The sequence below is a fragment of the Paramormyrops kingsleyae genome, chromosome 23, assembly GCF_048594095.1.
Source record: "Paramormyrops kingsleyae isolate MSU_618 chromosome 23, PKINGS_0.4, whole genome shotgun sequence".
Taxonomy (NCBI): domain Eukaryota; kingdom Metazoa; phylum Chordata; class Actinopteri; order Osteoglossiformes; family Mormyridae; genus Paramormyrops; species Paramormyrops kingsleyae.
The window spans coordinates 15974678-16118856 of record NC_132819.1 but is presented as its reverse complement, the minus strand read 5'-3'; the positions used below and the strand labels follow the sequence as shown (position 1 = coordinate 16118856).

Here is a 144179-nt window from a genome sequence, read left to right as displayed (position 1 = left end):
CCAGTCATCTTGCACTTGGGTTCCCTGCCCAGAACCCCAGAAATGTGGTAAATGCTGGATAAATGCTGGATAATTAGACACATCATGGAAACTGCCAAATATCTCCAACATCAGTGTTTCCCAATCCACTCCTCGGGGCAGACAGTCCTCATTTTTGCTCTCTCCCAGCTCCCTACGTGGACTGTCTTTGAGTCCCTGAGGTCCCTGTCCAAGATATTTAGATAGATGTGGAATGAACACATCATCTTTAATGGAAGATGTGTTTGCATTATCTTCTATTCTTGTGTTTTTTATAGACTTTATTTCCAAACACATTTTGCTACCGTCATGATGTAATCCACTCATCTGTTTGATGTCCACTAAACATCACTTATGTTCCTTATGAGAAGGAGGGTTAGGGCTTGGATATATAAAAGGTACTCAGAGGCAGGACTGTCTGCTTTGGCAGCCTTGAGTTGTGTTTTTTTAGCTCACGTGTGGTGGTCAGTGTTACAGTCAGAAGCAGTGATCGTCAACCTGTCCATATGCGGACAAACAAGTCCATGACAAGACTCATTTATGTCCGTGCCAAAAAATTGCATTTTTTAACAAAATGTCCAGCAGAATTTGCCATGGTGTTGACCATAAAAATGGTGCATGTCAAGCTCTGGGATATATTAGACGGTAAGCCAACATTTGGTACTCATTTGACATGTTTTAATGTAGAAGAAATGGGAAATGGGCAGGGATAAAGATTTGAGTGACTTTCATCAGGGCTAAATCATTATGGCAAGGCGACTGGGTCAGAGCGTCTCTGAAACGGTAAGGCTTGTGTGGTGCTCATGGTCAGCCGTGGTGAGAACCTCCTGAGAGGGGTCTGATGATGGAAAACCATGAGCTGCCAAAAGGGAGCAAAGACTCATCTATGTGAGATATGAATCCCATGTGGTACAAACCAACGGAAGGGCTACAGTGGCACAAATGACAGATAATTTTGATGACGATCACAGGAGTAATGAGTCAGGTGCACAGAGTCCTGCTGTGTATGGGGCTATGGAACCTCGGAGCAGTCTTGTTGGCCCAGTGCATCCCATAGATATCCAATGCATACCTGCCCATCCACATAATGCAACTGAATACAGGATTCATCAAACCAGGCAACCTTCCATTACTTCAAGGTCCAGGTCCAACAATTGTTTGCCCATTGTAGGCACCTTCAATGGTGGGGAATGGTCTATGGCAGGGGTTTCCAACTCCGGTCCTGGAAAGCTACTATCCAGTAGATTTTCTGTCCCACTTGGCTTCTGATGAGCCACACCTGTTCCTGGTATTTACCTGAGAACAGGTGTGGCTCATCAGAAGCCGGGTATGATAGAAAACCTACTGGACGGTAGCTCTCCAGGACCGGAGTTGGAGACCCCTGGTCTATGGAATATGTAGCCGCATCTCCTTCATTACTAAACCATTTACTGCTTTTTGAAAATCTGCCCATGTTGTCTGAAGGGTTGACATTATCATGCTTGTTGAATTGAAATATGCTATAATTCCTATAGCAGATAATGAACTGTACATTTGCTTGAGAGAGAAAGATATTAAAGTAACACAAAAGTACCAGGAGTGGGGTTTGAACCCACGCAGACAAACGTCCATTGGATCTTAAGTCCAACGCCTTAACCACTCGGCCATCCTGGTGACACAGCATAGAGGTGTTACAAAAATATTGTTCATCGTTGAATTCCTTGTGCAGAAACCCTAAATATTTAGGGTCCGTTACTGAATATTTTGGAGGGGATAAAGCTGATTATTATTTGTAGTTACTATAACCTTTAGAGTCAACAGTGGTTTTAGGATTCCCAGAGACTTTCCTCATATCCTTGTCAGATTGGTTACTCAGGTAGGTTCTGCACCTAATGTTTTCCTACACCTGTGACCATTTTCTTTAGCCAATCATGGGACAGCTGAGGTTCAGAACAAGTCAATCTGCTAAAATAAAACACTGTATTCCTTCCACATTCTTGACCTTTGAAACAGTCAATATTTCTTCAATGCCCTGACCTTCAAGTTAAATATGACAGTTGGAATCGGTACGAAATCCATGTTGGACAGTTATAGCAACATGCAAAGGTCTAGCAAGTTTGAAATGGCTGCGGTACTTTTGGAAAGCACTGGAGAACAGCGGCCCAAGGAAGTTATTGCAGCAGAAACCAGTCTGGTCAAGATATCTGTCAGCCACCTTTCATAGATTGCACATACACTACCAGTCAAAAGTTTCTGCACACCACAGAACTTTACCATTTATTTCATAAACTGCAGTATTTTTATTCTTGTTAAGCACTGGAAAGTTGAGTGAACAACTATAAATGAATATGTACGACAAATAAAAAAGTTTCCTTTATAATGTGGAAAGAGTATGTAAGAGTGCATGTCTGACTTCCTGTGTAGAGATGACATAGTCAAATTCTAGGCTGTCCTTTAACTTTAAATGCATTAGTTAACTGTTTCATCCCATGAAACAGAGCAGTATTTAATCACTTGTACAAAGAATGCCTTGAATTTTCTCTGCCATTATAACTGTAGAGGAGGTTACTTTGATGAACCAAAGATATAATTTTTAGTAAATGTTAAGCTAATAACATGCAAATATCGAAAATGTCAGTGTGTGCAAAAAAACTATGACTGGTACACTACATTGATATTTGGGCTGAGAATTTCCATAATAATGGCTGACCACAGAATCACCAACTGGGATAACGGCACTATAACATTTCATAATGGAAGAAACAGAATTTCAACAAAAGTTTCAGCTGTAATATTTTCTCCATTTTATGGATGTCACCACCCAAGGACCATAAACACCTTTTTCTAGATGCTCTAGACCCTTAAACCCAACAGCTCAAGATGTTCTTGATGGCCCTGCTCACGGATCCTTCACTCGCATGTTGCGTTGGAGAAAAGCATCTAATAGATAAATGCAGAAGCAGGGGCTGCCTATTTGGTTCCCTGGTCACTGAGGCACATTCCTACTGAAGCTTTAAATGCTGTTTTATGGGCCTGCATTTACTGCCTTATTTAAGTCCAGATTCCTGTGAAGTGGCTAGGCTTAGGGTTAATGGGATCGTTTATTGATGCCGGAAAAAGCTTGCCAGTTATAAAGTAGGATTCCTCATCACAACACAGGAACCATTTTTTGAAAAGCTGGTAAAATATTTATTTGGAGTGCTTTCCATGTTAAACAGGGGTCCTTTAACTTGAGTAATGTCTTCTCCAGGTCCCTGTTTCTTCACATTTATGTTTGTTTTGCCCGCTTTGACGCCACAGTAAATCCAAAGTTGCAAAAATAAGTGCGGAAGGCTAAAACTAGAGCTCACAAACACTACAGACGTAAACATGCTGACACCCACATACGGCGCACAGACATGAATGTTCTTCCATTCACACACAACTGATAGCCCCTCTCATACAGCACAGACACAAGTATATACGCACCTGCACACAGATACCATACATCCCACACCCATAACTCTAACATTCCTCATCAAACCCTTTACTCTTAATCCATCCACCTTCCAGTCTCTTATCCAGCTTCCGTTTTCCATTCAAAATCAAAACTATCAGCATGATCTTTCAAGGTCAAGCATAATGGAATGTGGAAACGACAAGGAAACAGAGAGAAACATCTGGAGATGTTGTTTCAGTGACTGATGACTTTATGAATACAAACAAGCATTGAGCAGAAAGACAGACATAAAATTGAAAATTAAATTTAAATTCATCTTGATGATTTTGACTCTTATTTTCTCGTAACTGAGAATGTTTATAATGGGAAAAAACATGCAATTGTTATTACAGGTGATGTGTAAAACACTCAGCTAAGTTTCATAAAACGTCAGCCTACTCGTGTCCACAGGTCTTCCTGTCTTGATCTGAATTGTCACTTCTATGGTGGTGAATGGCAAGTTTGAGAGAAAACACTCCTCTCTTTCAAATGTACACTAAACTGTGTATTTGTGTGTGTGCAGGTTTCAGACATATATCAGCCTCATCATTTTGAAATATCCTCTGTGATTCCTGTTTTTCCGTAGTATTTCTGTCTACCATTACATTATGGCTGTCTCATAAAGCAGTTTAACGGCCAAAATAAACATCGAAGATTGAATCCGTGGTCCAGAGGGACAATTCAAAGCAGCCATTTCCTCTAGGAGCAGAGACTCGCACTGTTAAACTTAACTGTGAACTTACACAGAGCTCCCAATCATGAAAGTAGCATTGCAATTAACACATTTTATTATTGTTCGGATCTGAGGAGTACAAAAAAATAACTAGCACAAAGCACAAAATTAAACCTCTTAAAAGGAATTACTTTATTTTTCTGCAAAAGGAAAGATCTGTCAGCTGGAGAGATTAGCAATGTGAGAAAATTTCTGGCACAGAGACGGCCATTAAATTGCTGTTATTTGATCTCGACTGAATGGGAGGCTGAGGAAAAAAGACAGGAAAACAGCGTCTGGGGGCGAACGGCAAACATCCCGGCGTGGGCAGGTAGGGGCTGGCCCAGCAGGGGCACAGCAAGGTGAACCGTCACTTAAAAGTCCAAAAAAGGACAACAACTGAGATTTATTTCACTAAGCGTTTTATACTAGTGAAAGAAAGGATTATTCTCCTTCATCACAAGACCCTGCTGGATCAGGGACGTGTCAACATAACACGTAAGGTAGATTTTTAGCGAATAAATAACGATGTCTGAAGTCGTGTGAGTTCGGACGGGAACAGTCATGATCTACAGCCTGAAAGACGGGGCCCGGCTTTGGATCTCCACCACCATGACAGCACCACGGACTCCGGCAGACTGATCGCCGCTGGCCGTGACGCGAGAGCCACCACTGAGCTACAGTCAAACACATTCTGCTACCAGCCCATGTTAACATGGCATCCAGGGCACAGAGTGCGTTCCTCATGCCTTTCAAAAGAACACGTCTTAAGAGAGCACTTCACATACAGCCTCAGATGGCATATTGGGCAACGCCCTCTTCTTTCACAGATCTGAAAGGAACCTCTCTGCCATCCATCCCCCTGCTGTTTACTCACGTTTTTTTTCTCACCCCTGCATATAACACCACATCACAAGGCCGCCGCTTCCTTGGCTTACAGATCAGATAGGATCCTTCATCTCCCCGGAGACTTGAACACAAACTCTGTGTGGCTCGTTGGTCTAGGGGTATGATTCTCGCTTCGGGTGCGAGAGGTCCCGGGTTCAAATCCCGGACGAGCCCTAGTATTTACACAGCTTACAATAAAGTATGTCTTCTGTTCTAACCAGCAAAGGCTACAAGTCATGTCTGGTGGTGTCTTCTGCAAACGCTCCAGTAAAATATCCTTCCATGCGTACCAGAGGTGTCAAACTCCAGTCAGAGCCCTGCCCAGTTTTTGGTTTGCCCTCAGTTTAACACACCTGATTCAACTCCTTGTGCTAATTACCACACAGCTGGATCATTTCTGGTAGAATAGGAAAGAACTAAGCTACACAAGGCTCCGCCCCCCCAGAGCTGGAGTTTGACACCCCTGATGTATACAATAGAGGGTCATGCAAACAGAATAGGGCAGAACATTCTGGACACTCAATGGTGTATTCCAGACAGCAGTCCACCTCACAGAATATTATTGGACTGCAAGTACTATAGAACCAGAGTACCTGTACCTGGAAAAAAACCCGAACATGTGTGGAGGATATACAAACTCCACAGAAAGTATTTCAACCACCAGCGCTGGAGGCGTGAATCACCAGTGCAAACCACCTTCAGTCCAATAATTAAAGGTTTATGGCCTGTTAATGGCTATGGTTGAACAGTATTAATTTGGCTTTTTATCTCATTAAAAACCTACGATGGAAAAAGTGCCCTGGTATTTGTGGTTTGTGTGCATCATACACTATTATATAAACCAGATGTTCAAGACTGGTTGTATTCAAATGAAGATTGTATATGGGAATATGGGAATTATGCAATTAAGGACACTAAACATAAGTGTTTTTTTAAGCTGAATTGAATTTAGTTTTTCTGTCCATTTGCATTCCAGCGATCAAACAGCTGGTATTTGTTTCCCAGTGATTTACAGTTTTAGCAGGCTTTTCGTCTACAACCACCTGCCGCCAACTGTAAGGTCAATGACTCTCACTAGTGGCAAGCAGCAGCTTACAGACAGCTGACAAGTCCTGGATGCAGCCTGTGGCACTCAGCCCACATACCCTGGCTGATTAGACCCTCCCTCCTTCAGTGCAAAGTGAGTCACCAGGGGGCTCCTGTTTACAACCAGAGGACAATTTGGATCAGAAACATGATCTCTGACCTGTAGAGCAAAAACAAGTCCTTGAAGCGAGTTTTAAAAAAAGAGAAAAACAGATGTTGAAACATTATGGAATCAGCTCATCCATCTCCACGTAATGCAATATATTATAAGTGCATCGTGTAAAATCAGAACATCGCACCACGCTGTTAATGAGCGGCATAATTTATTGCTTAAAAAGCATGGCTTAGTCTGCAGAGCTAAGAATTCACAATCTAATTATAGAAAACATTCATTATTCATTTTCTTGTTACTTAGTTGAGTAGTGAGGAGACTTTTGTATTTGTGTATGGCAGGACACCACAGGATTGTTTATGCACCTCTAGGGGATAATCCTGTTTATCTATGGTGAAATTGCTTGCATATCTGCTTTGTAATCTTGCCTAAGTAAAGTCTTGTACAGTAATTTCTAAATCTAAGGGCAGTTGCGTAAATTATGTTCCCCGAACAGTATGTAAATGGGGATGAGGTCTGGTAGGGTTTCTCAGGCAGGCCTCTGTTCCGCGCTGGCAGTCCCACTGTGGCCGTTTATTCTAACCCGCTATCATTTTCCCATTCTTGCCTCTATTTTAGACATTCCTCCTCCTCATGCTTCCACTAATGTTTGTATATGTGTTTGGCTTGTCAGACAACCAAACCTTCTCTGCTTTACAAATATAACCCTTCAACATCTGCAGGAAATCGCTCTTTTTTTGGGTAGTTCCGTCTTTTTTTGGTCGTTGGATACACTTCACACATAAAGCAACTCCTCGTAACTATTACAGCTTCTGCTGGATTGCATGAAGTATTCAGACTAATTAATGTTAAATTAAGTTAAATCAATGCATTGGACAGATAATTTAATCTGGTTACATGCACCTCAGGGCAGCCGTAGATTAAGCGAATGTCGGCTTTAGAAAACTGGAAGGAAGCTCCTTTTGAGAAATATACGTCACCAATCATGAAAGTAATGCATCCATCTTGCTACGTCCCAACTGCTTATCCTAGACAGGGGACCTGGAGTTTATCCCAGGAACTATAGGGCACAAGGCTGGAGTGCATTCTGGGTGGGACACAAAAATGGGTAATTTCAATATGCCAATAAGGATACTGATATATACTGGGCCTGCAGGAGAATATCCACTCACACATGAGACGCACAGAGACTGTGTAACACAGGCTTCCACAGAAAAGCATTTTCTATTCACGTCCCATGGCAACCAACGTCGCGGCATGTTCATAAATAAGTCAAGCTAACGTTTGTTTTCGCTGAAGCGCAGCGCTTGATTACTCTAGATTAAGGCGGAATGGGCGTGCTGTCATTCTGAATTAGCGATGCAGCGTGTTTGTAACAGTGAACATCACCACGATCGAGGCTGACGGATCGGACAAGCCTTGCACTGCCACAGCTGGCTGGAGAAACAGCTGCACCGCCTCGCTTGAAAAACGAGCCGGGGCATCAAAAAAGAAAACAGTCTTTAAGGGAAGCTGCATTGGATGTGATTGGAACTGTGTGAGCCACTAGTATGCACACAGTACACAGTGTTACGGCAAGCTTGGACTGACAAAGTTTTTTTTAGTTATTTGGTAGTGGGTACACTGTGGCCTCATGCTTCCTTGGCTAGGCGTTCAAATCTTAGCTGTGCAGAGTTTACGTTTGATCTTATCCTGAATGCAGTCACATATACATATGCTGAAGGCAGAAAAATGACTGACATCGAATGTTACATGCTCATCTTAAACAACAAATAATGAGAAATTGACTGTATCTGGTGCATCGTTGTCTCCAGTACATTAGAAATACTAAATCGCAAACACCCACTCTGCTTGCTCGCTTCCACAGATGACTCACAAACTCATTCTGTGATGGGTCTGTTCTCCTAACCATAATGGGACCTAAACAGGATGACGAAGGCAGTCACCCATCACAGCTGGTGCGTAGGGTCTTGTTTACAAATAACAAACAAACACAGCTCACCTGTGACCCCCACCCTCCCCCCAGGAATCCAACCTTACCCAGAAGCCCTCACTCCTAAGCACTGAGGACTCAGAGTCACGTTTTCGGCTGGGAGTTATATTAACTGGGGAGTGACACTTGTCTCCCTGTGCGTCACACAGCACGTTAATATTATCAAGTTAATGCCTGACAGGGATGAGATATTCACAGGTGCCACGGCAGAGGTATAAGACTCTAGACTCAAGAGTTCTTTATCGTCAACATGTCATTGTACAAGTTCACAGTGCTTTAAAATACTATTTCCCTTGGGCCCCTCTATGGTTCTAGATATAAACACAAATACAAAAAACGCAAATACAGAAGCGGTTTCTGCTATCCGACTATTTGATCTGTATCACAGACACGAGCCTCTAAGTGGACTAGTTAGCTGAGGCTAATTGCTCATAGGTTAAAATGGAGATTCATTCTAAAGACAGAAACTTAGTTGTTACCTGCTGCCTATAAAATTCTTAGTGTCCTTAATAGTTCACAATTGATGTAAACACATTAGCATGTGTATGAAATCCAAAACACCAGAATTAAATTTTTTACTGCTGGGACAGGATTTGCCTCATTTGACGGAGATGTGAAATATCTTCGAAAGTAACTCGTTAAAAACCTCAGCAGGCCACCCGTGGGGTTTGGAATTTAACAGGCAATCTGCAGTGTCACTTGTACCTGGAAAAATTTGACGTTTTACACGACACATCAATATCTACCAGTTTGCACTTCATGGGAAAAGAGTGCATCGCCAGCGACGAGCCAACTTGGAAGGGAACGGTAACATTAAAAAATTCACTCAGAGATAAGAAAGAATACCTCACATACCAGCCTATTCATGCATGAAATGGCGTTTTGTTCCTTCAGTGATTTGAAGACAAATTCCATATATGGCCAATGAAAACACCGGCGGTAATCACAGGAAAGGGGTCATTTGCAGCAATCATCCCTTAAAGGGATGGATAGGAAGCAAGGTCTCACAGCGCTCTCTGCCCTAAACTGTGGCCATATTAATGAAATGCTAATCGTTTTAATGGGCAGCTAGAAAGCTCCTCTATCCCTTATCATTCCGCCCAGACGAATGCACAGAAGACGACAAGACTCAGAGTCGCAGGAAGAAATTGCAGCTAAGGGAAACGGAACAAACTAAAATCCATTTGGGGGAAGGATAGCACATAATGTGCTCCCCCCCCCCCCTTCCCCAAACAGGAAAAGGCTTTTGGTGTTCTTTGTGGAAGGGCTTTATTTTCAGTAAACGGCCGAGGCTTTCAGCATCTGCCCGTGCACAGCTCTGGGGTCATTCGGGAAAACCGGCTGAAAGGGAGAGACCGAATAACAAGCCTTAAATTTGTGCCGGGGGTATTGTACTAACTGAGCCGGTCGGGGCTCTTAGTATCGCCTTAGCAAATGAAGCCGCTGGACCTTCAAAATTCACAGGGATTGTTTCTGGTGTTTCTCTTCGGGTTTCCGGGCCAGAGCCGTGCATCTGCCAGACACACTTATTACAGTTTCTTTGTTTCAGTCAAACGTCCCAGGTGGGTTTCACATGAGGAGACGTTAAGCATGCTGGATCCAAAGATGTGTCTGAAGATACGACCTGATTCACAGATGTTAGCCCAATAAACTATAAGAACTCAGTTCCTTTATTTCCAGCTGAATGTGCTGGCAAATATGTATAAATGTAAATATGTAAATATGTTGATGTGAAAATGAGGCTAAAATTGGAAGCCTGCCACCGAGAGCAGGATCTCTGAAGCTGGACTTGCAGTCCTATCTAGCGTGTCAGGACATCTGCTTCATCTCGGGGATGCCAGAAGATGTCAGGACGTTTCTCAGTGTAGATGTTGCGTTCCAGGTGACCCGCTTCCTACGCTCCTTGACCCGCCACTCTCCTGGCATGTCTCCCTGGCAACTGATAAATGAGGAGACCGGGTTCAACTGGTGGGGGGGGGGCTAAACAGATATCAGATGTGAGATGTGAGACCCGGTTTAGCACTCCATGGGTTCGCCCACTGATTGCAAGGCTCAGTATGATTTTCATTGCCACTGGCAGAAGAGCGATCTTCCCCACGAACCTAGAGACCCCAACTTTGGCGTCATGGGATGCCAGAGTGAAGCTTCAAATGAGGTAGCTTGATGCTTCTCTGGAAGCTTTTGGGGGGCTGCCAAAAAATATATATGATGTGTGTTTGTGTTGGTGAACATTTGTGATGATTAAAAATGATGAAATAAGAATGCCAGTTATATCTTCTGTTCTTATACAAGTTGGCTGTGTGTGTGCTTTTTTCACGCTTTTCACCTTTAAAAAAAAGCCCTTTGAACTGGACAAAATCTGTCGCGAGCTGCTGCTGTTATAAGCAAGAGCTAAAAACACTCCGTGGCTCAGGAAAGTGTGAAGAATCCCAGTGTCTGAACAGGGAGTCTGCTTTTCATTTGTGCTCAGACTTCAAGACGAGCGCCATCTTTCCGCTCGGCTGGTTTCTTGTTAGCTGCATGGTATTTAGGAACTTGCTGTGTAAATGAGACGAGAAGAGGGAAACAATCACAGAATAGTCCAGCTTTCAGATGATTTTCAGATGAAGTGACATGGAGGAACCTGGCAAGGGGACAAGCAGCATATCAGTCACGCTATCTGACCTGCGAACAAACCATCGCATGGTCCAGATGCCAGCCAGGTTACACCTACAGAGTTAAAGAGGGCTAGTTTGCTATGACTGGGTCTTGCTGTTAGCCAATCAGGACTTCAATAAATAAATTAAAGATGTCATCAAGGCATGTGCTGCCTGGGATAGGTTCCAGGCCCCCTTACAACCTTGACCAGGATAAATGTTTAGAAGATGGATGGATGGATGGATGGAATAAATAGAGAAAATCACGCAGGAAAGTAATCTGCACTGGATTAAACAACATCTGTCCGAAGGACCATGGAAGAAATGTATCGTACCATGAACTGGATTTAAAAAGCTTCATGGGAAATCAGAAATGACAGGAACATTTAAATGTCTTCTGCACTTTTAATAAAAGCTGGAAAAACTGCAGCTTGCTCTAACTTATGAATCTTTGGCAAAATTATTAGACATCCAGTTGTAAGTCACCCAACTGGTGACTGCTGTCAAGTCAATGTTGAATTAGGGCCCTGTATCAGTTTGGTAAAGTCCTTAAAGTTTCAGCCTAGACAGCATTAAAGATTGAGGAGCAGAATATTTATGTCTATTGGAAGTAGGAAGTAGATGTATACTGTGCAACTAGCATTATTGCTGATTAATGATTGATTGTGGGCATCAGCAAAGCTGAAAATGATGAAAAACACAGTTTCGAGAAACAGAATGTGGATAATTGCATTTAAACTAAGTAAGTGCATTTATAAACTCAGACACCGAGTTAAATCAGGGCTGTCAAAACACCACAATCTGGGAACTTGCTGCTTATGTCACATCAAGCTCAAATAAAAAAGCACACTGTGTCCCTTTTCACTGACCTTTTGTTCAACCAAACTCCTATGAATGTTTTAAAAAAAGATGTTGCATCATCAATGTCGCATTCCCTCTGTGCCCTAACTATTTTCTCTTTAGAACAGCAGAGAAAAGTACCTCACTGGGCAGATATTCTCAGAAACCTACAAGTTGCACAAATCCAGTGAGCGAGACAGAGAGTAGGAGAGTTAGCCTCTACAAACTGAATCAAACACAACCTTCAACCATCATCTCCCGGAAATTTCGTAATACATTTCTCCAACAATGTTGTTTGTAACTGACAGCCACAGTGTTTGGTACATGTTGAATTTACCTTGACTGACTGATAGGCCAATGTCCCAGATATAGACTGAATGTCCTATTCATCCATATGCTGATAATGGCCGACTGGAAACTATCCATCAATACCTTTCTTTAGCAGACTCTATGGTAATTCTAATTGACTGCCGACCGACCTGGGATGTTTTGTCTCCTCTGCACCACCCACCCCTCCAAAAACAATCTGTAAAGGTGACTTTTGCCACTACAGTAAACCATCTGAACATCCCTCAGGGGTCACGCCATCACTCACTGCATGAAACCTTGCTGCCTGACAGCAGGATCCAGGCATGCTGGGAATACGAGAAGATTCAGGGACAGTTAGCAACTTCACCTCTCTTGCCCTTACGGGAAAAAAAAAAAAAACAGCTCAGTTATCTATAAGCGAAGTTACGTGAAAGTATGTGAAAAAGTTACAGACGGTTAATATTTGATTCCAGCGTGGACAGGAAACCTGACCTATCATGGAGCAACGTGGAAAGGGGTGGATTTCGCAAGCGAATGGCAGCATGTCGCTGACTGTGATGAGACAGGGCATGTGACAGGACGGAGGGATGAAACAATTATCACGCGCAATTCTAAACTCTACAAATCAGTAGCTATTGATTTTGGCAGTTTTCTGTGATTATGTTCATGGATGGTATCTATAGGAATTTACCAAGAATGGCAGTGTCATTTCTTGGTATTTATGGAAAGATATGGACAAGGGGCCATCCATTTCTCTTTGCCTTTATGAAAGCATTCCGGAAAAGATGGCTGAAATTAATTCAAAGGGAACTAGGAAAGTGTTGAAATAGATTATTGAAGTGCTGGGCAGAACGAGGTATCGCGGCAACGGCGAAAAAAGACGAGGAGAGGCGGATTGACACGATGATGCTGTTTATAACACGTCCTTAAAAGGACTACACAAATATCAACAATAACAGAGAGACTATGAAGCAGCACATATATATTTGAGTTGTGCAGATATTCTTTAAAATCCCTAGATAGTGTTTTTTTGGCTTCACCTTCACACTATGAATGTGAGTCGTCTGTGTAGGTGTTTTAAGTGCATGCTGTCACTATGTTCATATGTTTATTTCCAAAATGAAAGGCAGAGATTAGATGTTACGAGTCAGAGGCAGTTTTAGCCCTTAGAAAGCACACGCCTCTTTAAAAATCACCTTGAACGGGCCTTTCTGCTGTTCCACTTCAGCAGCACAATGGCCTTTGATGTGTAATCTTCGCCAGCCTTGCTAATGTAAACCCGGGATCACATATATATCCCCCATTGCCCCCAAGATGGATGGTCAAGTGCCTCTCAAAGTTTCCATGATTCCGTAAAGTTGATAAAGGGCTCCATATCTGAGGGGCTACAGTCTGTGCTACATGGATGGTATAAAATTGTCCTTTTGAGCTGCACATTTCCTGTGACTGCATGTGTCGGCTGATTACTGGCTGACGAGCTCTGCTTTAGCCCCAAAGGCAGCGATGTCATTATTCCGCTTGCACAAGGCTCTGCCGAAATTCTCTACCTATCACCCGACACCATGAAAGTCTCGTCAGTGCTGATTGGCCTTTGCCAGGGTGAGGTGAGATGGGACCGTCACGACTTTGAGCGAAGAAGCTCTCAGTTCATCATCCTGACCTCAATTGGAGCTCAGTGTGCTGAGAAATGACTCAATAGGTAAGGAGTTACTGGAAAATGGTTTTTGGCGGGGAATACATGCGAGTTGCTGAGAAACCCACACTGACACATGCACACAAAACAACAGGCTCCCCTTTGGGAATTATTGTTTGGCAAGGTGTTCTCGAGAATTCAGCCTTCAAAGAAGCTTTTTAAATATGGCTTCCATCCATCTGTTTCAGACACATACAGTGATGGGACTCAGCATGTGGCTGAGCACTCACCCTGGGAAATACCAATCTGAGCATGCTCAGCTCCGGCGTGCTGACGCACGTGTTACATCAAGTGCAACACGAACACATCCCCTGTCCTTGTTCAGCACCTCACGGTGACACTCCCCCCCTACCCACCTGCCCACTCCCAGGGCGTCCCCATGGCAAACAGAAGAGGCTATGCATCAGCTGGAGATCCGTTCCTGATGCAGCAACCCCTCCCTCCACATGGATGCCCTACGGTGGGTGATTATTGTGTAGGTGTCAGAATGTGGGGGCCGGCCGCCCAGTGGGGGCCACATGTCCCCTGAGGGAAGTCACCTGCAGAGGTGACAAAGGTGCCTCTAGCAGATAAGGATGAGTTACTCAGCGTATGGTGAGCACCAAGGTTACAGGAGCACAGGAGCAGCGGGGCATGAGGAGAGGGAACCTGCACAGCGAGGAGGTTAAAGGAGCCCCTGAGCACAGGAGCAGCAAGATGTGAGGAGGTGGAGCCTGCACAGGGAGGAGGTTAAATTAGCCCCCGAGCACAGGAGCAGCAGGATGTGAGGAGCGGGAACCTGCACAGCGAGGAGGTTAAAGGAGCCCCTGAGCACAGGAGCAGCAGGATGTGAGGAGCAGGAACCGGCGCAGCGAGGAGGTTAAAGGACCCCTGAGCACAGGAGCAGCAGGATGTGAGGAGGGGGAACCTGCACACTGCAGAGAGGAGGTTAAAGGAGCCCCTTGAGCAAAGGAGCAGCAGGATGTGAGGAGGGGGAACCGGCGCAGCGAGGAGGTTAAAGGAGCCCCTGAGCACAGGAGCAGCAGGATGTGAGTAGAGGGAACCGGCGCAGAGAGGAGGTTAAAGGACCCCTGAGCACAGGAGCAGCAGGATGTGAGGAGGGGGAACCTGCACACTGCAGAGAGGAGGTTAAAGGAGCCCCCAAGCACAGGAGCAGCAGGATGTGAGGAGGGGGAACCTGCACACTGCAGAGAGGAGGTTAAAGGAGCCCCCAAGCACAGGAGCAGCAGGATGTGAGGAGGGGGAACCTGCACACTGCAGAGAGGAGGTTAAAGGAGCCCCTTGAGCAAAGGAGCAGCAGGATGTGAGGAGAGGGAACCTGCACAGCGAGGAGGTTAAATTAGCCCCCGAGCACAGGAGCAGCAGGATGTGAGGAGCGGGAACCTGCACACTGCAGAGAGGAGGTTAAAGGAGCCCCTTGAGCAAAGGAGCAGCAGGGCATGAGGAGGGGGAACCGGCGCAGCGAGGAGGTGCAGATAGTAAAGAAAGCATCATGTGGAAATACCTAACAACAGATTTCTACATCTGACTGGCTGGGATTCCAATTATTCTCATTGCTAAGTTTGGAATGCCTTATGTTTTTAATATGTGGAAACTGTTGTTATTGAAACAGGAGGAGTATCAATGGCAGACAGAGTTCTTCCAATACATTTTTTAGGTATTTATGTAATTAGATGTAATTAAATACAATTTCATCCATCCACCCATCCTTCATCCATCACCACTGTAGCTCTTTCAGATCCAGCCTAATCAGCCCCTACATCTAACTGGTGAATTCTCTCCTGCCCCTTCACCACCTTGGCTACTGTGTGGTGAGCGTACTGGTGCAGAACGGCTGTCGTCATCATCCAGGTGGGGATGCACAGTGGTGGTGGCTGAAGTGGCTCCCCATTGGTTCTGTAAAACTAAATAGAAATATAACATTCATTCATTCATTAATTCACCTCTGATCCAGCGCAGGGTCATAGTGAGTCCTGAAGGGACCACCCTGGGAGGCATGACAATCCGTCATGGGGTCTAACATTTCAATTTAAATCAAATTTTAAAGCAAGGGGTTGAGATTGTTTGGTTAATAATATTCCTGTTAACAGCTTAAAACATAAGTCACCGCCGTTCCTGTTACATTTTCTGACACTGAGGGTATCATCATCACACAGTTCCTGCCAGATTGATACATGAAGTGCGCTTGGATAATTATTTCATCTCGTTATTTCATCTCCTCCCAGCAACTTCACACCATTTCGCAATCCAGTAACGAGCCCCACAAGATTTATGAAGGTGTCTGAGATGTTGATATCAGTCCATCTGCCTGAACCGGTCCTGTTTGAGTGCAGCAGAGAGGTGTTTGTGAATGAGATCAGCAGAGACAGGTAAAACGGAAACTCACCTCGCTTTGGTGACTGGGACTTATCCTCATCTAAATGTTACTTATGGGGGGACAGTGTGTGGCTGAGTGGGTCAGACCCCCCGTCCCTGTGATGGGAAGGTCGCCGACTCGAATCCTAAATGACCCTTAAAGGGGAGTTGTGTGTGACTCAGTGGGTTAGACCCTGTGTGTCTGTGATCAGAAGGTTGTCAGTTCAAATCCCATACCTGGCAGAGTAGTCATGTCCTCTGACCCTAACCCTTTATCCCCCTCCCCAAAAAAAAATACCCCTGTGCCACAAATACATACATATACACACACATATTTTATATATGTTTGTGTGTGTGTCTTTAAAAAAGAGAGCGAATTGGAACATGAAAAAACATGCTTATTCTTATACAAATAAAGCTTCATTTTATTATGAAACACCTGCAAAAGTAAATAAGTGCAAATAAGCACATGAGATGTGTGCAGTGTTGTGGGTTAGGTACCCGTGCCCATATGCAGAAGGTCAGGGGTTTAAATCCACGAGATCATACTGTTGTACCTGTGAGCTGGCCTTTCTCATGCCAGGTGCCCCAGGGCTACTGCGTGCTGGTTGGTCCCGGTCTCAGCTCTCCTTGCTTTATACAAAAGAGTCTGCTGAATTATTAAACGCAAATTGTTTTTTAAACAGTGTAAAGGACGCATTTGTGTAGGAATCTGAAAATAAGCACGTAGGCCTATGTCATTTGAGCTTTTGGCTGAAACTCCGGATTTTCTATAGCAAGCTCCACAGGAAGCCAGACAAACCGCCATGCGCACAGCCCTTCTGGGAAGAATGTGCTCCTGTTGGTAGCAATTAGTCCGTCTGAAGGTCAGGAGGGTGCAGGCGGGAGCCGCACACGAGGAGGAGGAGTGACGAAGGAGCCAGCCTCCCAGACTGAGCTTAGCCATTGTTTTCACTGGTCTAGTAATTTCTTTGTTTTGTCTGTCCCCTTGAGAAGGGGACACTGCGAAAACAGCACTGCGTGGGGTTTCAGATAATTACAGTGCGTGTTATAATGGCGGAGACCACTTTCACTCGTCACACGTCATTGTTCCGTGGCAGGCGTTGGTGCTCAGATGCGATTCGGAGGGGGGCAGAAACTCCTGACTCACTGACTCATGACCCGGTCAGGGTCAACCCAGGGCAGACAGGCCTTGGGCCAGGAGGGGGGCAGCAGCCAGCGGTTAGCACTGCCCCCGATGATATGTGACCCCGGCCATCTGATTGCACTGTACCCCCTCCCCCAAACACGCAGGCACACCACTAGCAATCTGAGGCAGTTTGCACAGTCACACTGAAGTGATTCGGTTAAGCTATCAGCCAGAATGATGCATGGAAAACAATCTGACATGTAGAGGGTTTAAAAATGAAATATGGGTGAGAGGGTTGGTATTGTTCACATCAGACCTAAATCTGAGCTAAAAAAAAAACCCCCAACACTACAACGCCCCTTAGAAAGGTTTCTTCATTAAATCATTGCACAAACCAGTGTACTGTGATGACTAATTACAGTCCAACTAACTGCAACAGCACGCAAGTCAAAAAGGCCTCAAAAGATGCAAAATTCAAACGGATGATACCAACGGACCATAGATTAACTGTATATCAAAAGGGAAAAGCTCAGGTCTGATCTGGATCCAAGCATGTTATCTCCCACGGCATTGGTGCATACCTGGACCAGCAGACAACAAGGTTTCCCACTATCACTTAATCAGGTCGCTTTCAGCGGCGAGATGTGCAGAGCCAGCCAGGCGTGCCGCACTCGCGTGCCACACTCTCGTGACACCCACCGCGTGCAAGGCCTCGCTCGGCAGATTGTGTGAAAGGAAAAGCACAAGTTTTGGGCTTTGCGGCACCGGAGCGGATACAGGAGTTAGGAGGCAGTTTGAAGGCTGGTGGTCCGGATGGGACCAGGGCCTGGTTTGTATACAAGTAAGTAAGTGAGTTAGTATGTAAGTAAGTAAGTTATTAAGTAAGTATCTATCTATCTGTAAATAAGTGAGTATGCAAGTAAGTTAAGTAAATATCAATCTGTAAGTGAGCAAGTATGTAAATAAGTGATCTGTAAGTGAGTATGTAAGTTTTTAAGTATCTATCTGTAAGTTAAGTATCTATCTATATATCTATCTTAAAAGATGTAAGTAATAATAACAAAGCATATTAAAACTTCCAGTTTCTAATATATTGCTCACATATGGCACACTTACCAAGACATAATAACACATACTAATAATGCATAATAAGTGGTAAGGCTGTGATGTGCCATTTGCATTTCAAGTCCTGAACAGTTTAGAGATGACAGGGATCTGCACATTCTGAGGCTGGGAGACACCATTTTCCAAAGCACTGATTATTCCCCTCGCTCTCAGTCGTATTCCTATTTCACAGTTTCATCGCAACCTCATTTATGAGGCAGAAGAAGAAAATGGGCTTACAGATGTGAGTAGCTTGGACGGGGCAAATAGAGAGGGATTTAGCATGCTGAGGAGATGGAGCCAGAGTGCCTCTCTGGCCTAGATACCTGCAAGAAGCATTCAGAGTCTCTCCAGGGAGCCGATTCCACACTGTTCACCTAGCATCTAAAATTCAGAGCCCTGCTTTGCATAGGGCAGCTTTCCATGCATGGAACAGGTCGCCTGTCGAAAGCTCAGGTATATAACGGTCATAGAATTGAGATGCTGAACCGCGTTAGCTGTCAGAAAGAAATCGACAAATGTTGCTCAGCTTCACACCGACGAGACCGGATTTCCTCCGACCGCTGCATTAACAGGTTTCAGCCATTAGCTCTCTGCTAATTTCCCTGTGAATGACCAGCTGGAGAATTTGCTTCCTTCCTGTTGGTGAATCACATATAACATGGTTTTACTGGCTTTTCTCTGTCCCCCTGTTTCCAGCAAGCATGTGTCAATAACTCCGTTAGTCAAAGACAACAGGAAACCACAAGATTCTTAGTCCTGCATGAGCCGCAGGACAAAACACTCCATGTATTTAAATATTAGGTTCAAAACTGTGGCATATATTCTAAAACCAACAGTACTATAGTAAGTATTACACTGTAAAACACATTTTAAAGCCTGTTCCATGTCCTCCTCCACTCTAAGACAACCTCCAGTTCTGGAGAAAGCAAAATGTTTCTCTACATGTGTCATTGCAAAGACAGTAAATATGTAAACACAGAGACACACAAAAACAAGTGGTTTTGCACTATTTCTGAAAGGATCTGGTGAAGACGGTGAGTGGGGCCCATGTGATATGGGGAGAAGGAATAGGAATCTTATTCCAGATTAACAGAAACAGTGAGCTGAATGAAAACAAAGAAAAGCTATTTTGGTGTGAATCTGACCAAAACAGGTAACGTGGGCGTTGGCCAGCTGTCCCGTATAAGGACTGGGACAGGTGTCCATGTTTGAGCAGGATTAAGTGATGAGGGAAAACAACAACTGCTATGTAACATACGCGCAAGTAAAGTACAAGGAAGAGGTGAGATAAATTTGTAGAATCCACCTGGTCACCGGATCTTCCGCCGCCCCAGAAATAGGCCCAACCCCTCACCACAGACAGCATTCAAAATGGTGAGTCTCACACACGACTATACTCACAAATTCATTTCATTATCATTACAGTGTTGCGCACAGAGTCTCTCGGCCAATAGGGTTCTTTTGTCAAGTCACATGACAGCTGGACTGAGCGGCCCCGCTGTGCTCAGTCTCCATGCCAAACCCAAAGGCTGAGTTCCTCTGGAAACGTCCCGTCTGTGCCATGAACACTCCAGGCAGCAGCCGGCTGACCTGGCAAACAGATCATCGCCTCGGTCGTGCGACTCCTCACGAAGTCTCCACAGGCTCCCGGAAAATGGTGCAGGGCAAAGTCGACGAAAGTGTGCTCTGAGTGAATGAGAATGCTAAAAGAAATCTAGACCAAAGGCTGGGAGGCATTTGATCTACAGGAGGCATCTTGACATCTGGAGGAGTGACTGGGTCAGAGGCGCCTATACTGCCGTGCATTTGGTTCTGGTAATATATTCCATTTTATATAACCCAAAAATTCACTCTTGCATCTTCTAACAACACAACCAGCACAGGGTTGGGGGGGAGGGGTGGGTGGTGGGCAGCATCGAGCACAGGGCAGGGGTACACCCTGTTTGGGGGTGGTGTGTGCCTCAGCAGGTTAGTATGCTTTGTCTGTGACCGGTAGGTTGCTGGATCACATCTCAAGGTCAGCAGAATGATGTCACTGCTTGGCCCCTGATCAAGGCCCTGAAGCCCCGGTTGCCCCGGGGACTGTCTGACCCCTCTTTCTCCAAAAAATAAATAAATAAATAAATAAATAGAAGCCACCTCAGATAAAAGCGTCTTTTAAATAAATAAATGTAATGTCATGTCATGTCAGTCCATCGCAGGACACATAGACACACTCACAAACTACAAGTGATTTAGAGGTGACGGTTCGACTAACTGCCTGTGTTTGGACTGCAGGGGGAAACCCGCATGACAGGGATTGAGCATGTTAACCCTATACTTACAACGGGGGGGGGGGGTCACAACCATAAGCCTGAAGATGCTTGGGAACCATGTTACCCACTTATATAACCCAGAATCTAATCAGATCTATTCCATTACACCAATCCAATAGATTCCCCGATCAGCGTGATAAAATGCACTTCTGACCAAAATGATGAACCCCTATTTTAGCCCCTCCTTGGATGTGAGTAAAAAGACAGAGTGTTTGAAGCAGATCTGTGCGAGTGGTGAGGTTCAGAAACCCAATGCGGCTAAATTCCACCCCCCCCCCCCCCTCCCCCCAGGGTGCTTATACAACCTCCCGGCATGGTTAACATTCAGATTACGGACGCAGTCGGGTGTCGCAACAAAAACTTTTATCCCAAGACAAAGTGGGTTATCTTCCCTGTGAAAGTGACGAGCGTGTAGCCCGATCGCGGCCCAACGCACGTCCCCTTTAAAGTGGAATGCTTTTCATTTTCCGCTGACAGATTCACAATCGAGCTTCCCCATGAAACACAAGCCGGGTCCAGCTCTGATTCTTTTCTGTTTTTTAATGTTTTTTCCCCCTCCTTTTCTTACAGGACATGATCAAAGGTTTTTGCAGGGAAATTTCCTTCGGCTGCTCGGCGTTCGGTGGTCTCCTGTCGACGCCCTCGCAGTCTGGGGCACGCGTGCTTGTCTGCCTGGCTCCGTACACAGGATAGCCTAGTAACAGGGGCACCCAGGGAAGGGGAGAGGAGGGGATGGAGCCCCCCCCCACACACACACACCCTCACGGCGACTATCCATCACACCTTTGTGTTCCCAGGCGTGCATGTTGCTCCTAGCCTCACCACCGTCACGCTCTCTGCTAATCTAAAGAGAAATGTGATATGACAGAGGGGTTTGTCTTTTCAACCACAGGGCCTGTGACCGTGCTCAGTCCCACCTGTTTAATATCCCAAGGTGCCTGATAAAGCACAGAACAGCATTCCGCCCCCCTCCCCCCCGCCCCACCACATCTGTACTGTAAACGTCTCCCCAGAGAAAGGGACCAGGATTCGGGTTCTGGACACACAATCAGACAGACACCCACCCCATAGATAAAGCCCCATGTAAGTCTCTGAATGCTACGTTTCCGCGGAAGTTAAGAGCACGGTCTGACAGGGGTTGTACATGAAGCATGTCATGAGTATTGTGTCAGCTGTCACAGACAGCGGTCACCATGCGGTCGTGAAGGACGCAATTCCAGTCGTAGATCAGTGCGTAAATCAGTGTGTATCTTTTATGGTGCCCATCATTCTTACGCAGTGTGCCCAGAATAACTGCACATTATACAAAAGCTCTGAGAAGCTTCTCTGCGTATTCACCCCCCCCCCCCCTCCACCCCCAAACTGCACACAGATAAAAATGTTTATGGTCGTTCTGACCATTGATAGAATGGGCACAGTGGTTGGTGACCACAAGCTGAGTCCAAATGTACAGCAAACCTGGAGACGTGGAAGTACATTGTAGCTTAATCCCCTCCCCCCCAAACAGGAGTTTATCAACAATCAGTCACCATTCAACATTCTGCTGGATTATCAATATTTCGGAGAACCTGCATCAGCCCCCACCTTTCTTCATAGTTCCATTTAAAGGGTTTAGCAGAGCACAAGTTCTGTTGAAGCTCCCAGATATCATTTCTGTTCTTTGTCAGCTTCCATGCCAACAAGTTCATCATCCTAAACCTGGCCCACAATCCTGAGCCCTGCTGAACGCCGGTGACACCTCCTCGATCACCTGATTGGACACCGCCGGTCCAGCCCCATGCTTGTACACAGAAGGTCAAGAGTCTGCTGGGTCATATGGGGAAGACTGAAGCTCAGCAGTCACGCATGTGTACAGTAACGGGACCATACAGGAAATTTAAGGGACGATTCTGAGGGATGACAGGAACAAAACACAAGAGCGCAAAAACAGATTTCAGACAATGTCTATGGAAAGTCCTTGCTATAATTCCTGTTTCATTTTAGCAATGAAGACATTGAGTCAGTAAAGGAGAACATTGCATGATACAGTCTGTTCTCTGCCCTGGGTCTGTCCCCTGCAATCATATGCATGAAATGAAAAGGTAGATAGCCTTTCCTTTAGCATGTAATGCTTTGTCTTGGCTGTTTGCCTGGGCCTAGGGGGCCTGTGGTGCACTGGTGCCGAAATTAACTTCCAAAGATAAAACCAGACCGAAAGAAAGCGAGAGAGGGAGAGTAAGAGAGAGAGAGAGGGGGAGGTAGGAGCATTCAGCCAATCAGGGTATTGGGAGGGGGCTACAGTCAGTTCTTGGTTAAGTAGAAAGGGACAAGAGCTGGAAAGGCATGTGAAAACATGGGGAATAACACCCCTCCCAAGGAAACAGTACAGTCTGCGAGACTATCTGTCCAGCTGGCGTGGACTCTGTGACCACAGGGTTGTACCGTGAGTATCTGTCCCACTGTCCAGCTGGCGTGGACTCTGTGACCACAGGGTTGTACCGTGAGTATCTGTCCCACTGTCCAGCTGGCGCGGACTCTGTGACCACAGGGCTGTACCGTGAGTATCTGTCCCACTGTCCAGCTGGCGCGGACTCTGTGACCACAGGCCTGTACCGTGAGTATCTGTCCCACTGTCCAGCTGGCGTGGACTCTGTGACCACAGGCCTGTACCGTGAGTATCTGTCCCACTGTCCAGCTGGCGTGGACTCTGTGACCACAGGCCTGTACCGTGAGTATCTGTCCCACTGTCCAGCTGGCGTGGACTCTGTGACCACAGGGCTGTACCGTGAGTATCTGTCCCACTGTCCAGCTGGCGTGGACTCTGTGACCACAGGGCTGTACCGTGAGTATCTGTCCCACTGTCCAGCTGGCGTGGACTCTGTGACCACAGGGCTGTACCGTGAGTATCTGTCCCACTGTCCAGCTGGCGTGGACTCTGTGACCACAGGGCTGTACCGTGAGTATCTGTCCCACTGTCCAGCTGGCGTGGACTCTGTGACCACAGGGCTGTACCGTGAGTATCTGTCCCACTGTCCAGCTGGCGTGGACTCTGTGACCACAGGCCTGTACCGTGAGTATCTGTCCCACTGTCCAGCTGGCGTGGACTCTGTGACCACAGGCCTGTACCGTGAGTATCTGTCCCACTGTCCAACTGGCGTGGACTCTGTGACCACAGGCCTGTACCGTGAGTATCTGTCCCACTGTCCAACTGGCGTGGACTCTGTGACCACAGGCCTGTACCGTGAGTATCTGTCCCACTGTCCAGCTGGCGTGGACTCTGTGACCACAGGGCTGTACCGTGAGTATCTGTCCCACTGTCCAACTGGCGTGAACTCTGTGACCACAGGCCTGTACCGTGAGTATCTGTCCCACTGTCCAACTGGCGTGAACTCTGTGACCACAGGCCTGTACCGTGAGTATCTGTCCCACTGTCCAGCTGGCGTGAACTCTGTGACCACAGGCCTGTACCGTGAGTATCTGTCCCACTGTCCAACTGATGCTGACTTTACTTAGTGCTTTCTCCTCCATCTTGAAGACATTAATATCGTCAGGCAATGGCACTCAGATTTTGAATTCCCATATGACTGTTTTGATGATTATTTCACAGTGTTCTGGTAAAGAAAGTGACACTTTTACCCGTTGCCAACCCGTTGTTCAACTGACGCCTAGTGGGAATTTCTCTGCAGCTACTTAAGCGTTTATCTACGCCGGGCCACTCTGTGGACAGAAAAGCTGAAAGCCTCTTTAATCATTAAATGCCCCCTTTCGTGATGAAAACATCCTCTCTCAGTCTTACATGGCATATTTTCATATCCCGTACAACCAGTTTTAGTATGTGCGGATGTGTGAGAGTTTATGAGGCTGGTGGCCATTTTCCTTCTCTCTATGCCACCTTGCCAGGATCAGTGGTGTTGAAGCACAGAGGAGTGAGGCAATCTGGTTGTCTCATCGTCTTAGCGGGACGGGGGGGGGGGTTGGTGATGCTCTGGACCAAGGGGCAGTGGCCTGCTCTCTAATGCAGTGTCAGCACAGGCTCACCCCCCCACTGGTGCTGCTCTCAGCCATGAGTAATCTCCCTCCCCCCCATAGGGCCACTCTCTCGCACACAGACAGGGCCGTGAGGGCTTGCCACATACAGCTAGACCTGCTACTACTTGGCAGTAAAAATACTCTCACAGATGAAGGAGTAAGAATACTATCACTACGTTTGACTTTGTTAGCACTTTTTATACAGAGACACTGAAATTGACAAAAAGCATGTTGTCATTGACCGCGTCGTGGTTGAAATTTACTAACACTGGGGCCAGTTCCGGACGCCCAGTTTGATTTACTGTTTTCTTCCACAGACTCTGTGACCATAGGCCTGTACTGTGAGCATCTGTCCCACTGTCCAACTGCCAGTCATTCTGTGACCACAGGCCTGTACTGTGAGCATCTGTCCCACTGTCCAACTGCCAGTCATTCTGTGACCACAGGCCTGTACTGTGAGCATCTTTCCCAATGTCCAACTGCCAGTCATTCTGTGACCACAGGCCTGTACTGTGAGCATCTGTCCCACTGTCCAACTGCCAGTCATTCTGTGACCACAGGCCTGTACTGTGAGCATCTTTCCCACTGTCCAACTGCCTGTCATTCTGTGACCACAGGCCTGTACTGTAAGCATCTTTCCCACTGTCCAACTGCCAATCATTCTGTGAGCACAGGCCTACACTGAGAGGAAGGACTGACATCCAGCTGGTTCCGTTCAGTGCAACTCAGGTTCGTACTTCAGTCTAATATTAAAGGTATCATGGTGTTGCTGTTTCCTGTATCATCTATCACATTTCCTACCGGTACGGGGGCACCCTTACAAATCTCCACACTCAAACCAGATGCTGATGGCTCAAAATTTCCTTCATCCGACTCAGCTGAATAGGCCAGGAATGGGCGTAGGAGAAATAAATCACTCCCCTTTTCCTGTTTCGCCTCTTTTCATATGTTGTTGATTTCTGTGGAGAGACATTGAAAAATGTGCGCTCCCTTCTATAACATACTGTGATAATGTGATGACTCTGCACTGAAAAAAAATACCCAGGTTATGGGAGAACTGAAAGACACTGTGCTGCAGTGAGCAGACAGAGAGTCCTGGGAGCAGACCCATTTCAGTTAAGGTCTAGTGATAACATGAAGCTCGGCACAGGAGAATTAAGAACAGCTCAGTACTTGGTCTTTTAACAAATCCTCTCTCTTTGTCGCAGTTCAAAGCACTCATACCTCTCTCATGACCTGTAAAATCAGAAGTGATGAGTTAGAAGGACATCATTCTCTCTCTTGCAGCAGGTCATTTTGGAGATGGATTTTTTTTGAACTTCTGATAGCAGCAGGCACAGAGGGGAAAGGATCCTTTATAAAGCCATTTTCATTAGATCTCTCATTCTGTTGAAATCGATGTGATCATGCCACTGTGCTTTGTCCTTCAATGTGCTTTTTGGTTGGTTTATATTGCCGACAAACAAGACATCTGCCCTCTGAACAAGAAACAGACAAGTGTGGCGAAGTTCATGACAGGGGGGCCGTGTTGAAGCATGGGTGTTTTTGAGGGAGAGGCTGATCCCTTGGAAGGAGGGAGGCCGACTGCTGGGCCGCTCAACGTGGTGCTCTTCACACGTCTCATGAGGCTGGGGAAACCAGCTCCTTCTCCTTGCGAAGCCTCTTGCGGATTTTCACTGGAGGCCTCTGGCCAACAGTTGTTTAATAATCTGCCAGTGGAGTCCTGCCAGCGACAGGGGAGCCAACATCCAACCCAGCAGTTAAATATCTGTTTCCAACACAGCTTCAGAAAGTGTGGAACTGACGCGAACCTCCAAGGAAGAGCCTTGTGCTCTGAAGTCAAACAAGCCTGGGGTGGAACATCAGGAACAGCCAAGGCCCTGGGTGGCCTGCACCTTATCCAGGGGACCTTCAAACACTTTGAAACCACAATAAGCGTTTTGCTTGCTGGCCCTTAGTCATCCATCTCCAGAGAACACAACTGCCCAACAGGGCTAATTAGAAGGCAACTTGTGATTCATGGCACATTCTTACCACATTACTGCCCTTTCACAGAATTTGGACACATACGCAATGTGTCAAAGATATGCAAACATGTGACCTTTGCGATCATCATGACAGTACCACGGTGTCCTACACCGGGAGAAGCTATAGACTCACCATCACGTGTGCTACGTGGTATGTACTGTATCATGGGACAGGACGCTTGGGCCACATCTATTGCATGTTTTATTGGTTTCTCAGAGCTGCTGCCTTGATGCTCGATGCCGTAAAAGTCTGAGGATGCTTTAAGCACGACGCCTTTGCCAGTTCTTCGATTCATTCACCCAAGTTGGAAACCGCCACCCCGCAAACAAAGCAATAAATTCAGACGTCTTCAAACCCCCCCCCCCCGCTCCTCATCAAAGTCCGCCATGAACACATTCCCCATTCCTCAAAGACAAAGCACAAGTCTATAAAACTGTTCATCTCTTCGTGTCTATGAAAAAGGTAGAGGAAATAAATATAAACCGAGTCCATGAAGACAGAGCAAGCAAGGGAGACAGACAGAGGCATAATCGTAAAGAGACAGAAGAGATGAGAATCGGAGTGACCTCCTGCAGGGGTGTTCGATATGGCAGATCTGGAACAGCGGAAAAGACATTTTAATATCCTCTGCAGTTATTGCAGTGTGGACGTGCCTTTGAAGGGCCAGGGAGGGAAGGAATGCCACCGCATGAAATGTTATCTCAAAATCCCAAACAGCAGTTGCTCCCCCCCCCCCCCCCCTAGGATTTCATGCTCATTTATCACCTGAGTCCGGAGTCAAGGAATGACTCAAAGTCTTAGCGCTTCCTATCTCTGTGGTTTAAATTCTCGGCGACTTGCTAAATCACTGCAGTGCCTGAAAGAAGCACCTAGAGGCGACCGTGAGAACAGGATACGCTCTCAGGCATGGGCACTTATAAATGGCAAATCCGTGCCCATGTGGCGCTGTACTGTAGGTAGGGGCCTGGCGCTAAATCTCTCGTGGACACTGGGCACGCGGCTCTCCATGTATCTCAATTGGGCTCAGGGGCCTGCGGGTCATCTGAAGAAGATGTGTTACCATTTGCCGAATCTCTCGCCTGTCCGGCGTGACCATTCATGCCTCGGCACCTGTGTCAGACCCTTCACATGGCTGCCAGCCTGTTTCCACAAACAGCCCTAATCAGTATTAACAGAGGCTTGTGGTGCCCAATAATATGCCAATCCTAAAGCCAAAGTACTGAGGCAGTCCCAAAGGAAAGGGAAATAGCTTTCAACTTCATCTCTGCTATTCCTCACACACAAAACACAAAGATGAACCTTTTTTTGTGAAAAATAATATTTCAAAATCTCACAGAAGGCTTGGTTCAATCAGAAAATGGATCTCTGCAGGAATTCTCTTTTTTTAATCTCTGCTCCGAGTATCTCAGAACATCTTCAAATGAGATTTCAGCTACACCTCCTGACCTCTCTTGACCCTCTATCTTTATCTAAAATCGCAGTTTTCACATACCGTAGCTAAATTAACAGCGTATAATGCAAACAAGACACTCTGCTGACTTAAAATGACATACCCAGTGTTTCTTCCATGAAATAAAAAAATGTTAAAAACATTCTTTGGGATTTATGACGTGACAGTGGAAAGTATGAAACATCACTGATGTTACACATGTGGGGAGAACTTTAGGGCTACGGTCTATACATCAAAGATAAGCATATAACCTGACCAATTTGCCAAGCTTCTTAAAAGCTTTCCTATATATTTAGCTGAGTATTTTACAGGTACTATCATTTAAACTCCATATGTAACTTGAACCAAGAACCATCAAGGTACAGCCCATTTCCTCAAGTGCCAGGCCACCTGTTCTAGCTAATTTACTTGCAGCAGACAGGGCTGCTGTCCTAGAGTTATAAGAACATATAAATAGCATGAAGACGACTCATTGTTTTACTTTTCAAGCATTTAGCGCTGCAGTAAATCTGTTTCAGTACTGCAGTTAAGGAAGGCTGGCTCTGTGTTAAGTGGTTGTCAGGTATCACAGGCTAAAACACAGGAAATTTCACTGAACGAACCACAAACCAAATCTATCCATTTTCTGTACATGCCTGTCCTATTCAGAGACACGGGGGTCCAGAGCCTATGGGCGACTTAGGATGGGCCACCAACCCATTGTAAGGCACAGTCAGGCACCATTCAGACTTATGGGCAACCTGGCAACTCGAATTCACCATAGCATGTTATTGGACAGCGGGGGGAAACCTCACCACAGCACAGGTAGAACATGCAAACTCCGCACACGGAACCATGGCAGAAACCTGAACCCCAGTCCCAGAGATGTGAGGCAACAGTGCTAACCACTCATAAGCCAAATTACAGGCCAAAATAATGGTCAAATCATGCACCAAATACCAGGCCAAAGCACAGGCCAAATAACACTTCAAATCAAGGCTAAATTGTGATTGAAATCACAGGCCAAATCACTGACTAATTCAAACACCTCAAATCACATAAATCACAATGACACAATAACAGACCTAACCCTCTGACTTTTCTGTAATGGGAGTCTAGTGTAATATTAGCAGAAGTCGGACTGTTTCCAAATGGGAAGTTAACAAAATCCTTGTTGGCAGTTGACAAACGGCCACGCCGAAGCCCAGTGAGGAAAAGCATGAGCGAGTAACGTGATCAGATCACATAACACTTTATCCCACTTACACGAGACCCTCTCACAGGCACATGTGAAATGCAGACATTTAAATGAAGTCCATACTGTCAGGAGAACACTGTGAGAATGTTCTGGATGGTTTCACACTCATGACTTTATCCATGACTGGATGTGTGAGGTCGGCCTCTCTCTATATCCTTCCAAAAAGACCCAGAAATGAATTTAAGTCACATAATCAGCTTTAAGATATATTACACTTTCCTGTTCAGGGCTCTTTCCAAGTCTCAGCTGTGAGGGGAGAATGTTACCCAAAGGTCCGCCTCAGGGGGTGGCTACCCACGGTGTGTGGCGAGCCCAAGAGTGTTCCCACGGGGCGTTTCAGCCGTTGGGCATCACGTGCCATCAGTATAGACGTGCATCAGAGCACCTGAATCCCTCAGGGCTGCATATATCTGAGTCTGATCGTAAATATTTCATGCGCACGCCCCCTGTCTGCAGCCTATCGGACGCTTAGTGTCAACTCAGAGGAATGGGGTGAGATTTCTCGCTCGCCATGCTGGGTTATCAGAATCAATTAGGCCCATGGGCTCCGCAGTCCAGCCACAAAGGGCTGTAAATATTCATGGGATCTCATCTCATCATAGAGCAGTAATGTGATAATGATACTTTTACAAAAAAAAAATCAGCCCAGCCACAAAGGAATCCGCATGGAAAAAAACAGCTTAAATATTCATGCAGTCCCTCATTTAAAGAAATGATGGGTGCGGATAAAAAAAAATTAAACATAAAAGTTAAATTTCCAGGTACAGCGTCCGGGCCTCAAGTGAGTTTCTGGTCAACAGATCCTTGTTTGCTCCTCGTTCCCATGACCACACCCCCCACAAGCCCCCCAAAGGCCGCAGTGCAGTCAAGCATTACATTGAGGATCCAGAGAACTGCAAACATTATGAGTGATGCAGTCATGGGGCTCTCTGCATACTGTATGTGTGAGAACATCTCCCTCAGCCGCTGTCTCTTCCACATGTTCCAGAGTAAGCGAAGCAACCACATCTTACTGATACAAAAAAAATCAAAACCTTTTAATCTTTTACAAATGATCTGTTTGCATTTGTTGCAAGTTTTCTGTGATTAATCACGATTAATCGCACCTAATAATACTTACAATCATAAATATTTACAGACTGAATACCTAAATTAATGTAGAATTAACACAGAACAAAGAGGAGTATATGGTCAGTCATTACTGTGATCTCCACCAGTCCAGAATGGGATATTCAGCCAAATATTCTGTTCCCGCTCTGTTTAATTACATTTCTGCATAATTTGTAGGCAATACAAACTGTTTACTTTCAAAATACACTTTTGATTGGCTTGAGCAGTATTAAGGTGGTTACTAGTTAAATGCTAGACTTCAATATGTCGCGGTATACCCAAATTTTTTTTGAAAATACCAAAATAGTATTCTTCAAAGTACTGCATTTTCCACCAGTACTATGACAAACATCAAATTTTTGCTTCATTACCATGTTATGGAGGAAAATATTTCCCCACAATGCTATGTTTTCTTTTCATTGATTTTGTCTCCTACGCTCAGCCAACTGGACCTTCGTTCCCCCACCAACCTTTAGGACTGACTGACAGGTGTGGAGCTGTAGTTTGCAGTCTGGAGAAGGAAGAGCAGGTGGAAGGAGAAGCAGTTCCTCTCCTAACACACTAACATTGAGGTTCTGGTAGTAGATCGCGTCCTGCTCCCTATAATAATAATGTAAACATCTGAAACATTTAAATAGCCGGTAAAAAAATCAATATTAAAAATCAAATATCAAAAATCAAGCATCAAAAGTCAATTCCCAAAAATGAACTACTCAGATCGAAAGAGATGATTGCACTGATCCTCACATCCCTAGCTGTGACTACCGAACTAAAGTGACTATTCTCATGCATGCTGGTGTTCAAAAGCAGAACGGGCTTAGTCCTTACTGGAGAGAATCATAAGATTTATTGAAGAACATACAGTAGCAATCTGCCCATCTGACTACTGAGACCCAGGCCTCAGCCATGTGATGTGAAATCGCAGGCTGAATATCTTACCAAATCTAGTTCCCTTCTAATTTGGTTCTGTCAAAATAAAAATGTTCAGTGTATGTGTTTGTAAGACTCTGTGATTGTTACATGGTGTAAAAGAGCATCTTCAGCTATTTTAATAAACAAACCTTTGCTGTGGACAGAATATATCATTTCCATTTTGTTACACTTAGTATTTATATTCTTATTGGGTTTCTATTACGACTCTAAAGATATGCATGTTCATCTTGTACTGTTTGGTCATATCATTTTCGGCTGCTAAATGCACAATGGAATGAATGAAAACATTTCGTGACAAGGGCGTAACTCAAGATGGAAAATATTATGTTCAACCTGGAAAATATGCTACTTGTGGCGGTGAGTTGTTTATGCTTAGTCCTGGTTAGAGTCACACATGTTGACAAAGAGAGCTACTAGAAAGACATCATCTGAGTGGGTCTACCACCAGAGCATGGCAGCAACTGCGTCTGCAAGATAGTCTCCCTGTGGCATGTAGAAGTGCTTATGCCAGGAAGTCCAGAGCAAGGCAACAAACAAACAAACATACAAACAAACAAACGATTGAACAAATGAATGAATAAAACTGTAGGGCCCTATTATTCAAATCACGGTCCTCAAGGTCCGAGCCCTGCTGGTTTTCCAGCCTTCCTTTGCCTGTGAGCCAGGTGTGAAGCCTCTGACCAATCAGAATCAGTAATTATTAAACTAACTACCTGGGAGAACTGAAAACAAGGCCTGGATTTGGAATCGAGGTCCAGATTTGAAGAACCCTGCTGTAAGGTGTTTATCACTAAAACTTAGGAATGGTCAATGCCTCTGATTTTCTTTTCAATGTGATACCGGGATGGGGGGGGTTCCAACTGTTTCTTCGATCTCCTTCTTTCCCCCTTATGGGTGGCCCTGCCTGGTAGTACAGTAGTTCATATCCTGCCCTCTATAGTAATATACACATTTCATTTACCAGTTTAAAAAAAAAAAGTTCCTTTACTGTTTTTCTCAGTCGCATTGATTTCTCAGATCAGAAATGAAATGACTCGTACCACTGCACCTCATCGAGTCACTTGTGCACATCATAAATGCAGAGTCTCATTCTTTTGGTCAAATTGTAAATGCTTTGGCACAGTCATGCGAATCATTATGTGCAATCAGCTGCTAATTCCTACATTTTCAATTGTTTATGACATGTCGGTTAGAATGTATTATACTGGTAATCTGTTGAATAGTTTTAGCCCATCAAAACATTTAGGCATTAGTTCATTGTATAAGTTAATACATGCAAAATGGTTGAACCAGTTCTCGTAATCTGTGAAGTATATTCTTTATACATCTCTGTTAAAGTTTTTTTTAATATATAAATATGTTCTAAACTGATGAAGTTCTCTCAGTTGAATCTTGACTTTCGCCAATAGAGGGGAATGTTAAAAGTTTTAGACCGACCAGTGATCAACCAGGTCTCTAAAATAGCTCAGAGGTGCATCTCATGAACCTTCAGTTGGCAGCATATACTGACAGAGCACAAGACAGTGTTACAATCTGGAAATGGAAGAACAACCAGGAACAGGGTCAAAAGCCAATAAGAAGCCAATAAGAAGAAGAGTAAGGCAGCGTGGTGGAAGGGGAGGGAGGCAAAACAGGGGAAGAGGTAGAGGAGGCCAAGAACAGAGGCACGTTCCTGATGAAATAAGAGGCACAATTGTGTCCTCAGTCATGGCCTTACAATGGCCAAGGCTGGTCGAAGGGTGCGGCCGAATTTTTGGAAAACAGCCGTGTCCTCAGTCATTCAAACGTTTCACAGAGACAACAGGTATGTAATCCAGCAATGTGCATTGCACTGGATATTTACAATATCTGCAAATCCCTACTGCAGATATGCAACCATACTTGGTACCAGAGAACACAGGATTTAGTTCATTGTGATTCTTATGGTGTCTTATTTTAGAATAATATTTATTTTACATATTTACATATTTTTTATTTTGTGCTAGTAGGTTTTGTTATTCAGACACATCAAAAGATACTTTGCCTTTTACTGGATTCTAGTTTTGTTCACAAGTTTAATAATGAACTGTTTCAAAACAAAAATTCTGTTTTCCCTGCTATACTGAAATCAGACCGAAATGTGAACAGAAATCTGAGGTATGTACCTAATGTACCTTGTAACGTCGTGTACCATCACACCTCTAGTTTCTATTTCTTTTACATCCATATCCAATATGAAATGAGGGTAAAGAAGAATCTGTGATTCCTGCTGAGAGCATGTGACTAACCTGTATGCATTATATACTGCGGATCCCATCAGGAATTCAGAGTGTCACTCAACATCTTGTAAACATGTTGACTTCAAGTCACACAATGAAGAATTTACCCCCAAAACAAAATTAGACAGGAGTAACACAGAGTTTGAGTTTAAGCCAGGTATCCGATTGCTTTCTGGAAGCAAATTATGACCAATGCACTGAAGCTATTACTGCACCCCATAACATCTTTTACTGTTTTTATTCAATGATTAACACTAAAGGTCAGACTACAGTTTAATGCCAATTTACCTCTTACTGATAAACATCAGAAAAACACATTTTTGGCATCAGAATTGCGATATTTCCCAGCAATGTTAAACAAAAAGTGGGCAAAGTCCCAAGTCACATTAGGTGAACCCACTGCCCCAACATGGTTAGCATTTTCCACTGTACTTCAGAGAAACATATGAACCCGCTTTCAGCTCCACGACATCTGGATCTCCTGGTATTCTGCAATAAGTTTAATTTAAGTACAAGGTCAGAATTGTAGCTTAATATTAATGAGCATATGTGGACTTGCTGGTGAGAGATTCTTGTGATTACCAGCCAAGCGGTGTTGCCAGGAGATGTCCAGATGTGCCCAGGAGCCCCAGAACATGCAGCAATGATACCAGAACCTTCAAACTGTTCAGCTTCACCATACTCTACATTAACTGTCCAGTCTCCATACTACACAATTGACATCGCATAATTCAGACTCCACCCCTACATAATGCATATTTCATACTACACAATGTACTAACCATTAAACTCTATCCCCCCCCTTAAAAAGCTATTCTCCATCTTTGACATCATAAACTCCATGTAAGACAGCAACGGGAACCATGTGACACAGGGATGGGAGGGAGGAATCGGGGGGGGCATTTGGCTAAGGATGTAACGTGACGGTGAGGGGAATGAAAACACAAGACAGCGTTTTTGGCACCACTACAAGGGGAAACAAAAGAAAAGAAAACAGGAGTTGGATTTGGGAAAGTTCTACAGCTGGGTGTGGGTTTGGGTATCAGGGTCTGGGGGTCTGTTTTGGGGCGAGGGATATCAGACTTCAGTGACTGGTTAATGTGCACCCCACCTGCCCTGTGGCACCCATATCCTGGCTTAGTGCTTCCGTATTACACTTCACAACACAGCCCTTCTCTGCTTAATCCAAACTCCCCCTACAGTCCCTAATCATTCCATGGTCCACCTCCCCATTGTTTTTAAAGCCTCAGCCTCAGACAGGAATGGATGCACGGCACTCGGGATTCCTGGCCGAAACTCAGCCGACATCAGCCACTGGAATCCACTCGAAACGACCAACTATTCAAGGTCCCGTTCCATCAGTTCCTTTTCTCCTCACTGCTTATTTTTATAGCATAATTGTATATATTTATCCCTTGCAAGGCCTGCCTTTTCAAAATGAAAAATTTGGCCTATTTTTGGTTTAAGATAATAATACCTTATAGGGCACTATACACTAATGGGCAGCGACAGGCTTGTTCAGTATCCGTCGCTTGTGAAAAGTTAGGTGGCAGTGAAACAACCAATCAGCATCAGTGAGCGTCGACTGAAAGCTCTGCTAGGAAAAAAAACAAAAAAAAACAGTTGAAGTTTATTGGACCGTTATATGCTCTGTGCAGCGGAGCCCAGACAAGGAGTTAGTAAAGTCATTACGCAGTCGCGACTCCTAGACCGCAGACACAAAGGGGACATTCAGGGCGTCACATTCCCCAACAATAAAATCATACTCATTCATCCGCTCATTCATTCCGCCCTTTTATTATGACTTAAATGTCTTCCCTGCAGCCCCATCAATTGGCAGGTGAGTACTTCAGAGAGATGGGAGGGTCTGTCAGGCTAGGTCTGTGTCAGGCTAGGTCTGTGTCAGGCTCAATCCAGTATCAGACTACATTTTTTTAGAAGGTGCCTGTCATGATGTATCCACAAGGGGCACGAGAAGGGGCAGAGGGGACTGACGTAATGGAGAAGCCGCCAATCTATCTACAAGATACAGCGTGACTTTTTTTAGCCCAATGCAGAACATTTCACTTAGAGCGTAGCTCACTGACAAAGAGGCCAAATGGCTGAGGTGTGACAGAAACAGAATAGGGAGGATATGGCGCAAACAGTTGATGGCTATTATTGATTTCACTAAATTTGTCATGTCAGCCCTAATAAGGTAGAACCCACTCCTACTGGGATTAGGATAAGTACTAATTACAGTAAAAAAAAACTACCCCATAGTACCATAAAAAAAATTATATTAACTAATCAAATGAAAGCACAGCTCCAGTGTAGAGAGCTGTTGCCTCACATGTCCAGAGGAGAGGATGAGAGCCCCATCATGTGTGTGTGGAGTTCATATGCACTCCCTAAGTTGCACATTGGGATGAGCATTTCAGGCAGAATTACTAGTCGAATTTTGCCTGTCATTAGACGAATAATGTTCGATTAATCCCGCCTCCCTCCCACCCCCTGTGACAAATATAGACAAACAGGTCTGGAGTATAGATCAAAATACTAATTTCTTTACATAAAACAATGAGATGTAATCCTTGCTGCAAAAGGATGGCGTGAACCATTAAAAAGTAGCTTGAATAAATTCAGTAATTAAGCTGCAAAGATAGCTTAAGTATAGTAGCAGGTTTAATTCCCTGTGCCTTGGGCGGTACCAGCGAATGGCAATTATTCTGAACTCATTCTAACAATATTTCTCAGGCATCACTTGTTGCTGCAAAAGAATAACTTACAACATTAAAATTATCCTTGAAACTAGGTCTGAATGAAATCTTTCAGAGAAATATTATATTTATAAAACAAAAAAAAATGTAAAATTTTGAAAATTCACCCAGAATAAACAATAGCCAAATAGAACTTTTTATTATCTAACAATACAGTCCAAAGTTGCCAAAAAGTTTCTACTGGTATACTGTCAATTCACTCTTATTTAAAATTTTATTTTGACAATTTCACAGAACATGAATTTCAAGTATCTGTAATGACAAATACAACCTAAATGTACAAGTACATATGAAATTAATAACAGCAGAATAATCAGATTGTCTTACTCTTGCCAACAGACACAAAGAGGTGCCTGAAAAATCACTTCCTTTTGCTAAATATCAATATTTCCATATGGTGGAAGGTATTGTGTTCTTTGTTTGGCTTTTTGCTACATTTCTGACAAACGCACCACACTGTGTAAAGGTTTGATTATAACTATGGCTTAAAAATACCTCTTGATGTTTTTTTCTAAATAAAGCATTTGCACTTTTCTTTAAACCCTGTGCTTTGGCCCAACAAATGGGTTAGTTGATTGCTTGATCACATGGTTTATGAATTATCCAAAGAATCATTTTTGCAGCCCTAGTTCAGAGCACTCAATGGCCACTTTGCTGTATTCATAGGTTCTAGAGTCCTACATGCCTTTATTTATACTGCATAGTCAGTAGGCAGGCAGATGATTGGAAATGTAAGCAAATGAAATGATAAGAACATTAAATTATATCATCTAGAAAAGTATGCATTCCACCTTAAAATATGCCCTTAATAATAGCTCTGGTCTATTTTTCACTTTATAATAACCAGTAACTAAAGCATCACCAGGTGGAAGCCATTGTATTTTAAAGACAATACCCCACAATGATGAGTGCAAAGCAAACTCTGAATCTGTGAACTGCAAATGCTAAGATGCAGCGTGACTTTGATCACAGAAGGTCTGTAGAGAACAGACTGGGATACTGTGGTCTGGGTGAAGTGCCTAAACCCTTCATTACACCCAAAAATGTACTTTTGCAAATAAAGTGGTACAAAAAATAGACCCTGGTGTACTGAGCAATGGAAAAAACGTCATGTGGTCTTATGAATCATCTTTTACACTGTTCCGCATCAACTCACGTGTGGCACATGCCAGAAGAGGACTTGGGAGCTTGATTCCCACACTGAAGTATTCGATGGAAGCATCTTCTTGTAGTGATTTAGGTCCATTCAGCCCCAGTGAAAAAAACGGGACGTGTCCGTGACTATGAAGTCAATTACATGAGCATACGAGTGCTCATGTAAATCTAACAGTACAGCATTTCTCAGGTGACATCATTCCTGTCAACGGAGGCGGGAGTGGTCAGCTGACTGGTTGGACGAGAATAACAATGATGTAAGTTATATACTATGGCCGTCACAAACCTCAAAACACTTACAGGATTTAGTGGTGCCGCAAACTGTTTTCCATTACGATTAAGAAAACATGGAAATTCTTTTAATAGAACGGTGTCATACCCTCCCAGTAGAGGCCCAGACATTCATAAACATTATCGGTGTTGATAACCATCTCTGTGGAAAACGATCAATCAGAGGGCCAGATTTAATTGCAATTTAAAATCATCTCGCAAACTGTCTAAAATCGTCTGAAGTAGCGGTTCACAAACGTACCGTAAGCCGTAGCCCTGTACCCCCATTATAAATAATACTTACATACAGCGATAGCTTCACATACCATACAAACAGTTAAAAAATAACAGCAATGTAAAACATAGGCTAGAAAAGTAAACTGAAAGTCTAATAGTAAATCTTACTTTGTGTGCAGCCCAAGCTACTTACCCAACAAAAGGCGATAATCACCTGCTACTCAAAATCAGATACTGACACCAAGTTACTTGCCCTGATATTGTTGATGACCAGGGTTCGAGTTACACCGGGACTTTCGGGGCAGCCCTGTTTTCTGGTGTGCACCATGACTGAAGTCACATCCACGTGCATACATACTGTAGAAGTCAATAACAGGGTTGCCGCGGAAAACATTCTACTGTTACTACTTCAGGCAGTTAATACCGTCAGTAACATTTCGTATAGGTACAATAACAACAAAATTAGAATCATGGACAATTTTTAGAGCTCTCCCTGAATGTCTCAGGGAAGGCTTTCCAAGGAGCTCCTGTCCTTTTTAGGAGAGCCAAGCGTAGCTCACCTGTAATTTGAACCATGTTGATCACTGATAATATTGTCATATCACCCCGCAGTAAATTATGTACTATATATATGATACACACATAATGTTCTCTCACAGATGTAATATTTGACAATGAGCAAAGATCAAAGTGACTTTTACAGGTGACAGTAGTAGCTGGTGACAAGAACACCATTAAGACCAAAGTTATGAGAAAGCCCATAAAAATGTATGTTCTTTGAAGGACACCGGCAGAGTACGGAAGGACATTTGGCCTTTAGCGCAGGTTCAAGAAAAAAGGTGAGCGGATAGCATGAAAAATCGCACCGCACTGCTAAATCCTGGCACGAAATCAAAAATATTCATTTGACAAGGTTACCTGGAGTTCACCCGGTGGCGTTCTGTTTGATTAGTGCCGCTGACTTGAGGCCTCGCTTTTGAACTCAACGAACAAACAGGGAGGGTATCTGTGGCACCAGTCTAACAAGCCCCAGGGCCGAGCTGGAAGATGCGACAAGTGGCACGAGGAGAGATCTTCACGCACGCGGCCAAACCCAGTGGCTCAACAGCAACCCCAGGCCAGTCCTTCAAAAGTCTTTGTGTTCTGATGATGTGGACCAATTTAGAGTGATTCTTCAGCACAGAAACCAGGGATATAATCATGAAGTCATTGAAAACACAACAGCAGCTAGATGTCCAGAGGTAAAACAGTATTAAAAGATAATTCTGGTGCTGTTCCAGCCTTAGGATAGGAGCCAACAGCTTTTTAAAGGCCCACATCAAATATTAACATTATTTACTACCCAGGCTATCGCCCTCATCCAGGCCAACTCATAAATTTAACGCATTAGTCTTTTATGGGACTGGATACAAATTTAACAAATGCAGATTAATAATCTCTTTCAAGCATGGAGTGTTGCACAGCCTGTAATGCAGAGTAATTACTAGAAAATAGGAGGTAATAGCATCAAGACTTTTGTTGCCTGTGAAGATTCAAATCTGCTCATGCTGGATGGAAGGTACTGCAGTGTTCCCCTGGTGCCGCAGACCACCACAGGTACCTCATACCGCTATAGCTCCGGCAGCTAACAGCTACCTCATACCGCTATAGCTCCGGCAGCTAACAGGTACCTCATACCGTTATAGCTCCGGCAGCTAACAGGTACCTCATTCCGCTATAGCTCCGGCAGCTAACAGGTACCTCATACCGCTATAGCTCCGGCAGCTAACAGGTACCTCATACCGCTATAGCTCCGGCAGCTAACAGGTACCTCATACCGTTATAGCTCCGGCAGCTAACAGGTACCTCATTCCGCTATAGCTCCGGCAGCTAACAGGTACCTCATACCGCTATAGCTCCGGCAGCTAACAGCTACCTCATACCGCTATAGCTCCGGCAGCTAACAGGTACCTCATACCGTTATAGCTCCGGCAGCTAACAGGTACAGTACCTCATTCCGCTATAGCTCCGGCAGCTAACAGGTACCTCATACCGCTATAGCTCCGGCAGCTAACAGGTACCTCATACCGCTATAGCTCCGGCAGCTAACAGGTACCTCATACCGCTATAGCTCCGGCAGCTAACAGGTACCTCATACCGCTATAGCTCCGGCAGCTAACAGGTACCTCATTCCGCTATAGCTCCGGCAGCTAACAGGTACCTCATTCCGCTATAGCTCCGGCAGCTAACAGGTACCTCATACCGCTATAGCTCCGGCAGCTAACAGGTACCTCATTCCGCTATAGCTCCGGCAGCTAACAGGTACCTCATTCCGCTATAGCTCCGGCAGCTAACAGGTACCTCATACCGCTATAGCTCCGGCAGCTAACAGGTACCTCATTCCGCTATAGCTCCGGCAGCTAACAGGTACCTCATTCCGCTATAGCTCCGGCAGCTAACAGGTACCTCATACCGCTATAGCTCCGGCAGCTAACAGGTACCTCATTCCGCTATAGCTCCGGCAGCTAACAGGTACCTCATACCGCTATAGCTCCGGCAGCTAACAGGTACCTCATTCCGCTATAGCTCCGGCAGCTAACAGGTACCTCATACCGCTATAGCTCCGGCAGCTAACAGGTACCTCATACCGCTATAGCTCCGGCAGCTAACAGGTACCTCATACCGCTATAGCTCCGGCAGCTAACAGGTACCTCATTCCGCTATAGCTCCGGCAGCTAACAGGTACCTCATTCCGCTATAGCTCCGGCAGCTAACAGGTACCTCATACCGCTATAGCTCCGGCAGCTAACAGGTACCTCATACCGCTATACCTCCATTTGCTAACGTGTGCCTTATAGAGTTATGCTAGCACCTTCTGTGCATTTTATCCTCTCTCAATACTGACACAAATACATAGCATTATGTCATGAGCGAACCGTGTTTGCACCATAGGGTGTACCTGGTCATGTGAAATGGCTTTATTTATATTCCTTGGTTATCAGATTACAGTACTGAGCAACCGTCAGACATAATGACTCCCACAAAATGACTGCCCACACCAGCAGACGTTGTGCGATGATGGCATCCAATGGGTGTCTCCAAATATAAACCCAATCTGATGTAAGAAGCAGGTCGAAAGACCATTTTCTTCACGAGGTCAGGTTGTATTCATTTGTGTGGCGCTTTTGTTAATCTCCCCCCGCCCCCAGTGTTTATGTCAGTATTTACTTACATTATAAGTCAAAGCTTTTTAAAAATTGAGATTCATATGGCTTCTCAGAAGGAGCCATAATTAGCACGATGCGTGTGGATAATTAAAGGTAAACAGAGAGGCTGCCATATGTGCTGCTCCCCACGGTGTTTTGACAAACAGGTTCCCTGGCTTCACTGCTGTTGTGCATTAACAACGCGCTGGACGACGTTAATGCAGGCAGAGTGCAGCATTAGGAGCCTGTTGTGGTGTAAAGGGGTGGGCCTGTAAAGGGCCGCCTTACAGATGGGCGTTTTGCAGGTCCACATACGGCCAGCGGCCAGCAACGGCAGGGCAAACAGCCGCAGGAACCCCTTTGATCTGCAGCGGCCCGGAACAGCCTTCAATGGCACTTTTTGTCCGCTTCACTCGGTCCCTGGTCTTGCCATTTTATTTGTTTTTTTTTGTGTGTGTATGTGTCTGCCTGTTGTTGCAGCCTGTTTGACACAGAGTACCTTCAGTATCTGTTTGACACAGAGTACCTTCAGGAAATGTGACCTGAATATGACAGAGGAGTGATATGCGATGGTTTAAGGTCACAGACACATTATTTAAAGGAGTTAAAGAAAAGCATTGAACCTGAACCTGTAAGTAAAGATGGATGAAATATTGCACTGTAAATGTCATACAGTCTACAAAGGTACCATAATACTCCATATCATATTTCACCAAAAATATCACTTTTGATATGTTGTTTGTCACTGAATAGAAATGAAAATATTTTATTTTTTTGTGAAATTCCATCCATTTTTCTATACCCGCTTGTCCTACAGAGGGTCACAGGGATTCGGAGCCTATCCCAAAGCTCCCAGCTAACAGGGACGCGTTCCCAGAACATACTGTAACGTTAATGGGACGTTATTTCCATGTTTTAAACTTTAACAAAGGTTCTGTCGATGTCAGCATGATAACGTTATTACGTACCTGGACATCTTTTGAACATAATTAATGCTGAAAAATATTGTTTCATAAAATATTATTTTATAAAAGTACTGTAGGTGAATGCTGCAAACGCGCCATCCAGCCTCAAACCCATGACCTCTGAGGTGCGACGCCACAGTGTTCCCTGTTGCCCAACCAAGCCCTTCCACTTGTAGTAGTGGGATAATGTTCTGGGAGCATCAGGAAGACCGGACACATTGAACATTTCCATATCGTAATCGCGACATTCGGTAAACATTCCCAGCACAAAAAAATTGTTAGCGGGGCTACACGCAAAGGACAGGGGGCAGCTCAGGACAGGACACCGGCACAACATTCACACCCGTAGACAACTTGGCAATTCCAGTTCACCTTAGTATGTTTTTATAGGTAGCTGGAGGAAATCTCACAATGACATGGGGAGAACATGCAGAAGGAACTCTAGGAGGGTAGAGACACCAGACAGCAGTGCTGCCCACTGCACTACCAAGCTGTCCCAGGTGAAATTCCCACTTAGCAATATTTATAACTATAATACTGCTTTAACTACTAAGTATGACTTTTAAGACAACACTAAAAACTTGCAGTAATATTATTATGCATCTTTTTTTACCCTACGCTATCTGTCCAGACTAGCTGAATAATATTTTTTTTCCAATAATGGAATAGAGTAACATCTGACTCTTACAAAGCCCTTTAGCAATGCTTTTTCTTTTGATTGGGCAGCCCTGTGTGTTTGTGTAAGCGTGATTTAATCCTTAAACTTATTATTGCGTGTTAGTACAAGTCTTTTTTTTTTTTGCAGGTCCTTGGGATAAATGTTAAAAAACATTAAATCTGGCTGCGTATATCTCCTAGCAACTGAGTAGGTTCCTTCCTGTTGAATTCATGTAGCAGAGTCATTTGAGGCTAACAGCTAAACACCGAGGCTGCCGCAGGAGAGTGGATTCAGCTCCAGTCACCCTTAATCTCCTGTTGACTGCCTCTGATGATTTCCAGAACCACACATCCACATCTTTAGCCCTCAGGGTGTCATGTGTGTGTGTGTGTGTTTCTGGACTGACCTGCATTGTAACTTTCTTCCAGTGTATTGATCATACATGCACCTCTCTAAACTGGCATTATAACTCTTTAGGTATAATATGCTGTTTGTTAGTATGTCTTTCCTACAAACCTTCAGTGTATAATATTCAATTCAATTTATTTTTATATAGCGCCTTTCATAACAGAGTCGTCCAAAAGCGCTTTACACGGATGTGTTGTGATACACTAAACATCATTAGATTGAGTAATACAGAATTGTGAAAAAGGAAGGAAAGAAATTAAATAAAGAAAGCCAGGTGACAACAGAGGAGAGGACATGATGATTTTATATGTGTATTTCTGCTGCACATTAAGGTTGCACATTATAATTCACCTTCATCGCATATTATAGCATTTGTATATTGGCATTTACAAAGGTGTCTGACATAGGTTAAGTGCTGATTAAGTAAAGCAGTGGATAATATAAACTCAGGTTTGCCAGCTTGCTGCCTGCTGTGAGATTTTCAATTCAAGACAAGTCTGCACACACATTCACACGTATGAAAGAGGTTTATTACCTTGCAAATAGTCTGTAGGGTTTGCAAAGTGCCCCAATGCCTTTGATGTAGCAAATCTTAGCTTTGTAATGGAATAATTATAATATACATTTGCCGTAAGATTTCTTGTGTGGGTGAGAGAATCTGAAAGTGTGAGTGTCACGCCAGATGCATAAGAGTTGGCAGCCCTGCAAAGTGATTTTCATTCTAGGAATAAAAATGTACATATACACACACAAAAAATGCATATTTTGTAGTAACACTGGTTAATAGTAAAAGGGCCTTCACTCTTCAGCAAAAGGCTGTCAGTTTCATCAGCGAACGAAAAACAATTAAGTCTTCACTAGCGGGCAAGATCCGCATAACAACAGGATGTTTGAAAAGTGAAAACCTGTCAGAATTTTGTCTGCTTAATAGCTTAATTACAGTTTAAAGCAGAGATGAATAAAAACAGTAAGGGCTGTGACCCATCTCCACACAAGCAACAGCCTGTTCAAATTTTTATTTTCATAGTACCAAAAAAGGGCAAAATCTCAAGGGTATAATAATATTAATTTTAAAGAAAATTTTCTGCTCATGCTGCTCAAAATTGTCTGACAGCAGGAAACAATCTGCTCCAAGTTCATTTTTAAAAACATGCTTAAAAATTAACAAATTTATTTATTGCCAAAAAAACATTATTGAAAGAATACTGAAAAATCCTAAATAGCTCAAATTTGACTATAAAGAAAATAGTTTTACCTAGGTGAGTACTGATAAATAAAATATGATAATATTAAACGATATCACTGACTGAAAGCTTTTCTGCGTGTATAATGTTCATAGCTGGCCTAGCTAGGCAGGTTGAAACGATGCGAGAAGCCATAAGAAACATGAACTAAAACAAACTTAACTTCTATATATGTTCCTTCAAATTAGAGAATGAATTTTTGAATGCAGATATCTCAACGTTTTCAAAAAGGCTAAGCCGACATAGCATGACGACACTCCTACCCTTCTTGGCTTTGACTCTTGCAGGTACGGTCATGGACGTACCACTTCTGTAACCGAGGCAACTCCTGCCACAAGCTTTATGATTATCAGTGGCTGTTCACTTTTGGGTTAACGAGCCTTCAGCGAGAATGTGCTGATTTTGAGCGTCGTTTTCACTACTGAGAGTGTCAAAAGAAGGAGAAAATATGAGACAATAAAATCTACAGTAACAAGAGCATCCATAGTATGTTACTTTACATCACAATATTTATGTATATCAGACCTTAAAAATCACAGTATGTGCAAAAACCAAATTGCCGGTAAGCATTGTTACCTTTTTAAAATAAGTTTTCCTCAAAATGTCCTCATTTGTAGGCCAACATCTCATGATTCACAGAGTTGCACTTTGCCCATTGTATCGCATTGCATAACTCTCTTCGTGATGACTCCACATGCAGGTACATTTATTCTGCCTTTATTATTAATTTTAGTCATAATTTGAATCCTAATTATTTTCACACAGTATAATACAAAATGATAAACAAAATAATCAGTGAGACATCCTGAGAAATGTCCTGATCACTTTCTGTAATTCTGAGGAATCACTAAATTATCTTAAATGCTATACACAAGTCAGCAGGACAGGAGAATTGGGAATCATTCTGGTCATTTCAGACACTCAAAAGAGGAAGCTTTGAGGTTCAATGGTATTTCTTGTAGCTTGTTTAAGTTTCAGAACAATCAAAACATTCATATTATATTAGGATAACAATAATTTTATGATAAGTGATTTTAAACACTGAAAAATTCCAACGATTCCCCAGTTTAAATATTTGGTTGACTGTGAATCAAACGATTCATTCAGTCAATATGTTAATCACAGCAAAAAAAGGCATATTAAGAGTTCAGCACGAAGAAGAAGTGTATATGTACAGAATTTTTATAAAAGCTTGACTACAGGCATTTAGGCTCATGGTGTTTTTGACAGCTGCTATAAACCTTGAATAGCAAGTGTGAAATTAGCATTGAAAGCATACGGAACATCTCTCCAGTCTTATTCTCATATTCTTTATCTCCACAAACATCTTATGCCAGTAAACAAACTGCTTCATGGACAGCATGATTTATAAGGAAAATACTGTGCCAAAAGTTTATAGGTGTTTTGTGAAGAATGGTGAGCAGAGCTCAGCCATCCAACAGTCATTTTGTCCCCGCTCAACCTCCAGAAGATGCTGCAGCACCATCGGTCCCATGCTCCAAGACTCAGGAAGAGTTTCCTCTAAACAGTAATAAGAATATTAATTGCAGACTGATAATTCGCAGTACAATCGCAATCACCACTGTCATTTATTAAGCACTGCCACTTTAGCCCTAGAACCTTGTTCTTGTTGTATGTATGTTATTGTTCAATATTTTGTTACTTGCTATTTATTGTTCTTTGTCATTGTTTACATTCGCAGGAAGGTACACTAGCAAGTTTTTCATTGTACTTGTACAAATGTCAATAAAGCTTTTGAATCCATGAATGAATCCCTTGAGAAGAGTACTTCAAAGCCAAAATGACCATGAAACTAATGCCTTGCAGATATTTATGTCCCACTAGACTTCTTTCTCGAGATCTATCATTTGTCTATTACACAAAACATCCATCTTCTGTACACTTATGATTCACTGTACTTAAATAATGTCTCCGCTATTCACAGTGAGCCATAACCTAGAAATAATAACAAACAGCCCAGCGCTATCATTAGCTCCATTGGTTAGCAAATGAAAGGGATTTTATGGGATAAATGCTCAAGGCAAAAGACTAGACAGAGCAAATGCAACATGCCAGTGCAAACACCCATGAGACAGGTGGAGAAAACATGAGCTGAAGTGTGAGACTAAACTGTCGAGATGCAAACTGTCACATCGCTGAGCTAATGAATGCAAACGCAGTAGAGTTTTGTTTTTTAGTTTGCTCAGATGTATATAAATGGAAATTGTGTCGTGGTGTAAGACACAGCCACGACGTTTGATCTCGTTTTTCATATTTCATATTCGATCCAGGGCCGTGTGTCTCGAATACAAGGCAAGTAGCTTCGGAGCTGAGCATCCAGTGTGGATCCAATGTGTCACTGGAGCATCCAGTGTGGATCCAGTGTGTCACTTCTAGTGCTTTTCCACAGTCATCAAGAACCGAGTCGTACCTGACCCATACCCGCACTGACGTGACCATGCTTACTAGCTGTGCCGAAAGCGTGACTAAATCGGGCTAGTAACATCACCTCCATCTGATTGGTTGAAATGCATGGAGATACCGGTGATCTGCGTCAATATGCATGGATTGTCTGAAGGATAAAAGGAATATTCTATACATTATTCATTATTAGTAGTACCACACATCGCGATGTATTAAGGTAAGATAAATCGGAATTTGAAATTTTCCAACCTACTATAGAACAGTGGAACGGAATGGATTCATAATGTAAATTTACGCAAGCTAATGCCAGCTAGCGTTCTGCTAGCGTTTGATACTAACATATCTCAAGTCTAGACATGCTAATAGAAATGAACACATAGTATAAATATTTGAACACCGTGTGAACAGTAAATTAGCGTCTCTTTGGTTTTACATCACTGTTGCGCTCTAAACTTGGCACCACCTTTACTGAGCCGACTCTTCTGTTCTCAACTGACCTGGGAGCCCTGCTGACTGTATGTCAAAATTAATGATGCCATGATTTAAGCAAGAAACCCTCAAAACCGTGAACATCTCCCTATCATAGCTATCATGTTTCTTTAACAATATTTTTATTTTGACTTATTGAGATCTAAATAATCAATGGAAAATGAGCTTGTTTATGTTATCACAGCACTTACATAGAGACAAACAGCAGGGTGATCGTTTTGAAGAGAACTCTACACGTAAAGTTTGGGCTTAACGTTAAAGGCATTTGCAGACCAAGTCTGAATTCTTCACATGCATTTTTAACATTCATTCGATAAATCGTTACGCACAGTAACCTTATACACTGAAATCCAATGTGTTTTATTACTCTATGATTGTGAAAACTCACAATACGGGAAAAAGTGGAGTCATCAAGCAGAGAGGATGATTTTGTGGCCCTCTCACTTCTTCTGAGCAGGAAAAAGAAAGAGAAAATACTGGGTCCATCTGAACCTGAGAAGCCATCAAGAGCAGAGAGAGTTTCACCTGCTGATACAGGAACGGCAGAATTATCCCAGTCATTTCATGGTGTATTTCAGAATGTCAGTGGTCCAGTTAGATCTACTGTTAACAAAACTGGAACCATATTTAAAATAAGAACAACCAATTTCCACAATCCTGTTGGTCCTGAACGGTGGCTGGCAGTATGCCTTAAGGTTGGGACACAGACACATGTTTGTAGTCATATCTTTGTGGGGACTCTCCATTCATTTCTATGGGCATAACCCTAATCCTACCAATCACAACCTTAACCCCTATCCAGCCCTAACCTTAACCATAAGTAACCAAACAAAATACGAGACTTTTGTCATTTTCAATTTTTTGTTTGCAGTCACTGATTTTTACAAAAATGAGTTTGAGTTGTATCCCCACAACGTCAAAATAACAGGTTTTTATCACACTGTCACAAAATTTGGTCCCCACAATGTAAATTATGCATAACCCATGCTTGCACACAAACACACATATCATGAGTTTAATAGACAATCCAAATTGTGGCATCAGAAAAGCACACTCTTGGCAAAAGCAAAACGCTATGAGATTCATACAAGATCATCATCAATAGCTTTTAAGGGATGCAAGAAAAATGCAGAGAAAATCAAACCTATTCCCGAAACTTCAATGGTGGATGAAACTTTCAGAGTTGGTGTGTAACTGTGATTAACACAACATGAGGTCATCTTTATTTTTAACCATGTACCAATTTCAGACAAAATACACGTACTGGGTATCCAGTGTCTTCAAAACTTATTAAATAAAGAGAAGCACTTGGAGCTTCACCATGCACACAGGGAAACCACAGAAGCCTGAACTTTAAAATTGTTTTGAGGACTGGTTCAAGGATAAGGCTCTATAGTTATTCCAGGTGGCTTAGTTTGGTCCACTAAAAATGGACTTACAGTATAAGAGCCCATATAGTTTGAGTTCCCCGACTAAATTCTATGGGATGTTAAATTGTTTCTGGCCCTCCAGGCATCATAGTGCCCAATGATGTGTCATTCCTGGTTGGTGTTTTCTGCCCTTATAAACATGCAACCGAAGGCACTCCTTCAGAATATACAAACAAAAGGGAATCTGACTTTTCACAGTCTCTGGGGGCACAAACGCATAAAGCTCACTCCCATAACTGCAAATTCACAAAAATACAGCCTGTGGTCAGAAACAAGAATCCAGTGAACCTAATCATGCTTACAGTTTATTGGCTTATGAATGTGTCACTCCCCAGAGGGAAAGATACTCTTTCATGTAACTGCAACGCTTCTCTGAATTCCTAGGTCAGACTCTCTCTCTAAGTATCTGTCAGTGCCGCGGAAATCTAAAGACACTTACCTGATTTACCTGTCAGCCACACCCCCCAGCACACAAATACCCAGGGGGGGGGTCTCCTTGAGATCGCAATCTTTGGCACGACATACATCATACATATCATAAGGTTGATGACATTGATCTAACGCTCAACCTCGTATCCAGTGCATGGTTGTTGGGGGAGGGGGGGGGGGGGTTGAACCTATCCCAGGCAGAAGAGGACACCCTGAATAGGATGCTAATCAATGGCAGGGTACACAAGCATTACGCCTAATTATAAACACCAGTTCTCCTAAAAGCACATACTAAAAGATTGTGCAAAGTCCACACAAACATCAGGGTTGGGATTTCAAACCCACTGTGCTGGAGATGTATAGCGGTTCCCAATCGGTCAACATGCAACCCAAAAGAACCTTGACCCAAAGTCCAAACATAGTCACCACGAATTAGTCTTGTGCGGTTTGTAACGGGTCACATTTTGAGATGGGGCCAATTTTCACCGGGTTCAAGAGCAGTAATTTCACAATAGATCCTCTTCTGACACATGGTCGAATGTACAAGTCCTGCCATAACATCACTGCTGTGCATAAACCCCTCTGTGCCTGCAGCCAACAAGGTGCAGCTGAGCGTTGAAATTACGCCACTCCACCTGAAGCGAAAAGCAGGATTATTTTATCATTTAAACTTTTATATGCATGTGCAACAGTAATCATTATTCAAAAAATGATTACCCACGAGTATGAACTACAGCTTTTTATTTTAAATATATTTAACTGTGCATTTAAATGCTCTATATGGATTTTATCGTTCTTTCAGGGAAATATAACAGAGCCAGTGATTATTTAGGTGGCTTCTGGCTTTGTTTAGACAACAGAGCGCCGCCCTGGTGGATGTGCTCTTCGGAGTGAATGGAACAATGGTGTGGGAACAGCCCCCTGGGCTCTGAGGGGAATTAGCCCCCCTCCCTTCCCCACCCCCTATGCCCGAGGACCGCATTTCAGAAACTGTACAGTTAGCGAGAGAGTACATGCATGGTTAGCAAGAGGCCACACCTTGACACGAATTGGCGTCTCAAAAGGGATGTTACTCCTGGAAGATCAACCTACACTTCAAAGAGCTTTCATTACAACCTGCCAAGAAAACCAGGACTCCCCTCTTCTATGCTTAGCTAGACTGATATAAAAAAAACCAGGAAGGAAAGGAGAAAAGTAGAGAAAACCAGCACTGGAATAATAAAGTAACCTTGCAGAAAGTCTATGTCCCTGATGTACGGTCTGGAAACAAAACTGACTTCACTGTGCATCTTGGTAAACTACAATAAGGAAAAACAGAAGTGGCAAATATCATCTAACCTTTGTGGAGGCTGGAGATGCAGAGGCAGATTGATTTGTATTAATATGTCACATGAAATGCATTCATTCAGGAAGGTGAATTACAGGTTGGGGGAAAGAAAAACAAAAGCTGGGTCTTATTAAACTTTTGATTTTGAAAGGAATGTGAGAATCATGCCACTTCTGTGCACCACAAACGCAAGGAGGAACAGAAGATGTACATCACCGTTAACATCCTCAGCTGTGCTTCGTTTTGGCCACCTCCGACAATTTTCCCATCATAACCATACAATTTCACAGTAATCTTTTAATAACACAGGAAAGTTATCAGTCACAAACCACATGCTGCACCAGGGAAGGTCCTACAATCTAGCAACACTTCCGTACATTTTTTTTCTGAGCGGATACCAGGGTGGATTCAGGTTGATTTCCCCACAATTTTTTTAACCATTCCATGGGAACCTAAAACTAAATGGGGCTTTTCTGTAGGCAGAGAAGGTTCCCAGTAACAAAAATAACTGATATGGACCCGTTAAGTATCGTAACTGTCTACAGAGAAGCTAATCCACAGCATGTGTGAAGTAGTGCAAACACGGGGACTTATTTCTGACTACTTAGTCTAACATTTAATTTTTCTTATTGACAAGAACTGGATTTGAGGTAGGGGAACTTAATTTAGTTTATTTAGAATTAGTGGACAGTAAACAAAGTGGGAGTGGAAGACAAATGTAAAGTTGAAGGACAAACTTTAATCAAGAAATACTGTGGCAAACACTCAAATCTAATTAAACCCCCCCCCCCCCCATCTTAAATACTTTTTGGTGAGTTTGTACAGATTTGCACTTGATTGTGATTTTAGATCATAAGCCTTTGTGCAAAGTTATGATAGAAATAGAATTTAAAAAAAATAATTTCCAAATTTAAGGGACCACACAGCAGCAAAACAGCAATTATAATCAGGCTTTGTTGAGTCAAGAATAAGAATGATTAAGGTTAAAATTGAATAATCTGTCATTCCAATAAATTAAGGTTGCTGTCTGGGTATAGGTGTGTAATTAATTTTTAGATCAAAGCAATTTTACTTATGAGCTAGACCATCAATTCAGACTATTCAAGTAAAGTATTTTTAATTGAAATTAATTTAAGGCTAAGTTTTTTTTTCAATCACAATTTGATGCTCATCAACGAGGAACTTCAAACTGAATAATGAAGGAACTGTCATTAACAAACAAGCAATCAAATCGCTACTTAACAGAAGAGGACAAACATGACGGGAAATGAAAAGGATACATTTTTATTAAATGATTATTAAATATTTCTTGTCCAAAGGTTGGGTTTTGGATCCAGTGGTTTTTACCTTGCACTGGACACTGAAAGGTCCAGTACAGACAGTGTTCAAGAGGATTCGGAATACAAAACAGGAAGACCAAAATATATCGAATTACCCACGCAACAGTATCAACTGTGTGAGAGAGACGTCTGAGCACATCAAATGCAATAAGCAGTAACATGGTTTCCTTCCATGCACAAAATTTGTGAATGTTTACATTCCCAACATTTGCGAATGATACTGACAGGTGGGAAAAGAGGGGATAAAACGCAGGGAGAAAACCCAGGAAAAGTGATTTCGGTGCTGACAGTGTTTCACGAAACATATTTTCAATGAATGGATGCCAGTTTGACTGGTAAACAGGGGCTTTAACACCTAGATTGAAGGCACTATGCTTTGATATGTGTACCTTTCCAGAGATTGCTTCCTACCAGAGATGTGAAGCGTCTGCAGACCGTATCTGACACGGTTCAGCCTTCATCGTTTCCCCCCCCCCCCCCCCATATGGTTTATATAAGGAAATATAAGTTATTAAACTCCACATGCATGCACCCTCATATGAAAGCTGAAACACCTCACTGTAAAGCAATGACTTTATATTCCAGTGTGCTATTTGTCTTTAAGGGGTTTAGTAAACATGAGCTGCCCGCAGAATCAGCCTCCCGGAGAAAGCGGCTACGTGTTTAGGATGGAAGCACGGTCTGACTTTGCAGTCCTGAGTCATTAACGGGCATCACAGAGTGTTTATTTTCCTGAAATTTCCACGTGATGTGGTTCTGTTTGACAGCAGATGGTCCCTCTATTGAATTAATACCATCTCGGAGATAGACGCCCCATGTCTCGTGTTCCTAAGCCGCGACCCACCCTGTCCCTCCCCTACAAGAGGAGGCCAGACGATGCAGAGAGCCACGTGGCTGCGTGAAGGGGCAGACATCACGCACCTCGCTGCAGATGGACCGGGCTGCTGGCAGAGCACAGAATAAATCCATCATAAGAGTCCCATAATTAATATGAAAACCTGGCACATAAAGGAACATGATCTGCAAGACGAGCTTATTCTAGAATGCGATGCCAACAAAAACCAATGGAGGATAGCTAGACAAAGATAAAGTCATGCACAGAACTTGCATTGTGCTCGGAGCTAGAAATAATCACTGTAATATTCATGCATTTCATCTGAATACTTGTACACAGACATTTTTCCTGTGCACACAAACGGGCGGCTTGGAGACAAATTTCTTGCCTCCCACCACGTTTAATTACCCATAATTAAAGATGACGTCAAAACGAAAAACATGTGGCAAAATCCCTCCCATGATTCCATAGGAACATTCAAGAGAAATTGGTCTTTTAAAAATAATTAGGCTACTTGCTCTTAACAGGGTGTTATATATTAGACCTTTACATACAACCTCCATAGTGATGCATAGATTTAGTGCTCACACTGGGAGAAAAAATAATTAATGGTCATAATTAATGTTTTGTTAGATTATTGGATAAAGTCACATGGAAAGATTTACTACATTACTTAAGTCATTTTATTGCATTTTTTCAAACTCACTGAGCAAAAAGAAAATCTTATTTTTTCAGGCTCACTTGTGAAAATCTTGCCATTTGAGGCTGCATAAATTTCTGATTTCACATTAATCAAAATTTTATTGAAGGCTGCTCTTCAGGCCTGGCGCACCGAGTCGAGGGTTCGCTGATTTTTGTTGCCCGCGCGCAGCTGAAGTTTCCCCGTTAAACAGCCGAGAGGAACAGTTCCACTGCAGGAACACAAACACAGGATCCAGACTTTATTTTGGCTTTCAGAGAAGCATTGAGACCTTTTAACAAAAAAAGGGTTGTTTTGCAAATCAAACGTTATGTTGAAGGCTTGATATGGAGACGCGGCACCAATTTGAAAGAAAAATCTGGCTTTCGGGCAGTTATGTTGCAAAATGCACTGATGGAGGACGCCTGGGAGGCATCGTGGGATCTCTCTGCACAGCATGTCATCCAGCATTGCTGCGCTGAGCAGTACCCAGATTCTAACCCTAGCAAGCAAGGACTCGCCAATTCACCTATGTCTCACATATTTAACAGATGCTTTTATGCAAAGCAACACTTGAGAAATGAGGGTCAACCACTCCCCAGAGTAACTGGGGTTAAGGGCCCGACTCAGTGCTGAAATCCTTCTGCCAAAATTGAAATCTAAACCAGAGAGCTTCCGCTCACGGACACGGCGTCCTAACCCAGAGCCACAGGGCCCCAGACATATCGTCTATGATTCCCGGGCAAGGCTGTCTTCTCATGTAATCCATCTGGAAAAAGATGATAGTCAGTTACCAAATTGCCCGTAGATGCAAATGTGTGAGCGAATGGTGTGTGAGCGAATGGTGTGTGAGCGTGGCCTGCGATGTGTTGGCCCGTAGCCTCCAGGAAAATAGATGGATGGATGGATGGATGGATGATACTCCATGCTGCACTTTGTGCACCATAGCAATGAAAAATAGCACTTACCAGAACTTACCAGAACACTGGCCATATTGGATGAATGCATTTGTTTTCATTTTTATTTTTATTTTCTTGTTTTATTCAACACACTTAGGTGCCCTTTTCCAACTCAGTATGTACAGAACAGTATAGACACTTAAACCATGCAGAACTGGGGACAGACACCACTCTCACACTTTGAATGTCTGCGGTGGACAGGAGCAACATGGGAACTCAGAAAAGGAGCCAATCAAAATATGAAGGGGGGGGGGGGATTAAAACAGAAGAGACAAAAGCAGCCGACAGCAAATAAACTGCAGACACACCAGCATTAGGCCACAATGTTTATTCAGTAGTGTGTTTGAAATTATAGGTACAATACTGTCTGCTTTTGTAAGACTAAAAAAAGTCATCTTTACAGATAAGTGTGCTGTTAGGGAAACCTCCACCCTCTCCATGATGTTGGTGACACGCTTACCAGCCCTCAGGTACAAGCACATCTCAGAATGGTAGGCACTTTGAAGGCTAAAAACATTTGCGAATATATATTTATACACTTTTCTTTCATATACTAGTTGGACTCAATGGTCAGGTCTAATAAAAATAAGACTGAAAACAGACAAAATAAAAGCAAAACACACATACATGACCTCTGACATATGTAGGGAGGATAAGAGACTGGGCATCTTTGGGCTTGCTTGTCCCGTTTTGCGCTGAGGGAGAGCTGGGAGGGAGGATTTGATGGATCATCCTAAGAAGCCTTCCCACCGGGGCAGGCGGGAGGGTAACTGCATCACTCAGTGGCACCAGGTGACGCTCTGCAGCGACTGGCAAACCTGCTGCAAAACCAACACTCTCCGCAGGACCAGGTCCTCGTCCTCGTCCTCGTCCTGATCATTAGCACGAGCCACCAGTAGGGCAGCTACCGAGATTCCAGAAGCGGAAACGGCCAAATGAGAACATTCTCCCGACGAACGACACGTCCGGAATGCAGATGCCGACGCGAATTGGGGGGTCGACGGGGGTCACTGAGAACTCCGCTGGCGGAAGCTCCGTCCGATCTGACGGGAATTTAAAGAGACACAGTGGGACAGGCGCCCACCTGCTGGACAGGATGCGTGCAAAGACACGCGGAGGAAGCAGGGGTGTGCGGTGCGGCCCGCAATCACGTCGGTCACAGATAAACCCGCAAGTCACCTGTGTGCAAGAAAGGGTCCCCTTCCTGCTGCCAAACCAAGCCCTCCAGCAGCTAGTCTTAATCACTTTAAATATAAGCTGTGCTGCATAGTGACCTACAACTACGTCAACATAAAACAACGGGGGGGGGGGGGGGGGGGGGGGGGGCAATAAATGGCGAAATGTTCACCCTTCTAGGTTGGAACAAAAGACAAAGCAGAACATTATCCAAGTTAATGTGAAGACACGGCAGCTTCGTGACGACTACAGAACGGCAATTAACACCTGGAAACAGATAAATTAATGAAATAAACCTTTGAAATCAACTTCAGACATGCTATGACAATAAGAAAAATAGGATGCAGAATAATTATATTCAATTATATCCACTTTAGAATTTCTTTACAAATACATACTGCTATAGCTGAAAAGTAGTCAGTGACTAAAAACTGCTTCTTTGAAGGATTGATTTCATCCATTTTACAAATTTCGCTTGTGTTCTCTCTTGTGTTCCTGTATTACACAAAAACGTTTAAATATACTAGCATTTGATTTAAAATAAGCCTGGTTAGGCTTCGCATTAAAAAAAACGAAAAAAAAGTCTTCGTAACATTACTCTATGTAATAGCTTTCCTTTATGTAATATTTCCCCGATAATTTCACCTTATTTGAACGAGTTCGTCACTGCCAACACCAGAATGTCGATCTCCTGCTCGTGATTATTATTTTTTCAGAGGGGTTACTGTTGATCTTTGAGCGGTGTTATGCGTAGAATTCCTTGGTGGGGGCTTTCTGGTAGGCTGCTCCAGAGGGCTTGCGCTCCCCCAGGTCGTAACTCCCTTCGTCCTTCTTCCTCATGCGGTACACCAAGAGGAGGATGAGGAAGATGGCAAATAGGAAGCCGATGACCCCGCCAGCAATAACGGCTGCAGGCACACAAAAGGAGGGGCGGGGGGGTTGTTGGTCAGGAGAAGTTCATGCAACATCACTTCCCACTGTAACTGTACTGTAACAGCAGTAAATACTGCAAATTAATGAACGCTAAGGTTTTGCCCTTCTGAATACCACTACAGTCTATCGCCCACAAAGACAATTAACCAGATAAATATCTAATTACAACTAACTGTTACATATAGTCGAGCTGCCAGTTTGGCATTTGGCCACGCCCCCTTGCTCTCTCTGCAGTGTCATGTGACCGAAGACGTGATACTTTGCACTACTGACTTAAATTGGGGAACGGCTGTTTTTATTTAGCCCCAGGCTCTACTTACACCCGTCTACAGCCAGCTCACTTTCTACAAATTGTTATTTTGGGATTAAGAGACTCTTAGAGAAACATGCATTTTAAAGTGAGGAAAAATAAAACACGTATGCAAATAGGCAACTGTGAAGTCTAAAAGATACATAAGAAATTGCTCACTACAGCACAATAAAAATGACCCAGTGCGCAGCAAGATTACAGCGGAAAATCACCGAGGGTAACTTGAAGAGCGAAATTAAAGGGTGAATATAACAAACCCAAAAAATCCAAAAAGCCCAAAAACCACCCGGCCAAATGCATGCAGGAGCCCAGTTCAAATGCACACAATCCTCCCAGTGCCTCTGATTACAATTAGACACACAGCAGACAATACAAAACATTTGCAGGCTTCTGCAAACATAAAAAAGTGACTAACAAACCCAGCATGAGCGGGACTGACTGTTCTCAAGCTTACCCGCCAGCACCTCAGTCCGCTGGAAGAGGCTTTCGGTTCGCACTTCGAAAGGGCCCCCGGGCGAGCGGGAGGGGTGAGTCCTGACATTGTTCTTGGGCTCATCCGTCACCAGCGCTGGGGGCTGTGGGGGGAGGGGTCAGCGGAAGCAGTGGGGCTCAGAGAAAAATAAACCCCCAACACAGCTCGTCTTCTTTTAAACACTGTCATCTTAAATTCTACACAATTTACATTAATTTGGACACATTTAAAAACATTCCAGTTTGCATGTAATTAAAACATTTATGACTTGCAGCTGTTGGAGGAGAAGAGGAGCGAGACTGGGGCTGGGATTTCCGTATTTACAGATCTTTCAGAGCTCAGCGCTCCCCGGCACAGCAAGGGGCATTAGGAGACTCGGGGGGGTTCTGACCTCGGTCCTCACGGGGTTTCTGGGTGCCTCTCTGGAGGTGGCCACGTCTGCTCTGGGCGTGGAATCCTTTGTGGAGTCCTGGGTGGGCAGGGCCTTCAGAACAGGGATCAGGCGCGTCTTCTCAGACTCCTCCACTGTCACTTCCCCGGTGCCTAAACAAAAACAGGATCTTTAAAAACGCTGGTACTCTAACTGGCAACCTCAATGTATGGGTTCCATATAGATACATGATAAATATCTTGATTGGACAAGATGGCTTTTAACCCACTGTTAGTCGTCGTACTGGCTGGTATCCTTGCTTATGAATACCAAAAAAGTCCCATCGCCTATTTCCAGTGTAGATGTTTAACTGTTTAAATCCAGTCATTTAGGGGGATTAGACTCTGCCACACTGGCAACCACTGCCTTAACACAGATAGCCACAGGGAGCGGGCAGCGAGAGGGAGGGTCCGCGATGGGGATCCAGGCCCGAGGCAGCCCGCTGAGCCTTCTGGGGAGTGGTTAAAAGGAAGCAGCAAGGTGGACAGCGGGTCATTAATAATAGAGCGTCGCTCTGCCCCTCAGCGAGAGCTTGGGGGGAGGGGGGGGGCCATGCTTCGTGACAGGTGACAAGGCCGGGCACACCGAGCAGAAACGGCTTGTTCTGGCCACCTCGTGCACTTCAGGATTCAAACTCGACTCAATGCAGCACAATAAAAACATCAGGATCACAGCAGAAAAACGCCAAGTGTAACCGGAACAGCTTCGTTACGAAAACACAAGGCCTGAACAGGTAAGCGGAACAAAGACGTGCCAGGGAAGGGCATCAGGAGCGATAGTGATGAGTACGTGTAGAAAGCAGCTTCGCTCGGGGGAGGGGAGGCCGGGGAATCCCCCCACCGTGCTATAAAATGATCCTCACGCTGCAATGTTGTGTTTTTTATGGCTCAGTTTTGGAATCTACCGCAATATTCATAATTACAGCCCCAAGATTAACTGTTAAAAGTAGAAAGAGGCATGAAAGAGGCACCTGAGCCGGAGCCAGACGTGAAGTCATCGTCATCTACGGGATAGTCTCCCGACTGCTGGTCGTCCAGGTACAAGTCGTCCCCCGGGGCTGGTGACTGCGCCACGGCAAATATCTGCAGGAAGAAAAGGGGGGGGGGGACACGGCACGGATTAACACGGCGGACTGCGCAATGGCACCCCGAAACCATGGCCGAATGCGGCACCGGAACTAGCGCTGGGACGGCACAAATATACCACTCACATGATCCGGGGGTGGGGTTCAACTCCAGGGCTTTTGAATAAAGCCAGTAAGAAATGAATGAAATTGTTAAAATGCTGAAAAGCCGCATGTATATCTCTCTCACACACACACAGACCTGCACTCGTATGTTTGTAGGGACCGTCCATTCATTTCTATGAGCAAAACTCAAAATGACACATTTGGTCCCCACAATGTAATATATATCTGGACCACACAGACAGACACACACACACACACCTTGTCCTCTACTCACTCACCATCTGTAGAGATGAGGATGTATTACTCAGGAGTAAATCCTCAAAAAGACTTTCAGCATTCACTATTACTGTGTTAATCAAATCAATTACCATTCTGGTCATTTTGTGACAGCACAGCCAAGCGTGGAATGATGATTCTCCTCTGAGAGATTACTTTACACGTTTGTTACATCAGCCGAACAGCTGGAGCCAAATGCTAACCATCCGCGTTTGGAGGTGAGGAGACACTGGCCTCAGAGACACTGCGGCCCCCCCCTCCGAGACGACAGACTAGCCGACGCAGAACTGGGACGCAAGCTGGCGTTTTATCACCCTTATGGGAGCGCCGGGTGTCGGAAGTGTCACGGGAGGACAACTGAGCGCAAAGGGTGCATGAATGTAAGAATGGTTTTATACTGCATTTAAACATGTAATTGAGTTTTGTGTTGTATGGTCGCTATTATTAGTAAGCGGCACACGTCGACGGTAATGATTCACCAGTACTGATTGCTCACATTATTCTGATAAAGTTTGTCGACCAGAAACAGAGAGAAAGGGAGCGAGAGGGAAGGGAAGAGATTCACACACCTAGCAGCATTCCAGCCACCATTGTTGCCTGGCAACAAGAAAAATGGAGGCTGCCTCCCCCCCCCCCTTTGTTATGGGGCCCAAAGAGGGGCCAGCTACTAACCGGGCACCACATCACCTCATGGGCCTGACCGATAGCGAGACGCAGGCCACCTCCACTCCTCCCCCCTATTTAATCTCTGCCCCCCCCCTTCGTCGGAGGCCTGGTGTCTTCTCCTCCAGCGGTCACATAGCACCATAGGGGCCATGGTTACTCCTATTCATGGGGGCGCCAAAGCCCTGCCCCGCGCACCACGGTGTGGCCATGCTTCTGAAAACCCCCCACAAAAGGGGTTGATGATAAATTGCCGGTGTGTGTGTCGGGGGGGTTGGGGTCTCTCGCTCAGCCAGTATGTCCCAACACTGAATCTAGTTTCGATTTACCACTATTTGCTCAAAAACAAGCAAACAAATAAATCAATCAGGTAGACAACAAAAGGAAGGGATTTTGGAGATGAAGGAGAAAGGCCGTCTCTTCACAGCAGGCAGAGTGCGCGCCGCTGGGGTCCCGACACATTCAAAGCGGGATAATTATAAACGAAAAAAGTACAGTAACTACTAGGATTCAAAATGTGAGCAGCTTCACAGATTGGAATTCACTGTGCATGATCCAAGTGTACATCTTCACATTTTTAATGTAAAAATGACGACTAGCTGGCTTAACAAAATATCACATTCATACGAAAGATGGTACACTACACAGTAGGGGTGTAATCACAGCTTTCCTCGCGTTACGATACAATATCGATGTATTGTTACACCCCTACTACACAGTGCAAGGAACAAGAACACCAGGCTAATTAGTACAATTTTCAAGTTCTATTATAGTCTGAAGGTGTGTGTATATGATGTGTACAGATTCTGACGTCTTGTTTCTGCATTGTTATTTCAAATTTCTAGTTTATCACAGTAATAATTATGAAGACATAATGATCCTCGTTTAAAAATAAATAGCTGCCATTGGCTCGAGACGCCCTTTGCAGGTAAAAGGACGGATATTAAATGTAACTCATCATTAGCTGTCAGCAAAAGCACCCAGAAAAAACCCTCAATGTAACTGCACTTAAACAGACCCACGACAGACTCCACTGCATCACTGAGCACCTAAAACGCCACTCCCCAAAAACGGTCATAAGACCCACAAGGAGTGATTTGCATTTGAACACCTTTTAAAAGCCTATTGCATTAATAGGGCGGCACAAACAGGTCATTTGATAAGAATAATCCGATCGGGGGGCAGACGCACGAGGAACGACGCAGTGACGCTCTGACGGGGCCTTTAACCGAACCCGCCTGAATCCCAGCTCATTACCGAGAGACGGCAGCAATGACATCAGTGTGCTACAGATCACCTGTAATACAGCAGAGTCGCAATGCACACCATCGCCCTGGGGTCAACTGGCAGTCCGCAGAGACGCATCGGGGGCCTACCGAAAACTAACACCTTCGCTTTCACTAAACCTCTGACATGTAGCGTCTCTTTCGACAATGAATGCAGGTAACGGCCCAGAGCAGTATTAACGGTGCCTGTGGTTCCGGCCCCAGGAGAAATCAGACATTTCCATTTCATTATTTCGGTGATGGGGTCCAAGCAATAAAGAAGGTCTAGAATGCCTGATGTAAACATGGAGGGATTTTTACCAGGAGTTAACCTACAGGAAAAAAAAAAATACACCTTTAGACTTATATCGTGAATATCAGCGCAAACGGGACTTAAACGCATCAAAAAATACTTGTTTATGGAGGGGTGTAAACATTAAGATAAACCATAACTACTAACAGAATTGCGCAGACGGGACGAACGACTGGAGCCAATGACAAAGCCAACTGTCATCTGACTTGCGTGCTGAGGTAGACAGTTTGGGTCCAGAAAGTAAAAATCCAAACCAAGATTTTGTTTCAGCCAACCAGTTAAATGCGACTGTTTAGACTCAGCTGGTTGGCTGAAACAAAATATCGGTCTGGATTTTTACTTTCTGGACCTGAACTGTCCACCTCTGTCTGCATGGTTGGTGATGCACCACAACTGGGCACCCGGAAACACTGCCCGCTTTCCGCTACGGCCAAGCTGCCAAAGTCTGGGAGCCAGCTGTCCGTTTTTCATTCGCCTGCCCGGAGCTCCGACGCACCCTAAATAGCCCGGATTCAAGTCCAGCATTCCAGGCCGGCGATCCAGAACTGCAGCCACGTCTGGGTCCCTAAGCAGCTTCCAGATGTCTGGCCTTCTACCTGAGGGCCACACACAGAGCCTCAGAGCCTGGGCACCAGACTCTCTGAAGGTCGATCCGCTGACGTCCGGGAGGGCAAAGGTCACTGGGGGACGCCCACGTCCCGTTAAACACTTCAGAGACTTCAGGCTTGAGTCTGACTTGGACCAATAAACAGCACGGCAATATTCTAGCTGAGAAACAGGGGCGGCGTTCCTAGGGGTCAGTGTGCCGCTGGAAGAGCATGGGGTAAGGTTTCACACGCCGAAAACCCGAAACCCCCCCAAAAAAAACCTGCCTTTTGTGACACAGTACACATGCCACCCCCCACCCAACCCGAGGACCCTTTATTGGGAATCCACTGCTGTTACATCTCTCTATATGTCTCCATTTCACGAGCAGCCACCCAGCGGGAGACTAGTCTCCATAGAGACTCTTATGCATGAAAAATCGAGAGCGAGGCGACGGGGGAGAGAGAAAGAATGAGACACACAAAAGACAGCATGCAGGAGACCCCAGGGAGGGGGGAGACACTGCGATTTCATTCCTGGAACTGGCTGCATCCTGCCTGCAGGTTCCTTTATTAAAGGCGCGTCAAAGACATAACTGTCCTCACACACCAGACTCACAGAACCTGGAAGAGAACCTGATCAACACAGTTTTTAATTACATTTAAAACTCATCCCAGGGGTGGCTTTCAACTTACCTACCCAGAGTCTATTTAATAACACCTAGCAAGCCCTAAACCCTTCCCTAATCACACGAAAATCCTGCACTGCCTTTTGGGAGGGGCTGCAGTAACAGCGCACACTAGCAGGATTCAATCCAAACACTTATGGGTCATAAAACAGAGACGACGTGCTAACCAGGTATAATTATTTAATTGATATTCTCCCTCAAAGTGTCCCCTCCCCCTTTGTGAAAACAGGACGAGGTTTCCTGCCTCTATCACACACTCAAATCCCCTCCACAACCCAAGTTTTTTTTTTTTTTTTATAATAACAGCCTGCCCCCATCTCTGGAATTTCCACAAATGCAGTGAGGCCTGAGTGATGGTGTCTGATTAAAGAAAGCAGAGTATCAACGCAAACGGCACACTGAGGTTCGAGAGGCGCAAGGAGCGGAACTCGATACCCCCATATTAGCCCATTAGTGACTCGGTCCTCGGGACTCAATGACTAGCAATTAGGTCTACTTACTCACCAATTATCTGATCCCAAAGCCATCACCAAAACCAGCAGTGTCCGAACAAGAACTTCGTTTTAGACAATAGTACTGAGGCCTGCAAAATCCCCTCTGCGCCTAATCAGCATCTGGCCATCTCATCACGCCATTGTTTAAAGCCCCATTCACACTGCACGTGCTATATCCGTGCCAAGGTCGTCACCTTTCAATTGAAGGGCTATAAGGACAGGACACGAGGGCCGTCGGCCCAGAGGAAAGACAGCCTTTATCTCCCACAGCATCGGTAAATGCAGGTCTGCCCGGACGGAAAGGCAGCGTCCAGTGATGGAGGGATTGCCGACTGACCAATATCTGCAGGTACCATTAAAACAGCGTCAGCCCTCCAGCTACCCCTAGCAAGAAACCTGCATACGTCGTGGAAATCTGATCTCTATTTAAAACCAGAATTTTGTATTCAGGGATTTTCAGACTAAAAACAGAGGTGAGTCTGTAAAATGCACATCTGATACAGGCTAGATTTCCGCAGCACAATTAAAACTGGTATGAAGTTAAACATTTATAAAAATGTCACAGATGGAAGGAGGATGAGCATTTTAGGCAAAAAATATACTCCTATAAATAAGATTATCCATTATTAAAAACAAAACATTTGGGTTTTTCCTAGTCAGAATCTGGAAACCAAATCAGGCCAGTTCTGCAACCCTGCTCAGGCAAATCGGGAGCAACTAACGGCTTCTGTTCCACGTGGTTAAACAATCCTGCTAACGTGTCGATATCCGACCATCCTTCACTCCCGGCACAGATTAATGGCCAAGCAGAACGTAACGTGCCTCTGATAAGTCCGTCTTTCTCGTTTCCCTGGATTCTCTGCCATTAATGTGTCAGTTGGAACTCACACTCGCTACCAAAACTATTTCTTCCCACGGAATCTAATTCCACGTATGAAACTGTGAACAGAAAGTTCAAGCTCAGTTCCTGGTCTAACCGCTAGGGACATCAAAAAGACAGAAGGGAATTCTGTCGGCCTGAACGGCTTCGATGATTTGCCCCGAAATACATCCTAACCCAGTACAGCAAAGGAACACGCAAACACGCAAGAGCACACGTTACTGATGTGCACATATCAAAAGTCTAACTCAGGCTTCCATCCTCGTCAGACTGTGGAATCCGCCATGGGTGTTCCTGCTCTTTTACGTAGCAGACATACGTGGGAAGCAATGTCCATGTTCTTCCATGTTCTGCTCACCAACTAATGCAAATTACCAGGTAATTTAAAGCGCTGTTGGAATGAGAGAAATTAAAGGGACAGACTGCATCTGTGAAAGTCTCAAAAACAGGAGTAACTGCTTCAAGGTGATGCTGGGATTATCTATGATGTGCAGCACTTAAATTGGTGGTTCACTTACTGTGCTGATTTCTAAAAACGCAGACTAATGTCAAAATTGTTCAAATTCATGACTAATCTCTCGCTTGAAAATAAAATCAAACGTTTATAACAATTAAATCTAAAAAGTTTTAATTTGGGGGGAGGGGTGTCATATTTAAGACTATTTGACACTAAATGGCTACTTTAGAGATATACAGCTTGAATTAAGTGCATGTTTTTTCTTTAAAGCTTCTCCTTAGGACCAGACGTGTAATTCTCAGCACACATTCCCACTGCGTCGAGCCCACATGTGCAGATGGGGAAAAAGTCACGACCTTTGACCCAAAAGGCTGAACAACAGGAAATGGCCGAGAGCCCATCCCGCTAAAACTGATGGAGGTCTGTTACCGGTTACACTTATTTGATATTGTATTTTTGGTTACGGTTACGTTTTCTGTAACTTGAAAGCGAGAACCGACTGTACGACCCACCCTCAACTCTGAGGAGCTGCATTTGAGATCATCGAGCACTTCTGCGTCCATAGCTGCAGAGAGGTAATGCTTGAATTTGGTGAGTGGAGTCCAGGCAGCACTTTGAAACCACAGTGGAGACCAGTGATTAAGGCAGTGATCACCCATGTGCCACTTTTAACGTCAGAAACAAGCATGTGAGGACCTGATGGAGGAGCCACATGCCGTCCAGGCGCCAGCACACAACAGCACCACTGTTCTGTTGGCCCAACAGTATCTGATCGAACCCATAAGGAGTTGAATAAATAGCAAAATCAATGCTGAGCTTTCAGCACATTTTCACTGACGGGCAAAACTGAAAACTGGCGTAATGTTTTTAAATCATTAAAAAGAACCAGCTAAAGAGCTTTCTAGTAAACATAGTAACAAGACGGAATGGTTCTGGGCTCCAAGGTGACCCTATGGCTATGTCAGTGTTTCCCAATCCAGTCTTTCGGGGACCTGCAGACAGTCCACATTGAGGGAGCAAAAATGTAGAGACTGGCAGGGAGCAAAAAAAGTTGGGAAACACTGGGCCATGGGATCTTGCACAGCCTTTGCTGCTGCAGCCCTAAGAGCTCTGATATGTTTGTTGGGCCGCGTGCACTTTTACAGGAGAAGCTAAAGCAGACCCCTGCCACAACCATTTTATTACCCTCCCAGGGATGATAAAAAGGAACTAATTAACAGCCTTTCAGAGCCAAAACCACCCACACCAGTTCCAGGTGGAGCAGATCCAGAGCAAGGACCTGTCACTGACCATCAGCCCTCACTGGCTGAGGCGCGTGAGCTACCTCCGCTGTGCAGCAAGATCTAAGCCCACGTCAGAATCCTGCATGATCAATGGCACGAAACCAAGCCTGAGACCCTCCTTAAGGGTGATCCTCAACATTACAATTATTCAAGCAAAATGACATCAGAGGTATTTGGTTTGCCAGATTTGATTGTTTGCACAAAGATGACACAAGATATCAAATCGCAATAATGCAAATAATGCAAATCGCTCAATCTCCCCCCAGCTCCAACCTGCCTCCCCCAGTGAACCCTGGATGTTTGTCTGGAGGAAGGGGATCCTGTCAGCTTGGGTGTCCAGCTTCAGAAAGGTGTGCAATCGTGACCCTGTCCATGATGAGGTCGCCACCAAGACACTGAATTCCAGCACACTTTCATACAGATGTTCCATATAATCAAGCCTCGGTTCATTCGCAAAGATTTGGGAGTGACATACAGGTAGGTTCTTTCATGAGATAGAAAATGAGGGCATTCTGCGGACACCCTACACCGCAGATAAGGACATCGCTGGCTTTCGCGCTGACTAAACCGGTAATGAGAAAGGGTTAGCAGACTGGTAAGTCACAATTACTAACCGGAGACGGGGATGTACTTCGTGAATTGGTCTATTCACAAGTGGTCAAGTACGTTTTTATGAGGACTTTCTATGGAAACAGTAAACAAACCATCTCCCTCTCTCTCACTCACTTTCAGGAGAAATTCGGGGGACATTTTGCCCGGCTAATTATCCCAGTTTAAAAAGTAGCAGCAGTTTGAACGCATTTTCAGAAGGGTCCGTTACAATTTCAGCTTCTGGAGGTTTCATTCATATTAGACATTAAAATTACTTGTATTCATACATGGAATACAAAGATGTTAAATCCTCTGAAAATCATTCAAGGAGGAACAGACACAACGAGGTTCTTCCAAACATAACAAGGTTTGCTGTACCTCCTGTGTAGTTTTTAATAGGGAAACAAAGGCGTTCTCTTTGTTGACAATAATAAGACTTCCCTTGATCCTACACAGAAAGGAAGACAGGACTGACATATGGCTTGATATGAAACAACAAATCAAAGTGCTTCACTCAAAGATTACCGCTGTCTCGCACTCCATGATAGGGTATTTTTAGAGAACATCCACACAGGCATAGTGAGAAAGCAGCTCACTAGAGTCACAGACCTCTCATGTTGTGGTTAGGCTAGGAAACTGGGAGAAACCGAGCACTGGATGGCCAACCAGTCATGTCCTATGAGATGTGAACGGTGCATAAAGGTGCGTTTCACCCAAACCAGTTTGTCTGGAGTCTGCATGTTGTGAGCCAGAACCCAGACTGTTATACAAGTAAGGTCTGGATATTGGAGACAGGGAGGTAAGCCTGGAAAGGTGCACATGCGCGTGTGTGTGTGTGCGTATTAAGTTTATATAACATTGTGGGGACCAAATATTCCCCTCGTAATAAAAACCTGTTATTTTGACGTTTTGAGGACCATTTTTCAGGATCTGTGAATGCAAAAAAAAAAAAAAAAAAAGTAAAAATGCCAAAAATCTCGTATTTTGTTTGGGTACTTGTGGTTAAGGTTAGGGCTGAGTAGGGGATTAGTGTTTTCCCCATAAAAAATTAATGGAGAGTCCCCACAAAGACATGATTACGTGTGTGTGTATGTGTGTGTGTGTATGTGCGTGTGTGTATGTGCGTGTGCGCGCATGGACACACACGACTGAGGGCAGGGCTTTAGGTCTGAGGGCCTGGCAGGGCTCCAGCTAAACAGAAAACATCACTCTGGACTCTTCCTGTTTGCTGCCGCAGAGCTCGGTTTCACAGCCATGCGGGTTTAACGCAGCATCCTGCCGACACGCCACTGACAAAACTGCCTGCTCTTATTTCATCTCTGCTTATTTTTGAATACATTTTCAACACGAGCTTCACGTCCCATTTAATTTTTAAATTCGGGACCATCCTATGAAGCGCTCAGATCTGTTTTCTGTGTTCAGATGGTCAGAACAAAGCTATCAGTTATGTCTGAAAACTCCAAATCTAGTGAAACAAACTAAGGCTATGTAATAAAATGATGACCATACTAGGTAAAGCAAAGATTACCTAGCTATCGTCAGCTGATAACCAAACCATTTTCTGGACAAAACTCACATTAACATCCATGTCCAGACAGTAAGCTAGTGTGGCAATGTGAAGTAAACACTTTCCTATAAAAGGGTAAATACTCATGGGGAAGACAGAATGGGCTTTCCGATGCCACCGCCGGCTGCCATTTCTTAGGTTTCGTCAAAAAAAAAAAAAAACCTTAAAAAAAATATTTGCGAATGGCCTATGCAGAGGGAGAGTGCAGGTTTATGAAAAGCGCTGGTCAAAGGCAGCCAAAGCCACAGCAGGCGGTCAGCAGCAGTTCGGAAGCGAGCGCACATGAATGCGCAACTGTAGGGCTCATAGCGTGACGACTCTCTCACCTGACACCTGACTAATTGGTCAGATCGGCTTGTCATGTTAGCCAGCGACGCCGCAGCGCCCAATCTCACAGCCCAAACCCATAAAAACGGGACAAAAAGGTTTTCCTGACGACTTCCAGCAGATCAAAACATCTTCGATTATTTCCTTTCCACCCCCCACTATTACTTCCTGTGTGAAACGTTTAAAGTCAATTTTGCTATTTCCAGAAACAGAGGACAGAGGCTCTTGTCCACTGCAAACACTTCGGTTTCATAAAGGCGTATAAATTTCACCTTACAGAGGAATAAATGGTTATGCCTTTCAAATATATTTTAATGTCAAACTCAACCCCCCATTGCAAACATCAAAGTATCTGTACTTCAAAAGTCAAACTTTATATAGAGCAGTAGAGCGTTACATAACATGGCCCTTGTCTGGGCGATTTAAAAGACCTCCTTCAGTCCCCACAGCCAGCAGCAACACAGACCTAGCCCCCATCATTCATTATTGAGAGGTCCACCAGTCTCTGTACCATTCTGATAAAAGTGACGGCGCTTCCTACATACGTCACAGGAGATTGATTCCCTTCCGTGATCCAACAGTGATTTACTCACATAAAACATCACCAAACACAACTTGCTTATGATTATGCTATATTATGCTAATGCTAGCTTGAAGCTAGCATTCTCCCAGCCGTGTTTACATACACATGACAGAAAGGTGCATGCCTGCATACACGGACCCGCAGTGCAGTTTTGGTGCCGCTATGCAAATGATCGTATAAACAGAGCATACACATCCGTCTCCAGTTTCCGCCTGCTCTGGCCCTGGGAGCTGAGAAATTCTTCAGGCCTGCTTTACGGCTTTTGATATGGAGACTGGAAACCAGATGCCCTTTGTCCGCCCTGTAACATTATACACTGGGAAGCGGGTTTGACTTTTTAAATTTTGCTTTGGTACGCTACTTTCTTCCCTTGCAGCAGGAGGGGGAAAAAAAAATAAATCATAAATCAGGGAACTGCCACATTAAAAGTTTTCATTTAGCCAGTTCAGTTGAAAATGAAGAAGCGACACATTGTAACAGTGTCAAACATTGTTGTTTCCCCCGTGACGCGCAGATATTTATTGGTCTTGAGAAATAAACAAAAATTGGCACAAACGAGGCCGCAAGCAGGAGGCCATGTACTGCACTGCGCCCTAAATCATAGCATCAGCAAGGGACCCCAAGCTCCCCCAGACGGACCACGGTGCCACGTGGCCCCACGTGTCGTATGGCTGGTGTGCTTTCAGCACCACCTCACAAAATCGTCAGGAAATGGGACTAAGATTCGCCAGGCAGAAAACCAAACATGACCCGTCTGTGACTCCGTGGATGAAGACCGATTCCCTGAGTTGGGGAACATCTGTAGATTTGTCGTCATCTACACATAAGGCGACACAGTCTTAATTTAGGGCATGAAACGGTCTTTCCCACCTCCGACTGCTTTCTGTACTGCCTGTGTGGGATTACAGAGAGAACGGGCTCGCTTCCTGCAAATCTGCATCCCAGACGGACGGAGCTCAGGTGGGAAAATCCCAAAATGGCTGCTTCCGTGGCAGAAAGCCTGAGGGGGTCAGGCAGTCGGGCTGCTTCCTGAAAACAGGTACTAAGGAAAGGGGCCCCCGCCGAAACACGATCCGAGGCACGCAGCAAACACACCGTGCTCAAAAAACACACCGTACTAAAAAAAAACATGCGTGTCAAACTCCTCAAGGAAATGCCAAGCCATGTGCAAGGGGCAGACACAGAATGAAGAGCGTTCACTGACAAAATTCCCAAATGACAGGAGGGGAAACAAAACACAGTCGGCGTTTCGTAAATGTTACCCATTAGCATGTAACCAAACGCTAAGCCATCGATCCGTCTGATCTGGTGTCAGCTCAGTTTAAAGGGGGAAGACGCTTGTGGAAACCTCTGTCCGACATAAATAATTACAACCATGCTCTGCCACTTAAAATAATCTTTTTTGTTTTGAACAGATTATAATACACCCTTGTGACACATTATCCAAATTTATTACACGGCTCTCTGGAATGCTTGATTCTGATTGGTCAGTTGAGACATTTGCAGGTTCGTTCTTTTCAAATAATGACCGCTCCAAAGTAATATCGCATAGCCGGTACTACTTGTATGTTTAAAACCAGTCCGCGCCAACAAAGATTATCGTTTAAAAATGTTAATTTAAAACAAATATGTCAATAAAATGTTTCAAATTTATATTCATGTCCAGTTTTTTTCCTTATGTGGCAAGTAGCCGTGTAATAAGCGGGATAATGTACAGGCAGCCGGTAGTTATCGCGAAATAAGCCCCTTCAGTGTGATACAAGACCCTCCGCTTCGCGTCGGGTCCTGATCACACTGTCGGGGCTTATTTCTGCGATAACTACCGGCTGCCTGTACATTATCCCTTACGGATCATTTAGCCAGACCAGTTTCTCAGACATGAGCATTTGGTACAAATTAGCACCCTAGTGGCTAACTGCTTCAGTAAAACTTGTCCACCCCCCCCACCCCCAAAGTGACTCGCTGGATTTAACATCACAAAGCAGAAAATCCACGCCCTCTGACCTGGAAGTTGAAGACCTAGAGCAACGGGCTAGTGCATGGGGAGGTTTTTGGTATAACCTTTAGTTCAGCTGGTCAAACCCGGGTGTGAGGACTCTTCAGCTAATCAGACCTCTAATTAGTAATCTAATTACGGAGTTGCAGCAAAAACCCACATACCCACCGGCCATTTCTGGATAAGACTGGCCACCCCTGACCTAGACTATCGCGTGTAGCCAGGAACAGTTTGGTATGTTGATCAGTTTACATAATGCACCAGTCTTTAGTTTGCTAACTAGCAAGACACCCAGACAGATCTTCATGAACCAACCAGGCAGGAGACGAGAAATTCCTGGTTCATAAAAATCCTCCTTGATCACAGATCAAAGCTACATTTGCCGAGAGCAGAAGTCATCCGTTCATCAGTGCTCTGTAATTGTCGGGGGAAAAAATGATCAATCTCAAAGCTCGTTCCACTGTCCACAGAACTGCTGTTAGTCTAAAAGACATTCTTTCCTAATGAGGGTTTAAAGGTTTCCTAAATTTGAATTCCCTAATATCTTTTCATGTTGGTTGAATGACAGAACAGCCAGGTGAGAAAACAGTCAGTCTTATTTAAATCTTACTCAGTTATAACAATCTGTTTATTTTTCTCACACACACACACAGTTCCCACTAATTCCCCATTCAGTGTGATTAAGCACACCCTGACAAAACCCAAACTAAAAACTGCAGAGCATACTTCAGTGTCTTTTTTGGGAGAATGTCCCCACACCTGTCGACAGGAAGGTGCCTGATTGGCTGATTGTTGACAGAGACACTGACTCTCACGCTCACACATCGGCCAGACCGCTCAGCGCAGGGCCGAGAGAGGAGGATGAGTGCGCGGCCTTGAGCCTTAAGGCATTTCTGGTATTTCCATCGTTCCTTCACAAACACAGGTGGTTTGCTGGGGAAGACTCAGGAATTCACCATTTCGGAAGAACACCAAGCTAAGCAGCAGGAAATGCAGCAACCTGGATGTGACTGACCGACCTCAGATCAGTCACTAAATGAACCACCTCCCCTCACTGGGCAACAGTCAGACTAGCTTGACTGAAACTTATCTGGTGACTGGCAACTGACAGTAGGGATTGGCAATTAATCGAACGTTAACCTCAATTACAATTTTGGCTTCCAACGATTACCAAACAAAAGAGATAGACGTTACTGTGCCACGTTTCATTTCACAATGATGCTCCTGTTTTGTCGTGTTGGAAATCCAGCACAGCCTGTTCTAGCCCCTGTTTGTGTGGTTTCTCAAGACAAGTTTGGAAATATAATGCGTTTATTAAAGTCAGTAATCTTCTTAAATAATCATTATTTGGCCATCATCAAGCAATCCTAACCAACAGTCCTGTGGAACATGCACAAATCTATATTCAACGAGCAATTTGAATTTCAGTCACTAACGCACTACAAAGCAACAAATAATATCATTGAATAAAGTATTATTTAGAATGCCGCTGAGGCAACATGAATTGAACGTTCACACCCAAAACTTTGCCAATCAGACACTGAAAAGTACCGTCATTCATGCTAGGACAGATACAGACCTCACTCCCATGTATGAAGTTCCCATTTCATACTGAGTACACAAAGTCCTCAGTAAGAATCCAGGTCTGCTGATACCTTTACGATTGGCAGAACACAGAGAAGCCTTGGAAAAGCAAGCAAACGTCTGCCAAATCGGTACCGCGTCCACAACTGGCTGCACTGCTTCCCACAAGCAGTGGGAAGGGCAGACTCATCATTTCCTGGATTCATCCAAGGGCAGCTGATTAAGAAAAGCCTCATCGTAACTAACACTAAATATACTTAAAACTCCAGTCTGGGCTGAAGACAGGAAACAGGAGAATGAGGTCGTCATACAAATTGGCCAAACCATGATGTATTTGGCCAGGGCAAGAGTCGGGTGGTTGGCAGCTTGACAGATCTTAGAGATGTTTTCGTCAAAGATGCAGACTACAAATCAGCTCCAGGCACCAAGGTACCATTCAGTAACAGTCAATAGGAACCCAAATTTGTTAATTGCCAGAAAAAAACCCTTTGGAATGCAGGCCACAAGCAGGACCTCAGTCCTGGGTTGGCATCTCCAAGGGTTCGGACAGCACCATTCCAGCACTGCCAGAATGAGCCACCTGAATCACCTGCAGGGGTGAGCAAAGACGGCCAACGGCAGCTCATTTCAGAAGCATTACTTTTGCCTGGCTGGGACACATTTGAAGGTCAGTTGTCGTCCTGATGCACCCAACACTGTTCCTCATCAATGCTGCCAATAACAGAAACCCCAACATTTAAAATCATCATTTCCTTCTTGGTCCTTGCTTTAGTCCACCACGCAAATTAGCTGCTAGTTCAAAGCTTAACTCAGGCCAAGGATGATTTCTTCCAAGCTGCTTTCAAGCTTTCCATCAAGCACAGCGCTCCACTCAGACTCATTCCTTTCTTCTTTCCCAGTGGAAAGCAGCTCAGGAGGTTCCCAGCCAATCCCACAGTCTCGTTCCGGGCCAGAATCGTCCGTCTGAGCCAAAGACGGCGGTGTGGAAATTTGACTCCATCAAGCAGATAAAGATCTCAATTATCCAGTGCATCATGGCGACAATCACACCCAATCCAGTGATCAAGTACAATGAACAGTTACTGAACATAAACACATTCAGTTGTTTTTAGCTGACGCTCGTCAAAACACTTTTATGGTTAGCAGCGATGCAGGGAAACACTGCTGACCTCCACACTCACACAGCAAAGCCCTCATATCTGCCATCAAATGGTGCAAATGAGGCCTTATCTCGGCCAATAAAAACTGCGGGGGGGGTGAAGGGAGGGAAAGAAAGAAACCCTGCATTTATTTCGGTTCAGTGACTTGTCCATTCCAATCCTGGCCGCCTCGGGATTTCAATTCCCACTCATTCATCTAAGAGGATTTTCCCACTAAGGATAGATGGAGCCAAGGCGCTGGACTGAGTGAGCCACAATGACCGAGGGGAAGACTGGACACAAGGAGGAAACATGGGGCAACAATGGAAAAATAAAGAGAGCGATGACGGAGGAAGAGAGCAAACGAGATGGGGCGGAAGATAAGAGACTTGCCGGAAAATGCATACAAGACGCGGAGGGAAGTTCCATGTCCCACTAGCCAGAGTCACCCTGAGACTCCAGAGCAGGCACCTACAAGGGCAGCCGAGTCCCGAGTCCTCACTGATGCATGACGACGTCATGCAGGCCATTTAACAGGCTGATCCAGGATCGCATCCTCAAAGTACGAGATGCTACTAAATTCAAGAAATGGACAACTAAAGCCTCAGTTACAACGATAAGTGCAAAGCTAAACATTATATGCTTTTAAAAAGTAAGGATTTGTTAAATACTTGGTTCGGACAGTTCCCTGCTATTTGGATTGAATGTGATGTGATGCTCCAAAACTGTCACTTTGCATAGCTCAAGGTGACATCAGTTCCTTCAGCGTCTCCAAGCAGCCTTAGTGACGATTACAGTTTAGCACATCTCCCCACTCAAGCACACTGATTCTTTGGAGTTTTAGCTCAACCCTGCTGCTGGATGAGATTCAGGGTCCCAGGATTGAGAGTCAGACACACAGTTCCAATGGTATGGGGGTTCAGCCAGGGTCCCCAGGAGTCAAGCAGGGCACCATCCCAGCAACACATGGCCCCCACCTGGCCGGAGGCACTGATAACATTCCAAGAAGCCCCAACCGGGGGGGTGGGGGGGACGCACGTGTTGGATTTCTGGCCACTTAGTGATTTGCCACAAACAAACAAAAAAGCCTGTCGGTGCAATCATTTGACAAAAGAGGTTTCGAGCACCAAGCAGCCTAAAACGTTCAGATGACAACCATAAAACATCCTCGTTTGAAGGAGAAGAACAAAAAAGAAAAAAAACACACACTGGCAGGGGGAACATTTTGGCACCGAAGCGACAGGCCGCAGCCTGTTAGTACAAGCGGGCCTCGATAAAAGGACGTATTGTGCTATAATATTTTCACTGGGGTCTGGCAGACATGTCGGTCTATTCTTGACTGGTCATAAAGCAGCAGGTTCAAAACAAAACAGCTCGCCAGCCAAGAGCGGCTCCGCTGGCACAATGACGGCGAGCAGGAGACGCAGCCAAACTCCCGTCCACGCCAGACGGGAGACGCCAGGGACGGAACGAACAACCGCCGCGCAAAAACAGGGAGGAGGGAAAAAACCAAAAAAAACAAAGAAAGTGGATGGCTACATACGAGGCTGTGGCTGGCGGGAAGCCACGGGGACGAGGGGAGCTAACAGGCTGCGAGGTGATGCAGCTTAAACCAAAATGAGATCATTGCTTGGAGCACTAGCACCACCTGGGCCGGGCCCAAACGCACCGAACAGCCACCGACCCGGTAACCCACAAAGACGACCCACATTATCGCCGGAACACCTCAAAGGCCTCCATCTCAGGAAGCGGAGGACGCCCGCGGCTCCAGGTTGGACCGGTTCTGCAGTAGCTTTTCCCACCACGCGTGAGGGAGAGTCTGTCATACTGCGCCACATGGATGATCTATGGCACGAGCTGCCGCGATGCCCAGCTAGCCATCGCTAACGACCGCGAGGGGGGGGGGGATGTGCGCTGCGATTTCTCATGGTGGCTGACGCAGCCGTGCCGGGTGTGGGATTTCAGCCCGACATCCAGCGCCAGCCCCGATTCCGGGGCCTTCTCTGGCAGAGGGCCAATGACGGCCTGACATTGACGCGGAAATAGACACACGCGCCATGGATTCATATATGCCCAGTGTGCCTGGCATGGAACTGAATGTTATTGTTAGAGACGACCTCTGAACCAAACCGCAGAGAGCCAAAGCAGAAAGCGAAGAATGAGTGCGGGGGACAACAGACACACACGCGTACACACACACGCACCCGCGCGCGCTGTAATGTCCTACACATGCACGCCATCTGTCATGAGCCCATTCCAGGCTAATCCAGCCAGCACAATGTGCCCACAGTGAACTGACACACTAGAAGCACATAGCACAGGGTGCAGAGATTACTGTACATTATGCAAGCTCTTTACAGAGCCTCTGCAGTGACAAAACGAGCCATTCATTCCTGCGTCACGGTGAGAGCCCCGCCGAGCTGCCTCACATCGTAAATGGTGCTGCTATTTTACTTTAACAAATACAATAAAAACATTTTATTACAGAGTACAGCCAAAGCCTGACGTTCTGCATAACAAAACAACGGTAACAACCATCGTTTGTCTATTAGGCATTACTTAGCCTTCCTAGAACCTTTGATAATGGTGTGTGGGGGGGGGCAGCTTGGGGAGGGACTGAAACCAAATCCTCAACTTGACAGGGAGCGGAATAATGCCCCATGAAACACTTTCAGTCGTCATCACAAACCAGATAAAGATCGCTGGATACTCTGAAGCTAAATGAGAGCTCAGCGCATCGGCCAAACCCAACTCTGCGCCGATCCGGCGCTCGCTCCTGCTGCTGTAATTCATCAAGAATGTGCGGTTAGCAGCCTGCAGTGTCTCCCAGAACCGACACAATCCCTGGCCCAGCCCTCCTGTTTACTCAGCCCATATGGTTGCGAGCAGGACGCAGAGAATGTGGATTCAACCAAGCGTCGCACCCATAACGGGCCGGACCATCCATTGGCTGAGCGGACGCTCCAATCCCCGCGGCTTCTGCAGAGAGGATACGTGGCTTTCCGGTCCCCCAGATGTCGATGCTTCAACGAGCTCCTTCTATCCGAAGATTGGTTTGGTCCGCAGACCTCGCGTGGCTAGACACCGCTGGGAGATCGATCAGACCAAACAAATCTGGGGGTCACTGCTGATCACAAACCACAGCTCAATAAATGGAAGAAACTACAGTACAAAATAGTATTGCCTGAGCTCTCCAGCACCCACCCACCCACCCCCCCCCCCCCCACACACACACACACACACACACACACACACACACACACACACACGCGATTAAAGGGCCACATGAACACAGAAACTACAAGATTTCAATTGATCAAGGTGATTTCCCAGTTTCAAAGATGAGGTTTGCACAACATTCTGCTGGATGAGTCTGGATTTACACTTCTAATTAAAAATACAGAAAAAAGGTAATTACATCTGAACCATGCCCTCACATCTCCCGCCAAACAAACAGCTTTGACACACAGCTTGCTAACAAAGTACATGAATGGATTTAATTTGCAGTTTGTTTTGGAAAGAACTGTAAGCAGAAAGGTGTTTGAGAGCCAGTTAGGGGAGATTCAGGGGCGTCACGCAGTAGCAAACGAGGTTGTTCTGGCTTCAGATTTATCAAAGCAGCATCACTTTACTTCACTGTTCAATTTACCCCACAGTCACTGGTAACCTCCTTATTCATTAATTTATCCGTCTTAAATCCTGTCAAAATGGGTGCTGCTGTTAACTGGACAAGATTATGCCTCAGACATACTATCAACCATGACTGAGATGCAGTATTTTAGTAACTATAGCAACACAAAAACACAAACTTAGCTACCATTTCAGGACAGTATACCAGGAGAGGGAGACATACGTAGCACATTTACGGTTTACGCAGCACGTAAATGAAATACACCTGACACAACGATGACTTCAAAACAGACTGAAAGCGACGCTGATTTATAGGATATCACCAGATTTTTCCCATCTCGGTCAGACAGCCCATATCACCCTGGTTATCAAGGGACAATCAGTCCTGAAAAGTGGTTTTTATTCAGATCAATCATCTCACGCATACAGATGTGGACTCAAGTCGAGGTCAAGTGGAGAAGCTGTTTCTTTACCATCAGAGATGCAGGTCCCAGTCCGGGCAGGTCTCAGATGCATGATTCGCTGCCAAACACTTAACAGGGGATCAGGTCATTGGCTGTCACATGTGTCTAGTGATATGTAGGTTTGTGGGGGGGGGGGGGGTTTCATGACGACCCAGAATAGGCTCTGGACTCACTGCAAACTCTCATGAAGATGACCTACCAACCTATAAATTGCTGATATAAGAACATTATTTAGATATTGTGTCTTCTGGAAAGAGACTGGGGGGTGAATGCTGGGGTCATAACATCCTACAGCACTCAAAAACAAGAATACCAATATGCTATTAAAAACCCCTAAGAAAACAGAATCACTAGGTTGGCTTACAAAAAGTGCTTCTTCCCAGCACTGGGGAGAAAATCCTACTCAACTGCACAATATTTTTCTTTTAAAATCTGCACAACTCACCTTGGTAACATGGGAAAATTTGTACTTGTGGGTAACTGATTGAAATCTGCAGACAAATCTCCTGGCTATTACTGTAAGGCTATTTTATACATTTATTTAACCCCAAATAACTTTGTGTTGCAGTGTCTGCAAAATTGACGAAACGACAATTAGCCTGCAATGGGCTGTACAATATTACAGCATTCCCAAAGCAATTTAAGCACAACGAGGAAAATTCATGCCTACAAATAACAAGCATCAATAAAATTGAATAAAAAATGGAGATTCATTGATGCATTCAAGCCATTAACTTCCCAATGCACACAAAATGCCTATATAAAAGAAAAAATAATAATTATTGATTAATAAACATCTCCAACCTCAAATGATGACAGCACACCCTAAAACCAAGCAATAAAATCTCAAAACTAACTCACTTTATATCTGGACATATGACTGCAGTGAAAATTTCTGGTGTGTTTTATTCAGGGATTTCAGGTGTCATTGAACGATGTTAAATCCTTTTATTAATCCATGGCGTGAAACTCTCAGTCCAGTATGTAAAACCCTCAGGTGCTTTATAGACCATATTCTCCCCAGATATTATAATATCAATTATATTCCTATTAGAGCAAAGTACTTAAGTATAGCTATAAAAGCAAACAGCCCCATTGCTCGATATTTAAATACATTTAACAAATGTGCAAAGACCAACGCGCTCTACAGATCACATTGCGATAATGTATATCTTTAGTAAGGTTACGTGACGTTTAAACACGAAACACCCCCCACCCCGAATGCTGCAGCCCAGAATCATGGCGGGAATTTACATTATCCAGACTCGAACTCTCTGGTCCCTTTACCGTCTAGCTAGGCAGGGCCAGACAGACACCCAGGATCAGCAACTGTTACCGCTCGCCTGGGGTACAATATAGGCCTCAGCCGCTACTGTAAACATTTGAGGATCGCTGGGCATAGCGTCTAATCATTTTTGTTTGCTGAAGTTGTGTCACGTGACTAAGTCCTAGACGGTACATACGTCGTCTTTATCTACTCCCTACAGACCATACCTGATACGACGATAAAGTGGAGAAATCAAAATCAGCCAGAGCAAGACAAAACACAGATCTTATAATCCCGAGATCTGTGACACCCAGGCTCCTAATCCCAAATGAAACACCCTTCCTGCATTAAAAAGGACATGTAAACACTGGGTAATCGAAGCACCTCTTTCCTGTTTAAAAAAGAAAAAAAAAGCAAGAGATTTCACCAAAAACCCCGCAGATAGTGCAGATGTATTCCAGGTGAGAATTCAGGGTGCCAGTTTCCATCTGATGCTTTGTACGTGGTAAGAAAATAGAAGACGACCTTCAAACTTTCATATCCATCAAGTCTGGGCAGCTCACTCACAGTCAGCCAAGGGAGTCCATGAAAGAGTGAAATTATAGTCAAATTTTGGTTATGGGCAAGAACCCAAAAGGAACAAGCCAGAGTACCATGAAGACTTGAGTTTTATAGCCTTATTAGGTGGTGGTGGGGGGGGGGGGGGGGGGGGGACACATGGGTTTGGTCTACATCTGGTTTTCAATGAAAATGCATTAAACAATCAACCAGTTATAAGGAGGCTACTGAGACAGACCAGCACTTTGGGACTGACTCCATCGATGAAAGTACCCAGCTGTTGTTAAATCTGAGCAAGAGCTCAAATTCCCCATTTACTGAAGAGGACAGGCCAGTAATCAGCACCACCTTCAAACGGAAGGGGTGATCGGTCAGACACGGCCACCGCCATCTATACAAGCTGTCTGCAGTGAAACCTGGATACTGTCAGACATCACGGGCCATTTATTAAACGATAAGGCGGCAGCCCATTGCTGCAGTTCAAGGGAAGCTGATTTGTGACCAGATGTTTGAAGGTCTGAGCCGTGGGCGAGTCTGCATTTGCAGGAAACTAGTCCTTATGGAAGAACGCAAAACCCGCCCCCCCCCCCCTCCCGCTCCCGTCCTCGGTGGCACAAAGGCAGCCATTAGACGGCCTGTTAGCAGACTGCTTCAACATTGTGCCAGTGGAATTTCGGTCGGGGGCAGGACAAGGTGGGGCGACCTGGCCAATCAGATGAGAAGGAAAATCTCCTCGGCGAGTTCAGCCGGGCACATGGCTTCGCCATCGGCATGCCGGGCCGCGCCTACGGTTTCACGGCAATAAAGCGCAGATGAAAAACCCACAAAGAGAGACCACATGTACGTTCCCCCTCCGTGGAAATTAAACGCCGTAACAGAGCAGTAAAACGCACACAGCAGATGACCTCGGTACCGTTTGAAAACTTTTCCATTTGCTAAGTTAATTGGGGGGGGTGGCGAGAGGGGCTCTGTCTTATAAGGCTCAGTGAAATTGCATTTTCCACCAGGATGACGTCAGCAAGAGCTGCCCCCCATTCACGGCTCTATTCCCAAGCCCCAGAAATCCACGGGTGGGCGCCATCCCCTGCATAGCCGCGGGATTTACGCATCTCTACCAGCAACACTGTGCCAAACAAGCCAATGGGCAGACAGGGTCGGCTTTCCGACCAGAATTAAAGGCCAGTATCATGAAGAGAGATTTGTTGGTTAGCCAGATAACTTGTTGAAATTAAGGTAGCCTGCGCTAAAGGCAAGTGAACGAAGATAAAGTCCATTTCAACTGGCATACCTTAAATCCAACAAGTTAACTTGCTAACCCAAAAATGCAGCTTTGTGATACAGGCCCCTAGCGTCCAGCAAACATTTGTACTACAGACGTCACAGTCGGCATCTTTCTGGGCATCAGCCACTCAAACTGCAGGCATCCTTCGAAGGAGACAGGAAAAAAATTTTAAACAACCGGTTTCCCTCCTTACAGTGAAAATCATGGTAAAAACCCAGTAAAACGACAAGCAGCAACTCTGGAAGAGTGAAAACACCCCAGAGATAATGCAACCCACAGCTGATGGCAAAACAAACGCTGGAATGGAGACCATTGAGCCCCCCCACCCCCCCCGATTACATAACGCCTGGCAGACTTCTAGCAAACGCATACAGGCTGCAGGCTCTGAGGTGGGCTGGATGGTCCCTGCATTGCAGATTAAACCATTCCCATGTGTCAGAGGTTTAGACTGCGAGCGAAAGCACTTTTTTCAGGTTACCATCTGTCAAGATGAATCCGCCCGGGCTGAAAGTATTGTTTCACAAAGCTGTAAATGAGAATTGTCATCCAGGGACGTTTCACATACTAGTATACCAGTCCTTCAGTTTCACATTTTGGATGCATTATTTCCTCACTGTATTACTGTTACGGGGGCTGTGCACATCTTAATCTGTGCTCTTTACGTTCAGAGAAAAACATTCAATGGTATCTGGCATAACTTCCCTTCTGACCAAGGGATGATGCACAGAGGAGAGCAGCTTTCATCTGCTGAAGTTCTGCAATGGTTGTAGCACCACAAAGTGTGTCCTACAGACCCGCAGGCCAGATGGAAGTTCAGATTTTTGTGTCCATACGATGCAGAGGCTCAACTGAGTCTTAGATGGACCATTACAGTATAAGTGAGGCCGCAGACCTTTCTAACGAGGCAGCCGGAGGCACAAATGTGTTTATAATTAAGTTTTAAGGTTTCCTAAGCTTTCTGCCGGAGAAACCATTTTCAGTTAATGACTGTACCTTTCACTTCACACATACACACCACCCACTCACCAACTGAGAAAATATTAAGTTCATTAATAAATAAAAAAGAAGGAGTAAACGTTGTTTCAAAGCCAGAAACAATTATATAAAAGCAGTCTGTATGTTTCATGAGCTCGACCAAGAGCAGATAGCTTCAATACTATTTAGACACCGTTTTGAATTTTGTATATATGCCCAGGAAACATCAACAGCAGCTGTAGGAAAACAAAACTCGTTATTGAGCATGTTGGTGGGAAACAGGTTGTGGAAAGCAACACAACATGCACCAAATAAACTAAGATATACTGGTTAAAAATATTTATAAGTGGATACAGCTCAAACACAGTCATTTATATCAAAGGCAAACCGTAAAAAGACGCAAAATCCAAAATGAGCACTGACAAAAAGAGCCTGTGGCTCCATTACAACCCCCCCCCACCCACCCACTACACACCACAATTTTATATTTTTGGAACAACTAACTTTAGTTTTAAGAAAGATTATTTATCCATTTATCAAAGGATCAGTGACAAAAGGGTTGTTATATTGGCAAATGTCAAAATAAGCTTTCATCAAAACGCCAATATGCATTCTTGCTTGGATTAAGGCTTTATTAATTGGCAGCGTTACCGAATGTGAAGTTGTGACAGTAATCTCATAAATAAATGACCGAAGGGACAAAGAGGAAAGACTGAAAATAAAAAAATCACAGCAGAATGTACAGGCTGTACACAGTATGTACACAGTATGCTGCAAAAAGGATCCAGGTTCCAAGAAGTATATTCGCTGTCTTATTAAACCATGTGCAATTTTCACGGCTGGTTCAAAGGCCGCTCTTTGGGGCTGGCTTTAAAACAGCAGGACATTTCTGGTGCCGAAAGAGGAAAAATAAGAAAAAGACTGTTTTGAGCAGAGGCGAGCGCGGTTCCGCTGCCCCACACTCCGCAAACGGCGGATTAAACGTCAGCTGCTGGAGCAACACCCCAGCTTCCTTAACGTTAGATGTGAAAACCTTTCAGGCAGGAAAAAACATATAAAAAAATCAGCCCACATTATCTGGACCCACTGCTCACCACGGACAGACGGGGCAGAGGCCTTGAGAAAGGTCTGTTTTTATGGCTTTTTTTTTTTTTTTTATTTTTTATCCGAGGTAACCGCACTGAGAATGCAGCCCAGCCACACTTGAAGGCTCCCTGCAAAAATGGCACTTGGTTGAAATTTCAAAGCAACGGCTGGGCTGGGAATCGATGGCGAGTATTTGCTTACATGATGACGGCAAAAGAGCCCCGACGCGAGCGAAGACAGACGGGATGAGGCAGCCATTGGGAAGGGGTTGGGGGGGGGGGGGGGGTCAACAAATGAGAATGCCAAGGGTCACCATGAACATGTACCGAGAGCAAGATGGACCAGAAAACGTCACTACCCTGATCAAAGCATGTGCATGACTATACTATAATAAAAGGTACAGAGAAACCTTGGGGGGGGGGGGGGGTTACACAAGATGTGCCCCAGTATTCTTTACAAACTCCCACAATGCTTTCCATTCCGCAACACATTTCCCCCAAGTTCCTATTCCTTTCTAAATACACCTCTACTTGATTCTGTGCAGTATTGTTATATCAACTGCCTTTCAAAGTGGAGGGCATATAGATTTCAAGCCCGCAGAACACTACACTTCAAACTATTCCTATAAAAAGATCTTCCTTTTTTTAAGGCTAACCTCATGCATAAACAATGACTCATTAGAGGAGCAGCCCGATCTGAATCAGCTAATTGGGCACTTCACCCGTGCAGCAAAGACATAATACCAATTAGCGTGTCATGAGTCATTCACATAAATTATGTCAACAAATCAGAGAGTAGCAACAGCAGACATGACAGGAGCGGGCATATAACCAAACAGGCTGGATCTTCAACAAGATAATCAAGTCCCTATTTAATTTATTACGCTGGTGTTGTGTCCCTCTGGTCACCCTGAAGCACGCGGAGGGTATCTGCAGAGACTTTGGTGTTGGTGTTACTTCACCTAGATGAGACCCATTGGTCGCTGTGGTGTTGGATGATTATATAAGAAATTTCTTGATGCATATGTTAAAGACTTTGGTGCAGTTTTAAGTCCTTCTACAGACTTTGCATTACGTGTCGGTTTTTGTGTCATTCCCCTACCGCATTTGAAAAAATGGGGGTCAGCATTAAAAAAAATTCAGCGTTTTGACGCCATGGCAGACTATAACGTAGGCTAGTCAACCTCTAGACGATTTGTTTTCAAATATATAAAGCTGCATGGAATCGCAAATACACATTTTAGGAATACTTCAGGCTTTCTTGGCGATATAGTATAATCCGGGCAATTTAAATTGTACTGTTTTCTAGTACTGCTGTAGTCTTAACATCGCCGTGGAACAGACCAGTCACCTGCTGCTGTCGAGCGACAGTGTCCTTTTTAAATAATTTATAAACCGTTTCCAAACAGTGCAAAACAAACGTGTGCGACTATATGCACGACTGTTACAAATAGCGATGCTGACTAATAAAAGCCTTAGAAAACCGATTATCAAGTCAGTAGCGTAAAACAGAGGAAGTAATCAGCCCATAAAAGTAAATGAGGAAGAATGGGTATCCAATACAATTAGTAAAATAGTTGAAATATCAATACAACTTATACGTGCAATAAACTTTTCCATTTGTTAGGGTAGACCATTTTACCGATTAGGAAACTTGAACTTTGAACTGTTAACATCTACTTATCTCAGTGGTTTTTGCTTGTTAAACAAATCTGTTAAGACACACGATTTATACTTTGATATATTAACAATGTAACTTTAACGGATATAGCGATGAAAGTCGCAGGGGAAAATGTGAACGTGCCCGCTTTCTTCACACCTTTAAGAATGCACTTTGTCACAGAAAAATCGTTCACATTTTAAAAAATAAATAAAAGCTTTGAAAGAGCAACCAGGGCGCTTTTCAAGAGTTTAAGAAAACCAAAAACCTCCGAAGAATAACATTTGTGCAATATTTTCTACAAATGTATATTTCACCGCAAAACACAGTCAAAAAGTGTCCCACCAATTCAGACGTTTTATACTACGAAGACCTGCTAAATGACTGCGATAAGACACAAAACTTATTATAATTGTTCTTCACAGTCACAGATCAAAGATAGGTTTTGAATGATTGCATGTAAATAATAATAGGTTAGGTTTGGATTATTCGAATGAAATTTATTACAATTCGAACGACTGTTACCACTGTGTACAATACAGGCTAGCCTACCTCCAATCAACCACTGCAAATAGTTGACTAAGAGTTACCTCCTTAGGAAAAAGACATTATGCACTCCCAAACTTACCCTTTCCCCGGTAAGAATGGCCGCCAACCAGAGAGTACAGATCATCCAAGTGCTCCTCATAATTCCTCTGACAAATGCGCAGTGGGTACAAACAAAATGCAACAATCTGTGGTCTCCGCGCACAGCAAATCTTTGCCCTTATTACCGCGTCTCACTTGTTTCTATCCACTACTCTTTCTTCCAGCCCCCACTTTTCTCCTCTCCTCTCTTCTCTTTCTCCAACTGGAATCCCACCGGATACGTGTTGCTTTATTATTCCTACGCGCACTTTTGTTTCAGTTTTTCCCCTGCATACGTCTCGCTAGCTGTGACGGTCCAGGAGCTATTTTCTCTTGTGATTTTTTTTAGCTTGCGTTTGGTATTATTACGGCTTTGAAGGAGGTCCCTTACTGCAGGCTATAACTTCGGAGCCATTTCTCGTATCCTGCAGCAAATAGCCTCGAATGAAAGTCGCCGCAAAGGGGAGAAAAGAGAAATAACAGGACAAACGAGGGAGAAGCTCGTACAATGATTGACGCGTCTTCTGACCATCTGGGAACTACGTCCAAACCAGCAGAGAGAGAGAGAGAGAGAGAGAGAGAGAGAGAGAGAGAGAGAGAGAGAGAGAGAGAGAGAGAGAGAGGAATACGATAAGTGCTATACGGTATTTTTTCCTCGGACATTTTTACGAATGTATTTTTAAAATACAGTTTAGTAATATATGCAGGAATTTTGTTAATAGACCTGTGTATTTCTGTAGTTCTATTTAATATAAAAATATTCTGTTGTACGTTTGCTATTTAAAATATAATTGTTATCGCTGTAGTTATTATACGCTGATTCGTTTATTTGCATGTGAAACAAAAAGAACAATGTGTACTTCAATTCTTTTATTAAAGCGTGATGATGTCAAACAGTTTGGCACTAAAATTGCTTCATTTACTCGCATTCGATTCAATTTGGATGCGTTGTACGAAGTTTGTTATACTTCAACAAATCTCACAATAGCCGACTTTTGTCTCCCCCTACCGATATGTGCAGTAGGCCTAACCATTGTATAATACTCTAGAAATCACAATGGGTAGGACGTAAAATACTACTCTTGTAAAAGATTTACGATTTGCATACACGGCTTTCCTGAATCAGTTTTTTTTTTTTTTTAAACTCTGGTGCAATATTCTTTCAATAGGCAAAATAAAGACAGGAAAGTCAAAAGTGTATCTATATTTCCTTTCGCTTAAAGTCAAATGAGTTTAAATGTATTGTTTTTCCTGTCGAATCGTTTTATTGTTGGTCTGACCTGACAATATCAAAGGCCCCCCACCCCAGCTGTCACATTAAAGGACAAAGGAACGTAAACTTGACACCATTATGTGACCACTGAGTGACACAGGCGCTGTCGATGAAGCTCCGTGTGCTCCAAGCAGCCCTGTTCAGTCGCGGCGGTAAAAAACAGTCGTCGCACATGCTGTCATCTTATCTCCTTTTCTTTCTGGATTTCAAGAATGATCGTTTACTTCGCAGTTAGGTGTACAGATCGCAATTAAAAGAAGTCATCAGGATTTCCTACTTGTAGTAGGTTGTTTTCATCAAATGAGGTGGCAAAGTTTCAGCCTTTTGGGAAAAATAAACAAGCAAAATGTTATTGTTTACCATCTATATTTGGGAACAGTTTGAGCCATTTATAAGGATAACATTTTAGAAAGAAACCGTTTTGAACAATTAAAGCATTTTTATAAATTGGTATAGCTTAAAGGTTATTGAGACTGGGTAAAATTCTGCATCTCTAAATTAATACAATGAGCTGTGAATGTGAAAAACGTCTTTACAGACTTGGAGATTCATAAGTTACTTATAAACTGTCGGTTTATTCAGCTTGCGGTTAATGAAGCGGCATCTAGGGCAGTGACAAATGTGAAAGCAATTCTGACTTATAGTCTGAGGGGCTGAATCGTATTTGCAGTGATTTTATGATATCTTTATTACTTGTAGTGTCAAATGTCAAAAAAACTTTGTGCTCAGAGCAATTGTCATCAATTCGAAATCCAATATTGCACGCATTGCAAGATAATCTGTGCTTTTGTGTGTTTTGTGGACTTCTGGTAAATTGCATTCTGAAGCTATTTGCTCCGAGCTTCTTCTCCCCTCAGATCATTCTGCACGTAATTACTGTACTTCCCTCATTTTCTTCCTTTTTCAGCCGAATTATACTTCACTTCGATCGCAGAGATGTGATTCCAGCAGCAGGATCGGATCCAGTAACAGGACTGGGAACAAACGCCGAACCGTCTACTGACCCGGTTTAATCACTCTGTACGTCAGACAGAATTAGAAAGATTTTGCCTTTTCCTAACAGCGTGGGTGTCGCTCCACCTCCTCCCCATGGACAGCGAACACTCACTCGATTTCGCTGCTGCAGTGCAGTACAGCACAAGTCACTGAGGAGCCGGAGGGCGCTGTAGCAGTCAAATACAGCGGGGAAGGAGCGCAGTGTGGGAGGTAGTGTACGCGCAAAAATAATGTATACAGAGCATAATTTCTTTCACAGTCTTTTTGGGTGCTGTATGCGTTTTTTGGGGAACTTGAATTCAGGTAATGTGAGACAGGCGTATGGACAATCAGCATTAACGCAAACGAGTAGTTATCGCGTTAATAATAGCCAGTTTATTAATTGTATTATTCATTGTTTATTTCTCCAGTTCAGATGCGAATTTGAATCATGGGACGAAAGAGACACACTTTACACGGGATACCCTTCCATCTCAGAGCCGTGACTTGTCACATCAGCTCCAGCTATGGGTCACCACATCACCTGGATTGGTTGGACTGTTTGGCTAAACTAACTGTTCAACCAAACACAGTATGCAGGCCTAACTTAAAGTAAGACATATCAAACACCAGCCACTGGGCCGTCTATTTAAAATTCCCGTTTTTGTTAATTTTTTAATTCATACATTTATTTGCTAGACCCAGGTGTCACAGGATACTGTTTTGGCCGTGCAGGTTGAGCCACCGGTGCTGTACGAATGGGATAAGAGTGGAACTGAACCTCAGTCATAAAAGCGTTTAAATCCGTCGCTTTAGTGCATTATTATTAGATGTATGTAAAGCATAAAATTGGATAAAAGAAAACGTTTTCAAACACTGACAGTTTTTTCTTCGGTGCCATTTAACAACCTGAGAGCCATTCTGACAGCTCCAGGAGGATTTTACTGTGACAGCTGTTTTATTCCCATTAAAATAAAACGGACTAAGATTCATATCATTAAAGAGCTGTCAGAAGAGGCAGCCTCCGAATCCCCTATGGGACCTTTGCAGCCGCTGAAGCATCATCTGCAGTGAGGCTTCCTGGTGTAAGAGGCAGGCTAACACCCACCTGCGGGTCCCTATAGCGTCTTCCTGGCGGCCGTAAGCTGCGGTCTGCGGGTCCCTGATCTATAGAAAGGACTAGCTTTGAGAGACAGCTCCGTCTCCTTGCCAAACCAACACGTCTCGTCGTGCTAATTTTTCCCTCGATTCCCGGAACTTATTTTTAGCTTTTTCTCCGCTCCATCAGTTAGACGGAGAGCTAACATCGTCGAGGGGAAAATTAGCTCTCACTACTCAATTACCGGCCTGATTAAAATCTAAACACCCTCATTAATCCAGTTAAAATACCATCAAAACTATTTGAATCTAAAGATGCATGATATCATTGGACCACATGGCCCTGGCTCCAGGGTTTGTCTGAAATTGTATATACTGCTGTTGATTGCATGTAGCTAAGAAAGGCTCGTTACAGGTTTATGATTGGATCCGACTGGCGGGTGTAAAAAAAAGCGACATTTTACCTCGATGAACAATTCATGACATTGCATTAAATCATACGTTCTTGTATTATGAAGGGTACTTTATATCGTTGGTATATAATGTCAAGACGTGGCCAAAAAAACTAAGCTGTCACTTAGGTGTAGATTGCTTGGGAGTGTATACAGGCGCAATAAGGAAGTTGTCTTGGTCAGCAGTGGTCAAAAGATAGATCATTAGTAATATGGCTACGCGTTTGTGGAGATGATGCATTCACTTTAGGCTGCTCAAGACGTGAAGATCGCTCATTCAGTTTAGCAAAGCCAAACACCCGTTCGCTGCTCTGACTGCAGCAACAGCACCCCCACGTGGCAAAAAACTGAAATCAATATGAAATTCAAATCAGATCAGGGACTGTAGCCCTAAAACAAAACTGCATATTAAACACAAGGTAACACATAAGACAAATAGATGGTAAGTGTTGTCGAACCTTCCACATTTGTAGGTTTAAGGGCACAGACCCCCCGATCTGGAAAAGCCACGTGAACTGTTTTGGTTTCTTGACGAGTGAAGTGTTTTGGAATTTAGTGCAGTTTACAGTAATAACACAGAACAAAAAGATATGACAAATGCGTCATATATAGATTACTGCGAGGTATCACATGAGGTAAACACACTTGGCGTCCTCCAAACCAGCAGTGTACATATATTTACGCATTTTTGAGTTACAAAATTTTTTTTGTGTCATCTGAAAGGCCACAGGAATGCAGGATGCAGGTGTCACTCTGTCTGAATGTCACTCCGGCAGCGCTCTAGCGATATCCCGCCATTCTATTCATCATCCTCCTTCTCTTCCAGCTCTTCCTCATCACCTTCTTCATCATCCTCTCCCACAGGCTGGAAGGTGGTGCTGCTGACCTGATGTAGTGGCGTACCCAGGATACCAAACCTACAGGAGGGATATGGGTGGAGGTGAGGATCAGGCTTCATGCAGTGGTAGAGGTATCTTCCTCAGCAGGTCCCCAACGACCCCCCCAGTTTAACCCCTAGGTGCACATACCCAAGCTTCGTATAGCACAACAGCAGAAAGTGACTCTATGCATAAAATAAATATGCAGCCATTAACAGGACCCACTGGAGAGGAAGAACACTGTCCTTGGAAGGTGTGGAATTGCATGCTTCATTAGCACCAGAACCGACTGAAGCTTGACGCCTTCGCTAATGCCAAGGATTTTGGCAGGGGGGTGTGGGGGGGGGGGGGCTTGGATCATGGATCATATCAAACTTCCACCCAAATACCAAAAAAAAGTACCCCAGCGGGTCTCACACTTTTGGTACTGCAACTTTTGGTACTGCAACTTTTGGTACTGGTACTCAGTGGAAAAAGGGAAAGTACCAAAAGTACTATAGCAAAAGTACGGTACTTGGTGCTGTGGAAAAGCGCCCAGGAAGGATCGGAAACTAATTCAGCCAACTGCAGCGTGGATGTGCCGTCCCTCACTTACAGAGTATTAAATTACAGGGTGCGCTGACTGTTATTCAAAACATCAAGTGATTAATATTTGCTGAACACTTATCGCCCCCTGCCCCAACCCTGGGAGGCATCAAGCTTTGTGTTAAATATAAAACGTGTCTTTGAACACTGCAGTGTCAGGTTAACTGAGAGTCATGAGCTTCAGTGGCGGTGTGTGATGCATGTGTTACCGGGCAGAGGCCAGCTGATAGGCGAGCTGTTCATTCAGGGCTTCCGTATCACAGTCTCCACCAGGGGTCGCTGTCCGAGGCAGCGGTGTGGCAGACAGGCACAGGGCGGCTGAGGGGAGCAGGGCCATCAGAAGAGGAGAACACTGTGTCACGATTCTGCTGAAAGCAGGTTTCTTCTGGGGCTTCCTCCTGTCGGACGACAGTGATTCAGGGCACGAAGATCTCCGAAAGCCTGCAGGTTGAATAGCTGAGAACTTCTGAGAACTTATCAAAGTTGGAGAAGGAAATGTCCATCCATCTACTTCCCAGGTCACAAGTGCAAGGCAGGACAGGGTGCCAACCCATCACAGGGCACACTCACACATATGGACAAACTGGAAACTCCAATTCACGGCATATTTTTGGACTGAGGGATAACTAGAGGAAACCCCACGATGACAGGGGGAAAACAAGCAGACTCCACCCACATAGAGCCAGGGTGGAGACTCGAACCCAGATCCCAGAGGTGTGAGGCAACAGTGCTAACCACTGCACCACCATACCACCTGACAGAGCAATGTGCCAGGCAATAAATCATAACCTAGATATAGATTAAAAAAGATGAAGCTGGGTATTCCCATCTAGAGTTAACAGTGGCTGAGTATATGAGTGCTGTTTCATACCTCTGGTGCGGATGTGGCTGGGTATGACCTTCGACCCCTGCTTCTCCCTGTTTCAAGGAGGTGCTGCAGAAGGGCTCCTCCACGCTTCCACTCCGCCTCACTCTCAGAGCAGGGTTGAAGGCATCGGAGCGCATCAATCTCCCCACCTCCTGCTGGATGGCCAGCAGGTCCTTTCGTCCGAACGTCAGCCAGGCGGAGTAACAGATGAAGCTGTACACCCACTGAGACACATGCACGCTTCTTAACATAAATCCAATCTGACTGACCGGAGCAGCCCAGCCAGCGAGAGCCTCAGCCGCTCGGATCTTTGGCACGAGTCTTGGTCTGGCTCTGGCTTTTGTTTCACAATAACTTCTCGTACTCACTTCAAAGAACTGCCTGTCTCTGTAAGTCGATGATGTTCTGCTCCTGTTGGTGTCAAACACACACTTGTATTAATTTTCACATTTGAACAAAGATACAGAAAAAACAACAGATCACAGTAAAATGAAGTACACTGTGTGCAGTTTGGTATCTTCAGCCAAAAAGACTAACGAGCCAGAATAACATAATTCCCGTACAGCAATGTTATTCAAACTTTTTTTGACAGGGTCCCCCTAGGGCTCATATGTTTTTCTTACCCTCCCCCCCCCCACACAAATCACACAAAACAGTTTTGCAGATAAGCTGCATCACATTTTCTTTTAACACTACTGTAAGCTACAAGTTTCTCCATGGTTCCTCCAAGTATGTAAGTATTAAGTTAATAACCTTAAACTTTAGTTATATTACTACTCAGAACAGTTTGATGTATCCAGTGCATGGTGTCTATTTTACACATTTTAATTATTTTAATCTGTTAGAGTCATATATCGTGTACAGGCATATAATATGTTTATACTATTTTTAATATTTCAATTTAGAAATAGATCTGCACCCAGTGCAACCCCCCCCCCAGCAATATTTTTTCCCCCTTGCCTCTGCACCCTGCAATTTCTCCCTGCTCCACCAGGGGGAGTGCCCTTCAGTTCAAATAACTGATGTACAGTGTGGTCCTTTACAGTTCAGGCAACTAGACTAGTGTGAATAGCCATATGAATGTTTATCTCAGGTAACTGGAAGCAGCCTGCAAGCTAGAGTAGTGAAAAAAATACCGCACCATATGTTCCAGTGCGTAATGCTCAGCAACCCCAGTGCTGCCTGTCACAAACCTGCTTATCTAACCACTGGCACCGCTGGTCAGTCTGACCATGTGCACCAGATACATCATGAAGGCCCAACAGTGCGCATATGCTTCCTAACGCAGTGTCATTCCTTCTGAATAGTTATTACTTTAATCCCAGAGTGCTGGATTCAGAGCACTGACCTTCCGCATGCCATGTGATGGTGCTGCGGCAGACTCGCTCCAAGGATCAAGCTGGCATAGCAAGAAGCAAGCTGCTTCTGGGCCAGGTCCACCTTGGCACCAGCCTCCACCATCTCCTGCCGTCCTGTTACACTCTGGTCCCTGAGGGAAGTGGCCCACAGGAAAAAGAAAAAAGAAACACCCTTCATGATTCATTAGGCTTTCACGTAGATAACACAAAATCCAGAAACCAAACAACTGAGTATAAAGAGTCACAGAGTACTCAACTGGTTGGTTAAATCAAAATCTTGGTCTAGGTCTTTACTTTCTGGAACTGAAATGTCGAGTTGATACTTTGTGACTTCTAAAACCACTGACAATCAAGGGCTATGTACGTAGAAATATAATTAAATTCAGGATTTCAGACTGCAGTGTACAAAGATTAAAAGAAAGGGATTTCATATCAATAATTCTCTGGAACATGGAATGCTACTCTGAAGAATGAAAATGTGTAATTCTGTTCCCATACACTGGTAAATGAGGTCACAGGGAGAACATGTGACCGGCGACTCCATGTCCGTGTCACGGTGAGCGTGGCATTTCACTCACGCCACGCGTGTCTTGGTCTTCTTGGCCAGCATCCTCTTTTCAAAAAAGCAGGACAGGTACAGCAACAGGGCACGTAGGAAGTCATCCAGAGCATCACCCCTGGCATGGGGAAACCCAGAGAACATGTAGGCATCTAGATGGGGGGAGGGGGGTACGGCAATATAAAGGGCAATCACTCCCCACCTTAGCAGAGACAGGAACTGTGTTGGAATGCGTTGAGATGTTTCCCTTTGCAGATGTGAGAGAGCCTCCTCTGTACCATAATGAACAGATGGTCAAAAGCAGGTGTCCATGACAAAGAAACAATATGGTAGAGAAGTTGCTTCAGTGGTCATAAGGAACAGTACTGTCCAATCAAAACCCTGCTCCTCTTAAAGATTCACAGCTCTGGAAAAAATTAAGAGACCACTCAATATTTTAAAAAAATCTGCATTTTTAAATCCTGGTTTAATTGTGGTCCTGCTGGCAGAGGCTACACTGAGCAGCAGGCTGCTTCCAGGCTCAGAGTTTCTAAGACAGCAGTACACAAGAATAAGGTGAAGCAGGATACACTGGGAACAACCAGAAACCAGCCAGGCAGAGGGCAGAAGAGACTTTCTAATGCCAGAGATGACTGTCAACTTATCCGGCAGTGCCTCATAAATAGGGGGGTGACCTCAAGTGACCTTCAAAAAGAGTGGGACACATTAAATGGCATGAAGTGCTCCTAGAAGCAGGACTGAAGTCCCATAAAGCAAGGAAGAAGCCCTTCATCAATGTGAAGCAGGGAAGAGCCAGACTGGGGTTTGCAAAAAAAAAAAAAAAAAGTATATTTTACACAGGTGCATACCCATAAATTGAAAAATTAGTATAACTGAAAATTTGATTGTGGTCTCTTAATTTTTTCGAGAGCTGTATATTTAACACTATTACTTTGACATTAGGTACTGAAATATTTTATATTGAAAGCTCCCCCAAAGTACCCCCCCCCCCCTCATATCCCAGTTGTTTTTTTTTCGATAACTGACAATGATGCAAATTATCACTAATAGGAAAAATGTATTCAGTCCATTAATAAGATGCCGCATTGATATCAGATAATGTGAAATATTAATACACAAGACATAATAAAATTGAAGAATGTCACCCATGGGATCAATAAGGTAAATCTTATTTCATCATATAAAATGAAGAGATCGAGGCTTGTCCACAGGGATACATGCCTTTAATGTGTTCAATGGTGACACAGTCTGATTGGTCCTTCTTTAAGGAAATATTTCCCGGTACTTGGCCAATGTTACTGCGCTCCTCTGGAACACAATTGTCACCGTGCTCCTTAGAAGCCAAAGCCGAGGACTGTACAGACCTTAGGGCAATGAGAAAAACTTAATGATAGATTTATTTTACCAGTGAATCACAATTATCCTTTCGATATGGACACTACCTAGATAGCACACATAACGTTGAAATGACATTGATTCCATATCAGGCAAAAAAAAGGTTGAAACAACGTTGATCTTCAATCTTTCACTTCATATCAACATTGATTCAAGGTTTTGCCGCCATCAATTTTTCAATATTGAAAATCTGACGAAAAAATCAATTTAGTTTCAACGTTGATAATTTAACACCGACCGTAATTCAACGCATTTAACTATAATTCAACGTTGAAACGATAAAATGATGCTATCTGGGTATACCCATTCAAGTCACCGTAACTGCATTAGGCCACACGTCGGTATGCGACTATAGTTATTTTGTTGTAAGTACTATATGGCGTATGTATTATGAAAATGCTCGGTATCTTATGAATTGGGTCACTTAAAAATAGATTAATATACCTTTCAAGTCTTTTGCCAGTAAACTCAGGGGCATGCACGAGATTGGTCTTCTTCACATTTTCTGTTATTTCATCAGAATCACTTGAGCTAAAGACCGAGATGCATAAAATTATAAATGACAGACACAACAAATAAAAAAATTTAAAAAAACACAACACGCCACAATTTTTCACCGTAGTCTGTAAGTGTTCGATGCATGATGATTAGGCTACTTAATTACCGTAAAAACACGAGAGTTTCAGCTTCATCGTTCCAGCTCCACGTCCCATCTGGAGGAATTCCGATCTGTAAAATTAAAGCCCGAAACTAAAGCTATTTACAGCTACAGAAGCGAGGGAAACGTGCATTGCTTCTATAGAAAACCTTTAAAAACAAGCCAAAGTCGTACAAACAAGCTGAGAAGAAGCGTACAACGGGAGAACAGTGTCGGATTCCGCATTACCGTTTTAGCCATCGCCACTTCGCTCCACACCGGAGCACCGGAACCCGAACAGAACCCTCTCGTACTGAAACCGACCCAACTGAAGCCTGCGCTTGTTTACAGTGACGTCAGCTGCCAGGCAACCGGTAGGATCTCAGGTTCGGGGTTCAAAGGACGGGATCTAAATCCAGAAGAATCCGATTTAAAGACCGACTGATGTAAAATATGCAACGATAAATACTTAGAAATGCAAACACTAATGTGCAATGGTCCTAGGCAGTGAAATACATGTTTCAATGATCTTCATGTTGGTGTAAAACTATGTCTGTTAAAATGTGACAGCTTAGCCATTTCAAAACCTCTCCTAAAATCATCCCAGTATTTGCAGCAACCGTCTAATACGCCAGTTTAAGTCCACGTTTACCCCAACCTGTTTGGCTAATCAATGCCTCATTGAGTTAATTAATTTGACCGGTGACCTGTACTACGAAGCGGGGCTATCGGGGTAACTTGTCGAATTTAAAGTACCACAGTTAAATTGGACTTCATATTCGCTCACTTACATTTTTCCCAGACTACCTTAAATCCGACAAGTTACCCCGATAAGCCAGTAACCCCGCTTCGTAGTACAGGCCCCTGGTGGTTAATTTTAATGAATATATACACAGAATGGTATATATATGGTGAAGGTGGAGCTATCCATCAAGATATCAGTAACTTTTTTGATACTCTTCATTTGCCTACGTTGTAATGTTAAATTTTGTTGTTTTTCTTTCTGAGCAAAAATACACCTACTACCCAAATAAATAAACATTTTATTTTATTAACAAACATTTTGCAGAGTGAGCCTATTCTACATCAAGACGTTGGTCGATTCTGATGATTTTGTAATGACAGGTCCTTGGTGTTTTTTCCTGACATCAGCACATGTTTAAAATTACATTACTATTCATTCAGAAATTTAAATCGCTGCGGTTTATTGAAAAATATTTAAAGTAAAGCCTTTTATAACTGTTTACCTTATGGATCTTCATTATAAATAGCGTGGCTCCTCGTTGAAACCAAATTTAATAATGAAGCCAATAAAGTACTGGCAGTTGAAATGAGAATATGGCCAGTATAAATAAAATAACCAAGACGGACTATGAGTTGCAGCCTTGTGACAAAGTACTAGTGTGTATAATGAACACTGTAACAAGCCTTAATTAATACCCTACCAGACAATTACCGTCCTCATTGGATTGGTGACAGCACAAAACACATTGTAATTTTCCCACTCATTGCAGGGAAATGAACTGATATCACGACAGGACACGTAACTATAAGCAGGTACAGGGTTCGTGTGAGTTATCCATAAGATCGGGGGCTAAGTCAAGTTTACCTGGGGCTTGACTTTTTGTATTTTTTGAAGGATGATTGGCATCGAGGATAAAATACTCGGGGCTGTAGCCCCAAGTGATGGGACCTAAAGACACCCAGCAGCAGGACTGTCGCTGGGGGGTTGGGCATATTTTCCCCGGTCCTGGACCTCAGAGACAACTTAAATTAGCCGGATCTACCAAGCAGAACCTTCACAATCTACCCACTGGTACCAGCAGCACATTGAACAATGAATGTTTATAGAAGCTGCCTTAGCTACCTGAAATTGTTTCAAAGGTGTGTTTGCTTGGGGGGGGGGGGGATCTTACTTTGTAAATAAATTCACAAATCACCCAAACTCATAATCAATTTTATGTGGAAAAATGCCAGGGATGCATAAGAATGGTCATACTTAGAATACAGGAGGGACAAGAGCCTAACTGAATGCATTTTTTTTTACAATGCAAAGAGACAGTGTGTTTTACTAGTAGTCTTGGATTGCCAACTACGACACATCAGTCAGAGGTTTAAGGCATTCTTTTGTCAATATGTTTAGCCTTATTACTAAAATACATCACAGTACACATTTCCACACCTAGTCTGTAATTACAGTAGCAGTTTACAGTACCAGCTTGTGTTGCTGACATAGTATTTCATATGAAATCAACAACTGTAAAGTTTTAAAGGTTTTAATGCCAGCTGTATCCCAAATAAGATTCAAGTTTAGTGGGAATGTTCACAATTATGTCCGAGTAGCTATGATTAAAACCAGACCCATTAGAAGCAGGTTGAGCAGAGGAGCTTGGTTGCTTTTTTTTAAAAAGCCTAGTTGCTCTTTAGGGTAAGGAGATGCACTTTCTCCGTCAAATAGTCCAGCCCCCATGTCTTATGCTTTTCTTCAAATGCATCTTGAGACACGAGTAACTGAACCTCACAGGCACTTCCTGAAATAAACAGAGCGCACTGACATCAGCTAAACTCACACACAGCTCACAGAACACATAGACATCAGCTAAACTCACACAGGGCTCAAAGAACACACAGACATCAGCTAAACTCACACACAGCTCACAGAACACACAGACCCAATAACTACATTCTCATCTTCCTTTTGGTTATATAAGGAAAAGGCTTTGTTGGAAAACATATTATCGTGCTTCATTTCTGTATATATTTCTGAGTACCACCTCTATCATACAGTCACAGTCACATTACTCTTGGCGAGAGCAGGTCTGGCAACTATCTTACCAAATAAAGTCCTTATATCTTCATCCGACACAGCAAAGGGTGGACCTGCAGGTAAATAAAGCGAGACATAGATAATCCTGCACTTGTGAGGGCCTTAACAATACCACTCTGCAAAAGCCATATTTGTTTGGGGCATGTTGAAGCTCTTACCTCCAAAGAGCTCAGGGTTGTACAGTAACGTGTCCAGGAGGTACCTGCAGTCCTTGTCCATTAGGGAAAGTAAAATGCTGGCATACCTTTGATACACAGGGAGGCTTATTGATTATACTTTCTCTGCTAATTTCTCCGTTGAAATTTGCACAGCCAGAGCGAGTTTTGTTATACCTTTCTCTGTCACAGGGGTTAATCGCCACCAAGGAGCCCCTGTCCCAGATGCCTCCAAACTGTCCTGCAACAGAACTGAAGGACAGATGGAGACGAGGGAGGTCATTAAAAGCAACACATAGCTCTGGTGGTCTTCGAAAAGGCTCTTTTTGCATTTTTTGTTACCTCTACATGGCAAAAACATCAACATGATGTCATACTTGGAAAGTTCAATTTCAAAGCAAGGAATAAAGTTGATTAAATAGATTAAAAACAAATTGCTAAAAGTGTGACTGAGGCTATATATTTTAAAACTAAAAAGGCACATTGAATTAATTTCTGAGTTCAGCCACAAAGAACCATGCCAATGCATCTTTTTCCATTCACATTTTTGTGGTAACTCATACCTGGAAAAATCATAAAGACTGCACTGATATAGAGAGATCTTTCCATCAGAACTCTGTGGATAAAAACAAACGCATGTCTAAGGAGAACACAGGATAAGTGTTTCACAGGGACTGGCCCAAACCAGATGTTTCCATGGCTACAAAGTGGGAGATTCCATAGAACATATGCAGGGGAGAACAGATTACCTGAGGAACCCTGGAGCATGATAAAATACTGCAGGGTAAGACTCAACAACCCCTCAAGGTAACAGCGGTGCAAATGTTTCAACTGTTACTTAATGGTGGAGGTAGCCGCTCTGCTGCTACCTTGAAGAGCTTGCCTTCTGGGATAGCAGGGACTGTCTCCTCAGTATAGGTCATATTGTGGTCCTCAAAGAATTGCTTGATAGCCATCTCAGAAATTTCCACCCCTACCACAGAATGGCCCATATCTGCAAGCCTGGTAAGAGACACATGAGAGACGGTTACTGACGCCACTTGATTGTTTATGAAATTTCATATACATATTTCCTGGGTCATTTATGAAAATCACCTACCATTTCATGTCGACGGCCTTTCCACAGAGAGGAAAGAAAAACCGGACCCCTGATCGACCACAAAGAACCCTGTCGATGCATTTTTGCAGCATCCTACAAAGCGAGGAAATCTACTGAATCATCACAGTACACTGTATGGAGCTTGTGTTCAGCCATGTTAAGTTTTGATCATGTATGTTGTCATATCAGGCTGTGCAGCACAGTCCCACACTTTCAAAGCGGTATTTGAAAGTATTTTTTGTTGGGGTTTTATACACATTGTATGAAGTATGTCTGTGTGGCTGTTGCATGTGTTCTTGTTTCTGTGTAAAGTACTTTGGTCAACCATTGGTTGTTTTACAATACGCTATGGAAATAAACTGACGACTTATTTTACTTGTGAACATGAAAATTATGGAATCCGATTCTTCCGGTCTGCCAGCGTTCCTCCCACTCGCTGACGGCCATCACTCTGTCCTTCTGAACGCTCATGTTCTCTTCAAAGCACAGCAGAATAGATGATTTCCTAAGAGGATCATTAGAAAAGTCAATACTATTCCTCAATAAGGGTGCAGAAGGATTCTGGTACGTTTTATTTGCAGGGATCGGCAGTGATGTATTGTATAGGTAACACTTCAGTTGAGAGTGCGAAATCATTAGTGTCACCATGCAACTTTGGTCAGCTGACTGCAGTGAGATTTTCTGTTTCTATACCCATTTATATAAGTTAATTCTAGGATTCGGACTGGGAAATCTGATCGTGGATCATGCTGGTTTTAAAATGCGTACACTTCCACCTCGCGACCCTTTCAGAACTTGCCGCGACCCAAATTTGAATCGCGACCCATAGGTGGAGAATCGCTGGTCCGTAAGGTTTGAAAACTGTCTAAATGCTTTTGATACAACTAATTTTAAGTCTATAATGGGATAATACAGATTTGCTGTAAGATTTCTGGTGTGAGCGCTAAAGAGTTGGCAACCCTGTATTACATAGAACAAATAATACGTTGCATAAATGAACTGTTACCCCCCTGTTTTCAGTACAATATATGAAGATTACTATTCGAGGAAAATCTTGTGTACCTCATTTAAGTCAGATTTGTTTCTCTGATTCATATACGAACATAACACACATAGCGTTCTACCTTAGGAATATCGTAACTGTAAATAATTGTTAAAAGCAAGAGATATCAAAGTAACCATGTACCTTTACGGAAAACAAAGTCCACCGTATTCCGCAGTACAGGAATTATGGGACGAGAGCACGCGCGGTACGGGAGGCGGGACTCATTTCAGCTTCTCTCATTGGCTGGGATTAAAATCATCTCCTTTGACGTCATTCCGCGCTGGCAGCGACTGTCCCAGAGTAACTTCTTCAGTGACAGTTTGATTAAGTAGACGTATCTAACTGCTCTGCAAAAAAGTGCATGCTACAGCAATCAGTCCAAACGCGTTGGTCGTGTAGGTTGTTATAGCTATAGTTCAGCAATTTTCACAGTGCGTTACCTTTCTTGGGAAATGCAGTATTTTAATACAACGGATTTTCTGTATGAAAAAGCCGCCATATCAAGCCACCACAATCAGAAGAGTGGTCATCTATTATCAGAGTGAATGATTTGGAAGTAAAATTTCAGTTAACGTATTTTTTCACTTTTATTCAGAAAATAATATAATTTGAATCTGTGTCGCTTTTCATGTACAGCTTCGGATAACTTTCTGAAAGATAAGCTCAACAAAAACAATTTGCCATTCTGGGTACAAGTACACACCATCTTAATAACCAGTACACTACTGTTATAACATTCATTCCGCACAATCTTATTTTAGTTCCTAAAATATGTCCAGTACATATAGGACAACAATACGCAATACTTAAACCAGTGTTTCCCAGCCCGGTCCTCGAGAACCCGCAGACAGTCCACATTTTTGCTCCCTCCCAGCACTCTGCCAGAGAGCCCACATTTTTGCTCCCTCCCAGCACTCTGCCAGAGAGCCCACATTTTTGCTCCCTCCCAGCACTCTGCCAGAGAGCCCACATTTTTGCTCCCTCCCAGCACTCTGCCAGAGAGCCCACATTTTTGCTCCCTCCTAGCACTCTCCCAGAGAGCCCACATTTTTGCTCCCTCCCAGACAGCCCACATTTTTGCTCCCTCCCAGCACTCTCCCAGACAGCCCACATTTTTGCTCCCTCCCAGCACTCTCCCAGACAGCCCACATTTTTGCTCCCTCCCAGCACTCTCCCAGACAGCCCACATTTTTGCTCCCTCCCAGACAGCCCACATTTTTGCTCCCTCCCAGCACTCTCCCAGACAGCCCACATTTTTGCTCCCTCCCAGCACTCTCCCAGACAGTCCACATTTTTGCTCCTTCACTGCTGGGAGGTCCCCAAAGATCAGTATGAGAAACAATGACTTAAGATAAAACTGTACCCAACATTATGTGCTCCAGTTACACTATATTTGAATGACACACAATGTCATTGCGATTTATTGCATTGCAACTTGCACATACGATCCAACAAGTGGATAACTCTGTTTCTAGCCTGAGACGAAAGCATCACTCACTGTTTTGACAGATAAATGACAGACCTAAAACTTTGCAGGCTGGACCGGCACAGTGCTACCAGCTTCCATAGCACAGCTGTATGTACAGCCCCTATACCAGGCAACCTCCAGTCATCATGGTACAAGCAGAACTGCAAACATCTCGACTACAGAAAAGATGAAAATGAATCACTGATCAGGTGTAACAGTACATCTCCCCCCCCCCCCTTACTGCAGAGGCACATAAATAAGGGGTTAATTACATTTCACAGAGAAAGCCAACAGCTTACCGAAGGGAAACTGGTGTCCCTCCCATCAACACAGGCATTTTATATGCCCAAGTGAACATTTTAGAAACTTGGAAAATCCTGTGGGATTAAAAAGTCTTTATCAAGAATGATTTTTTTCTTGAATGTATCCAATTCCTTAATATTCTCACTGGCCAACGGCAAGAATGGAATTGTGCTTCAGTGGGTAATCTATAGAAATAAAAACATTTTAACTTAAAACAAAAACATTCATAATTAAAATAAGTACAGTTACAGAACACATAACAGAAACCTTCTTTGGTTGTCAGTAGTGATTACTGGTTATAATCACTGTGAAATAGTTATTTTCCCACTCACTAATGGCTAGAAAACAAAGTTACACTGCTCTATTTTCCCAGCAGCATGAGAGCAGCTTAGCTTGGCTAGCGATATATGGTGTTCTCCAGTGAGGCCCTCATTTCACACCAACCCTAGACTCGGCCCCTCTGAGGCTGTTCACCTGACCCCTCTTCCACACGGGTGGGATCTTCAGTGGGAGGGGAAGAAAAAAAAAAAAGGCACCAATCAGTGGATACAGATCGCCATGGCAACAAGTTGAAGACTGAATAACCATGGAATAAGGCGAGGGGCGATACCGTGGGTGGAGAGGATGGCACAAGGTGCCGGCCCAGGAATGACAGGAGCCGCCTCCAAATCAGTCCACTGCCCAGGAACATGAAGCCTGTCACCAGCCAGAAAACACGAGGATCCTACAGACAGACAGAGTAAAAGATAAAGGTTATTCTCCATCCAATTTGCTGCTTTCTTTTTTCTGCATGTGATACGGAAGTGAACTTGGGGATAGTCCAAATCATACAGAAATCTGACGTTGCCTTTAAAACTTTGTGAACTTAATTGAGCGTATGTAAATTAGCTGGTCTAAATTATTTTTGCAAGTACAAATACTTTTGAAGTCCTAGAAATATACATTTCAGAAAATGTGAGTAAGTCCAGAGGACCAAACCCCCCCCCCCCCGCTCTCCAAAGCCTTGTCCACAATGGCGTGAATGTTGTACATACCTCTTCAAAGGAAGATTCGAGGTTCATACCAAAGGCCACCCCAATTAGGCCGAAGAGGGAGAGCGAGAAGGTGCCCATGGTGAGCTGGAGGTTCAGACGCATCATGACGTTCCGGTGACTTTTTTGCCAAGAAAAATCCAGGGAAAACCAGAAGATATGAAACATTAGACTTGTGAAAAAGTGTGAGGCAGTGCAAACCTTCAACACCAGTGTTTGTCAGCCCAGCCCTCGGGGGACCCCAGACAGTCCACATTTTTGCTCCCTTCCTGCTCACTGCACACCTGAACCAATCAATGAACACCACAGAGTAACTGATACAAGTGAGCTGGGAGCAAAAATGTGGACTGTCAGGAGGTCCTCAAGGAATGGCTTGAGAAACACTGCATGTTCGCACTCAATCTTTTTGCTTTCTGTAAGAATATATCAATGCAGACATTCATAAATTGATTTGTAATTTCATTATCCTGTGACTGAGAATGACGCTGCTCAAAAATGTAAAAGCTTGAATGGCGAAGAGACCTATCCAGGTTGATGAAGATGACGCTTTCGCAGTCATCGATGAGCCCCTTCAGCTCTCGCGTCTTGTTGCCCAGATCCTCTGCTTGCATGTAGTAGTTCTCCAAAAGCAGATCCATCTCGTCAGCATGGTCAATGCCTTGGCTGCTCTCCTCACTGCCTCCATAGGGACAGGCGAGGGAGTCACTCAAAGAGTCACACACGGCCATGAGGACACACAGTAAGGGCGTCACATAGTAAACTATTCTCTATTTTTGCAGCTTAAATACTTGGGCTGATACAGTACTGTGCAAAAGTCTTAGGCAGGCAAAGAAAACGATGTTTAAATAAATAAATGATATTATGCCTGTCAAAGTGTGTCAGCTTAGCCATTTCAGAACCTCTGCTAAAATCACCCCAGTATTTGCAGCGACTGTCCAGTGCAGCCATGTATTTTTTAACTTGGCCACTAGCACACCTCATACAGCAAGTCAATCTGTCACTGACTTTTTAAACCAATTTAATTACAAACTCATGGAATGGCTGAGGTGCCCCTGAGGAGAGGAACTGAAGCGGCGTTCATCTAGCCACCCAACTAGATATCAATAACTTTTTAGAAAACAGAAGAAATTATTACTAGTTTTTATTGTGTTACTCTTAATTTGCACATATTCTAATGTTAAATTGTGTTTTTTGTTCTAAGCCAAAGTACACTTGCTACCCAGATAAACAGCTTTAAACATTTCTTTGGACTGCCTAAGACTTTTGCACATTACTGTATTTTAGCAGAATGTGTGTTTCTCCGTGCATATTAGACACACATTAATGCATGTACTCTCAACTAGGGCAAACCCTAAAAAGAAGCATCACAAAGTTTCACCTACAACACCTGGGGGTCCGTCCACTTGGTGAGACAGAGCTCCTCAATGAGCTCATCCTCGTCCAGGATCTTGAGCAGACACTCCTTGAAGACTTTGATGTCCGTCTCCAGCTCTGACAGGCTGGGGCAGAGAGCCGGCAGTCAGACCACACGCCCAATTACCAACGTCAGCTTCACACGTACAGCACACAATGCTGAGACTGAGAAGCAGGCGTGAGCGCTGGTCACCTTTTGCTGTTCTGCAGGAGAATGTGCAGCTGGCTGCGATCTGCAGAGAGAAGCTTCGGATCCACTAGGGACTCAAGCGTGTCCAGGATAAGTGGCTGTACCTCATTCAGCCGGGTCTGCAGGTTATTCAGCTGCGGATAAAAAGAACCATGATTCTTCTCCTGGCATCAAGCACAATCCTTGATAATAAAGATCTTAATTATGTTTATTTACACATAAGCTCTGAAACTACAGCAAACCGAAAAGCATAAAAGCACATTTTTTTGTGTAGAAAGTCTGAGATGAACCACCTGAAGCTAAGCAGGTTTGGGCCCATTCAGTTTTGGGGTGGGGAGACCAACTAGGAAAGCTGGGCTGCTGCTGGAAGAGGTGTTGGTGTAGCCAATAGCGGAGCCCATCCTGTGGTCTGTGTGGATCCCAGTGCCCCAGTGCGGAGACAGAGACACTACGCTGTGAAAATGGTGCTGTCCTTTGGATGAGACGTAAAACTGAGCTCCTGACTCTCTGAGGTCATAAAAGATCCCAGGGCATCTTTTGAAAGAGTAGGGATGGTGTCCCTACTCTTTCCTGTCCTGGCTAAAATTGTCCACTGTGGCTCTATCAAATCTGGCCTCCCAATCATACCCTATATCTAATTGGTGAATTTTCCCCTGGCCCTTCACCACCTTAGCTACTGTGTGGTGAGCGTACTGGTGCAGAATAGCTACTGTCGCATCATCCAGGTGGGGGCAACACAGGGGTGATGGTTGAAGTGGCTCCCCATTGATTCTGTAAAGCTCTTTGGGTGTCTTGAACAGCACTACATAAAATCTATCTATCTATATATCTATCATTCAAATACAAAAAGCATCTGGTTGTAATTAGGTAAATAAGATGAGGGCCTCACTCGATGCTGTAGTATAGCTTCAATGACTCTGAATTCGAAAGGCAAAGAGTAGGTGGCCAGAGGTCCGTCTCCCGCCAGTTGCGGAGCCAATTCATAGAGCAGCCAGCGTTCCAGCCCCAAACCACGGAAGTCCAGGATCAGCAGGACTTGCGGCGTCACCACGGCCTTCAGAGACTGTGGACCAAACAGATATAAGCAGCCGAAGATCTCAATACACAAACGAGGTCAGTCAGACACCACTCTGAAAACGGCGCCCAGGTGGGAGCAGGGCTCCAGGGGGCATGTCTGACCTCCATGCGCATGATGATGAGGTTGTTCCTCCCAGTGATGCTGGTGGTGTGCTGAAACCGCAGGTCTCGTGCTTGCAGGCCAAGGTCCTGGTACAGTTCTGTCTTTTTCTTCTCTGAAATACAGCCAGTGAGAGGACAATCAAATCTTTTGCAAAGGCTCTGTGCAGTCTACTGTATGCAAAATGTTAAAGTCTGATTGCAAGGCCATTTATGTGCCAACTTAAAATGGTGTATAAGTAAATTTTGGTGGCAATAACACAAAAATTGACCTCCACACACCAAATGAAGTCACATTCCCTTCCGTGTCAAATTTCATCTGCAAACAAAAAGAAAGACAACGTGGACACAATCACCAAGTTTAATAAAAAATTATAGTAATTTCTATGTGTGAGATTACAGCCATCTTGCAACTGCCAGCCAAATGTATTGGGGGAATGTCAATTAGCCTATACAGTATGTAAGTTTTTGGACTACAGCAGAAAATCCGCACAACACAGGAAGAACACACAGCACAGGGGTGAGGTTTAAATCCCCAACAATGGAAACATGAGACAACGGTGATGCTCAGTCAAACGTGTAAATAATATATATTGAGGTCAATATAAAGTTCATTGAGACTTACAACTGAAAACACGGGTACCACGCTTGACAGGGCAGCCTGTGACGTCTCCATTACTCTATGGCGACAGAAGACAACTGACAAAAGAAATAGATAATGTGCTTTTAAAAACAGAATAACATGTATTCATGCAACAGGCAAACCGCGATGATACCGCTCCATGACACGACTTTTAGAGAGGCAACCTCCACTTAAACAAGCGCCTAGAACCCAATTACCAAGCATGGGAGACTCTGAAATGCCAGCATGGATAGCATGAAGCATGCAGTATTAATCCAAACAGACATACTGTTGGGACTCGACCTCCGCCAATGGCAGCACCGGTGAGCGACCCAGTCTGTCCGACGCCGCAGGAAGCCGAGGCTCCGCGTGCATGGATGTCTACGGACGGGGCAGGGGGCGAGAAGTGCGGCGGAGACCACGACTCCTCGATCCAGTGTCCTCCATAGACAACTCCGAGAGAGCAGCCTGGAGCACACTTCCATTTGGACAAACTGCTTGAATTAATCGGTTCAACGGGCTTAACCCAAGTTCCTAAGACTTTGTAAACTACGATAATCAAGAGCTACAGCACTCCCTAGACTTTTTAAAGAACAGCTCCGCGACACGCGTTGACCCTGACCATGAGCAGTCAGCAGTTGCGCAGACGTGACAGTATCACCACACGCCTGCCTTTTCCTGCCAAACCGCCCGCTTAACAAGCCGGAGAGGCGAAGAGGACAGACCAGACCAACTGACCCAGCCAGCACCTTCGGCAGACCGGCTACCCAGTCGCTGACTACCCGTACCCAACATGCACCGCGCGGCCCGACAAATTCCTTCATCATCAACTGTCCCCATGAAACGTTAAACGTTTAAGATCAGTTCCGCCCTGTCACCGTTTTTTTCTTTCTTTTATAATCTCTGTTATATAAGAGATACTATTAAAATAACATGGCATAATGTGCCTGATTCGTTTTTTATTTATTCACTACGCGTAAAATTATATGTACATATTTATAGCCGGCGTGTCATTAAACGTATTAGGTAGAGTTACGTCACCCATCGCTGGACTGTGAGCGCTAGTTCAGGTCATGGAGCCGCTTCGAGCCCGGAAGATCTCCTGCACCCGTTTCTAAAGTGTTTCTTCCCCTCATATAGACACCCAATGTTGAGTATCGGAGACGCCAACTCCGCCGATTCGTCCCGCTGCTAGCAGACCAGGTGCGGCATGTTCCAGAAGACCTCCTTCACCACCCTGATCGTCGGCGTGTTCGTCGTCTACGTGCTCCACACCTGCTGGGTCATGTACGGCATCGTGTACACCAAGCCGTGCGATCAACCCAGGGCCGAAGGCTGCATCGGCTCTTACCTCGCAGACAAGCCTCGGCTTCAGGTAGGTGATAGCGCTGTTGAATCGTTGTGATGATGCATCAGTGTGGACTTCTCTGCCTGTTTGCCATTTAAAACCCAGTGCCGCTTTTTCCAGCCGCTCGCATGCATATTATTCATAGATTAGGACACGTCGCCCCGGTTCAATCGGTTTAGCTGACAGCCTTTTCATAAAGAGAGTGATCGGGGAGCTTATTGAATTCACTTTGAATTATACAGCTGAGCATCTACACGACGCTGAAGCCGAATGGAAATGGCGGACAAAATCTCATTCTTAAGGTCGACGACTTTGATATCAATTCCAAGTTTGAGAGGTAAGCTTGTTTGGCATTCGTCAGCCTCCCACGTGGAAGAGAGCCTCTAGATGTGCGAGGAGAAACCACAAACGCTTAGGACTACAGACCAACCTTTGATAGATTATCTATACAAACTTTAGAAAAGCTGACATCAAGCTGTCACTGGTTTCAAATGAAGTATGGCGGTTTCATCAATTAAGTTTTGATTCTCGGTATTTTGTGTAATTATGCATAAAAATATTTTTAAAGTTTTCAGTATATGTCATTGCTGTTCTGTATTTAAAGGAAAATTAACGTATCCCTACCAAAGAAAACGCGAAACAACGGGACTCTGTACACGCTGGTGTTCGTGCACCAGGCAGGCGTGTCACCCTGGCAGGACAGTCGGCAGGTGCACCATGTCACCCAACTCACCACCTACATGCTTCCCAAACCCCCAGAGGTCAGCCTTATCTCTGGGCAGGAGGACCAGCAGGTGAGTTGCTTTCTGTCCCAGTATCTCCTAAGCCTGGTTTCTGAACAAGTTTTGTCTGTCTAACCCAGGAGACAATAAAATCTGCCGACTGGGGGTGGGGGTCCTCTTGTGTTAAAATACACCAACCAATGGGAATTCAGGCTCTTGGTGTCAATTGTGCAGTCCGGGTTCAGTTGTATTTTGGATAAGTACCGGTTGGTCAACGTGGTGTCTTAGTTATGTTATTCGGGTGATTGTTCCATCATCCACCTTAAAATCCGGTTCCTTCACCTGTTACTCCAGCCACCAGAGCAGCAGAAACGGGTCAGTGATGGTCCCACGAACAAGCCCGTGTCGCACTGGCGCTCTCGCCTGACCCTGAACATCGTGTCTGAGGACTTCATATTTGACAGGGAGGCCATTCCCAGCGATGTGCACCGCTACTTGAGAGTGTAGGACCCCTGCGCCGTAACCGCCATGTCAGAGTGAAAGCCCGGTATGCTACGGGTTCTCACCCATGCTGATTGTTTTGTAGGATCCAGAACGGAAAGAAGATGGTCTATCTTCCACTTTTATTTGTAGATGAGCTTAGTAATAGAGTGAAGGACCTAATGGTAAGTTCTGTTCAGTTTTTATTTATGTAGTATGTCATGTACCTTTATCTGGTGTTTATAAATGAATGCTGCCCAGGGGGTGCCGTAAAGTGGGCGACAGACAGGACGATTGTAGGGGCCCTAAAAATTTGGAAGATAGTTGGTCGGGGTTGAGGGCCCAAAATCTCTAACGACACCCCTGATGCCACCAGTTCTGTTTATTTTACCAAAGAATGTGTTTATTGTATATTCACAAAAAGTATAGCAAGAAGGATTGTGGATAGAGAATCTCTGAGCAGATTGCTTATATTAGCTAGTATTCATGATGGCTGTAGTTCCTTCACACTGTAAGCAGAATATTGTCCATTAAATTATTTTGCTATATAGTATTAGTTTATAGTATAGTTAGTTATTAGTTCTAGTATTGTTTTCTAATGCATCCTGAATGAAATAGCACTGCGTGAATGTTTGTCCACTTTGTGTGTGTGTCTGTGTTAGGCTCAGAGGCCCTTGTGAGTACCATGCTGTACAAGTAATTTGAAGTGGTCAGTAAGACTAATGAGGTCACATGACTGTGTTGCAGGAAATCAACAGTAGCACCATTGAACTCCCGCTCACCATATCGTATGACACCATTTCCCTGGGGAAACTGCGCTTCTGGATCCACATGCAGGATGCAGTGTACTCCCTGCAGCAGTTTGGTAAAGCTGAGATTGCTCTGTTGAGCAGCTAAATGTGAACACAGGCTGTGTTTCGCCTGCAGGGTTTTGTGTTGGATCCTGCAGGAGATGATCATGGTATTGGTTGTAGTTAAGCATTAACGACCATCTCTGTGGTGATGCCTTTGCTTGGGGATTATGGCTGAAGTAGAGGTAGGTTTGGCAAAGACTCATGGAAACGTAACATGTGGCTTTGCAGTACTGAAGTTCTCGCTTCCTCTTCTAGGGTTCACTGAAAAAGATGCAGATGAAATCAAGGGGATTTTTGTGGACACAAACCTGTACTTCTTAGCTTTAACCTTCTTTGTGGCTGCGTTCCATGTGAGTGATTTCGGTTTCTCCCTCAGTAAAACTTTCATGATGGCAGACACACGTCACCATTTTTTTTTTTGCTAGTTAATTTCTGAAATCCAGCACAGCAATACGTGCAGAGCTTATGCTCTGCTTCAAAAATAAAGACATTTTAAGCATCCTCATCGTTTTTTGGCTTGCAGCTCCTTTTCGACTTCCTGGCTTTCAAAAATGACATCAGCTTTTGGAAGAAGAAGAAGAGCATGGTGGGCATGTCCAGCAAAGCAGGTAGGGTGAGGTGGGGGCCGCAGGCCGCAGGAACATGGGGGGGTGGGTGGGGGGACAAACTGGCTCGGGCACTTTGGAAACAGACTTGTACCATATTTTAAAATCTATTTCCTAATGCCAGGAAGAGCCAGTTTAATTTTGGAAATGTATTGGAAATTTGTGACTTAGGAATGAAATTTAATTATATTCCAACTACAGAAAACACAGGAAGAGCCCTGTATGGACAGTGGTTAGATTTAAGGCTGGGATTTAGTTGGTAATCATGTGATTTATTATGTGTGCCTTTCTCTGTGTGATTTGTTGCAATTCACTGCATACATAAGTGTTTATTTAAGCTGATATTTGATTTGGCTGGCAGATTTAATATTTAAGTCTTACTTTAATCATTTTTTTGGTTTTGTTTCAGTTCTCTGGCGATGCTTCAGCACCATTGTGATATTTCTGTACTTGCTGGATGAACAGACAAGCCTCCTCGTTCTCATCCCTGCTGGTATAGGTTCCATCATTGAGGTACACCTCTGTCACCCCTTGTTCATTGTTTGATAATCTGTTGTTGTCATGTCTGAATGAGTCCATTTGTCATGTTTGAGGTCCCTGGGTGGACTGCACTACTTAAATCCTCCTTTCCCCAGGTTTGGAAGGTGAAGAAGGCCTTCAAGATACAGGTTTTTTGGAACGGCATAAAGCCCTGCTTCCTGGTGAGTGTAAAATTCAGGAGCCTGTTTGCTGTTGGGCCAACCTCACTGCCCCAACACCAAAAATGCTGCCTCGGTGGCGTGAACGCATATCCTTCTGGGAAATAAGGAGTGAAGCATGTATGCTGGGAGACTTGTACCATAATAAGTCGTCTTTCCATAGTTTGGGAAGCTGGATGAGTCTGAGAAGCGAACAGAAGAGTATGATGCTCAGGTGAGGAAAAATAACTCAATTCCCAATGAAAATAAAAACCTCAGCCTCACAGAAATGAAGACCATCAACAGTAACTTCCCATAAACACATGCACCATTTTCTTTGCAATTTTTTATTATTATTATTGAAGTCTGTTTCCCTGTGGTGCCTGATGACAGTGACCGGTGATGACATCATCCTTTTCCCATCTTCTCATTGGCAGGCGATGAAGTACCTCTCGTATCTTTTGTACCCTTTGTGTATCGGGGGAGCCGCTTATGCCTTGGTATATGTCAAGTACAAAAGGTAAAATTACACACTGATGTCTGCCTTTTGTCTGTGTTTTATAATTATGACATTGTTTTCCATCCATCCATTCATTGGACCCAGTTCCTGGCAGCATAGAGAATACCCCTGACACTGCTCTTTTTTTTTTGTAACAGTTGGTATTCCTGGTTGATCAACAGTCTTGTCAATGGTGAGGCCAAATTTCCATAACATTCAAAATGTCGCCTAGCGATTCAGTGAGCGGTGATGGATTTCGGTGATCTGCTGGCGCCATGGTAACTTCCTGCTTCCTGTTCACAGGGGTTTATGCCTTTGGGTTTCTCTTCATGCTTCCCCAACTTTTCGTCAATTACAAGGTATGAGCCGCAGATCCCCAAAGTCGCCTCAACACCACACCTCTGTGCTGCATTTCTTTGTTGATGGTGCTTCTGGTCTTACTGTGTTTTCAGCTGAAATCGGTGGCACATTTACCTTGGAAGGCGTTCATGTATAAGGTGAGTGTATGTGACGTTTGGCCTTTTCTGGCATAGTTCAATGTCATGAAAGATGGACAGAATACCTTACCCTTCCGATGATAATAGCGAATGGCGCTTGGTTCCCTCTGTTTCCCAGGCGTTCAACACCTTCATCGACGATGTCTTCGCCTTCATCATCACCATGCCCACATCCCACCGGCTAGCCTGCTTCCGGGATGATGTAGTGTTCCTCATCTATCTGTATCAGCGATGGTAAGCGACAGTGATGTCCCAGGCCAATATCTAAGATCAGATGAATTTAGTTTCCATCCACCGAATTTATGTCAGCTGTGCAGATCGTAAGCTTTCCATCACACGCTAAAGTAAGTGGCTTGAAACTGCAAACTATCAAGATGTCTCCCGTATGGAAATTCTTTACAATGGAAACTCAAAGAAGCTCAGCAGCTACTTGCGATGTTTGTGACGCCATCCTTTCTAGAGGAGGTAGCAACAGAGTGTTGTTGTTTTTTTATACATTGAAAGACACATAAGGAAACATCATAAGGAGGAATGCTATGAAATTACAAGGTTATGGAGACGGAGATTGCAGACGCCTACTTAATGTTTATTTAAATATTTAACAAAAGATCGGATTGGGATTTGGAATCGACATTCGGTCAGCCTTGCTACAACACTTGATATCACACTGTGAATCTAATGTGATTGTTTTGGGCTTGGATACTGATATATCAATGCGTAATCACATTTGTATTTGCACGATTTTCCAATAAGAGAAAAAACTGCTATCGCAGTTGAACGACAGTGATGTTCAGTTCGTGAAGGAATCGCGCTACCGAACCGATTCTTTTTACTCAGTCAAACCGGTTTTCATCTATTCTGCTTAAGTATCACATATGGCACAGCACTGAATAGATACTATGGTCAAAAGATAATTTGCCATCATTTTTAACATAGCTTTTAAAGGTGCCATTAAATGAAAATAGCTGAATAAGGAGAGTTCGGTACATGCCATGAATTTCAAACACCATTGTTACCTTTTTCAAATATAAATCCCACATATGTGAAAGAAGGTGGTAAAACAGCCTAATCCAAAAATTCTAGATTATGTAACAGTCTTAACTACTAAATTACAGCCTGAGCACATAAAGTCTGTTGGCATTTTAAGCATTAAATGAGGTCAATTCCCTGGCTTAGGTTTACTCATAACTTACCGGCGTAAAATTCAGCAAGGAGATGCTCCTTCTGCACTAACGCTGAGAGGCCACCATTTTTGCATTTTTGCTTTGCATAGACTGGCCATGTTGCCTTCAGTGCCCCTCCTTCATGTGCAGTGCTCATGCCCGGCCACACGGTGCCCCTCGGCACACCGTTACCCGTTGTATTTGTGCAGTGCTCATGCCCGGCCACACGGTGCCCCTCCGCACACCGTTACCCGTTGTATTTGTGCAGTGCTCATGCCCGGCCACACGGTGCCCCTCCGCACACCGTTACCCGTTGTATTTGTGCAGTGCTCATGCCCGGCCACACGGTGCCCCTCCGCACACAGTTACCCGTTGTATTTGTGCAGTGCTCATGCCCGGCCACACGGTGCCCCTCCGCACACCGTTACCCGTTGTATTTGTGCAGTGCTCATGCCCGGCCACACGGTGCCCCTCCGCACACAGTTATCCGTTGTATTTGTGCAGTGCTCATGCCCGGCCACACTGTGCCCCTCCGCACACCGTTACCCGTTGTATTTGTGCAGTGCTCATGCCCGGCCACACGGTGCCCCTCCGCACACCGTTACCCGTTGTATTTGTGCAGTGCTCATGCCCGGCCACACGGTGCCCCTCCGCACACAGTTACCCGTTGTATTTGTGCAGTGCTCATGCCCGGCCACACGGTGCCCCTCCGCACACCGTTACCCGTTGTATTTGTGCAGTGCTCATGCCCGGCCACACGGTGCCCCTCCGCACACCGTTACCCGTTGTATTTGTGCAGTGCTCATGCCCGGCCACACTGTGCCCCTCCGCACACCGTTACCCGTTGTATTTGTGCAGTGCTCATGCCCGGCCACACGGTGCCCCTCCGCACACAGTTATCCGTTGTATTTGTGCAGTGCTCATGCCCGGCCACACGGTGGCTGTGGCTCACTATTTCCGATTCTCATACATTGACAAGTTTGTGAGTTCAGCATATTCGACTGAAGTGGTTACTAGGCAATTCTCATGAGACCTATCAAAGATATTTAAGATGTAATTTTTCCATGTATTATTATTTCTTATTTAATATGCATATGATTACATTATTGGCCACTGGTACCACTTTTTATTATTAAATTTTATTTGGCCTAAGTTACTAAGTTTTGGAGTTGCATTCCCCTAACCCTGTTTTCCTTATTGGATATGTGTATTTTAATATGCGATTTTAGTGAATTCAAGGCTTTTCAGGAATGCATTAGTCACATTGTAGCAGGACTGTAGATACCCTGATCCGATCCATTCAATATGTATCAAAAAAGGTGGATCAGGACATCCTTAGTAAGTTTGTGTCCATAGGGTTATCAAAGAGGAGATGATGACCTTCACCAGGTACTTACTATATGTCTACCTTGGGTTGAGAGAGATGGCGGAAATGTGACATTTGCACGCCATTCTATGGGTCACAAAAGAATATACAGGTTCGGGCGGAAGAATATTTCTGTTTAGTCCATAGAGCTTTAAAAGCAAAAGAAGTTCTGAGGAATTTTTATAGACCATCCTTCAGCATTTTTGAAAAATTTTTAATAGGTGCATAAATGTATATCATTGTTAAAATAGACACCGGAGACTCGCTTGTATTGTAAACCAAGATGGTTGCTTGATGCCCTGTCATCTCAGCTGAAATCCTTCTTCTTTCCCAAAGGCTGTACCCTGTAGATAAGAGCAGAGTCAACGAATACGGGGTGTCGTACGACGAGAAGCCACCAGCGAAGGAGCACGAGGACTAAAGTCCCAGGCGGCGGATGGGACCGGACCGGACCAATGAAATCGCACGAAATATTTGGCGCCCTGTAGCCTACAGGGAGGCAGCATCAGACGCCGGCAGGACAATGTGAGCTGACTCACCACTGCTGACGCATCCAATGAGATTTCTGCCCCGCCTCCCCCCCCCCTCCTGACACACACACACACACACTTTCCCCTCCATCAGCGTTTGCATGGGGGCGCTAGCGCTCCCGTCAGCTCAGTATCGCTTTGCTCAGGACTGACTGCTTGCAGCAAGCTTGGCCGTGGCCTGCAGAAGCATGAGTCCATTTCTGGCTGCATTTGCTTGTCTCCCCCAGCGTGAGGCGCTCATTAGTGAACACACTTCCTTCTCGAGTTCTCGAATGAGCTTAATTTCCCTCACCTGCTCTGTGGGAATGGTTCCATGTTCTTGTGTTGTTTTTTTTTTTTTTAATTACAATTATTTCTTTGCTTTGACCATTTTAAAAAGGAATTGTGTGCCAAACCCATTCTGGGATATGTGATAACCATTGTTTCATGGTTGTTTTGAAAACAACATGTTATTGAAGGTGAGTTATCCAGAACCTACCACTGACCATTTCCAGTCATTCCTTTGCTGGTAGCTAATGTTTTGGTGTCGCTGAAAAAGCCAGGAACATGGCGACATGACGACAACGATGATGATTACAAAAACAAAGATGGCATTACTGAAGTTTTTCCAAGGACCAGTCTACTGAAAATTCCCCTTGTCTGTAATTAATTCATGTGTGTTTAAATTTAGCTTTTTACATACTGTAATTTTCCTGGAAAATAAAACATTGTGTTGTATACAAAGGGCTGAGAACTCTGTGTTCGGATGGTTAGAAAGCAGCCAATGGCTATGAAACTCAGTGACGCAGAGGAGCCGATGGACAGGAATTTGCATTTTATTAATAGGACAGTAAATTTCCCCTTTCGAACCCGAAGTGAACAGCTACAAAAACCACTGCCCAGTCTAATCTGTAGTGGCACCTGGAAGTCACTGATCTCTGCAGGCACAAACGTTAAAACAGGATTTGTTCCACTGAGCATTATGGAAGGTAGGATTTCCAAACCACACATAGTGTATCTCTATGTACCATGTAATGGACTGGCATCCTGCCCAGTGTGTCCCCTGTCTGTGGAATCATCTCCACGGTTACTGAGACTATTCTGCACTCACTTAACAGTCTGCATTTCAGCAGGCAGATAACTCGTCTGCACACTTCAATTTCAAGAGATTTATTGTCCTTTCAGCCGAGAGTGCACCAGGAAGAGAGTAAAACTATAATGTGGAAATATGCATAATCACCTGAATATTAAACTATGGAGTGATAGGAGTGCAATAATAGAGAATACATCTGGGGCCTATTTCATGAAGCAGGAATTTTTGCTCAGCCAGAGAACCTGTAAGATTTAAGGTGGTCTGGGCTAAATGGACTTTATCTTCGTCCACTTACATTTAGCCCAGACTACCTTAAATTCAACAAGTTTTCCAACTAAGAAAGAAATCCTGCTTTGTGAAACAGGTCCCTGTAAAAGAACAAAAAAATTAATATTGATTAAGAATGTAAAATAAATGCACTTTTCTCATTTGATTTCTCAGTTCTTTTAAGGTCAAGACTTACTTCCAAGCCCATATCACCGGTGTGCTTATACATTTTCTTCAGTTTTCAGCAGTCTGGAAAAAGATAGCTGCGATTTCTTGTTAAATTGCTTTTGCAGTCAATCACACGACAGCTCTTTCCCATTTTTGGTGTGTTTTTTCGTAGCATTCAAGCACTAACACTGCCACAGTCTTTTTGCCGTTCAGTGGGTATAACTAGCCTGCTGTGACATCATGTGCATACCCCCCCATATTTAAATACGCTTGGGGTGCGTTTCCCAAACTATAACAGAAGTTAGCATTAACGATGCATCATACTATGTTAGTTCAAGCTAACTAACATCCGAAGTATGACTGTTTCCCAAAACCGTCATACTTTGTTAGCACCACAGTAGCTTAAACTACGTTGGTTTGAACCACCATAGATTGAACTGCAATGGTTCCTGAGGTGATTGGTCTGACTCTCACGCCGTGTGGCGCGCAAAAACTCACAAACTTTATAATATTTCTAAATACAACAGTTGTGCCGATATTACATTATTAATTTATTATATCAGTCATATAGCAGCAAAAATAATATTAAAAACTCAAAAATAGCAATAGCGTCACAACAACATGATACTTGTATGATGCTGCTCACTAATCATCACCTCTCTTCTTAAACTAACTTCCACTACTCATTCCCATATCTTCAGGCTGTGGCTCATCAACTTTATCCCTCTGTAGTTACTACAGCTCTGCACAATCTCCCTGATTCTTGAAAATCGGTACCCGTAAACTTCATCTCCACTCCTCAGGCAAAGTGATGCCTGGTAGTTGGTGTGAAAGAGGAAGATGCAGAGGACAAGAAAAGGAAACAGATGATCTGCCGTGGCGACCCCTAACAGGAGCCGCTGAAAGAAGAAGAAGAAGTGAGACCAGCTACATTATATGGGTTAGAGATGGTGGCATTGATGAAAAGACAGGAGGCAGAGTTAAAAGATGTTAAGATTTGCGATTGGAGGGATGAGGATGGACAGTATTTGCAATGAGTATATTAGAGGGACAGCTCAGGTTGGACAGTTTGGAGACAAAGCCAGATATGCAAGATGCGTTGGTTTGGACATGTACAGAGGAGGGATGCGGGGTATGTGGGGCAAAGGATGCAGAAGATAGAGCTGCCAGGCAAGAGGAAAAGAGGAAGGTCTAAGAGGAGGTTTACGGATGTAGTGAGAGAGGGCATGCAGGTGTTTGCTGTGAAAGAGGAAGATGCAGAGGACAGGAAAAGGAAACAGATGATCTGCTGTGGTGATCAGGAAGAGGAAGAGAACTCATATGATGCTTCTTGTAGAGAAAAAGTACTATTCAAGTCAAGTAGGTTTATTTGTCATTTCAGCCATATATGCAGCACACAGTGAAACGAAACGTTCTCCAAAACCAAGATGCACAAAAAAACAAAAGGACAGAAACACAGGACTTCAAAACTGCAATTTACGAGACAAGACATACAGTGCAGTCGACAAAGTAGTAACTGTGCTGGTTTGAATGGATATTTGAATAAATAGTATTATTACAGATACAGTATTATAACATACAGTATACTGTTTTCTAGCAGCAAGAAAGCAATAAATAAAAATGCAAACAATAGTAGCAGCTGGACAGAGAGTGTGCAGTACATAATAGATGGTATATGCACTACATAATAGATGGTATATGCACTACATAATAGATGGTATATGCACTACATAATAGATGGTATATGCACTACAGTTCGTGATTCAATTCTGAGTCAAAAGTCTGAAGGCCTGAGGGAAGAAATTGTGGCTATTAGGCTACAATGCATTTAGTGAAATCGGCTCTATCTGTAATTACATTTATTTAACTATTTTTATTTTATTTTAATCACACTCTAAACATTTATAAATTCTTGATCCCTTACTGTCTGTACAGTCTATTAGTGGATCAGTGGGACTGACAGGTGCGCATAGCGCCCGCCATGATATGCCAGATTTCTATGAGGCTGAATTATTATTAGCAGCTCCTTAAATGCTGGAGTGAAACTGCACCCTACATCCTTCCCCACTTTACATGATGGCTTTTTCTTGCTCTTGCCAGGTGCCTGTCTGTTTCTGTCTGGTTTCAGTGTGGCAAACTTTGATGAAGACGCAGTCACCCGGAAGAAACTGTCATACTCTCGCCTTCAAAGCAGAGTATTTCTTCTGCAGTTCCTTGGAACAGCTGGAAAACAGCCTATCCTGCTCACATGCATGAGTGAGACTGTCCTGTAACAAGTCAGCATGCTCGCAAGGCGCAATGAATGCAGGTTTTTGCTGCTACTCCCTAATTAGGTCACTAGGCTGAAGAGTCCTCACACCTGGGTTTGAACAGCTGACCTTAAGGTTATCCCAAAAACCTGCATACACACCGGCCCTTTGCGGATAAGATTGGCCACCCCGATCTAGAGCATCTTCCACCTCCTTATAGTCCATGCATATTAGAGCCATCTTTTTTTGTAATTACAATAGGTGTGGCATATGCACTGTTGCTAGGACGTATTACATCTGACTCCTCCATCTCTGCGATGGCCTTTCTCAACGCTTGGTACTGGGAGGATGGAATCTTTCTGTGTGGCAGACGGAATGGCTTTGGGTCAACTAGGGGAATCTCATGTTTAACAGTTGTAGTGCGCCCATAGTGAGGAGAATGTTTGGAGAACACACCACTGTTGTGCTGTATAAGGGATATCAGCTGTGAGCGCTGATCCTCTGTTTGGAAACTAGTATCTCTCAAGTTCAGGAGAGACAAGATGTCCTGCTCAGTTCATTTGGCATTGGCTTGGTCTGCAACTGGGCAAACATGATATAATTGGGCTTGATGTTTGTGGGTGTCCTGCAGACATCCATGTTGCTGAACAGGCTTTTCAGATACGACCTCTGTCACATTCTCCACGAGGAACACTTACACGAGCCGGGTTTTAAGTTTGATTTTCAATGGCTTTCTTAACAGGTTCACTACTTGAACAGGAACAAAGCCTTTCTTTATGTTTTCCAGAACTTGAGCAATCACTCAACCAACCACTGACACATACGGTCAGTTTAAGAACTCTAGTTCTTTTAAGTTGCATGTTTCTGGACAGTGTAAGGAAACCGGAGGATCTGCAGAAAAGTCACCAAGCAGGAAGAACATGCAAACTCCACACACACACAATGCGGCAGTATGCGGCAATAATGCGACGTACCACGCCATTCTAACGCCCTGACAGGCTTGCATGATGCGTGATATTAATATCAACATGGCATTGCGTGCACATGCAACTGTCACATCTCAAGGATCACGATAATCTCCTGGGTTCAAGCTTCAATAATTTGCACTAAAACTTTTTTTTTTTTAACTCACTGGAACGAAACTTAGTTAACTTTATTTGTTTTTAATGATGGATCCATTTGATTATGTAGTATATGTAAAAACAGACAAATAAGTAAAATCAGTCTTAAGTTTACCGCCGCTGTTTTTGCACGAGCTCTGCCTGAGCATTATGGGTTTCCAACTCTCACGTATCAGGTGTGACAATCAGCTTTACGACTCGCTCACGCAAGACATCTTATGGCAAATCCATATTATTCCATTATAAACCTAAATGCGTGTGCAGAATTGTCTCGCTTTGAAAATCTCATGCCAGCCAACTGACCAATATTGGCAACCCTGTATTATGCAAGATGATGTGGATATAAGTAACGGGCTGACCTTCGTCTTCGCAGCGATTATTTTGACATACAGGAAACATAGAAACTGCGTTAAACAAAATAATTTAAGACAAAGACACAACGAACAGGTGACTCAATTAGAATGAATGACGCAACCGAATGTCTAACCTGCCTTTAGCGCCGAGGTGGTTAAAATGGTACGGTCCACATTAGGGGTGTTTGAAATCGTTTTACATAAAATTTTCCTACAAGGTGAGGTTCTCTTTTTTTTTTTTTTTTTTTACAACAAACAAAAAATGGCAGTACCCTCCCAAACTGCTATTTTTGTCTCTTTGGGGGGGTCTGGGTCTTGATCGGGGGGTACAGTACCCCCCGTAATTCGAACCATGGTTTTAACATTGTGGGGACCATTTTTCCAGTCCCCAGAAAGATCTGAGAATGCAGTCAAAAAAACTAAAAATGACAAAAGTCTTATATTTTGTTTGGTTACTTATGGTTAAGGTTAGGGCTGGGTAGGGGTTAAGGTTGTTATGTTGGGATTAGAGTTTTCCCCATAGAAATGAATGGGGAGTGTCATATGGTGCATATGGAATGAAGGTGACGAAGCAAGAAATTAACAGGAACAACGGGAGTGAGACATGGAACAATCACCCAGTAAGAGAGGGTGCAGGACAACAAGCAATCAGGTAAAACAATCAACAAGCGCTGGCAAGAAAACGGGTAACAGGTAAAACTGATAATAATTAACGTACACAGGGACCTTAATACCAAAAACTAGGAACATTAACTACATACTGGGAATTAAACACTAGGAATAGAATGCAAGGATAATTAGACAGAACCAGAATGGAACAGAACAGAAAGCAAGAAGGGAAAACCTAGGGCAGGAAAACTAATGTAGAAAATAAACACTGGGAAACAAAAAGAAGAAATACAAATAAACAGATGAGGGTGGCCAGCCTCACACCCATGAGCAAGGGATACCCCTCTGAGAGCCACACATTCCACCTGCTGAGCCATGCAGCAGTCTGGGGAAAGGAAAGAGCACAATAGGCTGAAAGACCAGAGACAGGGAGGAGAACAGGATGGCCAGCGACACCTGCTGGCCAAGCGGGGAGGAGACACAAAGGGCAGGCAGGACAGGCAAGGCCCTGGCAGGAGAGTCCCCACAAAGATATAAAGATATGTTTCTATGCTTGATTATTAAAACACAATATAAAGGGAGGAAATGTGCTGATTTCAGCAAGTTTCTAAGGCTGAAAGAGGAACCTGCCTTGACTGTGGGTGCAGAGGAAAGGATTGTCTGAGAGTATAAAAGTCAAGCATTGTCACATAGATGGCGCACATCCTATGACCTGAGAGCTTGTAATGCCGTGATAAGATCTGGTGGAGCAAGTTGCCAATAATAAATTTCCTTCTTACTGTCTCCTAGACTGCTTCAGGCGTATTTTCATAGGAATAAGTCACCTTGTGTCTGACAGGGAGTCACTCTGAGTGTGAGCAGCACCTACTACGAAACATGAGGACTCTGCTGATTCTCCTGCTGCTTTGCTGGGTCAGTTCCGCAGGTACGTCCCATTTCTTTGTCTAGAATTTAAGTTCATTTGTAAGCACCAGAGTGGTTTTGTATTGTAGGCAATTAATACTTTAGAAACTTTACAGCTATGGAATGTAATCTGAAAGCTCAGTTCATAGTTGGAAATAATTTTTTCAGGCCTATCAATTCACTGTAGTTCCAAAACTGAAATGAACATGTGTAATATGGTGCACTTTTTTGCAAATAATAAAATTATCAGTCAATCATTATTTCAAAGTACATTACTCTGTCCATGGATTCATGGATATACAGTCATTGACAAAGGTCTTGTCACATAAGGACATAGTAACTTAAAAAGGCATATAACTTTATTTCTAATCAATCAATTGTTACAATGAATGGATCAATTTAATGCCAAGGGCTTTCACATTAATAACTGGGTGCAAAATGAAACAGTCGAAAAGTGTCCTGATGTTCACAGCTTGTTAAAGTCCATAACACCTGTTTTTGCAAGGACAAAAGTCTTGTCATGTCTTTTAATGATTCAACCAATCACAGGTTCAAATTCTTGGTGCAATCAGATAATGATCATTCTGAGCAGCTCCTAGAACATTGTCTGCATTGTGAAAACGGCTAAATTCAAAGCATTAAGAACATAAGAACATAAGAAATTTACAAACGAGAGGAGGCCATTCGGCCCATCAAGCTCGTTTGGGGAGAACTTAACTAATAGCTCAGAGTTGTTAAAATCTTATCTAGCTCTGATTTAAAGGAACCCATGGTTTTAGCTTCCGCTACACTAGCAGGGAGACTATTCCATACTCTAACTACACGCTGTGTAAAGAAGTGCTTCCTCAAATTTGTTTTAAAATTTAAAATTGTTTGGGGTTCTCCCGCTAATTTCCACTTATGGCCACGAGTTCTAGTATTTAGACTAATATTGAAATAGTCATTTGGCTGAACAGCATCCAGACCCGTTAGAATCTTATAGACCTGAATCATATCCCCCCTTAGTCTCCTTTGCTCAAGGCTGAACAGATTCAGTTCCGCTAACCTCTCCTCATAAGACAGTCCTCTAAGACCAGGAATCATTCTCGTAGCTCTTCGTTGCACCTTCTCTAAGGCAGCAATGTCCTTCTTGAGGTATGGTGACCAAACCTGCACACAGTATTCTAGGTGGGGTCTTACCAAGGAATTATATAAGTGTAACATCACCTCCCTTGACTTAAACTCCACACACCTTGAGATATAACCCAACATTCTGTTGGCCTTTTTTATTGCTTCCCCACACTGGCGAGAGTGGGACATGGAAGCATCAACATACATACCTAGATCTTTCTCGTAATCAGCTACCTTTATTTCAGTTGAACCCATAAAATAGCTGTACTTAATATTTCTGCTCCCTGCATGGATTACCTTACATTTCTGTGTTAAATTTCATCTGCCAAGTATCCGCCCATTCGCTAATTAAATTCAGATCCCGTTGAAGCCTCTCTGCTGCTTGATCAGTATCTGTGTTACGCCTCACGGCGCACGGAGCGTTGACAGATGCTCAGGAAACCAGAAGTCGGGGCGAACTAGGGGTTTTAATAGGAACAACAACGAGAGGGACAGGTAAAACACTGGGTAACATTACAATGACCGGACTGGGGAAACAAACTGAAACGCGGACTAAATACATTGCACTAATGACAGTAACCAGAAACAGCTGATAAACACGGGGAATCCACATGAGGTTAACGAGGGGGCGTGGCACATGAGAGGAGCGGACGATCGGGGCATGACAATCTGCTACACCGCCCACCTTGGTGTCGTCTGCAAATTTAACCAGTTTACTGTATGTATTTGTGTCAATATCATTAATGTAAATTAGGAATAATAGTGGTCCTAAAATTGAACCCTGCGGTACCCCACTATGAACGGAGGCCCACTGTGACATTGTGCCTCTAATAACTACTCGGTGCTTCCTGTCAGTTAGCCAGTTTTCGATCCAAGCTGCCACAGTTCCTAAAATCCCTGCACCTTTAAGCTTTAGCAAGAGCCGTTTATGGGGGACAACATCAAAGGCCTTCTGGAAATCTAAGTAGATTACATCATAGGCCTTTTTGTGATCAATTTCACTTGTAGCTTCCTCAAAGAACTCAAGAAGATTCATTAAGCAGGATCTACCTCTCCTAAATCCATGTTGGCTATCCTTTATAATGTTATTTGCATCGAGGTAATCTACCATTTTCACTTGAATTATAGCTTCCATTATTTTTCCAGTAATGCTAGTTAAACTGATTGGCCTATAGTTTGCTGGATTACTTCTATCCCCTTTTTTGAATATGGGTGTTACATTAGCATGCTTCCAATCTGATGGTACCACACCCGCAGATAACGATTTCTGAAATATTAAAGTTAAAGGTCGGCCAATAATATCCCTCATCTCTTTTAACCGTCATGAATCTCTTCAGTGCAAAGCTGAAACCAAATATTCATTCCTGATACATGGAATCACTACACTATTACACTATTACATCAAGTCATCAAGCTGTTTGCCTTTGTCCTTTGGCGTGCTGGTGAAGTGGCTGGTTTTCCATGGGCAGCAAAACCATAGGTTTCCATCAGTGTAACGTGAAATGTTCAGTTAGTTATCTGTCACCGTTGCTTTATTTTGCCATATTTGATATAGGAGAAAATGTCTGGAAGGGTGTGAATATTAAATGAGTCAGCATGCTAATTACTCCTTTTGGTCACAGCAGATGGGCTGAAATGCTATTCGTGCATGGCCACGGATAACAATGTCTGTAACAAGAACCCGGTCACCTGCCAGGCGCATCACGACACCTGCATGAGCACCATGGAGGGGACCGGTGAGAATCTCGCCGAAATCACACCAGTCACCATCAGGCCTGCTGGGCTGGATGTAAATGGTTTGGGGTTCTCTGTGCCCTCCAGGAAATCCCAAGAACATACTCAAGCTTTGCACCACCTCTGCTGTCTGTGCAACAGCAGCCTCCGCAGCCTCCGCAGCCTCCATGATCCAGGCAGTAACCAACCTTGAGCCGCCCATAGTCACCTGCTGCAAGACTGATCTGTGTAACTTCAGCGGAGCCACGACTGCCCGTCTGCACACGCTGCTTCTGGTCCTGCCGCTGTGTGTCATCTCTGCCCTCTGCTATGTCAGCGCTTGACATATCCATTCCCCTTATGGTGATACACTGTGTCAGTCAGCTTACGGTTCCATCCCATCCTCAATAAAAATGTGTACTTTCCTGCTGCGTCACAAGTGAAAATGGCTCCCCTTCTGGCTCCTCTGTAATTGATACATGATGCTGACATAAATTGGTTTTAAAATATGTCGAGGATAATGATGATTACAAAATCAAAGACGGCATTACTGAAATTTGTCAAGGACACTACTGAATATCGTCCCTTGTCTGTAATTACAGTTTTTCTCGATTGCTTTGGAGCATTTCTTAAACGACAATTAACATTTGCAAAACGAGTGTAATGCCCACACCAAAATGTCACTTGTGCCCAGCAGAACATCATTTCTCACTGCTTCACACAAATTCCCAAATGGTTTCCATGTATGGCGTTAAGAACTTCAATGTGAGACTTTAAGAGTGTTTAATTAACAATGGAGCTCGGAAAGGCAGATGGAAGATTTTTGGACAGTGAGGGTTTGGCTGGTCCTCACATTGTGTGGAGCAGTTAGTGCGGAAACCACAGTGTAGGGGGGGTTAGGGTTAGGGTTAGGGTTAGGGTTTCACCCTTCAGGTGTCAGGGTTCTTGGTTGAGCGTTTGTTCAGGGTGTTTGTTGTTTATCACACCCAAAGTTATTCTGTACCCAGGCATTGTGTCTCTATTTGATGTGGATACATGGTTCATTCCTTATGTCAGTAGGAATAAAACTTAAGTGGACATCTTGGAACTGCAGAAGCATTGAAGTCTTCTGGGAGGAGGTACAGAAGGCAATGGGGAGCAGTGACGGACCTTAGTCTGCTAAATGCAAAAAGAACAATCGCAATGTCATGGAAAAATACAAATGGACCTAAGATTTCCCAATGGACCGAGTGTGGTAGAAATTTTGCTGAAGTCGATTTAAGAGTCACAAAACTTTATTACCGCAAAGCTTTGGGGAGCGGGCACTCAGCAGTGTTTCATGCGTCTCGTGGTCTGCCCCCGAACAACATGTGCATACATCTTTTATAGCAAAAAGTGCGACAGTTTATAAACAGTTTAAGGAGGGGTCAGATATTTGTGGTCACCAACCACTTCTGCTTATAGGGGTCCATTATTGGTTCAACCTATTTTCAATTATCCTTGTGGTTTGACTATCCTATTTAAACAAGTTGTTTTCAGTTACTCTCTTCATCTTACCTCCCATATATTCCCTTGTGCTATTGTCCACTTATCCTTGACCTATGACATCAGTACAGATATTTCTAATATTGGTTTCTGCAGCAGCTTAACTTCTCTGATCAGGTCTGCACCTTTATCCGGTCCTTTTGCAGAATAAACCATCACATGTTAGTTCCTTATAAAATGCTTGTTATTCGGAAGTGAAAACTTGTTACTGAAGCAAGTTTGCATTATTGCATTACATGTTTAGTATAGATTACATATACATCCTAAGATGCTTCTTGCCTTCATCCACCTTGAGTGAATGTAGCCTTGGCTGGGAGGGGTTGATGTCATCAGGTGGTACCCATCGTTCATTGGGTGTTTCGACCCTTATCCACAACACCCTCCGGATGGTGGGTCGAGAGTGGTGGCCAAGTCACTGCCCATCATCCCCTCCTGGCTTCCAGCTTACCTCCCCTCTCCTGCTCCATAACCAGCAAGAGGCCCTTTCTGCCGCCTCCCCCATTCTGCGAGCTGCTGCCCTTCTGTTCTTCCCTGTCATCCCCATGGCTGTGAGCATTCTCCATACTGACTGCGCAGGGAATCCTCTACAGCCGACCTCAACAGGGAACAGCCATGCCTGCCATCCCTTTCCCCTGCAGTCCTGCAGAAGGTCTTGCTATTTGGTGCTCTTCCATTCAAAGGCCTGTTCATATCCCTCTTCCCATGGGACCTTAAGTTCTATGAGGATGATCTTTTTTGCCCCTCTAGACCACAGTACCACCGCCTCAGGGTTGTCTGGACAATCTGGCGGAACTGCAGCCTTCCTTCCTGTCATGAGCACCTTGTCGTGGTGCCACCTGTACCTTCCTTGGGTGAGTGCTGTTTTACACCCGGACAGGATGTGCGCCATGGTGCCTCTCTCCCCACACAGCTTGCACAATGGGTCCTCTCTCATGCCCCACTTGTGCAAGTTTGTTGGGATTGGGAGTGTGTCGTACACCGACCTCAGCAGGAGGGAGATTTTTTTTTTCATTTGGTTTGACTATTAATGTTTTGTAAAAGTATGAAAACAATAAAAATATTGTTATAAAAAACAATATGGTGGAGGTTCTGTGATGTTGTGGGGCTGTTTTTCCTCCAAAGGCCCTGGAAACCTCATTAGGGTACATGGCACTACGCACTGCAAGAAATATCAGGACATTTTAAATCAAAATTTGGCTGCTTCTGCCAGGAAACAATAACTGGGCCGTTACTGGATCTTCCAGCCGGACAGTGATCCTAAGCACATGTCCAAATCAACACAGAAATGGTTAGCTGACTGCCACATCACTGACTATGAAGGCACAAACATGCCTCTACTTCCTCCACAAACTGAGGGGGCAAGAGGTCCACCCCCCATCATGCTCTCTTTTTACAGAGGCACTGTTGAGAGCATCATCACTGGCTGTATCGCTGTGCGGTTCGGAGGCTGCTGTGCTTCCTGCCATAAGGCTCTGCAACGGGTGGTGAATACAGCCAGCAAGATCATCGGCACCTCCCTGCCCCCCCTCACGGACACCCTCCATACCCTCCTCACCCGCATGGCCATCAGCATTGCTGGTGACTCCTCCCACCCCTTACACTCCCACTTCAGCCTCCTGCCTTCAGGGAGAAGGTACCGGACCCTCTGGGCTCCACAAGACTCTTAAACAGCTTTATCCACCAGGCTGTCAGGAGGCTGAAGTCTGTCCATTACCTCCCCACTCTGCCTCCTGCCCCTGGACAGTAATTTATTCACTGACTACCTCAAGTATTGTTTACACTCATACCTTTCTGCTATATTTGACTTGCATGATTGCTACCATTTGCACTGTATTGTTCACCTTTGGCATCACTACTTTATCTATGTTTACCATTTACATAACTACCTTAATATTATTAACATTTGCACAATCGCCTCTTCTACTCTTTCTTTTGCCTCTTAAACTGCTATAATTTGCACAACTCACCATATATTTATTGTTACCAATTGCACTTTGTACCATCTGCACTTGTCGATTTGTCTCTGGCCTTGTCAGTTTGTCCTATGTCTTGTTATCTGTCTTTTTGTATAGAATGTCTATAATTTTTTTAATTGGACGGTACACACACCAGTGAGCGAGAAACGGCATTTCGGTTCTCCTGTATGTCTTGCACATATAATGTGAATTGACAATTGACTTTGACTTGACTTTGAGAATCAAGCTTCTGCCATGGCCACCTCAGTCCCCTGACCTGAACTCCACTGGTAACCTGTGGGCTGAGCTGAAGAGGAGAGTGCAGGAGAGGACCTAGGACCCTGGGTGATCTGGAGAGATTCTGTAAAAAGGAACGTTCTCTGACGCCTTGCTCTGTATTCTCCAACTTTATAAAATGTCATAGGAGAAGATTCAGTGCTGTTATACTGGCAAAGGGAGGTTGTACAAAGTATTAAAAGCAGGGGTGCCGATAATCATGGCACATGTGTTTTTGTTAAAAATAATTATTTCTTGAAAAAGGATTCGTTTTTCTTTCGATACATTTATTTTAATGAAAGGTTGGCTTTTTCTAATTTTTTCAGTGTGACATGAAACTACTTCACTAAAAGGTGGATTTTTACTAACCCTTTTTACAAATCTTCAGAAAGGGTACCAATAATTGTGGAGGGTGCTGTATATGAAAATGGTTTCATATAAGAAACATTCTCAAGACTGTAAGAGCACACAATTCATGCATACAGCAAAAAACTATGGTTTAGCTGCAAAATCCTGTAAGTTACCCAAAACAATGAACTCATTTTGAGAAATGCTCTTATAGTCTTAAGAACATTATGTATGTTTCATGAAATCTTCCAAAGCAATCAAGAAAAACTAATACATACTTCCCCAAGTTTACCTTAATAATCGATAACAGGAACAATATATCAGCCTTGGTGCAAGAAACTGTGCAGCTCTTGCTTGCTCTGCACTACCCATGTGGTTGTGTCTCACCACATTTTTTTCGACAGCTGATGGTGATGGTTGTTGTGGTGGCAGCAGAACGTTTCACAAACATATCCATATAAAGTGCTTTTGCACTCAAACCCTACCCAATGAAATTCTAAATAAAATAATGCACGTCTAATAGAAAAACGCATTGCAAAGCAAAAAAAGCATATTATTCAAGTTTATAACGAACCTGCAAACACACTGCAAATTCATAGACGCTACACAAATTAAGAAAATACTTTAATCAAAATGACAATGCATGTGAAGCACATTTTACACACGCGCTGCACATTCATAGACGCGCCACAAATACAAAAAACAATTGCAACTTCGGAAATGCGCTGCAAATAGCCACAACACAACGGAAGGGGCAGTGTGTGGCTCAGTGGGCTAAGCCTGTGTGCCTGTAATCACAAGGTCGCAGGTTTAAAACCAGCCTCAGCATGTCTGTGGGTCCTTGAGCAAGACCCTTAACCCCCAGCTCCCTGGGTGCCCCAACAGGTGGCTGCCCTTTGCAGACAACTTACTCTACAAAGAGCAAGTTGAGGGAGGCATAAAAACAATTTCCCCACAGGGATCAATAAAGTATCTATTATTATTAAGTGTTTTTGGAGGACACTTTGTCCAGGTGGCCACATGCTTGTAATGATGTTTTCAACGTAAACATTAAAACTTTGCTATTAATCTGGCAAACTGCATGGTTTTAAGTTACAGTAAACAATCAGTAGCAGCTGTTTTTATGATTAACCTGTGTAGCTCAATTATAGGCTATAGTAGAGCAGTAATCCTACCATTTACTACACAGCTTCTGGATTATTGTTGTAGCAATCTGTTGAAATAGAAGATACAGTGATCATGTCTGTCTGTGTGAAATTGGCTATAAGCAAATGATCATTATACCCCTTTTTTCTTCCTTATGTCTCAGGCAGATTACCATGTAACTGACAGGTATATTTGAAAATAAGTTAATAAAATGGACAGCATCACTATTTACTTAACTTTGATTTTAAAATACAGTACAACCGTGTCAAACGCTTTTGAAATTACAGTACCGTACAAATGAAATTACTCAATTGTGTATAATTCAAATACGTTATAATACAGTACAGTACTGTAGGCCTACATGAAAAATAGCTTAGTTTAGTGAACGGCTTCTGGTGTGGTCACTCCCTACATGCGAATAAGGAACACCTGTGACTGGGATTGGGTGGGCAGTTATAAGGAGGATGCCTACTTGGGGATGGGGGAGGAAGAAATTGCCGGTGGAAATGGAAAAAAAGATATTGTCGGAGAAACTTTGGGATGGGACGGCTGTCACCATTTTGGGGAACGTAAACGTGGTGTGTCCGTTGCTGGTGTTTAATTCGGCCGCGGACGAAGATAGTTAGTTACGGAGTGGGTGGATGTATGCATTTTATCCGCAGATTAGATAGACAGACAGACAGACAGACAGAGATACTTTATTTATCGAGAAGGAAATTTAGGTGTCCAGTAGCTTATACACAGTATACATACACATAGTCGCACAGACCTATGACATTCACACACACATACATACTGCAACAGTACAAAGGAAAATTACAGGAGGGCAGTGTGCTATACAGGCCTAAACACTTAAGTCCATCACACTCCTCCCCTTCCATGTGACGTTGAAGAGCTGTATGGCCCTAGGGACAAAGGACCTTCTGAGCCTGTCTGTTCTGCATGACAGAGACAGGAGCCTATCACTGAACATGCTCCTCTGTTTGGAGAAAGTGGTGTGCAGAGGGTGACGGTCATTGTCCAGTATTGAGAGCAGTCTGCTCAGGGTCCTCCTATCTGCAGCTGATGTCAGTGACTCCAGCTCCATGCCCACCACAGAGATAGCTTTTCTCACCAACCTGTCCAGCCGTCCAGCGTCCCTTTTCCTAGTGCTGCCTCCCCAACATACCAAAGCATGTGTATAATACTGTAGTGGTGTGATTTGAGGAAAGTCTCCAGGAAAAAACTGATGCATCGGTACACGTTTGTCTTTACTGTAACCCACTACTGTAGGATTTAGCATTTACCTCCCAGATGAGGGAGAGGAGGAATTTATCAGTATTTGTGATTGTGTGGGACAATGTGGCCTTTCATCATTCCCGCCACGTCACAGGATGATGTCATTATTCTTGCCACCATACTCTCCATTCCTTAACCCCATTGAAGAATTTTTTTCTGCATGCGGATGGAAGGTATATGACCATCGGCCACATGATGAGATGCCGCTTTTAGATGCAATGGCTGCTAGGTGTATGGACATCCATGTGGATGACACCCAGAGCTGGATAAGGCACTCAAAGAGATTTTTTCCTTGGTGTATTGCAAGAGAAAATATTCGGTGTGATGTTGATGAAAATTTATGGCCAAATGCAAAGGACCGAATGGATTAGGCCAGGACAACTGTATACTTGACTGCATACAGTGAAACTTTGCTATTTGACGATTTTTGTTTTTTTTTTCTATTGAATGTCAGTAGGTGGTTGTAATGTATTTTTCTTTTCCAGTGTATTGCGCAGCTGAATTTATTTACTGTATTATTTGTTTGTATTGCAATGTTTACTGTAAGAAATGTCATAACTTTTTCTTTTACTTTCCAATAAACATTGTGTGAAAATATAGGATACAACAACACATCATATATATGCATTTTGCAGCGCTTCAAGTTGTTTGTGTTTTTTCATGCATTGTACTTTGTGTGACAAAGTCGTCTTGTGAGTGAGTGCGTGTGCTATAGGTCTGGCAGCATGTGTCACTTTTGGGTGAAGTGTGAAATGTTTTGGTGGTTTTATTTCATTTTGCACCGAAAGTTAACCAATATGCTCAGGCACTAACCCCTCTTTGTGCCTAGGCCAACAAGGACCTGCTGTACCAGGCTTGACCTTATCTCAGGGGTTCCAAACCCCCAGGCCACAAACCCTGGAGTCTTAGCTCTGGCGTATGTGTGTGCGATCCTACACTAATGATGTTTCTGTTGAAACCTAATGGAAGACAGAAATGGATGTGGCTTCCTTACTGAGGTTTAATGCTTCTATGCTTGATTATTAAAACACAATAAAAAGGGAGGAGATGTAGTGGAAAATCACAAAGAATATCGTCTGAGCAGAGCTGCATGCTTCGCTGTGTAGGGTAGGAAACTGCAGAGCTGATTTCGGCAAGTTTCTAAGTCTGAAAGAGGAACCTGCCTTTACTGTGGGAGCAGAAGAAATGATTGCCGGAGAATATAAAGGTCAAGTATTGTCACATAGATGGTGCACATCCTATGACCTGAGAGCTTGTAATGCCGTGATAAGATTTGGTGCAGCAAGTAGCCAATAATATATTTCCTTCTTACTGTCTCCTAGACTGCTTCGGGTGTATTTTCATATAAATAAGTCACCTTGTGTCTGACAGGGAGTCACTCTGAGTGTGAGGGGCACCTACTATGAAACATGAGGACTCTGCTGATTCTCCTGCTGCTTTGCTGGGTCAGTTCCGCAGGTACGTCCCATTTTTTTGTCTAGAATTTAAGTTCATTTATAAGCACCAGAGTGGTTTTGTATTGTAGGCAATTCATACTTTAGAAACTTTACAGCTATGGAATGTAATCTGAAATCTCAATGCATAGTTGGAAATAATTTTTTCAGGCCTATCAATTCACTGTAGTTCCAAAACTGAAAAAAACACGTGTAATATGGTGCACTTTTTTGCAAATATTAAAATTTGCAGTCAATCATTATTTCAAAGTACATTACTCTGTCCATGGATTCATAGATATATAACAGGTTGACATTCTATCAGCCCAAGAGTTATTGTACATAGAAATTTAATTTCATTACTGCTTAGGTTCAAATTCTTGGTGCAATCAGATAATGATAATTCTGAGCAGCTCCTAGAACATTGTCTGCATTGTGAAAACGGCTAAATTCAAAGCATTCCTTTGAACCGTCATGAATCTCTTCAATGCAAAGCTGAAACCAAATATTCATTCCTGATACATGGAATCACTACACTATTACACTATTACATCAAGTCATCAAGCTACTTGCCTTTGTGCTTTGGCGTGCTGGTGAAGTGGCTGGTTTTCCATGGGCAGCAAGACCATAGGTTTCCATCAGTGTAACGTGAAATGTTCAGTTAGTTATCTGTCACTGTTGCTTTATTTTGCCATATTTGATATAGGAGAAAATGTCTGGAAGGGTGTGAATATTAAATGAGTCAGCATGCTAATTACTCCTTTTGGCCACAGCAGATGGGCTGAAATGTTATACATGCAAGGACACGGATAATGCCACCTGTAACAAGAACCCGGTCACCTGCCAGGCGTCTCATGACACCTGCATGAGCGCCGTGGAGAGTACCGGTGAGAATCTCGCCGAAATCACACCAGTCACCATCAGGCCTGCTGGGCTGGATGTAAATGGTCTGGGGTTCTCTGTGCCCTCCAGGAAATCCCAAGAACATACTCAAGCTTCAACAGCAGCCTCTGCAGCCTCCGCAGCCTCCATGATCCAGGCAGTAACCAACCTTGAGCCGCCCATAGTCACCTGCTGCAGCACTGATCTGTGTAACTTCAGCGGAGCCACGACTGCCCGTCTGCACACGTTGCTTCTGGTCCTGCCGCTGTGTGTCATCTCTGCCCTCTGCTATGTCAGCACTTGACATATCCATTCCCCTTATGGTGATACACTGTGTATTACATGTCAGTCAGCTTACTGTTCCATCCCATCCTCAATAAAAATGTGTACTTTCCTGCTGTGAAAATGGCTCCCATTCTGGCTCCTCTGTAATTGACACATGATGCTGACATAAATTGGTCTTAAAATATGTCGATGATAATGATGATTACAACATCAAAGATGGCATTACTGAAATTTGTCAAGGACCAGTCTACTAATGATGCGCGGGTCGACCCGTGACCCGCGGGTGTGGGCGGTTTTAGGGCAGACATTTTTAAAATATCGTGGGTGCGGGCCGGCGGGTCAAAAAGTTACAAAACGCATTTCATTATAAATCAAAACGTGTTGTAAACGAGGTCGACATATAAATGCAGTCGGCGTATATTTTTCAATTTTGGATCAATGTATAGGATAACCTACTAGTTTGGTGAAATATCACGGTTAAGTATGCTCTGCTCTACTTAATTTTAGACAAAATTAAGTTAAAAGACGACCTAAGTTCTACTAAGGTCATTCAAATCTGATAGTTCTCAGATCGGATGTTAGTTTTGACAACTAGTGTGTTTTGCATACATGCGCGCTTGTGTGTGTTTGTGTGTGTGCGAGAGAGATGTCTTTCGTGCAATTTCTCGCAACCCTTCAATACATAACGACGTAAAAATCGATCTTTCGGTTTCTTTGTTGTTTGGTACACAGTTAATCTTGCATAAAACTGTGTCATCTTCAATACGGGTACGCGCGCGGTCATGGGAAACCTGAAAAAGTTTTGGAATTTTGAAATAATTTTTCAGGCCCAGGATAAGTTTTGGAATTCTTGGATAGAGAGGAAAAGTTATAGAAAAGTTTTGGAAACTAGCCTTGTTTATTTTTGTTTCCCGCTTCGTTCCGCAACGCGCTAACAGAAATGTACGAGCGGAAATCAATAGTTTACCTTGGTAAACATCCGTTTCCGCGCAGATTTCGCGTATTTGAGATCGCTGCTTTTTTTGCTTGCTATTCCAGTTTTTATGGTTTTATTTATTTTTTTGCACGTATTTGAATTTTATTGATCACAGTTTCCCGTTTTGACTCCGTTTGCCTCTACCAATCATAAGGTATGTATAATTTTAATATTGGGATTAATTTTCTAAATAATTGAACGGTATTTGCACATTGGCGAAATTTGCCCACCGTTTGTGTTTATTAGGTAAGCAGATTGGCTATTATCGTACCGAAAATTGTAGCATTACTGTCGTGCCGTATGCGGGACGCGGAGCGGCAGTCAGGAAATCGGGGAACACGGGGTTTAATAAAAAGGGCAGGCAAGAAAACAGGCAGTGATATTACAATGACCGGACTGTGGAAACAAACAAACGCGGACTAAATACAGAGGACTAATGACAACAACCAGAAACAACTGATCACACAGGGATTCCGCACGAGGTTAACGAGGGGGCGTGGCACACGGGTGGAGCGGACGATCGGGGCAGGACAATTACTATCTGAAACAGTGTGATCATCAAATCAAAGCAAACTTGTGGGTTTTTGAAAATTTTCTTGTGATACTGGAAAAGTCATGGAAATTTATTCTGCCAGAACTAAGGGGCAGAATGCGAATCTAGCACAAATCTTTGTCATCTATGGGTTACAGTGTCACAAATGACACTTTATTTGTAGGTTCCATGGCAATACAGGCTCACTGATGTTTTTTTTTTTTTTTTTGGAGGGAAAAAAACGCCGGTCAAATGCTACCTCGCAGGTTGGTATTTGCAGGAGGACTTGGATTTGCAATACAGGTTTTGTACTTGAAAATCATTCTATCTTTGTAAAAAATATTTTTATGAAGATGTTTGGTTTCGCATTTACAAAAAATATTGACTTGTATTTGCAAAATATTTTTTTTTGCGAATGAAAATTGTGTTCAGTGCGAGCAAATTTCTTTTTACGGGTGCAAATTGGAAAGTACACATACAAGTGCATATGGCACTATTCTGACTCCATACCTCCTAACGCAGTAAATAACCTGGGGAAACCTTCTGTAACGGAGCAGTGCAGTAACAAAAAAAAAAAAAAGAAATATAATGGCTGGACTTATCGGCTCAATCGGTCCTTTCGACGAGAGCATAGAGCAGTGGAGCTCATATACTGAGCGGTTTGGTTACTTTGTCGCAGCAAATGGAATAATGGTGCGTTCGATTATTTCTCTCCAAGTCGGAACTCGGATGAAAACGTCACGATACGTCACGAAAAACATCACTTCCCATCGGAAACACGCCCCTTTTATGACGTTGAAGTCGGATAATGGTGCGTTCGATTATTTCTCTCCAAGTCGGAACTCGGATGAAAACGTCACGATACGTCACGAAAAACATCACTTCCCGTCGGAAACACGCCCCTTTTATGACGTTGAAGTCGGATAAGATTTTGTTGCCCGAGTTGCCCTTGTGACGTAATTTCAACATGGCGACTTGGTTTGTTTGTAGTTTATTTACTGTTCGAAAAAAGAATATCGCTATGAATGTACTAAAATATTTTATAAAGCTTTTAATGTGGTTTGACTAGTTCGCGTTTCTTGTTTGTCTCTCGGAAAAATCTAAATTTCTCCATTTTCTTCATTTGGAAAACTCCAAATCTGCTAAAATATAAAGCAACAACACACAGCAACGTGTTCATGGAGGCAGCCATGTTTGTTCCGAGATGTGGGTAGCTCGAACGGGAGATTGTCGGACGTGATGTCACTCAACTCGGAATTTCCGAGTTCCGAGAGAAAAACGAACGCACCATAAGATTTTGTTGCCCGAGTTGCCCTTGTGACGTAATTTCAACATGGCGACTTGGTTTGTTTGTAGTTTATTTACTGTTCGAAAAAAGAATATCGCTATGAATGTACTAAAATATTTTATAAAGCTTTTAATGTGGTTTGACTAGTTCGTGTTTCTTGTTTGTCTCTCGGAAAAATCTAAATTTCTCCATTTTCTTCATTTGTAAAACTCCAAATCTGCTAAAATATAAAGCAACAATACACAGCAACGTGTTCATGGAGGCAGTCATGTTTGTTCCGAGATGTGGGTAGCTCGAACGGGAGATTGTCGGACGTGATGTCACTCAACTCGGAATTTCCGAGTTCCGAGAGAAAAACGAACGCACCATAAGTGACGACAAGATTGTGCCCACTTTCTTGAGCGTGATCGGCCCAAAGACTTAAAAGTGGAGTGTGATGTCATTGTGTGGCGCGAGGAAGAAAAAAAAATGGGGGTAACATCGATGTGAGCGGTGTGTGCTTCATGTGAACTCCAGCGCTGAACAGGGAATAATAAACTGGCCAAAAGGAGTACAGAATTGTGTCTCCTTGAGATCAACTTGGTGTTTCCGCCCGGTTGGAGTTTGTTTCACCGTGAAGCAAGATGAGCCACAAGTGACCAGCCACCGCTAACTGCTAATCACGAACACGGACGTCGGCAGAACTACTATTAAGGCAACGAGCGAAGCGGAGAAGGTAAAAGTTTTCTGTCATGTCCAAAATACAACAAATGTCGCCTGACTGGGAGAAAGTTATTGGGGAGATAGAAGGAAAGTTACTGACATTATCAGCACCAGATCTGAACGATATCTGCGCAGTACTCCGTGTAACTGTGGATAAAAGCGAGAAAGATTTACCTCGTAAGTTGAGGCGGTGTATTCTCCAATATTTAGAAGGAGAGGATATTACTTCGCTGGAAGATGAAGGGATGTCTCTGTTATTAGAGCTAAATGATCAAATTGACGAAGTTAAAGAGAAAAACAGCGAAAGTAGGGAATTCTTGCCTCAACAAGTACCACAAGAACACCACCTTGTGGATGAAAGTGGAATCGCTTCCAGTATTCTGAATGTTTCTGTAATGTAATAGAAGCAGCTCCAGTCGCCAGACAGAGTGTTCCTTTCATGCACACGCTGTACCGAAGAGATTTGAAAATAACTGGACAAATTGGAGAATCTAATCAAAAGGACAACTTAACATACACCAGCCTGGAAAGACAAATTCAAAGGGCATTGAAAAAGGGATATGATGAAAGAGAAGTGGTTGAGGCAGTCATTCAAGCCATAGCTCCGGGCACAAAACTAAAGCGTTATCTAGAAAGTAGAGTTGATTTGACACTACAAGCTCTCAGGCAAGTGTTACGGACTCATTACATTGAGAAAGATGCCACAGAGTTGTACCACTCCCTCACATGAGCTGTACAAGAGTCAAAACAAACACCCATTCAATTTCTGGTGTGGGCTATGGACCTGAGACAACAAATCATCTTTGCTTCGGAAAGAGCTAAGTCAGGTCTGAAGTATAGTCCAGAGCTCATCCAGAATCAGTTTCTTCAAACTGTTCTCCCTGGCCTCCATGATGACACCATCCGAGCAGACGTAAGGCCATACTTACAAAATCCCAAGGTTACAGATGAAGCCCTTCTGGAAAAAATGACGGCTGCATACAGCCTGGAGATGGAAAGAAAGAATAAGCTGTCAGCTATGCCAAAGGCAAGGATGATTAAAGTTGCAGCAGTAAGGGAAGAAAATGAGGACATCGGAAGGGAAAACTGCGTGCACAAACCGAACAGTAAGAACAAATACAGTCGAACCTCGTTACAACGTACCCCGTTTATAACGTTTACACCAATACAACGTTCAAATTTCGATGTCCCGAATTCGCTTAATGCATTATTCCATTTGCCGGTATCGCTTAGAACGTACACCTTTACAGCGTAAACTTCGATATAACGTATGATTTTCAGAGGAAAATAGGCAAACTGACCTTCGTTACAACGTACAGCCTCATCTTCCGAGCGCGCGCACAATTCAGAATCGGCTGTTGCCGGTCATCTACATTGCTTAGCAACGCCTAACTGTATGAACCTATCCTCACGAAGCATTCCACGCCGGCCGGACTCCTTGCATGCAGCCCCCGTTTTTTCATGGTTTTGCATGGTGTCATGCTGCCGCATATCAAGCAAGATGCCTGCTAAAAGGAAACGGATTTCGCTGACCGACAAGGTGGAAGTAATTCAGAATTATACATGGCAGCCTTATACTGCCGACGCGAACTAAGTTCTGAAACTGTGTAGTTATTGGGGTAATTGTGTGACATATAGTGAAAGAAATTAACAAAAGACAGATGTCTAACACATGTATCGAAATTAATTTCAGCCAATTGAATCATATACAGGTGCATAATTTCGGTTTGACATTAGGTTACAGTAAGGCGATTTGAACGATAAGCCGGCAGTGGATTTTGCGTTATGTCGGCTGTCTATGAGTAACTGATATTAACCTAGTTTGAAGAATATTGTTCCTATTATATTCTTCAAACTACACAAGCTGTATGTCATAGTGTCAACTTGAGGGGTGTTTTCTAAAAGTTTTTTTATATACATTTTGTGTTCTATCATTCATTTTGAGGGACTTGGTTACAACGTACTATGGTTATAACGTACAAATTCTTAATGTCCCCCAAGGTATGTTGTAACGAAGTTCGACTGTACTGTGAAGCAACAAAACGAGATACGCTGATGGAAAAGGTCGACCAAGGCAACAAGGCTATATGTGAAGCTATCCAGAACCTCCCCACTGAAATTGCCACTCTTCACCAAACTGCTAAGTTCCCACCTAGGAGATTGAGTGAACAGTCAGACAGAAAACATCAATCACTGCCCAAGAGGACAAATGGCAAACAATGGCAGAAGTGTAGACTGTCCAACCCGGAAGGGAGGTGTGATCATTGTTTAAAGTGTGGCAGTACAGAACACTGGGCATCAGGTTGTCGAATGAAAAATGTCTCAGCCAGTACAGGTAAGATCGAAATCCTGCCTCATCTGGAAGAAAAGATGGACCAAGCAGACCTGTTCAGCCTTGGAGCGCCTCTCACTGGTAAACAGAGACAAATGGCTAAGTTGGTAGGGAAGCGGTGCCTAGTTCGTGCCTCCTTGGGGGGCGTTGACACTACAATTCTGTGGGACACCGGCTCCCAAGTATCAATAGTGGGAACGAACTGGAAGAAGAAGGTCCTGCCTGATGCTGAGGTGAGACCAGTGGAGGAGCTGTTTGAGGAAGGGGCATTGGAGATCTCAGCTGCAAATGGAACAGACATCCCGTATGAAGGATGGATGGAGACCGAATTCACCCTGTTTAAAAATGCTGTGGCCGGAATGAGCGACAAACCAGTCCTGGTCCCCATTCTGGTTGCCAGTGGTGAAATTGAACGGCCCATCATCGGATTTAACGTGATTGAAGAACTAGCACTACGAAATGGCACATCTGAAGACTGTACCCCTCCAGGTCACATGATAAAGAGATTGTGCTCCGCACTGGAAGTGGGATGCAAGACCGCAAGAGCTATCTTATCTGTCTTAAAGAGGTGGAAGCCTGAAAGCCAACCCCACGTGGCCAGAATAGGCAGAAGACCAGTGACCATCCCGAAGAACAAAATGACGACAGTGCAGTGTGGGTGGTTGAATAAGGGGGTGTGGAACGCACCGCAGGTAGTGCTGGAGCCAAATCAGAAGGCGCCATGGCCAACTGGCTTAGCCATCAGAGAACAGTTAATTCAGCTGCCTCCAGAAGGTAAAGGTAGAGTTGAGGTGACTGTTTAAAATATGACTGATGGGGACATTATGCTTTGTGGCCGCACTATACTGGGCTGGTTACACAGGGTTGATGCCATCTACCCACTGCAATCAAAATACGTGGAGAATCAGGTGCCCCGGTCATCGGACAGCAGTGTTTACCCACATAGCCAGCAGTCCAGTGGGATGATACAAGCTGAGCCCTGGGATCCACCAGTGGACTTGTGTCACTTGACGAACGACCAGCAGCAGCAGGTAAAGAAAATGCTCAGAGAGGAATGTGATGTTTTCGCAAAGGACGATTGGGATACAGGATGTATTAAGGATTTGGAGATGGACATACAGCTAAAGGACAATGTGCCTGTGCAAAAGACATACAATGCAATCCCTAGGCATCTTTATCAAGAAGTGAAAACACATACAGTATACAGGACTTGCTCAACCGAGGCTGGATCCAGAAGTCCTGTTCTTCATATTCCTCACCTGTGGTATGCGTCAGGAAGAAAGATGGAGGTCTCCGCTTGTGCGTAGATTATAGACTGCTGAATGGGAAGACACTGCCTGACTGGCATCCAATCCTGAGGATACAGGATATCCTGGAAAATTTGGGAGGCAACTCTTGGTTCACAGTGTTGGATCAAGGGAAGGCTTATCACCAGGGTTTCATGAGCAAGAAAAGCAGACCCTTTACCACATTTATAACACCATGGGGACTCTATGAATGGATAAGGATTCCATTTGGTCTCACTAACGCACCGGCAGCTTTTCAGCACTACATGGAGTAGATCTAAGATACACCATGATCAAGGAAAAGAGTTTGAAAACATACTCTTTCGCAAGCTCCAAGATTATTGTGGTATCAGTCATTCCCGCACCTCCCCATATCACCCTCAAGCTAACCCTGCCGAACGCTTCAACAGGACACTATTAGGTATGCTACGCACACTTGAAGAGTCGCAAAAGTCCAGATGGAAAGAATACCTAAACAAAGTGGTCCACGCCTACAACTCAACTGTGCATGAAGCAACGGGATTTTCTCCATTCTTTCTCCTCTTTGGCCATGAACCAACCTTGCCTGTTGATCTGTTGTTTGGGAGGCAAGGAGAAGAAAGGAACCAGTCACACACAAGTTATGCTGAGAGATGGAGAGAGGTTATGCAGGAAGCCTATACTATTGCAATGCAGAATATGAAGAAGAGTGCAAGAAAAGGACAGAAAAACTACAATCGGCACACATGGAGTACTACCCTTGAACCAGGTGACCATGTCCTGGTGAGAAACCTCACACCCAGAGGGGGTCCTGGGAAACTGCGTAGTTACTGGGAAGATATGATCCATGTTGTCAGGGGAAGGAAAGGCCCTGACAGTCCAGTATATGTAGTCGAGCCATTGCAGGGGATAGGAAGAAAGCGAGTGTTACATCGTAACCTACTTCTGCCATGTCCTTACCTGGTGGAAAAGCCAGAGGTTTGTGGACCTGGTGAGAAAAACAACAACCCGAAAAAGAAATATGGTGGGAGCAAACAAAAACAGGGAACAAGACATCATCAAACCAAACATCATATGTACCGGATAGACACAGACAGTTCCAGTGAGGAGGAATGTAACATGTGGAGAGCAGTCACACATGCTGATCCACCCCTCAATGCTGAGGCAAAAGAATTCTTTCCTAGGAGGGCATCATTAAGAGAGAGGCTGGAGATGACATTTGTAACCGAGGGGCACCCTGAAGAGGAACAGGTGGAGGAGAGACATGAGGTAGAGAAAGAGACTGAAGCATCAGCTGATGGGCCGGAGAATGAACAGAGCGATGTTGAAACATGGAGGGACAGGTTAAAGAGAGTCAGACAGCCCCGGCGTGTCTATACATATGACCAGCTAGGCCAGCCAACCTTCCACCAGTTGAAGACCTGCAATGTCACTGTGACCACCCCTTCGGGAACCAGCTATGACTCCTTGACCAGATTACCATCTATGTATCCTTTTCAGGATGAGTCGATATAGAAGGGAGCACAGCATTTCATAACTTAATTTAATGTTCTTTAAATATGTTAAAGTTCATGGTGATTTGGGTATTGACACATATTACAGTAAAATAGAAACAGGTACTCTAAGCATTTGTTTCAACAACAAACGGAAAGAGGTTACCATTCTAGGACAGTAGTTAAGACAGTAGTGAGTACACTATGGGTCTATTGAATGCATGGTTCTAAAATGTGTATTCACATAATGCTGGGTGTATGTGGTATTTTCCTTGTCCCATTGTGAAGATTGGGGGGCCCACCAATACTTCTGTGGACTATCCACCCTGCAATACGAATGACTATAGACACTTAGCCTTGTATTGTGACCATGAAAGACTTGTCAAGAATGGAGTGGTGTGTGAAGATACTCCTTTGATTACCCATTTTTCACCAAACGTTTTTATTGTTCAGAATTGTCGAATAGTTGGAGAGAAAATGTTTGGCAACATTTTTTTTTTAGTGGCGGAGGGTGTTGCGGCCCCATAATTTATACCCTTACCTATAGTAAAAAAAAAAAAAAATTAAAAGAAATTAAGTCCAGGAGGGAAACTATTTTCAATGTATTTTTATTTTGGAAGTGTTTTATAAGGTATTCTAATTTATGCAGCTGTTAAGGGGGAATTGTTAAAAAAGTGGAGTGTGATGTCATTGTGTGGCGCGAGGAAGAAAAAAAAATGGGGGTAACATCGATGTGAGCGGTGTGTGCTTCATGTGAACTCCAGCGCTGAACGGGGAATAATAAACTGGCCAAAAGGAGGACAGAATTGTGTCTCTTTGGGAGGGCAACACTTCGGAACATCCTACAGCCAGTAAAACCAGGGAGTAAAACACATAAAGAACTTGTGGACACACTGACCAACCATTTTTCCCCCAAGCCTCTGGTGATTGCAGAGAGATTTAGATTTCACAGGCGAAATCAAGAAGAGGGTGAGTCTGTCACCATGTTTGTTGCAGCTTTACGCAAGCTGGCTGAACATTGTGAGTTTAGAGATGCTCTAAATTATGCATTAAGGGACAGGCTTGTGTGTGGACTAAAAAATGAAGCAACCCAGAAGAGGCTGCTCACAGAAAGTGATCTGACTTTTGAAAAGGCCATTAATATAAGTGTTTCAATGGAAATGGCATCAAGAGGCCCAACAGCTGCATGCAATAGGCAAAGTTCACAAAATTAGCAGCAGTATTCAAGATTTTCAAGGGCCATGCTTTCGTTGTGGTAAATCTGGTCATATTGCTTCTGCATGTTGGTGCAAGGATATGGACTGCCGTAGCTGTGGAAAAAGGGGTCATGTGGAACGTGCTTGCAGAAATAAAAAGAGCAAAGAGAAAGATTCAAAGACAAGAAATATAAAGAACAGTACAAATTACAAGAACAGAAGACATGTTCACACAGTCAAACACGAAAAGGAGAGCAACAGTGATTCTTCTTCAGAAGACACATCTGTCACCGTAAATACAGTATAAGTAATGACTGTGAGTGAGAGCTCAGATGGGTT

General features: G+C 43.9%; 5 protein-coding genes, 1 long non-coding RNA gene and 2 other non-coding genes across 11 annotated transcripts; 3 read left to right on the top strand and 5 right to left on the bottom strand.

Moving 5' to 3' along the window:
- Positions 1-1588: 1588 nt before the first annotated feature.
- On the bottom strand, positions 1589-1671 carry trnal-uaa (transfer RNA leucine (anticodon UAA)). The gene has a single exon. It is a non-coding gene; the product is annotated as a tRNA-Leu (tRNA).
- A 3506-nt stretch (positions 1672-5177) lies between these two features.
- trnap-cgg (transfer RNA proline (anticodon CGG)) lies at positions 5178-5249 on the top strand. The gene has a single exon. It is a non-coding gene; the product is annotated as a tRNA-Pro (tRNA).
- A 49531-nt stretch (positions 5250-54780) lies between these two features.
- Positions 54781-85769, bottom strand: sdc2 (syndecan 2). Its single transcript, XM_023812036.2, has 5 exons — positions 85218-85769; positions 58759-58870; positions 57750-57901; positions 57341-57461; positions 54781-56551 (listed from the first exon to the last, which is right to left on the bottom strand). Exons 1-5 carry the CDS (start codon positions 85275-85277, stop codon positions 56388-56390), a joined length of 609 nt encoding a protein of 202 aa, XP_023667804.1. The 5' UTR covers positions 85278-85769; the 3' UTR covers positions 54781-56387.
- Positions 85770-89603: 3834 nt separating this feature from the next.
- Positions 89604-96140, bottom strand: LOC111843976 (protein phosphatase 1 regulatory subunit 36). 2 transcript variants are annotated; one of them, XM_023812023.2, is made up of 12 exons: positions 96086-96140; positions 95544-95703; positions 95322-95386; positions 95102-95188; positions 94484-94626; positions 93465-93534; positions 93282-93380; positions 92694-92834; positions 91714-91756; positions 91349-91569; positions 90687-90875; positions 89604-89931 (listed from the first exon to the last, which is right to left on the bottom strand). In XM_023812023.2, exons 2-12 carry the CDS (start codon positions 95553-95555, stop codon positions 89814-89816), a joined length of 1188 nt encoding a protein of 395 aa, XP_023667791.1. In that variant the 5' UTR covers positions 95556-95703; positions 96086-96140; the 3' UTR covers positions 89604-89813. The 2 variants fall into 2 exon arrangements, with proteins under 2 accessions (XP_023667791.1, XP_023667793.1); XM_023812025.2 differs by lacking the exons at positions 95102-95188; positions 96086-96140 and having other exon boundaries at positions 95544-96060.
- A 1097-nt stretch (positions 96141-97237) lies between these two features.
- Positions 97238-100850, bottom strand: LOC111843854 (probable thiopurine S-methyltransferase). Its single transcript, XM_023811789.2, has 9 exons — positions 100562-100850; positions 99752-99880; positions 99376-99468; positions 99146-99278; positions 98840-98892; positions 98454-98528; positions 98280-98365; positions 98130-98174; positions 97238-97825 (listed from the first exon to the last, which is right to left on the bottom strand). The coding sequence occupies exons 2-9, from the start codon at positions 99844-99846 to the stop codon at positions 97707-97709; spliced, it is 699 nt and encodes a 232-aa protein (XP_023667557.1). The 5' UTR covers positions 99847-99880; positions 100562-100850; the 3' UTR covers positions 97238-97706.
- A 138-nt stretch (positions 100851-100988) lies between these two features.
- mrs2 (magnesium transporter MRS2) lies at positions 100989-107418 on the bottom strand. Of its 2 annotated transcripts, XR_002838283.2 has the most exons (12): positions 106913-107418; positions 106627-106700; positions 106284-106320; positions 106005-106117; positions 105715-105888; positions 104829-104959; positions 104605-104721; positions 103745-103897; positions 103226-103343; positions 102802-102915; positions 102188-102692; positions 100989-102064 (listed from the first exon to the last, which is right to left on the bottom strand). XR_002838283.2 is itself a non-coding variant. In XM_023812007.2 (11 exons), exons 1-11 carry the CDS (start codon positions 107106-107108, stop codon positions 102621-102623), a joined length of 1299 nt encoding a protein of 432 aa, XP_023667775.1. In that variant the 5' UTR covers positions 107109-107418; the 3' UTR covers positions 100989-102620. The 2 variants fall into 2 exon arrangements, 1 of the variants encoding a protein (XP_023667775.1); XM_023812007.2 differs by having other exon boundaries at positions 100989-102692.
- Positions 107419-107659: 241 nt separating this feature from the next.
- Positions 107660-116087, top strand: clptm1l (CLPTM1 like). The gene is made up of 17 exons (XM_023812006.2): positions 107660-107998; positions 108214-108308; positions 108576-108765; positions 109048-109196; positions 109280-109358; positions 109921-110038; positions 110283-110377; positions 110551-110635; positions 111042-111145; positions 111268-111333; positions 111494-111544; positions 111747-111829; positions 111967-112001; positions 112112-112167; positions 112261-112305; positions 112424-112539; positions 115171-116087. The coding sequence occupies exons 1-17, from the start codon at positions 107834-107836 to the stop codon at positions 115253-115255; spliced, it is 1617 nt and encodes a 538-aa protein (XP_023667774.1). The 5' UTR covers positions 107660-107833; the 3' UTR covers positions 115256-116087.
- A 16582-nt stretch (positions 116088-132669) lies between these two features.
- LOC140582016 (uncharacterized) lies at positions 132670-134314 on the top strand. 2 transcript variants are annotated; one of them, XR_011985060.1, is made up of 3 exons: positions 132670-132914; positions 133666-133776; positions 133862-134314. It is a non-coding gene; the product is annotated as an uncharacterized lncRNA (long non-coding RNA). The 2 variants fall into 2 exon arrangements; XR_011985059.1 differs by having other exon boundaries at positions 133663-133776.
- Positions 134315-144179: the final 9865 nt, after the last annotated feature.

Excerpts from the sequence above, each read along its gene's own strand:
- sdc2 (XM_023812036.2), bottom strand. The coding sequence starts at position 85,277 with ATGAGGAGCACTTGGATGATCTGTACTCTCTGGTTGGCGGCCATTCTT. Across the intron at positions 57,902-58,758 it reads CACGTCTGGCTCCGGCTCAG|GCACCGGGGAAGTGACAGTG; the intron begins GTGCCTCTTTCA and ends GTTTTTGTTTAG. Across the intron at positions 56,552-57,340 it reads GCGGACTGAGGTGCTGGCGG|CCGTTATTGCTGGCGGGGTC; the intron begins GTAAGCTTGAGA and ends GTGTGCCTGCAG.
- LOC111843976 (XM_023812023.2), bottom strand. Across the intron at positions 95,189-95,321 it reads GAAACTCTCGTGTTTTTACG|CTCAAGTGATTCTGATGAAA; the intron begins GTAATTAAGTAG and ends CTCGGTCTTTAG. Across the intron at positions 89,932-90,686 it reads TATCAGCTGGCCTCTGCCCG|GTTTGGTATCCTGGGTACGC; the intron begins GTAACACATGCA and ends TCCCTCCTGTAG.
- LOC111843854 (XM_023811789.2), bottom strand. The coding sequence starts at position 99,846 with ATGAGCGTTCAGAAGGACAGAGTGATGGCCGTCAGCGAGTGGGAGGAA. Across the intron at positions 99,469-99,751 it reads CATAATTTTCATGTTCACAA|GATGCTGCAAAAATGCATCG; the intron begins GTAAAATAAGTC and ends CTCGCTTTGTAG. Across the intron at positions 98,529-98,839 it reads AGTCTTTATGATTTTTCCAG|TTCTGTTGCAGGACAGTTTG; the intron begins GTATGAGTTACC and ends TCTGTCCTTCAG.
- mrs2 (XM_023812007.2), bottom strand. The coding sequence starts at position 107,108 with ATGGAAGTGTGCTCCAGGCTGCTCTCTCGGAGTTGTCTATGGAGGACA. Across the intron at positions 106,118-106,283 it reads AGGGAATGTGACTTCATTTG|AGAAGAAAAAGACAGAACTG; the intron begins GTGTGTGGAGGT and ends GCTGTATTTCAG. Across the intron at positions 104,960-105,714 it reads AAGCTATACTACAGCATCGA|CTGAATAACCTGCAGACCCG; the intron begins GTGAGGCCCTCA and ends TTTTATCCGCAG.
- clptm1l (XM_023812006.2), top strand. The coding sequence starts at position 107,834 with ATGTTCCAGAAGACCTCCTTCACCACCCTGATCGTCGGCGTGTTCGTC. Across the intron at positions 109,197-109,279 it reads GTGCACCGCTACTTGAGAGT|GATCCAGAACGGAAAGAAGA; the intron begins GTAGGACCCCTG and ends ATTGTTTTGTAG. Across the intron at positions 110,378-110,550 it reads TCTTTGTGGCTGCGTTCCAT|CTCCTTTTCGACTTCCTGGC; the intron begins GTGAGTGATTTC and ends TTTGGCTTGCAG.